Consider the following 121,896-nt stretch of genomic DNA (forward strand, 5'->3'; position numbering starts at 1 on the left):
CCAGAGCAAAAAGAAAAGTGCAGCCTGCCCAGGAATGGCACCACACACATGGAGAGCTGACACAACAAGATAACGCAACAAAAAGAAAACACAGATTCCCATGCAGCTGACAACAACAGAAGCGGACAAAGAAGAACACACAGCAAATAGACACAGAGCACAGACAACTGGAGGGGTTGGGGGGGAAGAGGAGAGAAATAAATAAATCTTTTTTAAAAATATAATGACTCTTCTTGGGTAGATATTTAGAGGGAAGAAATACATTTTGGCAAATTTTAAAAATAAGCATTACTTCTGATTTTAAAAACCCAAGAATAAAACCAAAAAATACAGTGAATACTGATAAAAACTCAACTAGTAATCAGGAATAATGATCTAGAAGATTTACGAGAGCCAATGAAGAAAATGTGTTTGAAGAGAAAGAAATAATACAAATAAAAGGAAATCATCAATGAAAAAAAAGTAGGAGACAGTTTCAAGAAACCTAATACACAATGAAAATAATAAGCATTCCTACAGGAAGAAAAATAACAGAGATCGCACAATCAAATAGAAAGAAAAATAAAATAACGTTTTCCTGAGCTAAAAAGAGACTTGACATTTCCAATAGCAGGGCACACCAAGTGCCAGACAGGACTGATGAAAACTGACACATTTTTAGGAATATTCTGGTGAAATTTCTAAACTCCAAAGATGAAGAAAAAATTGTACAAGTTTCCAAAAAGAGATCAGTTTACTTAAAAAGAAAAAAGAATCCAAACTGTTATCATATTTCTCATTGATAGTACCAGCATCCAGAAAAAAAATGGAGCACTATTCAAAGCTTTTTGAAAGAAGAGGATTGAGATCCAAGAATTTGATACCTGGCCAGAAATATCATTTATATGGGAGCCAGAAGCCCTCTGATTAGTGGGCCCCCCCACACAAGGACTTCCTTCACTTTGTACATGCCTGATGAGTAATAAACTTCTGAATGTACAACCACCCGCTCCAGTGTGATGTGTCTTGACAAGGATCCCTATAAAAGGAAGGAGCAGAAGGATCAGCAGGCCCTGTAGTGGACCAGATCAGACCACAAAAGTAGTCAAAAGGAGAGCATTTCAAATACAAGAGAACTCTGAATTTTACCACCCACCCATGCACCTTCTCTGAGGAATTCACTTAAAGTAAAACATCTAAATCAAAATGAAATCAGGTTTCCAGTCAACCTAGATGGCAGCATAAGACACTCAGGTTGCCATTCCTCACAGAATCTGAACTAGCAAAAAGTGACAGAAACATCTTCCTCAGATCTCTAGAAAAGAGTTAAAGGGTTGCAGTAACTGGGTGATAGCTAAATCAAGAAAATAGAGCTTTTAAAAATGTGGTGCCCTTTTGGCCCCTCTCCCACCCCTCCACAGTGCAGGGTAGAGTTAGCCTGTACTCCCATTGTTGGCTCCTGGCCCTGTTCAGGAGGGAACAGAGTAACTCCTACCTGCATCCTGTGGAAACTGCATATTGGTACCAATCTCTAGGATTGGTTCAGACTGAAAGTCTGAACAAGGAAACTTGTCTCTGACATATCCTCCCAGAATTTACTTTGCAGGCAGAAGCAGCTTGCAGGCAGTTAAAGCAGTATAAGAAACAATTTAAGTTGAATCACAAAAGTGTTTAAGTTTGAGAAGGCCCCATTGAGCCATGTTTTCTTTCATTGCTTGTGCTTTTGGGGTAACATTTAAGAATCCACCACATACAACCAGGTCTTGAAGATGTTTCCCTACATTTTCTTCTAGGAGCTTTATGATTCTTGCTTTTATTTTTATCTTTGATCCATTTGGTTAAATTTCATATAGGATGTGAGACAGGGGTCCTCCTTCCTTCTTTTGACTGTGACTATCCAGTTCTCCAAGCACCATTTGTTTAACAGACTGTTCTGCCACAACTGGGTAGGTTTGAGAGCCTTGTCAAAAATCACTTGACCATAGATGTGAGGGTCTGTTTCTGAACCATCAGTTTGGTTCTATTGGTCTATGTTTCTATCATTATGCCAGTACCATGCTGCTTTTACCACTATAGCTTGGTAATATGACTTAAAGTCTGGAAGTGAGAGTCCTCTAACTTCACTTTTCCTTTTTAAGATGTTGCTGGCTATTCAGGGCCCCTTATCCTTCCAAATAAATTTGATAATTGTGTTTTCCATTTCTTTAAAAAAAATGCTGGTGGAACTTTATTGGGACTGCTTTGAGTTACATCAGTTTGGGGAGAACTGACATCTCAGTGGTAGTCTTCCAATCCATGAGCACTAGAATATTCTTCCATTTATTTAGGTTTTATTTCTTTTAGCAATGACTGTAGTTTTCTGAATACAAGTGCTTTACATCCTTGTTTAAGTTTATTCCTAAATATTTGATTCTTTTAATCACTATTTAAGTGGAATTTTTTCCTAAATCCCCACCCCCCAATTGAGCATTACTAGTATATAGAAACACTAATGATTTTTGCATATTAATCTTATATCCTGCCACTTTGTTGAAATCATTTATTAGCTCTAGCAGCTTTGTTGTTTGGGGGGGGGACTTTCTAGGTATAGGATCATCTCATCTGCAAATAGCAAAAGTTTTATTTCTTCCTTTCTAATTTAGATACCTTTCTTTTTCTTGCCTGACTGCTCTAGCTAGAACCTCTAGCACTATTTTGAACAACAGTGGCAACAGTGGGCATCCTTGACTTGTTCCTGGTCTCAATGGAAAGTATTCAGTCTTTCATCTTTGAATACAATGTTAGCTATAGGTTTTTCACATATGGATTTTATCATATTGAGAAAATTTCCTTCAATTCCTATCTTTTGTAGTATTTTTATCAAGAAAGGATGCTGTATTTTGCCAAAAATGCCTTCATTGCATCAATCAATAGGATCATGTGGTTTTTCTTCTTTGATTTATTAATATGGTGTATCATACTGATTTTCTTGTGCTGAACCATACTTGCATGCCTGGTATAAAACTCACTTGATCATAGTGACTAATTCTTTTACCATGTTGTTGAATTCAATTAGCAAGTATTTTGTTGAAGACTTTTGCTCATTAGGGGGATGGATCTGAATTTTTTTTTTTTTTTTGTAGTATCTTTATCTGGCTTTTCTATTAGGGTGATATTGGCTGCATAGAATGAATTTGGTAGCATTCCTTCTTGTTCAATTTTTTGGAAGAGTTTGTGTAAGACTGATATTAAATTCCACCTCAGTGAAATTTCTAGGCATCCAGTGGTATAGGGCATGTCGAGATACTGCTGCTAAAGGGAAGGATAAGCTGTTGCATCTGGCCCCTCCTACAACCAAAAAAGAGGCACAATGCTTAGTTGGTCTCTTTGGATTTTGGAGACAACACATTCCTCGAGTGTGCTACTCCAGCCCATTTACCTTGTTACCAGAAAAGTTGCTAGTTTTGATTGGGAACCGGAACAAGAAGCAGCTCTGCGTCAGGTCCAGGCTGCTGTGCAAGCTGCACTGCCACTTGGGCCATAAGATCCAGCAGATCCAATGGTGCTGGAAGTTTCAGTGGCAAACAGAGGTGCTGTTCAGAGCCTTTGACAGGTTCCTATAGGAGAATCACAATGCAGACCCTTAGGATTTTGGAGCAAAGCCCCGCCATCCTCTGCAGATAACTACTCCCCTTTTGAGAAACAGCTTTTGGCCTGCTACTGGGCCTTAGTGAAGACTGAATGCTTAACTATGGGCCATCAAGTTACCATGAGACCTGAGTTGCCTATCATGAGGTAGGTATTATCTGGCCCACCAAACCATAAATTTGGGTGTACATAGAAGCACTCCATAATAAAGTGGAAGTGGTATATATAAGATACGGCTTGAGTGGGTCCTGAAAGCATGAAGAAGTTACATGAGGAAGTAGCCCAAATGCCCATGGTCACCACCCCTGCCATGTTATCTTCTCTTTCCCAGCCCACAGCTTTGGCCTATTGGGGAATCCCTTAAAATCAGTTGACTGAAGAGAAAACTCGGGCCTGGTTTACAGATGGTTCTGCACGATATGCAGGTACCACCTGAGAGTGGACAGCTGCAGCACTGAAGCCCCTTTCTGGGACATCCCTAAAGGACAGTGATGAGGGCAAATCCTCCCACTGGGCAGAATTTCGAGCAGTGCATCTGGTTGTTCATTTTGCTTGGAAGAAGAAATGGCCAGAGGTGCGGCGGCTTGCTCGGTCGGTAGAGGTGGGGTCTGGCTGCGGACGAGGGGTCGGTCCAGCTCAGGACGAGGGGTCAGTCCCGCTTGGGACGAGGGATCGGTCCCGCTTGGGACGAGGGGTCGGTCCAGCAGCAGACGAGGGGTTGGTCTCACAGGGGTTGCGCGGTTCGGCTGACGGGGTCGCCCGGCAAAGCCGGCGACGAAGGGGTCGCCCGGAGAAGCAGGCAACGAACTGGGGACAAGGGAGGCCAGGCCCTTGTCGGGGGCTCTCAGGACTGGAGGGCGCACAGCAGAAGAACTACCACGGAGACGAGGTAAACACGCAAGTCCACTTTATTGAGGGAGAGGCAACAGTTTTATAGGGGCTGGGGAAGGCTGATTGGTCGAAGCCACGCCCTGTTCTGATTGGTTGCCGGCGAAAGGTCAGTGGGAGGTACTGGACGGGGGAGGGGTGGTGATTAGGGATTGGCTGTTGCTGTTGCTGGGGGAAGTGGCAGGGCTTAGTGATTGGTGGCTGCTGTTGCTGGGGTAGAGGGCAGACTTGAGTTTCCCGCCCACGCCTGGCTGTTGCTGCTGTCGGGGGGAGGGAAAAGGGCAGACTGGATTTTTCTGCCCACGCCTGGCTGTTGCTGCTGTCGGGGGAGGGGAAAAGGGCAGACTGGAATTTTCCGCCCTGCGCCTGCGCAGGGAGAAAGAAGAAGAAGGGTGCCGCCCCACAAGGCATCGGGTGGCGCCATCCGGGAGGAGGGGCGGCCGCGGAAGCATGGCTGCCGAGAAGGGGAGACCCGAGGGCACTCTGCGCCCATGCCGAGCTTCCTTCAGAGGTGGCGGTGAGTCCGACTAGCCACCCTATTTGGGGGCAGCGGCTTGGCCTGCCGCGGCCGCTCCCTGGCCAGGCCAGCAAACCACACTTCAGCCCGAGGGGCGACCGCACAGAGGTGCATTTGAACACTGATTCATGGGCTGTTACCAATAGCTTGGCTGGATGGTCAGGGAATTGGAAGAACATGATTGGAAAATTGGTGACAAAGAGGTCTGGGAAAGAGGTATGTGGACAGACCTTTTTGAGTGGACAAAAAAACATGAAAATATTTGTGTCCCATGTGGAATGCTCACCAGAGGGTGATTTCAGCAGAGGAAGATTTTAATGATCAGGTGGATAAGATGACCCACTCTATGGCTAATGCTCAGCCTCTTTCCCCAGCCACTCCTGTCATTGCCCAATGGGCTCATGAACAAAGTGGCCATGGAGGTAGGGATGGGGGTTATGCATGGGGTCAGCAACACAGACTTCCCCTTACCAAGGCCTACTTTACTACAGTCCCTTCTGAGTGCCCAATCTGCCAGCAGCAGAGACCCACACTCAGCCCCTGATATAGCACCATTCCCTAAGGTGACCAGCCTGCACCTGGTGGAAGATTGACTACATTGGACCACTTCCACCATGGAAGGGGCAGCAATTTGTTTTAACTGGAATAGACACATACTCTGGATATGGGTTTGCATTTCTTATCTACCGAATGTCTTATCTACCACTACGGCATTCCACAAAGCATTGCTTCTGATCAAGGAACCCATTTCTCAGCAAATGATGTGCATGAATGGGCACATGCCCATGGAATTCACTGATCTTACCATGTTCCCCATCACCCTGAAGCAGCTGGAATGATAGAACAGTGGAATGGCCTTTTGAAGACTCAATTACAGTGCCAACTAGGAGGCAATACCTTGCAGGGCTGGGGCAATGTTCTCCAGGAGGCTGTGTATGCTCTAAATCAGTGCCACTCTATGGTGCTGTTTCTACCATAACCAGGATCCATGGGTCCAGGAATCAAGGGGAGGAAATGGGAGTGGCACCACTCACTATTACCCCTAGTGACCCACTAGGAAAATTTTTGCTTCCTGTCCATGCAACCTCAAACTCTGCTGGCCTACAGGTTTTAGTCCCAAAAGGAGGAGTGCTGTCACCAGGGAACACAACAATGATTCCATTGAACTGGAAGTTAAAACTGCCACCTGGCCACTTTGGGCTCTTCTTACCTCTGAATCAACAAAGAAGGCAATTACTGTACTGGCTGGGGTGACTGATCCTGACTATCAAGGGGAAAAAGACTACATCTACATAATGAGGGTAAAGAAGAGTTTGCCTGGAATACAGGGGATCCTCTAGGACATCTCCTAGTACTGCCATGTCCTATGATTAAAGACAATGGGAAATTGCAACAACCCAATTCAAGCAGGACTAATAATGGCCCAGAATCTTCAGGAGTGAAAATTTGGGTCACCCTACCAGGCAAAGAACCACAGCCACTGAAGAGCTTCCTGAAGGTAATGGAAACATGGAATGAATAGTGGAAGAAGGTAGTGATAAGTACAAACTTTGACCACGTGACCAGTTACAGAAACAAGGACTGTAATGGTCAAGAATCTTTCTTCCTTGTTTCATTATGATGATTGTTTATGATTGTGTATGTACACAAAACGAATTTGTCTTCTTCCCCAAACTTTCCCCTAATCATATAACAAGTTGCATCCATTTCATGTCATAATATGTGAGGATGTCAAATTTAAGAGTGAATATTACCCAAGAACTTGCACCCTATTCGGTATGGAATTAATGCATTTCGGGTTGTATGCATGAGAGTTGAACATTGTTAGGCAGAAATATATATATATGCATGTTTGTTATCGTTTTTACTTAGAGACTAAGTATGGTTTAAGGTAATGTGTATGGTTGCCAAGCTGACAAGGGGAGGACTGTGAAGGTTAGGCTAATGTGTTAACTCAGCCAGGTAACTGCATCCAGTTGTTTGGTCAAGCAAACACTGGGCTAACCGTAATACAAGGGCATGTATGGATTTTAGTCACCACTGACTTTACTACAGTGGTAAATCATAGATAGCTTACAATTACATCAGTCAGGGAGACTGCCATCAGCAATAAGTGATGCTGTATCCAATCAGTTGAATGCCTTAAAAGGGGAAGTGATTTCAGCATTCAGTGAGAATTTTCCAGTTCATCTGTAAACAGCCAACATCTCCCAGAACTCATCAAGAACTTCATTGGACTTTCATTGGAGCTGTGGTTGCAGCCTGCCTGTGGAACCTGGACTTGTGCATCTCCACAGTCACATGAGAGACTCTTATAAAATTGCATACTATTGACAGATATTTCCAGCTGATTCTGTTTCCCTAGAGAAGCCTAACTAATACAGACTTTATCATGAAACTGAAAAGACAACCTATTAAATGGGAGAAAATATCTGAAAACTGCATATCCAATAAGGATATAATATCCAAAATATATAAAGAAATCCTACAGCTCAACAATAAGACAAACAACCAAATTAAAAATGAGCAAAAGACTTCAATAGACATTTCTCCCAAGAGAATATGCAAATGGCCAAAAAAGCATATGAAAAGATGTGCAACAATATTGGCTATTAAGGAAATGCAAATCAAAACCACAATGAGACACCATTTCACACATACTAGAATTGCTACAATTAAAAGAAAAACAGAAAATTACAAGCCTTGAGGAGGATCTAGAGAAACAGGAAAACTCACTCATTGCAGGTAGTGATGTAAAATGGTGTAGCCTGTGTGGAAAACAGTTTGGCAGTTCCGCAGAAAGCTATGTATAGAATTACCACATGACCCAGTAATCCCACTTCTAGGAACATACCCAAAAGAAGTGAAAGCAGGGACTCGAACAGATATCTTCATACCAATGATCATAGCAGCATTATTCGCAATTGTCAAAAGATGGAAGCAACCCAAGTATCAATCAACCAATGAATGGATACATTAAAATGTGGTATAAACATACAATGGAATGTTACACAGCAGTAAAAAATGAAGTTCTGATACATCTTACAACATGGGTGAACAATGAAGACATCATGTTAAGTGAAATAAGCCAAACACAAAAGGACAGATATTGTATGATCTCACTGATATGAACCAATTAGAACACACAAAATCATAGAGCTGGAATGTAGAATATAGGTTACCAGGGGGTGGTTTGGGAGTAGGGAATGGCAAGTTAATGCTTTAATTGTACAGAGTTTATATTTAGGTTGATTGTATAGTTCTGGTAATGAATGGTAGTGATGGTAGCACAGTGTTGTTATTTATGTTCTGAACATAATTAACACTAAATTATATATGTGAATGTGATTAAATGGGGAAATTTTAGATTATATTCTCAGAACAAAAATTTTAAGAAAACATAGGATTGTATAACATATGAGCCCTATTGTAAACAATGGACTCTAATACTCTAATTATAAAAATGTTCTTTCATGAATTGTAACAAATTTACCACACTAATGCAAGGTGTTAATAATAGGATGGTATATGGGAACTCTGTATATTATGCATGACTTTTCTATAAACCTACAACTTCTCTAATAAAGAAATGCAAAAAAGTTAGGCAGAGATATTCCCAGATAAACAAAAGGTGACAGAGTCTATCACCACTAGACCTGCCCTACAAGCAATGCTAAAGGGAGTTCTTTACACTGAAAAGAAAGAATTCTAGACAGTGGACTGAAGCAGCATAAAGAAACAAAGACCTCCAGTAAAGGTAACCATATGTGTTAATTACAAATGACAGTACAATTGCATTGTATTTTTTGGTATGTAATTCTACATTCTACTTCTTACAGATTCTAAAAGGCAAATACATAAAAGTAATGACAGATCAATGGTTTGGGATATACAAGGTATAAAGGTATCATTTGTCACAAGTACAGCAAAAAAGGTGGGGGATAGAGGTGTAGGGGAACAGTATATGTACATGCTAATGAAGTTAGGTTGGTATCAAATCAAATATGACTGCTAAGGATTTAGGATATTCAATTTAAGCCCCACAGTACCACTGAAAAAAGTGAAAAGTATATACATTTTGAGTTAATTTTTTATCAAGGACCTACATATAAAAGCAACAACTGTAAAACTCCTAGAAAAAAACGTAGGAAAACATCTTCAAGATCTTATAGTAGGAAATAGTTTCTTAAACCTTATACCCAAACCATGAGCAATAAAAGAAAAAATATATAAATGGGACCTCCTCAAAATTTAACACTTTTGTACCTCAAAGGACTTTGTCAAAAGAGTAAAAAGGCAGTCAACTCAATGGGAGAAGATATTTGGCAATCACTTATCTGATAAGAGTTTAATATCCATATATATAAAGAGATCATACAACTCAACAATAAAAAGACAAATTATTCTATTTTAAAAATGGACAGGGATACGGACTTGGTCCAATGGATAGGGCATCCGCCCACCACATGGGAGGTCCACAGTTCAAACCCTGGGCCTCTCTGACCCATGTGGAACTGGCCCATGTGCAGTGCTGATGCGCGCAAGGAGTGCCATGCCATGCAGGGGTGTCCCCCGTGTAGGGGAGCCCCACGCTCAAGGACTGTGCCCCAAAAGGAGAGCTGCCCAGTGCAAAAGAAAGTGCAAACTGCCCAAGAATGGCACCACACAAACAGAGAGCTGACACAACAAGATGACGCAACTAAAAGAAACACAGATTCCCGGTGCCGCTGATAAGGATAGAAGCGGTCACAGAAGAACACACAGCAAATGGACACAGAGAACAGACAACTGGTGGGGGGAAGGGGAGAGAAATAAATAAAAAATAAATCTTAAAAAAAAAATGGACAAAAGGCTTAAAAAGACAATTATCCAAAGAAGAAATATAAATATCAAAGAAACATGAAAAAACATTCAACATCACTAGAGATAAGGGAAATGTAAATCAAAACTACAATGAGATATCATTTCACACCTATTAGACTGGCCACTATTAAAAAGTGGAAAACTCTAAAGGCTGGAGAGGATGTGGAGAGATAGGATTGCTTATTCACTGTTGGTGGGAATGTAGAATGGTACAGCCACTGTGAAGAACTGTTTGGCAGTTCCTATGAAAGTTGAATATAAACTTGCCATGGTATCCAGCAACACCATTACTAAGAAGAACTAAGAGCAGAGACACAAACAGACATCTGCACACCAGCATTCACAGCAGCATTATTTACGATTGCCTAAAGTTGGAAACAACCCAGGTGTTCATCAACTGATAAATGGATAAACAAATTGTGGTATATACACACGATGGAATATTATACAGTGATAAGAGGAAATGAGTTGTGAAGCATATGACAACATGGATGAACCTGGAGGACATGATGTTGAGTAAAGCAAGCCCCAGGCACAAAAGGACAAGTACTATATGATTGCGCTATTATGAACCAAGTGTTTTGTGTAAACTCATGGGAATAATAATCAGAATATAGGTCACCCAGAAAATAGGTAGAGAATAGAAAGCTGAGGGTTAATCTGTGCAGAATTGGTAAAAAGGTTGTAAATCTTTGGAAATGAATAGAAATGGTGAAAGCATATCATGGTGTTTATAACTAACAGTGCTACTGTATGTATATAACAGTGTTTTGAAAGGGAAAGTCTAAGGTTGTATATATCTCTAGAAGGAAAGTTAAAATCTGTAACATGGGACTACATAAAATAATAAAACCTCATGTAAAATACAAATATGGGGAATATTGCACATATAAGACCGTTTTTACAAAATATAAATACAATATAGAGAGAGAAGAAAAAACACTAGCAGCTATGTACAGCAGGCGAGGCACAAAGAGATTGAGAGGTAATGTGTTTTGCTTGTTTGTTTGTTGTTTATTATTATTATTGGAACAATAATTGTGATAAATGCACAAATGGGTGATTATACTGAATACCACTGATTGTACTCTTTGGATGAATTTATGCCTTATTAATATGGAACAATAAAACTGACCTATTTAAAACACACAAAGAAAGAAAGAAAAGGGGCCCAAAATGGTACAGTAATAGATAGATAGATAGATAGATAGATAGATAGATAGATAGATAGATAGATAGATAGATAGTGTAGGCACTAACAGAAGAATTGAGGGACAAAAAAGATATGACACAAAAACATCATGAGCAAAATGGCATTATCAGTAATTACTTTAAATGTTAATGGATTAAACTTTCCAGGTAAAAGGTAAAGATGGTCAGAATGGGGGTAAAAAAAGGCATACCAAACTACATGCTGTTTACAACAGACTCACCTTAAATTCAAAAACATGGGAAAGCTAAAAGTAAAAGCTTGGAAAAAATATACCAGGCAAATTGTAACCAAAAGAAAGCTGGGATAGCTAAACTAATGCCAGATAAAATGAAAGTCAAAAGCTGTTAAGAGGGACAGCGAAGATCAAAATATACTGATAAAAGGATTAATATAAGATTAGTAATTATAAATATATATGCACCTAAAGGCAGAGCCCCAATATATAGGAAGCAAAATTTGAATGAAGAGGTACACAGTTCTACATTAATAATAGGAAAACTGCAACACACCATTTTCAGTAATGGATAGAACATTTAGACAGAAGATCAATAAGGAAATAGAACACCTGAGCAATATTATAAACCTACTAGACCTAACTGACATATAAAGAACATTAGATTCTTAGATCTTAGCAGCAGAATTCTTCAGTAGTGCATACAGATCATTCTCCAGGATAAACTGTTAGGTCTCACAAATACAAAAATATTGAAATCATACAATGTATCTTCTCCAATGACAATGGAATGAAGATAGAAAACAATAACAGAAAGAACTGGAAAATTTGCAAAAAAACAACTTACTCTTAAACAACCAATGGGCAAAATAAAAAATCACTTGGAAAATTAGGTACTATCTAGAGGCAAATGAAAATGAAACACAATATCCCAAAACTTATGGGATTCAGCAAAGGCCTTGCACTGAGATAGAAATTTAAACCTCTAAATGCTTTGTAGCAGTTTGATATAATTGATGAATTCAAAAAAAAATACTGGATTATGCTTGTAACCTGGGCATGATTAAATTATGATTAGTTATGACCCCCTTGGTGGGTGGGGACTCACAGATAAAAGGCATGGCAAAGAGCAGAGTTGAGGGCTTTTGATGTTAGAGTTTTGATGTTGGAATTTGATGCTGAAAACTTAAGCTGGAGTCCTGGGAAGTCAGCATGCAGAGGAAAGAGAAGCCATCCCCAAGAAGGAAGGAACCTTGAATCCAGAGAAAAGCAAACCCCAGGAACATAGAAACCCAGGAAGCCTGAATCCTTGCAGACATCAGCAGCCATCTCGCTCCAAATAGACATTGGTGAGGGAAGTAACTTATGCTTTATGGCCTGGTATCTGTAAGCTCCTACCCCAAATAAATACCCTTTATAAAAACCAACCAGTTTCTGATATCTTGCATCAGCGCCCCTTTGGCTGACTAAGACAACTTACTTTTTTTTTAAAAAAATCTCAAGTTAAAGACTCACAACTGGAGGATTCAGAAAAAGAAGAGCAAAATAAACCCAAGGAAGGAGGAAAGAAATAACAATGATCAAAGCAGAGATAAATAGATAATAAATTTTAAAACATTAGAGAGAATCAAGGAAATCAAAAGCTGGTTCTTTGAAAATAAAGTTTACAAATATTTTGCTGACAAAGAGGGGGGAGGACACAAATAGATAAAATTAGAAATGGAAAGTGGAACAATACTTCTTGTCCCAAAGAAATAATAAAGGATTACAAAAGGATACTATGTACCACTGTACGCCAACAAATTAGATAACCTAGGTGAAATGGACAAATCCCTAGAAACACACAAGCTATCTATACTAACTCAAGAAAAAATAGGAGATCTCAACAGACCAACAAGAAGTAAACAGATTGAATTAGTAATGAAAAATCTCCCAAAAAACCTGGCAATATATTGGGCTTCATTTTGAAGAAGTTTTAGATCACAGAGAGGTTCAACAATGGCAGGGGAGGAATACTGGTGTGGGATGTTACTGACAGAGGACACATGGTTGGCAGGGAGTTCTCCAGGGCATATATCCAGGGTACATAAAAATGTTTGGATATTTTCATAGTTGTTACAATTAAAAATAACAACTGAGGGAGTGCTGAGTTCCTCCCAGGGGAGCTCTATCACATTCCCTAAAGGAACAGCAACAATCCACCAAGTGAAACAGCAAAGATCAAAAAAGAAGGAAAGTCCAACAATGAGCCCTTGATACTAATGATTATGCTTGTGAGCCTGTGCACCTGAAATAAGAACAAGGCCTAGAGCTGCAGGGTGCCTAAGAGTTACTCCTGAGAGCCTCTGTGTTGCTCAAATGCGGCCAGTCTCGAAGGCAAACTCAGCATGTAAATGCGTTGCCTTCCCTCCAGCGTGGGACATGACTCCCGGGGATGAGCCTCCCTGACACCAAGGGATTACTACCAAGTACCAGCTGATGATGTGACTAGAAAATGACCTTGAATAGAAGGTTCAACTCGGACCAGCAGAATATCTCAGTCTACATATAATACCAGAAGCTAAAAATGCTTTTTGACCTTGAATAAAAGGGGGAAATGGAAAGGACAAATGAGTTTATATGGCTATGAGTCTCCAAAAAGAGCCAGGAGGTTATCAGAGGGGTCGCCCTTACACACACCTCAGCAGTCCCAGAGACAGATAAAAGTAGATACAATCCCAGGAGGGCTACAGAGACCCAGAGGTTCTATGCTCATAGCAGATGGAGTTCAGTGCCATGTCAGCTGGCCCTACTTTGGAGTTTGTGTTTCTGTGTGATGGAGCTGGACTCAGATGTGATCTTTGTTCACAAGCCTTTCCTGTTACTTTTACTGGAACTGTAGCTGGTGCTGGGGTTTAATGTATACCCAGGGGATGTGAATCTCTGGACTGACCATGTGATAGCCAGGCCCTGAGCCTCAACAGACTTGCAACTCCTACACTCTGGTTTATGGGACTTTTACTCCACTCAGCTAACATGGATGTGAAGAAGGTCAATCACCACACCAGGGAACCAAGAGTGCCTACAACTGAAAGCAGGAGACTTGCATCCAGCATCCATGTGGAATCTAAGCCACTTCTTGATATAGATGTGGAGTGGACACAACCATTCCAAGGCCCACAGGATGAAGGAATAGAGTATGGATTAGAGTGGACTTACTGATATTCTATTCATGAACTATTGTGATTAGTAATCGAAAAAAATGAGGCATTGGTGTGGAGAAAGTGGCCATGGTGGCTGCTGGGGGTAGGGAGAGGGAGGAAGAGATGTGATGTGGGGGCGTTTTCAGGACTTGCAGTTGTCCTGGGTGGTGCTGTGGGGACAGTTACCAGACGCTGTATATCCTCCCATGGCCCACTGAGTGGACTGTGGGAGAGTGTGGGCTATGGTGTGGACCACTAACCATGAGGTGCAGTAGTGCTCAGAGATGTAGTCAACAAGTACAATGAATGTCTCACGATGATGAAGGAGGTTGTTGTTATGGAGGGAGAAGTAGGGTGAGGGGGGTGGGGGGTATATGGGGACCTCATATTTTTTTAATGTAACATTAAAAAAAAAAGACAAAAAAAATGTTTGCAAGAGGAGGTATTTGAACATTGTATATCCCGTACCTTATTATTGTAAATGTTGCACCTGTCCCTTATTATAATGAATAACAAACAGCTGCTTGTTAGTTCCTAAATAAATACGATATGGAAACTAGGGTTGAGGCGCTCAGTTTCAGAAAAAAAAAAATCTCCCAACAAAGAAAAACCTAGGACCGAATGGCTTCACTAGTGAATTTTACCAAACATTCCAAGAAGAATTAACACCAATAAGCTTAAAAATATTCCAAAAAAATTGAAGAGGGAACACCTTCCAACTGATTCAATGAGGCCAGCATCACCCTCATACCAAAGACAGATAAAGATGCCACAAGAAAAGAAAATTGAAGGATACCCTTACAAATATAAGATGCAAAAGTTCTCAACAAAATACTAGCAAACCGAATCCTACAACATACTAAAAGAATGATACATTAACTATACTCCATGGTTTATCTTAGGGTTCACTGTTGATAAAAATGCATTTTTATCAATTGTAAAAAATGTACCACACCAATTCAAGATAATAATAATAGGGTGGTATATGGGAATTCTGTATTTTAAGCATTATTTGTAAAGGCACAACTTTTCTAATTTAAAAAAAAAAATTATACACCACAATCAAGTGATCACAATCAAAGATTTATCCCAGGCATGCAAGGTTGGTTCAACATAGAAAATCAATTAATGTAATTAATACACGAACACAAAAATGTTTCTCTATTACAAGATGTTAAGGATATGGAAATACATGGGGAAAATATAACTAATGCGTAGACTAGTTAACAGTAATATTGTAATATTTTTACAGCAATGACAAAGAAGGTGACTATATCAATGCTAAGGGTCAATAATGGGGGGCAGGCAGCAGACTTGGCCCAGTGGTTAGGGCGTCCATCTACCACATGGAAAGTCCGCAGTTCAAACCCTGGGCCTCCTTGACCCGTGTGGAGCTGGCCCATGCGCAGTGCTGATGCGTGCAAGGAGTGCCGTGCCACATAGCGGAGCTCCACACGCAAGGAGTGCACCCCATGTGCAAGGAGAGCCACCCAACGCAAAAGAAAGTGCAGCCTGCACAGGAATGGTGCCGCGCACACAGAGAGCTGACACAAGATGGAGAGCTGACACAACAAGATGACGCAACAAAACACAGATTCCCGTGCCGCTGACAACAACAGAAGCGGACAAAGAAGACACAGCAAATAGACACAGAGAACAGACAACCGGGGTTGGGAGGAAAGGGGAGAGAAATAAATAAACAAATAAATCTTAAAAAAAAAAAAAAGAGAAGTGGCAAAATATATATTAAAAAATAATAATGGGGGGCATAAGGGGTTATGGGATTTTTTTCCTTTTGAGTAAGGAAAATGTTCTGAAATGGACTGAACTGATAACAGCACAACTCTGTAATGAAACTGAGCCACTGCGGGTACACCTTGGATGGATTGTGCAAGGGATCGTATAACAGGAAACCCAATGGTTAACAGTACAAGTATGAGAATGTTCTTTCATGAGCTATAACAAATAGACAATAATAACACATGGTGTCAATAATAGGATGGTTTGGGGGGGAAATACACCAAATATGTCTTATTTAGACTATGGACTATAGATAGCAGTAATATTACGGTTACGTTCTTTCATCATTTGTAACAAATGTGTCATAACGATGTAAGGTGGTGGCAGTGGGGTGATGTATGAGAACCCTGAATGGTATATATGATTGTTTTGTTAACTCACAACTTCTCAAATATAAAAGGGGGAAAAATCCATGGAACTGCATACCACAATTAGTGAACCCTAAATTTAACCCTGGACTATATTTAATAGTTCAATTATTAAAAGGTGCTTTTTATCAATTGTGACAAATGTACCACACCAATGAAAGATGTTAATAATACAACTGTATACTGGTTTTATACATGGTTGTTCTGTAAACCCATAACTTCTCTAACAAGAACAATAATAATGAGGAGGAGGACAACACTGTTTTGGAGTTTATGCTTCACGGTCATCCACCCTTTTGTCTTGAGGCCATCTTAACAAAAGCACAGAACGCTAGAAGAGGCTGCAAAAGACTTACAGAGAGGGCAAAGAGGCTTACTTCATAGATAAGGCAACTGACTCATAGATGAAGTGACTTACCAAAGCCACGAATAAGGATGAAATGGCAGACATAGAGCCGGAACCTGTCTCCTGACTACTCTGCCGGGGTTCTTTGCAAAAGTAGGTCTGAATTATTTCTTATCTTCTCACATAACTCTAAAACTGAGAAATAATGTTAGCCCATTTTGCAGATGGGGTGATGATCCCTGGGTAAATTGGTCCCCAGGTAATCAGGCAAGAAATCACCAAGACTCATTCTCAGAACAGTGATTACTAAATATATCAGCAATGTTATTATACTTTATTCTACTTTACTTTCCTTGTATTAAATAAATTTCATCACCAACTTTATCTGAAACAACACTGAAGTAGGAACATAACACTTCCTAAGTTTATTTGGGGAGGTGAACACTGATATTTCTTTAAAATTTCTTATATATGTAACAATCAAAGAACATCATCAGTTCTGCATTTTGGGCCAGGAAAGACACTCCCCACTTCCTCCCCAGACCTGACTTTTAAAATAGTTTATAAATATATCTTCTACCTTCTTCCCTATGAAACCTTTTTTCAGAATAACTAATCAATATTAAAATGGATTACTCCCTGCTCATTCTCTACCTTCCTTTCCAATTCTTGAAGAAGTTTAATGGTAAGCAAAGAAAAAACAAATCATAAAGAATCTATACTACACAATAATCAGCCTCCACATAATTAAAAACTGATTGACACTTGTGAAGTAACAATCTTCTTGGGAATGCAAGGAGTTCTTTCACCATGTGGAGTCATAAAACCAGCCTAGGAAATTAATTAAATGAATCAGGATGCAGGGGAGGTTTGTCAAATGAGATATATCAAAAAAAAAAACAACTTTAATCAACAACCAGAAAAGAAAGCACTTTATAAGAAAATAATATTGAAGTACCTGAAGAACAAGTTTTTAACAAAAAGATCACAGTGATAAATCATGAAGGCCACCTCATGAAACCCCTTCATCTTCTAGATGAATAAACTGAAGCCCAAGGCCTAAACTGGATTTCCCTTGAAATCCACAGGTTTTCCTGAAAAGGGAACATGGGACCCATTATAACCTCAGCTTCCCCAGCCAAATATTCACACTATCTTGGATAATGAGGCAAGGGAAATAAATATTAGAAAAGGCCAAGAACATTATTTATACTTCCTAAATAAATCATACGTAGGCCTTGGGGGAAAGAAAGTACACATGCCTCTAGCAACTGGATCTTCTGCATTAACGAGCAACGAAGAGAGTTATGAGACTATGTTGTGCTTTTGGGATGCTGACAAGGATACAGTGACACCTACTTGCCACTGAGAAGTTCTTTGCTTTGCTGTCTCCCTTTTAATAAGTAAAAACACTTAGAAAAAGAAAAGTTAAGGTACAGGAATTATATGTACTTCTATTTTTAATTTTTCTACATATTGTTCTCATTTTCCATAGATATATTCTAAAAATTAATGCTTGTTAACAATTCTTAGTTAAGAGGGCCAAAGAATTAATATTTATGTGGCATAGCAGTAACCTTCCTGTGTATACTTAATATTGCTCATGCAAGAAATTTAGAAGACAAATTTGACTGGTAGGTACTTCATGTAGAAAGGATCAATATATGCTCACCCATGGTCTATGACTGCAAAATGAAATTAGAGGGTGTGCACCAGCATGGTTACTTTCCTTATAGAAAAGATACTCAGGGCTAAGTTGACCAGTCGGAATAAATCTACTCTAAATGTTACCTATCAAAATTGTTCCATTTCATTTACTAGGAAAAACAAAAAGATTTCTCATTCATTACACTTTTATTTTCATGAATTAAAATATAATAGAGAACTAATAAGTTTAATGTATGAATCTAAATTTCTATATTATTGGATTCCTTGAGTGCAAATATCCCCAAAATTCTAAAACTTCAATTTCCTGTTTTACATCAATCTTTCATTCATGTATTGACTTCCTCACAGAGGTAAAATCTAAAGCCTAACAGCAATCTCATTTCCTTGGGGCTTAGTGATGATGTTTTGAATTGTTTTTTTAATTTCGCTCCCCTCCCCCTCTCCCCTCAGTTGTCTGCTCTCTGTGTCCATTCACTGTCTGTTCTTTTGGGTCTGCTTGTATTGTCAGCGGCACCAGGAATCTGTCTCTTTTTGTTGTATCATCTTGCTGCATCAGCTCTCCATGTGTGCGGTGCCACTCCTGGGCAAGCTGCACTTTTCTCGCACAGGGCGACTCTCAGGGGGCGCATTCCTTGCACGTGGGGCTCCCCTAGGCAGGGGACACTCCTGCATGGTAGGGCACTCCTTGCGTGTATCAGCACCCTGTGTGGGCCAGCTCACCACACGGGCCAGGAAGCCCTGGGTTTGAACCCTGGACCTCTCATGTGGTAGGCGGATGCTCCTTTATCTGTTTGTTTGCTGTTTTTGCTCATTGTATTTTTTTGCTTATTGTTTGCCCTCCTTGTCTGATCTTTTATTTTCTTTAGGAGGTACCAGAACCAAACCCAGGACCTCCCATTTGGGAGATGGGCACTCAACTGCTTGAGCCACATCTGCTCCCTTCTCATTTTGTTGTGCTCAATGTCTGCTTGTTATTCGTTTGTCTTCTTAAGAGGCACCAGGAACCAAACCTGAGACTTCCTATGTGGGAGGCAGGCACCCAACTGCTTGAGCCATATCTGCTCCCCACCTTTACCAAATTTTGAAAAACAATTATTGCTGAATATTTTACAGAGAGCAAAACAACTTAAATCAGTTCCAAAAGGTGACCATCAATTTTACTATATCCTGAAATCCAAAGTTCTTTGCAGACAGAGGTACAATAGTTAGCAATTATTCTCTCTGCTTCTACAATAACTACACAAATCTTAATGCTGTATCTTTTTTGTTCCTTTTTAAAAATCAAAGCATGGATTTTTAGTACAGGTTTCTAACTAAAACTGAAGCACATAAATACGTGACTTTTAGAATATCCATGATTAAGAAGTTTACAAAATTAAATTTTCCCTTCAAGTACTTCCAAATTAAAATTATAAATCAGTAAAAATGAACCAGGCAGAAATAATGTAAGCATTTTAAGGGCTCTTTCTGCTTTTATCAAATTACTGGCACACTGAATTTCATAGACAAAAGTACTCAAAATAACTATGTTCTCAGCAGGATTAAAGAATGGTTGAATTATCCCCTAAATTTCCACTGTCAAAAAGAGGTAATTGAGAAACAATTGGAAAGTAAATCTAAGGTAATATAGTATCTAAAGAATGAAGAAAGAAATTGCATACAAAAATGTTTTACTGACTAAAGTAGCTGTGTTTTGAGAGAGCATGAAAGGAATTACTTGCCTTTAATCTTTAGCCTTCATTTCCAGGTGAGGAAAAAGTTTTCCAGAGGTTCACTTTTGTTAAAGAAAATTTTCTCAATAGTTGTTACAAAAATATAATGCTGCTTTTTAGATTCTGTGGCTCATTTTTACCTTTCTTTAGGAATGTTCTTAAGGCTCTGCAGAGATAGCTAAGATGGGAAAGTAAAATTGGAGAAGAAAAATTTGAAGACAAGCCTAGGGAAGACTGTCAGGGCACTTGAGAAGAAAAGAGTTGTTTAGGGTCAGATCATCAACAGCCTTGCCAAGACCAAGAATAAGCATTATTCTGTTAGCTAGAGAAGGGAGTTTTTGAGGAGAAAAGTGGTTGGCCAGATCCCTAGGAGATAAATATGAAGAACTGGCCTGAAGAGTGAATGAATGGAAGAAATCTATTAGATTGTTTCTGGGATCATTCCTCCCATACTAGTTAGGGTCCTGGCAGGTAACAGGCAGCCACAAAACTGGGTAATTAAGAAATACTAGCAAAGGGATTTATAAAGATGGGGGCAAGATTTAGGGAAACCCACAAAGAGTGATGCTAAAATGGCGGAGAACTATAAGCACCCTTGGCCTGCAAGGCCCAGGAGATCAGAGTAGCTGGGATAGGGTGGCTGCATGGAAAAGGTTGCATCAGCCACGCCATGGCAATCTACAGAGGGCTGGCGGTATTTGTGTCCTGACCTTACTCGCCCCATGCCCTCTGATTTTCTGCCAATACCTCCCACTAGCCAAACCCAGAAAGCAGAGTAGAGAGGATCTAGAGAAAAGAAGGAAGAAATCCAGTCCAATCGTGGCAGTCGGATTAGAAACAGTACAATACAGAGACACACTTAGCCAGACTTTTAGACTGATTGGATTTGGACATGGGAAAAGAAAAGCCAAGGATGACTTTATGGTTTCAAGCCCAAGTTACTAGACTGAAATGAATATCAGTCGAGCCTGGTTTTATTAACCATCGAATTTCTCAATGCCTGGTACAGTGAAGGTTTCGAAGGCCTTCAACAAACATTTGTTGAAGAAAGAGAAAAAGGAAAGAGGGAAAGGAGGAAGGGAGGAAGGGAGGAAGGAAGGAGCAAATTTGAGAGAAGACAACATATCATTTAGTTTTAGACATACTGAGTTTAGAGAATAGTAAAAGAGCCGAGCAGATAGGATCAAATCTGTACCTCTAACAACGATCTACACAAAAGTGGCAGCTGACACCATGCAAATGGATGAAATGGCATAGAGAGCAGGTATAGAGAGATAAGAAAGGAGATGTGAGGACCAAACTTGGGATCTTTTTGCATTTATGGGACAAAAGAGGGAAGACAAACCAACAAAGGGGAAAGACAGCATACACAACCATTTGTCAGACTGTTTAAACATATCAACATGTCTGCACAAGTCTGGCAGGCTTTCTTTTTTCTTGACACTGCAGTCTTGCCTAACATAAGAATGATACAGGGAAGCGGATTTGGCTCAGCTGATAAAGAGTGTCCACCTACCACATGGGAGGTCCAGGGTTCAAACCCAGGGCCTGACCCATGTGGTGAGCTGGCCCATGCGCAGTGCTGATGAACACAAGGAGTGCCAAATCATGCAAGGGTGTCCCCCACATAGGGAAGCCCCATGCACAAGGAGTGTGCCCCGTAAGGAGAGCCACCCCGCGAGAAAAAAGTGCAGCCTGCCCAGGAGTGGCGCGTCACACACGGAGAGCTGACTCAGCAAGATGACACAACAAAAAAAGAGACACAGATTCCTGGTGCCACCAACAAGAATACAAGCAGACACAGAAGAACACACAGTGAATGGACACAGAGAACAGACAAGGTGGGGGGGTGGGCAATGGGAGAGAAATAAATCTTAAAAAAAATTATATAAATGCAAACTGGAGTCCACCACTTACCCCACTGACTCAATTTGACTTTTTTAAAAGCCCCAAATCCCAATAATTTTGCTCACCCTGAAGCTGAAACAGCCAACACTAATGCCTTTTTAATTTAGAAAAACCTGTAACGTATTTATTCTTTCAAGCAATCGTGTATTGAGTATTATGTATCCAGCACTATGTTAAGTGGAAGTAAACATCAGTGTACAGCCATGAAGGAAATTAAAATCCACTTGGACTGTAAAAAAACAATGAACAAAAAACAATTAGAGTATAATTGTTGATCTGTATAATCTAAGCCAAATAGCATTTCATCCAGTAAAAATTCCTATCATTCAACACCTGTCTACCTCTTAACCTGGAAGATTGACAGAGGAGCTAAATCCCACAATCCTACATAGTTGAACATCCTATTGATGTCCCAGTCACACTATTTTGTAAAATTCCACTGCCTGTTTTCTTCCCAGTGTTTCATAAGGTCTCAATGGACTTTGTACCTATAATGTCTGGTATGTGGTAGCCATTCAATTAAATGTTTGCTGAATGAATGAATTAGAAGCCAAGCCAACCCAGAGCAGTCATATTAATATACCTAACTTCTCCTCTGGCAAATAAGAAAAGCTTTAAAGTTCGAAGCAGTTATCTACTATGGCCTTTGACCTAAATTTGGCCTCACAAGATGACTGGTAGTAAAGACTTAGTGATGAATGCTAAGCGCAGGCTCAGAAAAATTCCAGAAAATCCTATAATTATTTTAGATAAGAGGAAGACAGAAGAGTCTATGAAGCACATGCCAGATGCATAAAATGTGCTCCATAAATGTTTGATGAAAGAATGAATCAAGAAGAGCTAAAGAAAGACAGTGAGCCTGACACCAAATTCAGTTCACACTCACGATTAGAGTGCAAGCAATCTCACTCCAGAGCCTGGAACTCTTTTGCCCCAAGACAGGAGAGGATGTGGCCCTAGCCTATAGGTCTATTTCCTAAACCCTTTTATGTTAATTTCTATTGCTTAGACTTCCTGAATAACCCCCACTTCATTACTTCCAACTTTCTAAAGGAAAATAAAACCTGTAAACCATGCAATCTGCAGAGTCTCCCAAACTGGAATGTACATACTAATCACCTGGAGATCTTGTTGAAATGAAGGTTCTGATTCTGTACATCTGGGCGAGGCCTGCGAGTCTGCTTTTAGATGAAGCTCCCAGGTGAAGTCGTGCAAGGGCCTGGAAGACACTGCAGAGCCTTAAAGCAGGGCTAAGATACCTCTTGCCCCTCACATTTCCTAGGTGCAAGTCCTTAAACAAGTCATTTCACCTTTGAGTTTTCCTTTTTAATCAATGGAACATTTAACAACAATAAGAGCTTACAATTACTGAGTGCTTACTATATTCCAGGAATTAATCTTTGATATTTATCAACTTATTTGACCGTCTACCAACCAGAGTGCAAGGTAGGTACAGTAAATGGTAAACCCAGATGTGACGTAGGCGATTTCCGTCAAGAACCTGGTGTTCAACCACTGCCTCTTCAACTTAGCTCCCAGAGTCATTATGAAAATGAAATAACGGGTATTTAGCTAAGTTACTGAGCACTCCTATATTCCAGGCCCTGTTCTAAGTCTTCCTTGGCGCATATTAACTCATTCATCTTTATGAATAAGAGATAGTTATTCTTCTTTTCCCTATCTTGTCAATTTTTAAATAGGCGCGGGCAGGAGAAATCCCCGAAGGTTAAACAGTCTAAATAACACAGGATTAGGGCGTAGGTATTCCAACAACAGAGCCCGGCGTTCCTGTGCCCTAAACAAGGAAAAGGATGCGGACTCAGGGCTCTGAATTTCCAGCTCTCAGCAATCTGGAGTCCGCGCCCACTGGCTCCCAAACCCAACTACGCCTTCTACACTTCGCTTTTTGTACATCTGGGAGATATGTCTTTTTCCGTCCACACCTAGGTCCCTACGAGCGGGCCAGGGCCCTGGTGAAATCATTTGTGTAGCCCCAAAAACTGATGACTGACCCAACAACTTTACAAATGACATAGTCTGAATACGAAACACATCCGTTCCCGAAATACTCAACAACAACCGCAACAACTCAAAGTTGCTACCGCCCGCCCGCCGCCCCGCTGCATCCTGGGCGCCTGAGTCCCAGTCAGGCCCTGGAACTTGTAGTCCGGGCTCCTCGCACCAGCTCCGCCTACATCCGGGCGCGCGCCAGTGGGGACCCTCCTCTAAACCCACAGGCTCTCCAACAACACCCTCTGCCGGCCTTTGGGGAAAAAAGTCTTGATCGCACATCAGTTCCGGATGCTCCGGAAGTGAACTTTTCTCTTCCGGATCGAGGGTCAGCGCCTGCACGTGGCCGCGTTACCCGGCTTAGAACCCGAGCGGTGGCAGAAGTAACTTAAGCTGCAGTCCGAGACAAGTTACCCGAGCCGGAGTCATGGAGGGCCAGAGCGTGGAGGAGCTGCTGGCAAAGGCGGACCGGGACGAGGCAGAGAAACTACAGCGCATTACGGTGCACAAGGAACTGGAGCTGGAGTTCGATCTGGGTAACCTGCTGGCCTCGGATCGAAACCCCCCAACGGGTTTGCGGCGCGCAGGACCCACGCTGGAAGCCGAACTACGGACGCTGGCGCGAGACAACACGCAACTGCTCATCAACCAGTTGTGGCAGCTGCCCACGGAGCGCGTGGAGGAAGCGCTGGTGGCTCGGCTGCCCGAACCCACCACCCGCCTGCCGCGCGAGAAGCCGGTACCCCGGCCGCGGCCGCTTACGCGCTGGCAGCAGTTCGCGCGCCTCAAGGGCATCCGTCCCAAGAAGAAAACCAATCTAGTATGGGACGAGGTGAGCGGCCAGTGGCGGCGGCGCTGGGGCTACCAGCGTGCCCGCGACGACACCAAGGAATGGCTGATCGAGGTCCCCGGCAGCGCCGATCCCATGGAAGACCAGTTCGCCAAGCGGATTCAGGCCAAAAAGGAACGGGTGGCCAAAAACGAGCTGAACCGGCTGCGTAACCTGGCCCGTGCGCACAGAACGCAGCTGCCGAGCACCGCCGGTTTGCACCCTACTGGACATCAGAGTAAGGAGGAGCTGGGCCGCGCCATGCAGGTGGCCAAGGTCTCCACCGCATCCGTCGGGCGCTTCCAGGAACGCCTGCTCAAGGAGAAAGCACCCCGGGGCCCCGGCAAGAAGAGGAAGTTTCAGCCGGTCTTCGGGGACTTTGCAGCCGAGAAGAAGAACCAGTTAGAGCTGCTGCGAGTCATGAACAGCAAGAAGCCTCGGCTGGACGTGACGAGGGCCACCAATAAGCAGATGAGGGAGGAGGACCAGGAAGAGGCCGCAAAGAGGAGAAAAATGAGTCAAAAGGGCAAAAGGAAGGGGAGCCGGCAGGGTCCTGGGGGCAAGAGGAAAGGGGGCCCACCCAGCCAGGGAGGGAAAAGGAAAGGGGGCTTGGGAGGCAGGATGAATTCCGGGCGACCGGGCTTAGGTGGCAAGAGGAAAGGAGGGCAGCACAAAGGAGGAAAGACAAGAAAGTAGTAGTAGCACTGGCACCCTCGGACTCGCTATGTAAACCAGAACCATATTCCAAGCGTTAAATTCCAGGTACTGCAGGGCGGTGTAGAAGGCGGCGGCCGCTGCCATCACCAGGCTTGGGGCTGAAAGGACAGGATTGCCCTTCCCTCAAGAGACTAAGTGTTGAGCTCCACAAATTAGTGTTTTTCCTACAGCCAAGACTTTAGCTGGATATTAAGAATTAAGGAAAGAACTTGATCGAAACCGGGAACGAGAGCTATTCTTAAAACAGCCATCTTTTCTCCTTTAATTTTTGAAACGGGGTGAGAGAGAGTTGGTGATATTTTAGAGACTTATAATATGACCAACTATTAAAAACAATTTAAATTGCAATGTCTTAATAGTTTAACTCTGAAAATAATGGATTGATTTATTCATTTCTGCATTATTTTATAACAAACGAGTATCAAAGGGAGAGGAAAGATTACATTTTCACAATTGCATTTACAACTAGTAAAGATTATTTAATAAACGCGTTTGTATCCAGTACTTGCTTTTAACTTTGTGACTTTTGGTAGAAATCTTTTACAAGAAGCCGGTGACTTGCATACCAGGTACAGATTCTTTTCATTTACTTTCTAAAAACTAAAGAGCTAAATTAACATGGTTTCAGGGAGACCACTTTAGTTAAAAAACACTTATGATATCGAAGGTGTAGTACAATTTATGTTTGTTTGGAAACATTTCATGCTTTTCAATACTTTGAAAACATTGATTTGCTGAAAACGATTAATTTGGGTGTCATTAAATAATCATGATAATCCTAATTAATCCAGAGAATAGCTCCTGAAAAGAGTTAGTTGTAGATCTAGAATCCAGGGGACCTAAACAGCTATACAGCTGAAAGTCACCTTGCTCTTTTTGATCTGACAATTGATAGGAAATTAAAATTGGAAATTTGTTTTGTCTTACACTTGTTCAATGTCTCTTATATAAGGTTACTTATAGAAATTTCTATTTAAACATTAATTTGGGCATCGTAGTTGATGTTTAACAAGTTTATTAAAAACACAGTACTTTCTTAAGGTACTTTATGATTAAAGTTGAGCGTTGCCATCGTTAACTTTTCCACTGGGTCATGGTGCATATGGATGGTGCCGCTAAACCAGAGTGCAGTATAATTACAGAGTTGGAGCTTCTGGTGAAACCATGTTAATGAAGCATTGAAAAGCCAAGCAGTTCACAAAGCATTTAACATTTTTAATTCTTCTCAACTGCCTTAGGATGTTTAGTATTTGGTTTGGTTTGGTTTTTAGGCTTTCTCGATTTAGCAGTGGGATTCAGCTCTGGCCCTGTAAAAAGTTCTCTCGGGTTTTTTTTTTGCAAGGCCCTTGTTTACTATTAAAAACCATTTAAATATAGTGTTTGACTCTGAAAATACTTTTAAGAAAGCAGAGTAGCATTTTAAAGAATTCGGAGTGGAAACAGGATACCCTTGTTCTGTCCTTTTGCCTGAGCCTTCAATGGGAAAAATAGGAACTTTAGAAAATACCCAAGGTCTTTACGGAGCAATTCAAAGCTGGATGGTGCGACTTTGCAGCTGGGGCAATTGTGGCTTTTACTCCTCGTGGAAAACGTTCCTGAGCCACTGAGAGGCTGAAGCTTGGCCAGATGACCGGAGTAGAGGGTGGTGATGGGGGGTGGCCAAGTGGGCGGGACGAGGCCAAGCGGCCGGCCTGGGATTGGCGGGAGCGGGGCCTCGGCGGAGGACCTGCGCAGCCATGGCCGCCGCCAGGGCTCGGGTCGCGCACCTGCTGAGGCAACTGCAGAGCGCAGCGTGAGTGCGGGGCCCGAGGGGGGGCGGGCAGGGGCCCCAGGGTGCCCACCGCGGCCCCTCGTCGTGCCGCACCCCGGAGGCGCCCCCGCCCTCCCTGGTGCATTCTTCCTGCGGCTACTTTGCAGAACTTCGGGCAGGGGCTGCCGCAGAGCGCGTCCACTGCGCGGGGCCCTGCGCCGGCCGTGACAGTGGGGTCACCGTGCGCGGTGGGGCAGGTTTGTTTTACCTGCGTGTTGTACCTTTAAGGAAACACAGGCCCAGAGAGAGCAGGATCTCACCCTCGGTTAGCTCGGGCAGTGGGGAGCTTGGCATGGTGACCAAATTTATTCGATCAACAGATATATTAGGTGTATATTATGTGCCAGAAGCTATTTGAAGTGGTGGGAACACAAAGGGCTCTGGGACGGCTCAAAGTCTGTGGAATCGGATGACAGAACAGGCGTAAAATGGCTCTGAGTGGAGCGCAGCGAACAGGGGTTGTAGAAGAGAAGGATGCGGACGCCCACTCCCCAGGCCTGCACAGGAAGAAAGGGCATTCATTTAAAAGACATGATTAAGTGATAAGGAAATTATGGAAGTCTGACTCCCCGTCCAGAAATGGCTGATAAATAGTAGCCACCTAATAAATGCTTGTTGAATGTGCAAATGCACCAGAAACCTAGAGATGGCAAAGAACTTGGAGTACCAGGATCTAAAAGTAGGTTAAGGGCTGGGCCTGCCTTCCTAGGAAGAGGTGAGGATGAAGAAGACAGAAAAAGACGATTAGCAAAAAATAGTCCACACCGACTGAACACCTACCATGTGTCAGCCCTGCCCTGCACACCCGTTCCATATGCTATTAATAGTAACTCATGGTTACAACAGTCCTATGAAATACTGCATTAATATCCTCATATTACAGATAAAGAAAGGCGAGGAGAAAAAGAATTTGCTTCACATTACATAGCTTAGCAAGTAGAACAGCCCTAATTTGAACCTAGACATTCTGGCTTCTCGGTCCTTCTCTGTCCTATGCTAAGGAATTTGCACTGTATTCTGTAGATACTGGAAAGCCATCGAAACAATATTTCTCACAGTGAAACACTAATACCTTGAGATATCCCGTGAAAAAAGAATCCCATAGCCAAACAAAGTTTGCAAGTCTGCCTACTGTTGTATTGCCCTTTGGGTGAATCAGGATATGCATGCACATCAATACATGGAAACCTTTGAGCAGTCCTGCAGAACAGAAAAGCTTGGCTACGTTTAAACTGTGTTAAACTTGGGTCCTCAGAATTCTTTTTTTAATCAAGCAACACCATTAATAGCTCTTGAAACCGGTAGCCCAGAACATAACTTTGGAATTGTTCCATGAGAAGCAAGTGTGGTGTGATTAAAATTGTTAGAAAGAGCATCCTGATGACAGTGCGGAGTGGAGAAGAAAGATAATTGTAGCGCTCCAGATAAATGATGGCCCAGGGCACCAAGGCAGAGGCAGTTGATTGAGGAGTGGATGTGAGAAATATGGAGGAGTTGGGTGGAATAACAGGTTTTGTATTGGTTGACTGCGGGGAGGGGGGGAGGGGGTTGAGGCAGAAGGAGGAGTTGGTGCTCCTGGCTCCAGCGTTGGGGTAAACAGTGGGGCTGTGTGCCAAACAGGGTCTATAGGGGTGTAAGCTTCAGAAGGAAAATGGTAACACGGGTCGTGGACGTTCTGTGAGTTAGATGTGCCCCGGGCCAGGTGAAGACCCCAAGTAGGTGGCTGATTGTATCGTTCTGGAACAAGAACAGCTTGGGAGCTCTCCCCAGCACTTAGGGGCAGTTGAAACCATGGGTGTGGAGGCAGTGGCCTTGGGAAATTGTAAACCTAGATGGTTAGAATTGTAAACCCTGAAGTCCCAGGGAGTAGTACTGTTAGTGCAGAGGTAAGCAAAACGGTGACTTGTTCTGCACGTTTTTCTTTTTTTAAAATGGCCAAATATTTTTAAGTTACTAGATGTCACATAAAAATCTTGAGAAATCAGGAAATGGAGTCCACATTTCTGTCTGGGGAAAAACCTGCTGGGGCTGAGGTGGCAGCTTGTCTCTTTCAGACAGGACTGCACCCCGGTTTCCTGATAGACCCCAACCCACAGCCTTCTGACACATCCACTGACACCAGCTCTTCTGTTTCCAATTGCACAACGCCTGCCCAGCCTCCTTGAGGTGTTTGAATTTGCAAACTATTTGCAGTTTAGAGATTGAATGGAGGGAAAGGAAACCGCATTAAAAGATCTAGAAACGGAACCAGAGAGGGGAGAGGGAGGTCTCAGTGCCTTTTAGGGGTACATCAGGGGACAAAACACACTAACATCCGGGACACCGTGGAACTTAGTATGAGCGTTGAGACCTGCGAGATTTCTTGGACAAACTGGGTTCTCCTGGAAACTGTTCGCACTTGGCGTTTTCTCCCGCGACCACTAGGTGGCAGCCGCCATTCATGGTACCTTTTAGGGTCGTCTCGGGCATCTTAATTCTCAGAATATTTAAGATCGTCACGCTCAAGTCCTTCGCTTTTCCTTCCTCCCCCATCTTCCGCCTTGGATGTTTTAACCCCAAATCTGAATCTTGGAGGTGGAGGAGGAAAGAGGTTATGGCACCCAAGTTACTGTATCTACTTGACCCCGCAGGGACAGGGTCCTCTGGGGAATAAAAAGAAACGCACTAGCTTTTCCTCCCCGGGGGGAAGGGAGGCCAGAGGAGGGACGGTCAAAAAACTGGAGACCACCTGGACGGAGAAGGGACACCGAAGCCAAGGGAGGGAGCAGCTCAAAAAAGGAGGACGCGGGGACTCGGTGGGCAAAGCTTGAGCCCAGAGAAGAGGGGATGGACCTGGGCGAGAAGGACGGGGTGGGCGCGGGGTGAGCGCGAGGCTTTCCCGGGGGCGCGGGCCCAGGGCCTGTGTGGAGAAAGATTAAACTCCTTGGAGACGTTCGGAAAATAGGAAGGATGTGCCCAGCAGAGGGGGCTGGGATGAGACGGGGAGCGCGGAGAGTTAACTCTGGAAGGGAGGGTCTCAGGGTAGTCTGGGTAACTCTTCCGTCCGGAGCATCTTCGGACCAGGACGCGACGTGCAGGGCTTCAAGGCTTCTTGTCTTTTGGTCTCCCGGTCTCACTCTACGTTTTTCTTTTTTTCCTTTCCTCAGATGCCAGTGCCCAACTCATTCTCATACTTACGCCCAAGGTAATACACGTTGAGTTTTTAAATCAGCCACAATCTCCATTTTGATAGTTGGCATTTTCATACCTTTAGGCCAAGGGTAAAGCAAGAAAATCAGTGCATGTAGAGAGGGAGGTTGACAAAATGGTTACCTTTTCACTTGAAATTCCTAATATGTAGTTCTAATTATATGGTGTTTGCTGGGTGGATGTCTGCTCCTGCCTACATGTTTGGTTAAAGTATGTAATCAGTGCTCTTTTACAATATTTGTCTATATTAAATAGATAGAATTATTTGCCAAAGCTGAAAACGGTGGCACGGGTAAGATTTTAAGATTGTCTCAGTTCATCAAACAGAGGAAGTTTTTTGAAGGTTTACATTTCACCAACGAAAGAGTCTAAGAACAGGTTGGTTCTTACAAGGAAAAACTTGTTGGGAAACGGACTTTGGTCCAGTGGTTAGGACGTCCATCTACCACATGGGAGGTCCGCGGTTCAAACCCGGGGCCTCCTCGACCCGTGTGGAGCTGGCCCATGCGCAGTGCTCATGCGCGCAAGGAGTGCCGTGCCACGCAGGGGTGTCCCCCGCGTGGGGGAGCCCCACGCGCAAGGAGTGCGCCCCGTGAGGAAAGCCTCCCAGCGTGAAAAGAAAGAGCAGCCTGCCCAGGAATGGCGCCGCCCACACTTCCCGTGCCGCTGAGGACAACAGAAGCGCTGAGGACAACAGAAGCGGACAAAGAAACAAGACGCAGCAAACAGACACCAAGAACAGACAAAGGGGGGGGGGGGGGGAGGAAATAAATAAATAAATAAATCTTTAAAAAAAAAAAGAAAAACTTGTTGACATCAATTTTTAAAATAGCATTCTATTCATTAATAATTAAAAGCAATGACCATAATTTTCAGATCCCACCAACTTCTTAATCCTTGACAAACTCCATTGTCACAGAGCAGCAGGAAGCCTATTGTAGCATTTCCGTGTCCTCAGAATGTCATCTGAATTACTGACACAAAAACTGATTTGAGCTCTAGGAAGAAAAGGTCACGTCTAAACAGCAAGGCGAGGGACTGGGGTGGGGGTGCCTGCCTGTACGGAATCCTAAGCAGAAACCTCAGGGGAGGTTGCTGGAGAGTAGAACAGGAAGATGAACTTTCTTGGTGGAGGGCTCCCCGTTGAGGACAAGCTAAGGGGCCTCCCAGACACTGGCCACCATCTACAAGGCCGGAGAAGCCTGATGGGTTCAAGGCTTTCTTGAACATGCGCCAAATTTTTGTCTTCAGCTCATTTCCTCCCATTCTGACTAGGTTTGAACAAAGTTCAGTAACTTCCTATTTGTGGGGAATTAAAATTAATATAATTTTGAGAAAGATAATCTCACTGTTTTCTAGGATAATCGATTTGTTTCTTTAAAGCCTGTAGGGACCAAAAATTTTTTTAATTTTGCCCTTGGGGAGTCAAAGGTAGATTGTTGTTGCATTGTGGTATCTTTTTATTTAAAAACTAGTAGTGAAAGTTGTTCTGTGGATATTTATTTATCTTATGACTGAGCAGGACTGATATGAATAAGTAGATTATATTTGTGTACTTGAGAAATGTAAATATCTTACTGTGATAAGTTATTTCTATGAAGAAAATTTTAATTGAAACAAATTATTCCAGTTGTTATAAGAAGTGAAAGCAGGACTCCAATCAAGGAATTTACTAATTGTTGTTCTCTAACAATAATCCAATTTTGCCCTTTAGTTTATAATATGTATTTGATTTTTATTACTGAGATTTAAGTAACAAAGACAGCCCTGGCCAAACCGTATAGACTCTAGGGGGTTTTGCACATTATGTTTTCAAAAATATACCAATTTCAATGGAGAAAAAAATTTTTTGTTGTTGGCTTTTTTTTTCTTCCCCTCCCCCACCCTGCTGTTTTTGCTGTGTCATTTGCATTGTGATCTTCTATATCTATTTCTCTTTTTGTCTTCTCATCTTTCTCCTCTAGGATTCGATCCAGGGGACCTCTGATATGGAGAGAGGTTCCCTGTCAGTTGTGCCACCTCAGTTCCTGGTCTCTGCTGCGCTTCACCTTGACTTTCACCCCTCATCTCTCTTTTGTTGCATCATCGTCTTGCTGGATGACTCACTTGCTCAGGCACTCAGTTCTCCACACAGGCACTGGCTCACCGTGCGGGCAGTCGGCTCACCACACGGGCACTGGCTCACCGTGCGGGCAGTCAGCTCACCACACGGGCACTGGCTCACCGTGCAGGCACTCAGCTCTCCACACAGACACTAGCTCACCGTGCGGGCACTCGGCTCACCACACGGGCATGCGCACAGGCGCTCAGTTCACCAGGCGGGCACTGAACTCACTGCGCGGCGCTCACATGGGCCTTCGGCTTGCCACACAGGCACTCACACGGGAGCTCAGCTCACCGCACAGACACTCAGCTCACCGCACAGACACTCAGCTCACCGTGCAGGCACTCACGTGGGCATCACGGCTCACCACGTGGGCGCTCAGCTCACCACGCAGGTACCCATGTGGGCACTCGGCTTGCTTTGCGGGCATTTGGCTCTCTGCATGGGCACTCGGCTCACCGTGTGGGCACTTGCCTCACCACACGGACAGTCAGCTCGCCATGCAGGCACTGACTCACCTCGCAAGCCTGCTTTCTCTTCTTTTTCACCCAGGGGCCCCAGGGATCAAACCCAGGTCCTCCCACGTGGTAGGCAAGGCCCTATCACTTGAGCCACATTTGCTTCCTGGAGAAAAAAATTTTAAATAACTTTTTTTTTTCCCCACGAAATCGGTATCAACTGAGCATTACATTATACCTTTAATATGCAGATTTTAAGTTTAATTTGTTGTGCAACAACAAAACCTGAAAAACATATTTTAAGATAAGGCTTCAAGGAAATTCTTATGGTCACCATTGGAATACCAATATACTATCAAACAGCAATTTTTTTGCTTTATATTTGAGGCCTACTCTGATGATAATTTTTACATTTCTAGCTCCTGGACTTTCACCTTCTGGGAAAACAACAGATTATGCTTTTGAGGTAGATTTAATCAATCTATTTTTCCTTTGTTTTGTAAATGACCTGGGAAAATACAATTATTTTGCTAATACATTATTATTTCCCTTTAAATCTGTGATTAACTGATATTCCATAATCTTATTATTGATTGAACTGATCAGGCCTTATTTAGCAAAGCCCCTTGTTAGGATAATAGAATACAATTCATCCGATAATGTAAACCATGTCTAGAATACTGTCTGCTATATTGCATTAAAATATAACATCCCAGTTCTGCAAACTCTCCAACTCATATCTGTTATACATTGTCTTCTTTAGTTTTGTAAGGATAAGAATTCCAAAAGAGGTCAAAGTAATCTACTAAAACAGGAGAGAGTAAAGGAGCAATTAATTCTGATGAATTTTTATCATACTCTAATTATTTGTATCATTTGTTTAAACCTGTCTCCTGCCAGTCCAGGAGCCATCAGTTGAAAGGTCTAAAAATTAATGGAGTGAAGACAGCTTGGGATCTCTGAGGGCACAGAAACCCCCTTTAAAGGGTGCCACCTCCACCCAAGTGCTGCCATGTGGGACACAGGCCCAGTGTTGCCAGATTTCATTCAAGACAGATAGGAATCCAGACTGTCATGTTATTAAAATGTTATTAACCAATTAAAAAATGTTATTAACCAATTAAAAAAAAAGAAATTTAAACATAAAGTGGATCAAACAAAACTTCACCAGTTTAAAAGCTCTTCTCTCAGCTATGAAGTTTATGAGACCATGTCCCTCTCATTCATATTAATATTCCCAGAGCCTAGCACAGTGCCTGGAACATGGCAGACACTCAGTAGTGCTGGGTGGGTAAGGGTGGATGAATGAATGGATGGTTGGATGGATAATTGGATGGATGCATGAAGGGTGAAAAATATATGGAGGAGAAAACATTTACATTGGAAAAAAGAACATAAGAAATTTGAGGGGGAATTTCTATGTGGAGGTGAGAGAACAACTGACAGTGACTACTGTGTTTGGGAAAAGGTAAGTAATTTCAGTGTGAAGGGAGCCAAGGTCTCCTTTGAGAAGGGTGGTAGGTCTGAGGTTAGATCAGGGGTGACTTGGAAGACCACACTAAGGAGAATATACTTTATTCTCTGCACAGCAAGGAGCCATTTCAGGTTGTGTGGGTTTTTTTTTTTTTTCTTTTGGTTTTTATTTTTTTCCAGAAATGAAGTGACCAACTCTCTAATACATCCAAAACCTACATATTTTTTTTTTTCAGATGGCTGTTTCCAATATTAGATATGGTGCAGGAGTTACAAAAGAAGTGGGCATGGCAAGTATTGGAGTTTTCTACTGATATATATGCTAACACATTTTTTTAAAACGTGCTGACAGCAAGTCCTTTTTTTTTTTTAAGATTTATTTATTTCCTTATTCCTCCCCCCCCTCGCATTGTCTGCTCTCTGTGTCCATTCACTGTGTGTTCTTCTGTGTCTGTTGTATTCTCATTAGGCAGCTCTGGGAGCCAATCCTGGGACTTCCAGAGTGGGAGAGAGGCAGTCATTCTCTTGTGCCACCTCAGTTCCCTGGTCTGCTAAGTCTCTTATTGTCTGTCCTCTGTGTCTCTTTTTGTTGCATCATCTTGCTGCACCAGCTCTCCGCGTGGGCCAGCACTCCTGCGCAGGGCAGTATTCTGCTCAGGCCAGCACTCTGTGCAGGCCAGCACTCCGTGTGGGCCAGCTCACCACATGGGCCAGCTTGCCTTCATCAGGAGGCCCTGGGCATCGAACCCTGGACCTCTAATATGGTAGACAGGAGCCCAACTGCTTGAGCCACATTTGCTTCCCGAGTCCTTTATTTTTAAAGATGCTCAATGTTGAGTTTGTCATAAGAGCACATTTTAAAGTTCTAGTGCATTCAAACCTAACATTATTTTTGTGATTGCAGGACCTACAAAACATGAATGCTAAAAATGTTTGCTTGATGACAGATAAGAACCTCTCCCAGCTCCCTCCTGTGGAAGTAGTTATGAATTCCCTCATCAAGAATGGTATAAACTTCCAGGTTTATGATAACGTGAGGGTGGAGCCAACAGATTCCAGGTATTCTTGGGTGGTGGAGGTTCTTTAAGTGAAAGCCAACACATCGCGCTATTATTGAAAACTTACCCCAAACCTCACTGCAGAGCATGGCAATTTTGCTTCTGAAGACTATGACGTCATGTTTGTTCGTTTTCCCTTTTCCAAGCTTCAGGGAAGCTATCGAATTTGCCAAAAAGGGAGCTTTTGATGCATACGTTGCTGTGGGTGGCGGCTCCACCATTGACACCTGTAAAGCTGCTAACCTGTACGCATCCAGCCCTCACTCTGATTTCCTAGACTATGTCAATGCCCCCATTGGGAAAGGAAAGCCTGTGTCTGTACCTCTGAAGCCCCTGATTGCAGGTAACGACTCGACTCAAGAGTTTTTCCTTTTGCAACTGGCAAAAAGCCTTCAGAGAGATGTACACCAATAAATCTAGGGCATGTTTTCTAATGCTTTCCAATTTGCTCATTTCAGTGCTATAGTTTGTTTGAAAACCAATGCAGATAATAGTTCATTCATGTTTTAAGTTTCTGTGTGTTGCACAAATAAGTCAATTTGGGTCAACGGCAGGAAAGTTTGCAGATTTAAGCTATGATATCAATATTCGGGGAAAACAAAGATCATCATTTACATGCTATTAGCTCAGTCTGTGGGTAGGTTTGTCTTCTAGATCCCTCTCTGCTTTGTCCCATTTTGCCAGCCAGTGGCATTTAAAGGGAACATTGGCTGTTATTTTTCTCTGGCATTGACCCAACCCTTTCTTCCAGATGATGGCGCTTCAACTGACCTCAGGCTTTGTCTCTGGCTGAGACATGTGGCCTGCATGGCCTTGCTCTGGGGAACATCTGCTCCGTGGTTGCCCAGGGTACAGGCATGCAAATCCAAAACAGAACGGCTTGTCTGTTCCACCAGGAACCTTGGAACATTCCGGTCTTTTCTTCCCTCCCATCGTTAATAGCTGCTAGCATATTATGGCTTTCAAGTTTTATAGCTAACGTGGTCTATTTTAGTAACTGGGAACTATCCTCAGTTTAAAGTTTTGTTCTTTCTCTCTCCCTCTCTCTCTGCTATTGTGGAAGGGTCCTGTGATGGGGCACGAGCAGTTGATGGCAGATGAACCCTTTTGACAGGAATTAGGAATCCGCAGGGAGCAGCATAATTGATGTCTGGCAAGTGGAACTCTCTGGTGAAGCTGTGTCAGCATCACACAGAGAGGTGATTAGTAAAGTTTAGGAACTTGACAGAAACACAAAACCATGGAGCCCAGCAAAAGCAGGACGTTACTGTGCTTGCCGCCAGGAGGGAATAAAGATGTCTTTCAGAGACGGCAAATATGTGTTTCTCACAGGACAGGCCGAGCAGCCTGCATTTGAACGCCCCGTTGCAGCTGCTCATGCCGGGGTACTGGCGTGCCCAGGGTGCCAGCTGGGTCGGCAACGCCACCCTTTATTCTCCATCGTTGTCCCTTACTTTCCAAGGCTCAGTCGAGTATCTCCACTCACCTTTATTTAGATGCTTTATCATAATTAATATTATTTTGTTCAAGTTCCGACTACCTCAGGAACCGGCAGTGAAACTACTGGGGTTGCCATTTTTGACTATGAACACTTGAAAGTAAAAACTGGTAAGAACTTTGCCCATAAGTTTGGTTGGTTTTTGTTTTGTTTTGTTTTGTTTTTTTAACCCTTTCTCCTACCTTTTAGCTCCCACTATTCTTTAATCCTGATACTTAAAAGATAAAGAGTTTTGAAGTTACAGAAAGACTGCGTGCATTTGTACATTTTCTTTCTTTTTCCAAGTACATATAAAATATGAAGCAGCCAAGCAAACTTCCTTTGAGAATTACCTGTGGAAACATTGACATAACCATGAATCCCAACTGGCCATTTTTATGCCCATGTTAGTCACTATATATCAATGACAAATGGTTCTTTCCTTTCTCAGTCATCTTTTTTCACATTTTAAATCAACTTTATTGAGTTTTCATTTTTATACAATAAAATGTATACATTTTTTTTTAAACTTCCTCCTACATAACCACAATACCATTATTGCACCCAAGAAATGTAACATTGATACAATAAGAAAATGTATACATTTTAAGAATCTGGTTTGATGATTTGGACAAATATTACACCCCAATTGCTTTATGGAACATTCCCATCACCCCAATATTTCCCTCATGCTCCTTCCCAGTGGGTCCTCCCAGCCCCAGCCTTGGTGACCCCTGTTCTGCTTTCTCTGTCTGCTTAGTCATTTTGATCCTACCTTCTCAGACTTTCACTCTCAGCTAATATGGTAGAAATGTCCCGTTCCTTGACCCTGGCTCAGTATCCTTTTTCCAGGCCCTTGTATTGAGATAAAATTGATATTCAGCCATTACATTTATAGTAACTTCTCTTTTTAGAATTAAATTACATTATTCTTTGACATTGTGAAAGATAGTACTAATAACAGTGGCCAACATTTAAATTCTACCTTACAGTTTTTAAAAGACTTTCACATAGTATTATCTCCTCAATTCTTACAAGAACCTGTGAGGAATGAGACCTTGTACTATTACAATCCAATTCTGTAGATGAGGGAATGCAGAGTGGTGTGCTGGTAAAGCAGTTGTCTGGATTATAAAAATAATGAATCCATTTTCTAAAAAGCCCTGATTTGTAACACTTGCCAATTTCCATGGTATAAAAAAGCCTCCCTTGGCCGATGATGTCACCCAAGGTGGAATTGGAAAGGCATCTTAGTTTCTCAGGGCTGCCACAACAAAGTACCATAAAGTGAATGGCTTAAAAAAAATGAAAGAGAGCAGGGGTAGCTCAAGTGGTTGAGTGCCTGCTTCTCATGTTAGAGATCCCAGGTTCGATCCCCAGCATCTCCTAACAAACACACAAACAAAAACAACAACTCTCATTGGAGAGCAGACGTAGCTCAGTGGTTGAGTGCCTGCTTCCCATGTACAAGGTCCTAGGTTCAATCCCTGGCACCTCCTAAAAACAAATAAATAAAAATAAAAATCCATTGTCTCAGTTTTGGAGGCTAGAAATCCACCGTCTATGGGGGAGAGTCCTTCCTTGCCTCTTCCTGGCTTCCAGTCGTTTGCCAGTGATCTTTGGGCTTTCCTCTCTGCCTCCATCATCACATGGCCATTTTCTCTCTGTGTGTCTGTCTTGTTACTCAGCCTTCCCCTCTCCTTAGTCTGTGTCCAAATTTCCCCTTCCTATAAGGACAGCAATCATTTTGGACCAGGGCCCACTGAATCAAGCTTCTCCTTGGTTTCATGTAATTAATTCCATCTGAAAAGACTCTATTTCCAAATAGGTCACATTCTGAGGCTCTGGGGGTTAGGACCTCAACATGTTTATTTTGGGGGGACACAATTCATCCCCTAATACAGGGGTTCTTAACAAGGAATCAATGAGCTTAAATTTAAATTTTTAAAAAAAACACATTATTCTTGTGGGGTCGTGTTGGCGAGGGTGTGATACGTTTATTAAATAATACATAGTATAGTGTGAACTTAGTAAGGGGTCTGTGGTTTTCACCTGACTGGCAGAGGGGTCTGTGGAACAAAAAAGGTGAAGAACCCCTGCCCTAACAGAAGATGTGTGCACAGCTGGCAATTTAGAACCAAGAAGAACCAGCTCAGGACACAACCGAAAAACCTGTTTCTGACTCCGAATCTCTTCCCACCACTTCTCACTGCTCTCCTTACATGAGAATAAATCTTATCTCATACTCTTTTTTAAAGGATAATTTATTACCCTAAAGTTATTTAATTTTTGAAACGGTATGGATACCTTTAGCCTCCATTGAACATTCCTATGTTTCAGGCATTGCTTCGCGAGCCATCAAACCCACCCTGGGGCTGGTGGACCCTCTGCACACCCTCCACATGCCTGACCGGGTGGTTGCCAACAGTGGCTTTGATGTGCTTTGGTAGGTACCAGTGCCGCTGGAGGGACTTTTCCAGTACTTGAGTCTGTAGAGTGTTTTATTGCTCAAAACATTTGATAAGCATTCATTGATCAGTGCTCTACAACCGCCCTCCCTTCGACTGTAATTATTCCTTCTTAGATGAAAATATTGACGTCAGAAAGGTTCAGGGACTAGGTTAGCTCCTGTGTGAGCTGTGAGTCTGCTGGTCAAGGTGAACCACATCAGCTGCCGCTGAGACCACAGGAACACTAAAGGAGTGGTTTGGGCTGCTCTCAGAACCTCAACACACTGCCTTTCCTCCTACTACACGTCACCTAGAGAATGCCCAGGGCTGCCACAGCATGGGAGAGGGCAGGGTAGGGGTTGACATTTCTTCCCTGAGCACCAACTTGGGCATGCATGCTGTTGGCACTGAGCCCTGGGAGACAGAAACCTTTGTTTTGCTGATCGAGAAAACTAGGCCTGAGACATTGAGTCCCACAGCAGGTTCCCTTGACTTCAGCTGCTCTGTGCCAGTGGCTCTCTACTCAGTGACTCTACTCAGCACTTCCACTGCGGGCCAAGAGCCCGGGTGCCAGGCCCATTGTCCCAGCAGCCTCGCCAAGGTCCCCTTGGCCCTTCCCATTCAGTATGTCCCAAACCACCCTACTTCAACTGTTCACAGATGCACATTTTTTTCATATTTTAGCATCTCTAAGACAAAGACATCTAAAAATCTGCAATATGGCAGTATTTTTTTTCTTTCTCAGTGGCACATAAAAAATGGTTCATCTTACAAGGCATGGCATCTTCAATTCAATAAAAATTGGTAATTCTCTTAACACCCCCACCCCACATCCATAGCTTCTCTTCCGAAGTCCCTTAGTTCAGGGAGTAGGGACCTCTGTCCCTTCTCTCATACCCACGAACAGCCAGCAGATCCTATCTCTTCTCTTGATTTAATATCTCTCATGTTTGCCCTTCCTCTCAGTCTTCATTGCTGCTGCCTTGGTTCAAACCTGCTCCAGCTCTTTCCTCGACTGTTACAGTAGTCTATTAATTGGTTTCTTTGTTGTCATCCCGTAGTCCTTCCATCTGTTCTCCACACTGGGCTCAACAAGCTTCCATGCTGGCCTCAACAAGCAATAAAACCATCATACACACACACACACACACACCTCTACTTCAAAAGTGTTTCAGTGGCTTTCCATACCTACTGGCTGAAGGCCAAGCTCCTTTGTCCCTGGAATGTCCCCAGTGCTCAGCTCTTTATCTGCTAGGAAGGGTATCTTTTAGTTCTATGGGAGCATTCTCTCCTCTCTGGAGGCTTTGCTGTCCCTTCCATCCCCTCCCTCTTGTAAAACTCACCATTCTGTCCTCTCTCTGCCCCATTCAGTGGCCTTTTCATCGCCACTGAGACACCTCTGTCTTTGCATGCCCATCTCCCCACTGCACTGTGAGTTGGGTGAGGACAGGGCCATCTCCATTCCTGTTCCTTAGCACAGGTACTCAATGACTCCTGTTGAAGGACATTTACACAACCAGTGTTGGTCTGTCCAAGTCCATCGTTTGCTTTTCTCACTATTTTGCCTTCCCTTCCAAGAAAACCAGACAAAATTGTGTCCAGCTCCATCCCGGCTGCTTAGTACTTCAATGAGTTGTCTCATAATAGCTTGCAATAAAGGGAAATAAGATTTTCAGATTCTATGCTTTTTTTTTCATGGCTCAAATGTTCAATAATTCAACACCATAAAGATTTATTTATGCTGTAAAAGGGCCATATGTAATTTTACACATGCTGGTCAAAAACACTGTAGTGCTGTTCGTATAAACGTCACTGCATTAAGTTATAGTAAGTGATGACTATCAGTGGACAAGGGGCTGACTAGTGGAACTTATTGGGATTATCGGTGCTCACCGTGGAGTGAGAACCAAATGTTTCACAGACAGTTTTTAACTTGAATGGCGGGAAGGATGAAGACAACACTTACAATCTGTATTTTAAATATTTCTTGTTAGCCATGCCCTCGAGTCCTACACGGCCCTTCCCTACCACCTGCGGAGCCCCTGCCCTTCAAACCCCATTGCCCGGCCAGCATACCAGGGCAGCAACCCCATCAGTGACATCTGGGCCATCCACGCGCTGAGGATTGTTGCTAAGTATCTGAAAAGGTATGTCACCTAGAAGGGCATAGGAACAGAGCAGAAATGCCGCACTGTACCTCACCTAAAACATCCCCAGTGGGTGTGTTCATTGGTCAACCAGTGAACGTGGAGAAATGCCAGAGGCCGTTCATCTCTGAAGGGATAGGAGGGCTGGGGCAGGGGTCATAGGAGGGCAGACGACACTGCACCCTCAGTCTGAAAGCTGAAGGCTGCAAAGTGACAAACAGGAGTCCTCCCAATGATTAAAAGGTGCAGATGGAGTAGATGGAGGTTTATTCATCAATTCCTCTAAACCAAAGCCAGTAATGTGATTACTTTTCTTAGGAAATATACATGGAATGTTGAGTGTCTAAGGAGCATGATGTATGCAACCTACTCACGAATGTTTAGAAAATAGGTAGACAAATTAATTGATGGAGATAGATGATTATAGATAGATAATAGACAGATGGAAGGAATGGTAGGACAAATATGGCTATCTGAGTGGGAGACATATTGGAGTTCTCTGTATTGGTTTTGTTTTATTTTTACAACTGTCCTATAATTTTGAAGTTATTTCAAAGTAAAAAGTGTATTTAAAAACAAAAACACAAGCTAGAAGAGAGAAGATACATTTAGGTTTGGCCACCCAGGGCAGGCATGAGAATCACAGAAGCTGAAGTTGGTTGTGCTTATCCAGGTTGTGCTTACCCAAAGGTACATGGAATCAACCCATTAGGTGAAAACACATGAATTTAATTTAAGAAATAAATGTATAGAGTTCACTGTCCCAGGAGATTATAAAGGCAGAAAATATAAAAGGATTCCTAAAAGGTTTTGAAAGATTTATGAATGACCTAGCTATAATCAGCTCATGAGAGAGCAAAGATAGACTTAGCGGTGAAAGCAGGTAACCGAGACATTAAAACATATGCAAAGTCAAACTCATTTATTGCATTTCTGTATGATGGAGGCATAGGCCACTGGCAGGTTAGGCCTAGACATAAGCTTAATGCCTCATTTAGCTTTGAGATAGAAGGTTCCACAGAAGAGGTGGGCTTGGAGAAGAGGGAAGGGACTTTGGGAGACCACCAGGGAGACCCAGTAGTATCTGACTGGGCAGAAGCAGCCAGTTTGTTTGCCAGGGATGGAAGGTTTAGCAGAGCAGTAGCTAGAGGTGAGGGGATACGAACAAAGGAAGACGGGAATCTCCATCATGCTTCTTTAGCTTGTTAGGGATAAAGAACTAACGTTGAGTTTTGGAAAGAGACACAAATGCCTGACGGTTTCAAAAGGAAATGAGCGGGAAAGGCTGTGGCACTTCTATTTCATAATACAAACCCTTGCTCAAGGCCAAAGTGCTCCAAGCCAAGTGAGAAGTGGCAGTGTCTTGGCAGTCTCCAGGCATCTTCCCTGAGGCAGTGTTTTCAAGCAGTTCCTGAAGGACGATTGGGCTGACTCTGAAAGGCGCCTTTGAGAATTTGCTTTTCCAAAGTGGCATTGGCGACATACAGATAAGCAAGGGCTCATCCTACAGAACATCCTACTTCCACAATCATAAATGCTGCAATACATGTGCAGTTGCTACACATACCAAAAGGGATCCCAAGGGTCCGACCCAAGGCAGTGTGAGAGAGGGAAGGACGTCGGGGCGGGCTGCCTTCGGCCTGCTGGTAGACCCAGGCACTGGGGCGCAGGTCCGTGGCCAGTCACGGCCCTGTGCATTCTGAGTATATGTTTACTTTAAGTCCATTCATGGCTTCAGTCACGGGCACTGACAAATGAAGAAGAATGTGTCTCAGGGTACTTTTCTACAGCAGTGTTCAAAATCCAAGGGTCAGTGCTTTGCTCCCCCCTGGTGCTTGTATATCACTGGTAACCTGACAGTGTGTTTATTATGCCTTTGCCGAGACCATTGATGAGAAAATGTGTTTCCCTTTGGTTTTCACTGAGAAGACAAGGTGTCGTTTGAATAACTTGCCAATTTTTCTTCCTATGAAGTAACATTTCTTTTTTTTTTTCCAGCTTTTTCCCTAAGGCTGCACTTTATTCAGTAGGAAATGCCAGTGTTGACATATTATTATTAGCTATTTATGTCATTCACAGGGCTGTCAGAAATCCTGATGATCTGGAGGCGAGGTCTAATATGCACTTGGCAAGTGCTTTTGCTGGCATTGGCTTTGGAAATGCTGGTGTTCATCTGTGGTGAGCTCATTTGAGATTTTCTTTCTTCACCCAAACCACTGCTTTTACATTTTTTAAAAAAGCTTGTAACTTAGGACAAGTGGCAAAACTTAAGTATGCTATAGAAAGTAAAAATTTAACTTTAGGTTCCTAACTATTTTCTTAATTCAAATGTAATTTATTGGGTCATGGATGTGGGGGGGGGGTAACAGTTTTATTGCTATATAATTCACATCTCAAACAATTCACGCATTTTAAATGTGCACTTCAGTGGTTTCTTGTGCAATTCAGTGGTTTCAACCATCACCACAGCCAATTTCAGATCATTCTTACCACCCCCAAAAGGAATTTGCCACCCTTTAGCTGTCACCTACAACCCTCCCATCCCTCCAGCCCTGGACACAACCCCAAATCTACCTTCCATCTGTACAGATTTGCCTATTCTGGATATTTCTAATAATAGAATCATGCAATATGTGGCAATAGGTAGTCTTTTGTGTCTGGCTTTTTTCATTTAGCATAATGTTTTCAAGATTCATCCATGTAGTAACCTGTGCCAGTACCTCATTCCTTTTCGTGGCTGAGTAGTATTTCATTGTATGGATATACCACCTTTTGTGTATCCATTCATCCACTGATAGATATTTGGGTTGTTTCCATTTTTTATCTTTTATAAATAATGCTACTATGAACATTCATGTACAAGTTTTTGTGTGGACATGTGGTTTAGTTTCTCGTGTACATACCTAGGAGTGGAAATGCTCGATCATGTGGTAACTCTTGAGTTGATTTTTTGAGGAACTGCCAAACAGTTTTCCAAAGCGGCTGCACTCTTTTACATTCCCAAGAGCGATATGTGAGGGTCCTTATTTCTCCACATCCTCACCATGAGCCATGGATTTTTTAAAACCCCAAATACAGGCTTTTCCTCTCCTATTCTCTCTCAAAAAGAGAAGAATTAGAAAATTTGTTAATACCCCAGGATTAATCTTGATTAGAGTGTTATTGGTATGTTGGCCTAAAATGTTAAAAACAGTGAACTCTAAGACTTCAGAAAAGGCCTTTGCTAGGGAGACTGCCATGAAGTGGATACCCTCAGACTCTGATAGGAGTATAGATTGACCTCACCTTTCCAAAAAGCAATGGAGCAAAATGCAACCAGAACCATAAAAACATTTAAAGCCCTTGACCCACTAATTTTAATTCTAGGAATCTAACCTAAAGAAGTAACCATGATATGATCAAAGAATTTCCTTACAAAGATGTTCACTGAAGTATTATTTATAATTAGAAATTTGGATGCCACCTAAATTTCCAACATGTTGAGAATGGTTAATCGAAGTACAACACTTGAAGAATAAAATAAGAAATGGCATTAAAAACAATGTTTTAGAAGAATAGAAAATTATAAGGGAAATGTTTACAAAGAATATTGAGTAACAATCTATATGTGTATTAATTAATGTATATTAAGTAGGCAATATGTAAAACTATATACACAAAATTAAATATATGCTCCAAAAGACTAGTATTAATGGGAAATAGTCTATAATAGTTATCTTTAGCAAAAAAAGATTATGGATAAGTTTCATTTTCTACAGAGAACATGTTCAATTGTTAAATGAAATTATCCTAAAATATTGAATTATTGACCTACTGATTAGTTGTTACAAAGATACCTTTGAAAGCTACATAAACCCTTTCACATCATGAAAGCACACTGAACAATAATTTTCTGAATACTATGGAGTTCGAGAGAGGGAAAACAGGTTCCAAAGTACCCAACAACTCAGAGAACAGATTTGCTTCACTAAGGAGGATAGGCTGGGAGTGCCTTTTTTTAATATGTAGTTAATCGTACAGTTCACCAATATATTCCTCCTTTCCATGAAATATAAATCTTTTGGTGAATCAGTATAAAGTCATCCAATAACCTACATAAAAAGACTTGTAGATCATTCCACTATTGTAAAGCATTCATTTTCAGTATACTAATAATTATAAATATATTAGGCTAGTAAAATCTTTGTTTTCTGGATCTTCTAGTAAACTATAATATTTTCCTCCTTATTCACTAAAAATTCAAGAGGATATAAACAATTTTTTTAAAAAGGTGACTTTTCTTGATGACATCTAAATTTAAATAACTTCTCAAGGTAAAATTCAGGCAAGGGAATCAATGAAACCAGAATTGATTAACATAGCTTTTCAGGCTAGAATAATCATTCATTATTCAACTATGTACATTTGAAAAAATATATATCAATTATTGGCAGACCAAATCACTGGCAGACAAAGGCTGCAAGTCTTGGCTTGTAAAACTCCTAGGGCAGTGTCAGAACAAAATAGAAAATGCATGCCTCAGAGCTTAAATACAGAAACTTCAAAGTGAATTCTTGATTCTTAGATGTAATAAGATTAACTAATGTGTTGGGGGAGCAATTTCTTGAATCAATGCTTTTTAATGGTGTAATATTCTATCAGAATCTGAATTTGAACTTCCTGAGGTTTGGTTAATAAACTCACTAAATGTTGAGTGTGTAACAATATATCCTTATATCAGAACAGAACTTGTGACTTTGTGAGATCATGGCACTGTCAAGAGGCTGTGAATTGCCACCTATAAGATTACCTTTGTATTTGTATGCTTAAGTTGAATTCCTGATTTCTATGTCAACATAAGCAATTTCTTTCTTTTCTAGCCACGGAATGTCTTACCCAATTTCAGGTTTAGTGAAGACATATAAAGCAAAGGATTACAATGTGGATCACCCACTAGTGGTAAAATAACAATACCAATAATAATAATAAATGATTTCATCAAATTTTATATTCCTTGCAATTTCCATAAATATGTTTTGGCACATTTTGATTCCCTGGAGTGACATTTCAAATATGCAGGTCAAGGAACAGTTTTGCCAGTCACTGTGTATCGTTTCTATTCAGCCTCACGGCCTCTCTGTGGTGCTCACCTCCCCAGCAGTGTTCACTTTCACAGCACAGATGTATCCTGAGCGGCACCTGGAGACGGCAGAAATACTGGGTATGACTGTTACTCATAAATCTGTGACCCACAAATGTGAGCATTTCCTAGGGTTGCTTCTGAATATAAGTCATAAAAGAAAATACCAAAAATGTTGCTTTAAGGTAAACAGTAAAATGTCCAAAGTCCTAACTAGCACTAAAATTCTGTAATTTTATATTCCCAAGAGTCTATTAACAATGAAATGGAGCCAAATATTGCTTATGTTAAGTTTATAATAATAGTTATTTTCTGTTTTCATCTCCAAGAAAAGTGTAACTCTTTATCTACTAGCGATGTTGTAAATGGCTTTGGCTCTGTTTAATAGGTAAAAAAATGAATCGACAGTAAATTCCAAATCGTAGAAAATCTAAACAACTAGAAACTTTACAAAACGATTCCCAAAAGAAGAATTTGTTTGCATACCATAGAACAAATGAGGTCTATATAATAAGACACCCAGAGAGCCTTTTGAATCTTACAGGAAAGAAAATTATATGCGGGATAGCTGTAGTGTTAAGTAATATTTTGGTATTTTTCTAATTCTTTAAAAATAGTAAGCTACTTCTTACATACACAAGAACTCTTGTAAATAGACTAGAGTATTTGGTTAACTTTTAAAACATCTTATCCCCCCTACCTATGTTCAGGGTAGGAAGGGAAAGGCTAAGAAGAAAACTTCATTGTGCTGTTCTAGCAGCAGCCGTTGGAAAGATTATTTCCAGGAAGGTAGGAATAACCGCAGACCTCCTTCTGCACGTACCACGTCACATCCACTTCTCTCGCACACTCTGATGCTTGTTCTCCCGCCGAGTTCCAGGTGATGTGCTGGGAATATTAATGAAAGGAGCCCAGGGCAGATAGGCAGTGCCCGAGGCTTATTTCCCAGTGTGTGCTGTGGGAAACTTCAGGGGACTCTGCCCGGGATCTCGTTTCCCTTCTGCCTTTCTGACTGGGAATGCCCTTGGGCCATATATTGGAACTCAAACGCTTTGTAAACAAGCAAACTGGGTAAGGAGGAGGAGGAAGAAGAAAAATAGTAGGTTTATGAGAAATGGAAACTCTTATTTAAAGCTAATATCTCCAGGCAAACAACAAAATTATTAGCAGTTCCTCTGTTAGACAAAAACTCCAGACCCACCAATTCTTTCTTCTTGCAAAGGAAATTTTGCTTAATATTATTATTCCACACTTAGCCATTAAAATATTTTGATTCTCTATGTAATCCTAGATTTTGTTAGTTTCAAGACCAATTTATTCTCTTTCCTACCACCCCTTTTTTCTAAAATACCTCCCAGGAAAACCCAAAGGTTTTGATGATGTGTTTTATGGCAGCAATCCTAGGAACATAAAAGCCTCATAAACCTCAAATCATGTGTCACCTTTCCACTTGATCTGTATTTTAGCTGCTGCCAGGTAATACAGACTGGTCTTGTCAAGCGAGGCTTACCTTCCATCACACTGCTCTCCCAGCTTTCCCTGAATCTTGTTCTACGTAATACCTTTTCCTGGATTACTCAGATGGCTCTCCCTGAAGTAGAAGAGAAAGGATAGAATTGATTTAATCATGTGCTTCAAGTATATGGAGCTGAATGGTACATTTTGGTCTCTTCTCGAACAAAACGAGAAGGTGAACTCAGTCTACAGCGTGAGACATTTTGGGTAGTCTTTGGACACTTTACATTCCATCTGTAAAAGGCTTAACTTCTTGTCAGTGAATGGGTTCAACGAGAATAGACAGGGGTTTGCTAAGGACTGTAGGATCCGTTCCTATTGTCTGGGCGCTTTCACTGCCGCACTAAGAGCAGAACATCCTGGTTCTTCTAGATTTGTGTCTGTGATTTAATGTAAGTATTAATGACTAAAAATTCTGCCTTACAAATCTCACACTTCACATCCTTCCCACTTCACCGATAGCATTATTGGGTATATATTAAGCACTGTTTTTTGAGAATTCTTGGTTCTGCCCTACTGGTTATGCAATGTTTATTTATAGGAACCCACCCTGCCCTTTGGCAACAGAGCCCAAAATAAAAGATTTTATAACAGCAGTGAGAAAATATTTCCTTTCCCAAGCACACAGAATCCATTTTTGTTATAGTTATTTTCCTACTCTTTGGCGGTTAATTTTGGAGATTTTTGTATTTCTATATCCTTGTCCCACAAGGTTTTTTGCAAAGGAGATTTATTTTCCCATATATTGCTGTGAGAAAGGACATTAAGCACCTAAACCTCTAGATGTCAGCAAATTCCAAGCCTTGAAAATCACCTCAGCTGCGTGTTCTACAAAAGCTCCTTCCTCTTCATCTAAACACTAGCCTTCTTTCCCACTCTCCTTTCCGTGCCTCTTTTCTTTGCTCTGTTTTCCCTCCCCCACCTAGCAGAGGGCAAGCGTTTAAGAAGTCGCGGTTCCCTGGAAAGGTGAGAGAGAAGTTAGCCTCCCGGCCGACTTCTCCTGCTGAGGCCGGTGGTGTGCCTTCGTGGCGGCCTGGCCCATCTGCCCTGGGGATTGCTCATTTCCACCATCGTAGCGAGGGGCACGAGGGGCACGGAGGTGCTCTTGCCCTCGGTGGGAGGGAGGTGGCAGGATGTGCACAGCGTATGTGCGTTCAGCTGATTAACTGGCGGCCGGCTGACACCCAGAGCCGACTCCTCCTCCAGTGGGGCTTTATGTCTTCTAGGAGCCGACATCCGCACTGCCAGGGCCCAAGATGCGGGGCTTGTCTTGGCAGACACACTCCGAAAATTCTTATTCGATCTGCATGTGGATGATGGCCTAGCTGCCATTGGGTATTCCAAGGCCGATATCCCTGCCCTAGTGAAAGGAACTCTACCCCAGGTAAGAGACACGGCCGCATTCCCCAGGCCCTCTAGGAAGCACAGAGCTTCACAGTTCTTTTCAGGAAACGCATGGTGCATTTGGTGTGTGATAGGGGGTGAAAACCCAGGGCCCTCCAGAGCCTTGCCACCCAATGGGAAGGTGCAAGGCTCCTCCACTCATAGGTTTTTCCATAAAACTATGGCTTATCTGCAGCTTTTATGATGCATCTGAAAAGATCCTTTATAAAAACTCCAAGGCAAAACAATCAAATTTATCTCAAGCTATGGCAAAAGTTTTCTTTTCTCCATCTCTTCTCTTTTAAGGGTCCCCTATAAAATGATGTGAAACTGTTTCAAAAAGGCCACTAGTATTATTTTCCATAATAGAGAGTTACAAAGTCCTACTATTTCATAAAGACTTGACATGACTTTTCAACTAACATTATTACAAAATCTCTTTTCATCATCTTTGGGAGATTGTGTATTTTATACAAATCTGCATCACTTTGAGTGTCATTTATTTAAATATTGCTAAAGACTTTAAATTGAGTTGCTATCCTTTATTGGGTACACCCACAACAGATTTAAAATACCCCCTCCCAAGGTTCTCATGAAGGGAGTTTCTCTCTCATTGGATCTCTCTTCGATTTAGGATCAGATACCCTTTACTGTAGCATCCAATTCTAATGGGCCAAGATCCTCTTGATTGCAATTCACCATAAAGTAGAGAGCTCAGAGCCATGGGCACTTGGCTTGTGGACTATCCCAAGTACTCACCAGCACACTCACTTAGTCCACCTACCCAATATGGGACAGGCAAAGAGCTGATAAATGATCTGAGGATAGGCATTTCTGCCCCTTCACGGACCACCCCCGACATTGGAATAGGGCCAGCAGCTGGAATCCGCTCATACAGAAGCCCGCTAACCACAAGTAGCAGTGCTTTTCCCTCACCCCACTCCAGTTAAGCAAGGGCCTCAAATGAACTGCTTCTTCCCCACTTGGTAAGTGCTTAAAATGTCGAAGACCTCACCACTCACATAAGATACTTAATATTTGTAGAGATTGGCTTCACCCACTCACATGGAGCCAGATCGGTATTGTCAATGACCAAAGTCACGTAAGGCCATGGGAAGTGTGGGGACTCCGTGACCTGGAAAGCATATGACCCATCTAGTTGGGTGAGCAGCTGTTCTGCTACAATTTATTTTTGCCAAGCATAAATTCAGGTCCTGGTATTTACAGAACTTACAATTTACAAGAACAATCAGCCACCTGGGTATTTGTGTTCAATTCCCTGATTATCCAATGTACAAACCAAGCATGGTCCATGGCCCAGAAGTTTGCAACACCTGATTTAGATTCAGGCTCAGCAGATTCACTTGCATATGGACATATAAATGAATGAGAAGCAGAGGGATCTCAAAGCTCAGCAGGCCCTATTCTTTTTTTTGTACTGGATACCTATAATTTTTTTTTTAATCATACAATATGTGACACAATATATTTGGTTCATAGTAACGCAGTCATACAGTTTTTGTCCCTCTGTGTCTGACTCTCAGCAAGCCCTATTCTAAGCCCCTGGGCTAACCCACAACCCTGTGGTTCTTAATCCGTAAATCCAAGGGGCTAATTAAACGCACACACGCACACACACAAAGACCCACTAAGGCCATCACAGCTACTTGGTCCAAACCTATTAGATTGTATGTTCCATGAGGGCAGGAGCCTGTCTGCTTTGCTCCCCATCCTCTACCTTGCACCTGGCACAGGCCCTGGCACTCAGTAAACATGCATTATGTACACACATGGCTGCGGTCCTCTCTTCCTCCTTCTTCTGTCCAGGGGAGCTAAATGGCACTGGGTGGTGGTAATTGCTTTAAGTTTCCTTAGGCTGAAAAGGATTCAAACAAAATGGGGGAGTCATGAGGTCTGTCCAGGGACATTGTGGTTGACCTGATTTCAATACACTCTCTGACTCTCACAGCATGGGGCCAGTGGCACTGCCTTCTGCAAGGGAACCTTGGAAAGGTTCTGCTTTTCAGCCCAGAAAAGTGTCCAGGAGTATGTGTCTGTTGACCTCCAAGAAGGGTAGCCATGATTTTCAGATGAAGTTTTATGATATTCTTGGCCATCCAAATGCCTATGCCCATACATCTTCCCACCATCAGCACAAATTGGCACGTGTTTACTGTTTTAATGCTACTAGGCTCCAACTTCCACTTTCAAAAGCTGTTCCAGACAGCAGTAGATCCTGACTAACATTTGCAATCATCCACTAAAATAGAAAATTAATTAGTTATCATTCTGTATGCCTAAGTGCATATGGGAAATTACAAGGAGCAAAACCAATTTAATTAGGTAAAACTTATTTTAGTGTGATAAAAGGTGGTAGATAAATTGAATCTTTTGAATATAAGTCACGTTTATAAAATAGGAAGCCAGGTTTTCCTCAAGCTATATTCACCATGCAGCTTGTTAGCTGCCTTCTTTCATCTCGTTTTCATGACTGGGAAAAAACAGTTAATTTTAATTAACACAATCAATCTAGTTCCATTTTGGAGTTGATATGATATGTATGTTGTGTTTGCCTATATGTGTGTTTTCATAGATTCATAGGACTTTAGAAAGAATCTTAGAAATAAGTTTTTCCATTTTCTAGATGAAGAACTGTGGGATTTGGGGTTTTATTTTATTTTATTTTTGGCAGCAGTGAACATTTTACAGAAATGCTATAACAACTCCAGAATTTTACACATGTGGTAGACTAATCTTCACTTGTTAATATCTATAAAGATTTAAGGTAGTGAGAGGGATATATTGGTTCCTGCAAAGAACATTGCCAGAAAAATTTTCATGTAGTCGACATTTGATAAAGGTTCTTTTGTGTTCAGCAATACGAGATCGGTTTTCTCTGGAAGGAACAACCAGTCCAGTATCCTTGACCAAACACCACAGCCCATGCTGGTGACAGCACATAGCGCCCCTGTGTGCAGAGGTTCCAACTGCCAGAGCCAGGGAGCGGGCAAGAGTAAACTAAGCTTCGAAGCTGGATTTCTGAAACCTCTGGAAAGAAACATTTACATTTCAAATCAAAACATTTCATTACCAAGGAGAGCTGTCTACCAAAATGAGCGCTTCCACTCCATGGCAGACAGGCCAGCTGAAATGTTGTTCTTTCATGGATGTGCTAAAAGTAGTCGTCTGAATTTATTTCAGTGCCCATGTTAATCAGTCGTCCTTTGGTCTTACATGTCTATAAATAGTAGCACGTTGCTGAACTGCCATCTGAGGAAGTTTCACTTTTATATGGTATGGTTGATGTGTGTAGGAACAAATCCAAAACTTGATGTCCTTGCCCTGTTTAATCAATCGCTAGGGTTAAAAAAAAAAAAAGTGAAATAGAAACTCAGCTCAGGCTTGGCCTGAAGTACTTCTAAGAGTCCTGAACTACTTCACCAAAGATAGTTGTAACAATATCACTATAAAGGCCTTTTTTTTTTTTCAGAGAAGTTTTAGTTACATAAATGCTACATCAAGAATATAGGAGATTCCCATATACCCCATGCTCTCCCCTCCCCCATTTGTAAAGGTCTTTGAGCTGTTGGATGAAATTCTCTCCCGTTGTAAACAGAGGAGTATGGCAATCACCTTCCACCATAGGAAACGCGGAACTGCAGTTTCTGACACTGCCACAAGTATACACATAGGTTGCTATAAACAAGTCTCTGCCTTGCTACAGATTTCCAGAATCCTTTCGGATCTCTGAAAGACCTGCTGAGATTTCAAAATTTACCTTTGTCTCTGCCATACTCATCAGCATTGTCCCTACCCTTCTTCTCCCTTCTGCCCATCATCCATTTTTCTTTCTGTCCAATCATCCTTTCACTTAACTATATATTGAATATCCTACTCTATATACCAGGTGGTATACAGAATACAATGGGAAGGAAAATAAAGTCCCTTTCCCACCTCATGGAGTTTATGTTCTATCAGACAATGAACATCAAACTAAATATATAAATAAGAGAAGATATAAATGAGATCATTTCAGATAATGATTAGTCATAGGGAGGAAAAACCTGAGTAGCTGGATAGTGAGGGATTTGGCATGAGGAGGTGGGGAGGCATCTTCAGCGATGATGGTCAGAGAAGGTCTCTCTGACCCAATGGGAAGGTCTGGGGAAAGAATTCCAGGCAGAGAGACAGCAAGGGGATGGGCCCTGGGACAGGGCCAAGTACACATTGAGGGACTGAAAGGGAGTATGGGGCCCAGTGAGGTGGACCAGTGGGAGAGTCAGAGCTGGCGGGAGAAGCAGGAGATCAGGCTGGGTGGGCGTTAGAGAACAAGGTAAGAGGTTTGAGGTTTGTCCTCCTTGCAATGGGAGGTCATTGGAGAGTATTAAGCAAAGGAATGGTTTGATCAGATTTATGCTGGGGAAAAAAATCACTCTGGCTGCCTGCTGAGGGGAGAACGAACTGTAGGGGGCAAGAGGGAAGTGAAAGCGGAAAGAGGGAGACCACTGAGGAGCCCATTCAAATAGAACCGGCAAGCGACAAAGGTGACTTAGACGCGCGTAGTAAAATGGGAAGTGATCAGCGGTTGAATGAGCAGCTTATTTCGGAGGCAGGTCTGACAGACTCACTGATGGATTTCACGTGTAGGACAGAGGAAAGGGAAATTGAGGATTACTCTAAGGTTTTTGCCCGAGTGACTGGGAGTTGTTTATGAGATGAAGAAAATGAGAGAGGGAAGTCAGGGTTCTATCTTGGCTATGTGAACTCTGAGATGCCAGTATCCCCCAGCCCCAGGAATTGAACAAATAATACTGTGTGTCAAGCACTCTGGTAGACACTGGCCTGGAGCAGGGAGCAAAGCAGAGCCCTGCCTTCACCGAGCCTCACTCTTCTATCAAGGAGGCTTCCAAGCAAACAAGGAAACAGACTGCAAGACCCATGAAAATGAAAACCAAAACACGCACATACTCTACCTTAATTTCCTTTAGGCCTGGAAATCTGGACGCAGGGCAGTCATCATAATATTTTCTAATCCCCTATCCAAGAGAGTTAAAGGACCTGCTGATAGGAATATAAGTAGCAACAGGGTGTGCTGGCCATCTTCACTGATTTACCTAATAATAATCATTGAAGAAATTAAGCGAATCCCTGGATTAGTTGGGGAGGGTAGAGGTAAAACCATAGTTAATATAATAATAATAGTCACTTGTTGCAGGGAGCCTGAAACTTGATGTCTTAATTAAGTCCTTTTGAATATACCCAAAGTCCAAGTTGCAAACTGTTCAGTGTTTGGAGTCAAGGACGCTCCCGGGTCTGTTTTCCTTGGCAGCACACGCTGTTTCTGGGGCGGTGCGGTGCCCGCCACACCCAGAGAGCCCGGCCGAGGTTGCGGGCTGACGTGGTTTGGTCATTATTGGCGGTGTTTTCCGTTGCTGCCTTGGTGCTGTGCATTAGGGCCGAAAGCTATGCACAAGGCAAGGGGCAGTGCCTTTTAACAGCTTTGTGGGAGAGGGCATTTCCTCCTATGCTTCTCCACTGGGGATTAGCTGTGGAGATATACAAGAAATACACGATGTTTAAAGATATAACTATTACCAAGTCATCGTTGTTTATGGCCAAGTTAATTTACATAATATGAAGCTTTCACAAACTGTCTTTCCAAAATCCTGGGTAACTCCTTTGATTTACTCTTCCAGGAAAGGGTCACCAAGCTTGCACCCCGCCCTCAGTCAGAAGAGGATCTCTCTGCTCTCTTCGAAGCTTCCATGAAACTGTATTAATTTTAACTGGAAGAATTACCATTGGCCATCCTGGTTCTAGAAACAATTTGTTAATCTAGCTAGAGCTCTGGCTTCTCATCTTCTGTGTACCTCATCTTACACATAACTTGCCTGTTCCTAGTTTGAATGTGAAATAAATTTATCTTGCAGATGATTCCCTGATCTTTGGAGTCAAGTTACTTCCATAAAACAGGTTGGACGAATGCCCACTCCGTCAGACTTCCAGTGGTCTACGTCCCTGTCCCAAACCCCACACAACACTCTGCCTCTGCTGTGGGTATCAAGTTTGCAAAAACTCAGTATCTATCAAAAATGTAAATACACATATCCTATGCCCAGTAATCCCATGTCTAGAAATATTAGCACAAGTATGTAAAGAAATATGGCAAGGATGTTTGTGGCAGCACTTTTTCTAAGACAAAATTTGAAACAGTCTAAATATTCCCTAATAATATACAGATAATAAATCATAATATATTAAACAATGAAATACTATTATACTGTTAATAAGAATGAGGTAAATTCACTGGAAATAGATCTATGTTATACTCCTAAGTAGGGAAAAACAAGCTGCAGAACAATAATATACTACTATGGTCTAATTTTTACTTTTTTCACTTATACATAAATATACAGGTCTATGTACACATAGAAAAGAACCAGAAAGGTACACATCAAAAAAGTACAAGGTATCAATGGAGAAACAGACTTTGAGTTGTGGAAAATTAAGAGAGAACTTTCACTTTTTGCTTTATAAACATTTATACTATTTGCACATATTATTTCCCTAAGTTTGAAAAAGGTAAGGAAATGAGAAAAATATTACCTTATCATTTAAAGTCAGATTTGTCTTATTTTATAAAAATACTAGTAACATTAATATTTAAGGCAAAAAATAAATCCAAATAGATAAGATATTAAAGAGACTGATCCCACCAGTGAATAAATCACTGTTTTGAGGAAAACACTAACATCCTATGTTCTGTCCTTGGAAAAAGTTTCTGGTGCTCAGAATAAACTAATTCAAAAGCAAGCAGGGGAAGTTGATATGGCTCAAGTGATAGAGCTTCCACCTACCATATGGGAGGACCTGGGTTTGATCCCTGGGGCCTCCTGGTGAAAAAGAAGAAGAGAAAGCATGCCCGCATGGCAAGCCAGTGCCCACGCAAGTGCCCACATGGTGAGCCAGTGCCCTGCGCAAGTGAGGCACACAGCAAGATGATGACACATCAAAAAAAGAAACAAGGAGAGTCAAGGTGAAGCACAGCAGAGACCAGGAACTGAGGTGGTGCAATTAACAGGGAAGCTCTCTCCACATCAGAGGTCTCCAGAATGGAATCCCGGTGAATCCTAGAGGAGAGAAAATGAGAAGAGAAGACAACACAGACAGCAAAAATGGCAGGGCAAGAGGAGGAGAAGGGGGGACTATAAATAAATAATTTTTTTAAAAAAGCAAGCAGGTTTATATTACCTTGCAAACAGACACCAAGGAGCAAAATAATCTGCCTGTCTGTTATTCCCAGCCTACAGACACTTCCATGCCTAATTTTCCCTCATGGCGGTTTCTATGCAGATTCGCCTGCTCAAGGTTTTGCAGTATATACCTGAATGTACTTGTCAATTAATTCATGTTTTAAGTTGAATTGAATTTTTAACCTTCTAAATGAATACTGCATATATAATTACATTAGGATTTTTTAAAAAACTGGATGGGGAAGGCATTGTTGTATCTTTCAATCTGCCTGGGCCACTCTAATTCTATAAAGGTCTTTATTCTGTTGAGGTTTTTATGTAGCAGTTTAAATAATGTTTATTGGGGGTTTCTCTAATTACATATATAAAATATGTTCATATAAGGTTCAAAACTTGATAATATAAAAATAAACACAAAATAAAACAATTATTCATACTGCAATATCTAAAAGATAGTCACTGAAGTAGTGGTCACAACTGAACTGTGACCCCAAGGCACAGGGAGGAAGTGCCAACCAATAGGATAAGAGATTTTTAAGCCATTATCCTAATTAAAAATTAGTCAGGGAAGCTGTTGGAGATTTGGACCCGAAGGGTATCAGGAATGAAAGAAAGAGAGAAGGGAGAAGGAAACAAAGAGAAAGAAAGAGTGAGAGAAAAAGAATGAGAGAGCTAGGATCAGGGAGTCTGGGAGTAGAGACTCATCAGACAACTTTATTGTTCACAAGAGGCTCTATATATACCCCAGTCCACAGGAGTAGAACCAGCAACATGCAGTTAACCATCAACATTACTCATAGTCTAAGGAATTAAAAAAATCTTATCTCAAGGTACAAAGATAAGTGTTCTATTTACTACACAAATGTTATCTGCTCATCTTTTCTTTCAGCCTTTCAACAGTTTCATCCGTTTGAGGGAACTCTTAATTACCACATTCCTTAGATTGCAAGCCTAGCCCTGGAGACAGCACGTCTCTCCTTGAGAGACCACTGTGCCTCAGCTTCCAATAGGAAGCAGACTTGGCCCAGTGGTTAGGGCATCTGTCTACCACATGGGAGGTCCGCGGTTCAAACCCCAGGCCTCCTTGACCCGTGTGGAGCTGGCCCATGCACGGCGCTGATGCACGCAAGGCGTACCCTGCCATGCAGGGGTGTCCCCTGCGTAGGGGAGCCCCACGCGCAAGGAGAGCCACCCAGTGCCAAAGAAAGTGCAGCCTGCCCAGGGATGGCGCCTCCCACAGGGAGAGCTGACACAAGATGACGCAGCAAAAAGAAACACAGATTCCCGAGCCGCTGACAACAACAGAAGCGGACAAAGAAGACGCTGCAAACAGACATAGAGAAGGGGGGGGGCAGATAAATAAATAAATCTTTAAGAAATAAAAAAGAAGCAGATGTGGCTCAAGCAATTGGGCTCCTGTCTGTAGGATTTTATTCCATATAAAATTCCATATCATCCAGGGTTTGATTCCTGGAGCCTCCTGGTGAAGGCAACCTGGCCCACATGGAGTGCTGGCTGGGCAGCATAGTGGCCCATGCAGCAGCACTGGCCCACGTGGAGTTCTGGCACAGAAAATTGATGCAACAAAAAGAGACACAGAGGAAAGACAATAAGAGACACAGCAGAGCAGAGAGCCGAGGTGGCACAAGAGACTGAGCACCTCTCTCCCACTCTGGAAGGTCCCAGGATCAGTTCCTAGTGCCGCCTAAAGAGAAAACAAGCAGACAGAGAAGAACATACAGCAAATGGACACAGAAAGCAGACAGCTAAGCGCAAAAACAACGGGGTGGGGGAGGGGATATAAATAAATCTTTTTTTTTTAAATCAATCAACACCTCCCAATTAGCATACCCTATTAATATAAAATGCTAATCTAGCCTCCACACCCTAGCCAATGCTCTCTCGTGGAACCCAATGATTAATGAATTAGAGCATCGCGACTAAAGGCTCCACCCCCAAGGCAGCCACACACTGCACCTACATACAGTGCAGCTTGCCCCAGCCTAAGCTGCATCACTGCGCTGTGGCACTGAGCTGTGTGCCTCCATCTTTGCCCCGGGTGTACTTCCCTCATTCCCTCAGACAAGCTCGAGCCACAGTACTGAGGACATTTCCATTGTCATCTCAGCCAGGCTTGAGTTGCAACACTGAGAGAGCCTCCATCATCACCCAGACTAGGCTCAAAGAGTAACACTGAGTTGCAACCAAATAAACATCGGTCACTGTACTGAGATCGCATTTCATCTTTCTGAAGTCCATCCGAACCAAGAAATGAATGTGTTTAAAATATGGAAATTGAAGCTAGGTTGATGTCTTTTTTAAATTAGTAGGTTATAGATATAGGTTGTGTAATATAAACCCCTGGGCAACCAAGCACAAAGAAAGTACCTTTTTTTAAATATATAGAAACAGAAATGAGAAAGGGATCCATCAGATACATCACAAAGATCAACTATCCAGAAAAGGAGGTTGCAGTAAAGGAAAAGAGAAACCAAAAAAAGATATAAAGCATTTAAAAACAAATGAACAAGATGGCTGAAGTGAGTTTCTGCCTTTACAGTAATAATGCAGAATGCTGATGGATTAAATTCCCCAATCAAAAGATGCAGATTGGCAGAATGGATTTTTAAAAAGCATGATCCAGTTATTTGTTATTTACAAGCGACTCAACCTAGACCCAAAGACACAAATAGGTTGAAAGTCAAAGGTTGGAAAAAGATATTCCCTGCAAAACAGTAACCAGAAAAGAGCTGGGGCAGCTATACTAGTATCATACAAAATAGACTCTTAAGTCAAAAACTTTTATGAGAGACAAAGAATGACACTTTATATTAATAAAAGGGACAAACCACCAAGAAGAAATAATAATCATAAATACTTATGCACCTAACCTTGGTGCCCCAAAATACATGAGACAACGCATTGACAAAACTGAAGGGAGAAACAGACAGTTCTACAACAATATTTGGAGACTTCAATACACTACTCTCATTAATAGATAAAACATCTAGAAAGAAGATCAGATGGAAACAGAGACCTGGAATAATATGATAAATTAACTAGACTTAGACATATACCAAACACTGTACCCCAAAATAGCAGGATATACATTCTTCTCAAGTGCTCATGGACCATTCTCCAGGATAGACCAAATATTGGGTCACAAAACAAGGTTCGACAAATTCTAAAAGACTGAAGTTACACAAGGCATCTTCTTCAGGATAGACCAAATATTGGGTCACAAAACAAGGCTCGACAAATTCTAAAAGATTGAAGTTACACAAGGCATCTTCTTTGACCCATAGAATGAAGCCAGAAATCAATAATAGGCATAAAACTGGAAAATTCACTAATATGGGAAGATTAACCAACACACTCTTAATTGGGGGTCAAATAAGAAATTGCAAGGGAAATCAGTAACTATCTCAAGATGAATGAAAATGAAATACAGCATATCAAAACTTATCAGATGTAGTGAAGGCAGTACTAAGAGGGAAATTTATGGCCCTAACTACTTATATTAAAGAAGAAGAAACAGCTAAAATCAAAGCCCTAATAGCACACTTGGAAGAACAAGAAAAAGAACAGCAAACTAATCCCAAACGAAGCAGAAGGAAAGATATAAAAATTAAAGAAGAAATCAACGAAACTGAGATTTTAAAAAACAAGAGAGAGAATCAACAAAACCAAAAATTGGTTCTTTGAAAAGATCAGTAAAATTGAGAAATCCATACCTAGGCTGACAAAGAAAAAAGGCACAAATAAATTCAGAAATTAAAAGGGGGATATTAATTACTACTGGCCCCACAGAAATAAAAAGGCTCATAAGAGGATGCTGTGGAAAACTGTACACCAACAACTGTATGCCAATTAGACAACTTAAATGGAATGGGCAATTTCTTAGAAACACAGAAACAACCCACACTGACCCTAGAAGAAACAGAAGACCTGAGCAGAACAATTACAAGTAAAGAGATTGAATCAGTCATCCAAGACCTTCCATCAAAGAAGAGCCCAGTACCAGATGACTTCACACATAAATTCTACTGGCTCCAAAAATTGAAGAGGAAGGAATACTAACTAACTCATTCTATGAAACCAATATCACCCTAAGACCAAAACCAGATAATGATCCTACAGGAAAAGAAAATTAGAATTTCTCTTATGAATACAGATGGAAAGTCCTCAACAAAATACTAGCAAATTGAATCCAACAGCACATTAAAAGAATTACACACCATGATCAAGTGGGATTTATTCCAGTTATGCAAAGGTGGTTCAACATAAGAAAATTAATTAATATATTAATAATACCACATTAATAAAATGTAAGGGAAAAATACATGATCATCGCAATTGCCACAGTAAAAGGAATTTAACAAAATCCAGCATCCTTTATTGATTATAAACACTAAACAGGAATAGAAGGAAACTTCCTCAGTATGTAAGGCATATTGAAAACCCTAGAGCTAAAAATCATACTTAATGGTGAAAGACTGAAAGTTTTCCCTCTAAGATCTGGAACAAGACAAGGATACCCACTGTCAACACTGTTATTCAACATTGTACTAGAAGTTCTAGCCAGAGCAGTTAGATAAGAAAAAGCCATAAAAGGCATCAAAATTGGAAAGGAAGAAGTAAAACTTTCACTATTTGCAAATGACATGATTCTATATATAGAAAGTCCCAGAAAATTGACAACAAAGCTACTAGAACTAATAAGTGAATTCAGCAAAGTGGAGGGCTACAAGAGCAACATGCAAAAATCAGAAGAGTTTCTATACACTAGTAATGAGCAATCTGTGTTGGAAATTAAAAAAAAAATTACATTTACGATAGCTAATAAAAGAATCAAATACCTAGGAATAAAATTAACCAAAGATGTAAAGGACTTGTACACAGAAAACTACAAAACATTGCTAAAACAAATCAAAGACCTAAATAAGTGGAAGGACATTCCATGCTCATAGATTGGAAGACTAAATATCACTAAGACATCAATTCTACCCAAAATGATTTACAGATTCAATGCAATCCCAATGAAAATTCCCACATCCTACTTTGCAGAAATGGAAAAGCCCATCATTAAATTTATTTCAAAGAGTTAGTGATGCTAAAGAGCCAAAAACACTTTGAAAAAGAAGAATGAAGTTGAGTGACTCGCTCTTCCTGATTTTAAAACTTATTCCTAAACTACAGTGGTCAAAACAGCACAATATTGGCATAAAGATGGACATATGAATTAATAGAATTGAATTGAGAATTCAGAAATAGGCCCTTACATTTATGACTATTTCATTTCTGACAAGGCTGCCAAGTCCATTCAATTGGGAGAGAATAGTCTCTTCAACAAATGGTGCTGGGAGAACTAGATATCCATATGCAAAAGAATGAAAGAGGACCCCTATCTCACACCATATACAAAAATTAACTCAAAATGACCAGAGACCTAAATATAAGAACCAGGGCTATAAAACTTCTAGAAGAAAATGTAAGGAACCATCCTCAGGATATTGCATTGGGCAATGCTTTCTTGGACTTTACACCCAGAATATAGGCAAAAGAAGAAAAAAATAGATAGATAAATGGAATCTCCTCAAAATTGAAAACTCTTGGGTATCAGAAGACTCTGTCACAGGGAAGCAGATGTGGCTCAACAGGTAGGGTCCACCTACCATAGAGGAGGCCCATGGGTTCAATACCCATGGGCCTCCTGGCTCATGTGGTGAGCTGGCCCACACGCAGTGCTGCTGCACACAAGGAGTGCCGGCCCACGCAGGGATGCCCCCACGTAAGGGTGCCCCCCGCGCAAGGAGTGGCCCCTGTGCAAGGAGAGCCACCCCACGCAAAACCACAGCCCACCCAGGAGTGGTGCCACACACACAGAGAGTTGACACAGCAAGATGACTCAACAACAACAAAAGAGACACAGATCCCCAGTGCCGCCTGATGAGACTACAAGCGGACACAGAAGAACACACAGCGGGGAAGCGGACATGGCTCAACTGATAGAGCATCCGCCTACCATATGGAGGGTCCTGGGTTCAATCCCCAGGGTCTCCTGACCCATGTGGTGAGCTGGCCCATGCACAGAGCTGCCGCCCGCAAGGAGTGCTGTGCCACACAGGGGCACCCCTGGGTGGGAGTGCGCCCTGCAAGGAGAGCCACCCCACTTGAAAAAAGCACAGCCCACCCAGGAGTGGTGCCACACACATGGAGAGCTGACTCAGTAAGATGATACAACAAAAAGAGACACAGATTCCCAGTGCCACCAAGAATGCAAGTGGACACAGAAGAACACAGAGCAAATGGACACAGAGAGCAGACAACAGGGAAGGGAAGAGAAATAAATAAATAAATAAATAAATAAATAAACAAACCTTAAAAAAAAGAACAACAACAAAACACAGTGAATGGGCACAGAGAGGAGACAAAGGGGGGAGAGGGGGAGAAATAAATAAATTTTTTAAAAAGGACTTAGTCAAAAAAGTGAAAAAACCTACTCAATGGGAGAAAATATTTGGAAAATATTTGGAAACCACATATCCAATGAGCGTTTCATACCCAGAATATATAAAGAAAACCTATAACTCAAAAATAAAAAGACAAAAACCCAATTTAAAAATGGGCAAAAGACTTGAATAGACATGTCTCCAAAGAGGATATACAAATGGCTAAAAAAACACATGAAAAAATCTACATCACTAGTTACTAGGGAAATGCAGATCAAAACCACAATGAGATATCATTTCATACCCACCAGAGTGGCTGGTCTTAAAACAAAACTACAAGTGTTGGAGAGGATGTGGAAAAATAGGAACACTCATTCACTGCTGAAAATGTAAAATGGCGCATCTGCTGTAGAAGACAGTTTGGCAGTTCCTCAGGAAACTCGAATGGACCTACCATAAGACCCAGCAATCCTGCTACCAGGTATATATCAAGAAGAATTGAAAGCAAGGACTCAAACAGATATTTGCACGCCGATGTTCATAGCAGCATTATTCACAATTTCCAAAAGATGGAAGCAACTCTAGTGTTCCTCAACTAATGAATGGATAAACAAAATGTGATATATACATAAAATGGTATATTATTCAAAAAGGAATGAAGTCCTGATGCATGTGACAACATGGATGAACCTTGAGGACATTATGCTGAATGAAATAAGCCAGACACAAATGGACAAATATTATATGATATCACTGCTATGAACTAACTATAATAAGCAAACTCAAAGAGTTAGAATCTAGAATATAGGTTACCAGGAGATAGACTGGTGTTAGAGAATGGTGAGTTGATGATTAATTTTATAGAGTATCTATTTAGGTGGTTGCAAAGGTCTGGAAATGGAAGGTGATAGTAGCAAATTATTGTGAGTATAATCAACAGCACTGAATTATATAGGTGAATGTAGTTAAAAGGGGAAACTTTAGGTTGTATATGTTACTAGAATAAAAATTAAAAGATAAAACAGGATTGTATAACACTGTTAACTGTATTGCAAATGATGGCCTATAGGTAATCATACAAGTATAAAAATATTCTTTCATGAATTATAACAAATATAAAACTCTAATACAACACATAAATAATAGGGTGGTATATGGGAAAAATACACCTAATGTAAACTATGGATGATAGTTAATAGTACCATTTTAATAACTTTTCATTGTAACAAAGATAACTACTGTAGTGGGGAGTGGGTGTTGCTCAGTGGTTGAGCACCAGTTTCACATATAAGAGGTCCAAGTTCAATACCCAGTACCTCCTAAAAAAAAAAACAAAAAAACAAAAAAAAAAAAATATATATATAGTACAATTACAAAAAAGTGCTATCATCAATTGTAACAAATGATCCATACCAATGCAAGGTGTTAGCGATGGGTACTATATGGGAATCCTGTATTTTATGCTTGATTGTTCTGTATATCCACAACTTCTTTAATAAGAATAAAAAAGTAATCATAAGTTTCCTCAGTACAACAAGCAGGGAATGAAGGTGGCTCAAGCGATTAGCTACCTTCCTCCCACATGGGCATTCCCAGGTTTGGTTCCCAGTACCTCCTAAGAAGAAGATGAGCAAAAAACAAGGGGGGAAGAAAAAAATAAATAAAGCAAATCTTTTTTTTTAAAAAAGGAATCCTCAGTAGAAACTTTCAACATGTATGACGTATGATGAATAAGAGTAGTTATACTCAATATTTTCTTCAGAAATTCCTTGAATTGTAGTTCTCATTTAAACAGAATTACTTCACCTTATTTGACTCTTACCAAGGACTCATTTTTATAATAAATGGTACTAGTATTTAGAAATTGCTAACTTAATGAGAGAAACAATCCCCAAAATATATAAAAATATAAAAGGGAAAACACACAAAGCAAATATTTTAAAAAGGTTAAACACTTTGTAAGTTATGTCAATTCTTAAAAATTGTTGCAGAAGCCCTATTTTAAATGATCTATAGAAAAAATGGCCATATGCATAAATACCTATCTGAAATTCACTGAACTGATGCTTTACAAACATTCTATCTCCCTTTCAATTTGTTCTAAATAAACTGGAATACTAAAATATTTTTTAAATTGGTATATGTTCTTCCAGTAATATTCTATACACAAATACCTTGTGTGTATATATGCATATATATACCTTTTTACTTAGAAATGGTATTGTGAACTATAATTTTAATTCCTACAGAACATTCCAAGTCTTTATACCAGGTGCCCAAAAGGCAAAAATGAGGTGGTGCCAACAGAGTTGCAGCTGTCCCTTGCAGACCATAGCTAGCTAAAACACCCTCCAGCTTTTCAGGAGAACCATGGATTCAGAAAGCAGAAGCCGTGTGAGTGGCAGAGAACAGCCAAACTCTCTGATAATCTGAGATCCTTCAGAAAACGTTGTTCATGGATATCTTAAAATACCTTTGGCATAGATCCATCTCCTCCTTCCAAGGAAGTCCAGGTAAGTTATACAGCTCTAACAACATGTTCTCTAAGATGATGTGTCACCACAAAAATGGCACCACACCAGGGGAAGGGGCCCTGGGTTTCGCTTCTGTCTGAATCTTACTTGATTCAACCAAAGCCTCGTCCAGCTTGAAGATACTATGACTAGAGCTTATGTACATTCTTGTCTTTAATGTGAGATGTTGGGGTTTGGGAAATCTAATGTAAAGTAATATGAAATATAAAAAATGCAATTCTCTCTTTCTCTCTCTCTCTCTTTTAGGAGGTACCAGAGATTGAACCCAGGACCTCATGCATGGGAAGCAGGCACTCAACCACCGAGCTGCATCCACTCCCCACCCTCCTCTCGTCAATGTCTGATGCCTTTCCTAACAGTAGCCAGGATCCCTAAATGTGACTCACCAGAAGACATGTTTGGTGTTCATATAAATCATGACTCTGTAGAGGAAAAATTTAAAGGTCAAGCATCAAGAAACAGACTCAGAAAGCCTGGGTTTTTTTGTTTTGTTTTTTTTTTTCACTATCCATTATTTTGGTCCTTACAATTTGAGAATGTGGAAAAGATGTGTTTCTTGACTTACCAGGGATTAAAAGAGTCTGAGATAGGAAATTAGACCCATTTTTTTTTTTAAGATTTTTATTTTTTTCTCTCCCCTCCCCGCCCCAGCTGTCTTGTTCTCTGTGTCCATTCACTGCGTGTTCTTCTGTGTCCGCTTCTATTCTTGTCAGCGGCACTGGGAATCTATGTCTCTTTTTGTTGCGTCATCTTGCTGCGTCAGATCTCCGTGTGTGCGGCACCACTCCTGGGCAGGATGGACTTTCTTTCGTGCTGGGTGGCTCTCCTTACGTAGACCCATCTTTATAAATCAAACACAGGTATCCCTCACACTTTTTTTCTGCAGAGACAACAATTAACTGTATTTATTAACCTTATGTTTCGATTGATTTCCTTTAAAAGATCACACCTCCATTTAAAAGGATTAATTTACTTGGTAAGGCAAAGAAGAGTAGTATAATGAATAGTATTCAAATGTTTGGGTAATGAATAGTATTCAAATGTTTGGGTAATACTACTTTCATAAAACTATCATATATGATGGCATTGTCACATAAAACATCCCTAATTTATTATGTGATACTGATGTTTTATTTATTACCTGTTGGTTTCCCCAATACAAGGTTTATGGTAACAGGGACTCTGTCTATTTTTCTCATTTATGTGTCTCCAGACCCTAGTAAAATAGTACTTGGCACATAGAAGGTGCTTAGTAAATACATGTTGAATGTTAAATTGTTATTTACATAAAGGGGATATAATAGTATTACACATATTCTAGAACTTGCTGTCTTTCACTTACTATTAGTTCATATAGATATTGCCTCATTCTTTATCACTGTCCAAGGCGGTTGTGTTTCTATGGTTTATTATCACGTGTCACAATAAACAGCCAATTCGTTTTGCACCCTTGTCCCTTCTCTGAGCACAGAAAGGGCTGTGTTGAGCTTGGCGTTGTTACGGAGCTGTGGACACAGCTGTGGGGTGTTTTCAAGCGGTCCATGAAGTAAGTCTGCCCTTGTAAAATACAGACAAGTACAGTATCGAAATAAAGAGAGAGACTAAAAACTGCTTTTCTGGCCTTTTAACCCTGAGAAAGATTAATGGTTGTTTGGATTAGAAACTGTACCCGAACAAGGGACTGTCACCTCTGGGGAGTGGGTCTGAGAAGGGGGACTTTTCACCTCCAGGTCATCACAGCACATGCTGCCGCGTCCCCATGGGCCAGCAGCCCCAAATGAGGCAGCTGCCCAGACTCCACCGCTCAGTGCCTGGTCCTCAGGGAGCTGAGGGAGGCCGGTCCCACGATCACCATCACAATGGCCTGCGGGGAGGCCGTCTCCACAGCACGCCACGCTCTGAATGGGCAGAAGTCGGTTCCTGAAGACTTAGCTTGAATTCCCGGCAGCTGGGGGCTGGGAGCTGGGGGAGGCGGGTGGCAGTCTACCTTCTCTTGCTATTATTTCCACTTGCTCAAAGCACTCTCAGAATAAATGCAACCCCTCTGCAAATTGCAATCATTGTTTGCGATTTTGTCCCATGTGTACACCCTCATGAAGCTATGCACAGGGCAGCCAACTTAAAAGTAACCCTATTTCATTCCTCTGGCTTTAAACGTTGGCTTTTAATTTGGGTCCCTATCATTGGTTTTCCCATTTATAAAACTGGAAACTAACATAATCCTGAGAGAAGGAAGATAAAAACTACTCATAATCCCATTACGCAAACAGCTGTTATCGTTTGACACATTTCCTTTCAATCTGTTTTCATTCTGACGGTGTAATCTCCTGTCTTCGGCTGTTTTTTCTTAAGGCATTGCATTTTAAGCATCATCCAGGTTGCCACATACTCTTCATAACAATTCTTTTTAAAAGGTACGATAGTTTGTTTTGTTTTATTTTTCACTTTACAAATGGTGGTGGTCCCAAAGGCTTATTTATACAAGAATTTATTTTTGGAATTCTGAATGCTGTTTTTCCATAGATACGATGTTATATTTGATAGTTACTTTCCTGAACTAGACCAATAAAAGTCTACTTAACTCATACCATACATGAAGCACAGGAGTATCAGAACTAGTCACTGCACACGACTTTACTGAACAGGAATTTAGCAATTTATCCGTATTATTGGTCATCAAGTTTGCTTCCAAATTTTTACACCTACCAATAACGTTGCAATGAATAAATGAATAACCTGTATGTAGCTGTTTGCATATTTCAAATTAGTTCCTTAGGTTTAGTTCTCTCAAATTATATCTTTATATTAGAATATGGACATTTTTATGGCTCTTGATTGTCAAATAATATATATTAATGCCACACTATTGTTTTAAGCGTTACTCCCCCTCTCCCTCAATCTCCTTCAATCCTCTCTTCAAAATAAATATAAGTGTAAGTGTGGAATGAAATAAGGCTCACATGATGATGTGGTGTTAGACTGTTGGTACAGACCTACAAAAGTCAGCTGTGCTTTTTCTTTGATGTCAGTGTATCTTAACAGCACACATGAACAGATGAACGTTTTCTAAAGGGACTAAACTTACTTTAGTTTTATATTGTTGCCTTTCAAGTGAAACTGTAAGTCGCCAAGCCTATTCTTTTTTTTTTTTTAATCCTTTGCATATTTTTTCCCTCTGTTGGCCCCAAAGCCCATGGACCTGTGAAATTACATTTATAGCCCTCAATTTTGCTGGCCAAGGAAAAAAGACCCAAGGGAGCAACATATAAATGTCCTTTTCCACAAGGGTGTTCTGGAAACGTCCAGGCCTGTGCTACCCTGGGAAGGAGGTGAGTGAGACCAAAGAACCACCCTCACCCCCACGAAAATCCCTTTCACCCTTCTAAGTTGCTCCTCTACTAGGAAACCACTCGAAGCTTTGCAATTGTGCCTATTGGCCACACCATGCCTTTGGCGACATTTACTAGGGGCCTCGGTGTGTTTTATACCAAGCAATTGCACATGAGAAAAGAAGGTTTGTAAGGCAATATGTAAATAAAGAGACACCGATATATTACTGACAGGCTGGTGTATCCTACGTACCTATGTAAGGACAGGCTAATCTGCTTTCATTTTTTAAAAATCTCATTTAACCACTATATACTCAGTGCATAGCTCAGTACCTTGAAGAAGTAGGTTCCCAAAGGAGACAGGGAAACATGGATTTGGGAAAGGAAAATAGATAGTCTGCAGGCAGGAGTTTAGTTGGGTAGTGGGGTAGGTGAGGTGGGCATGATTATAGGGACATAGCATACAGTACTATTTTTTTAACCAAACTATTGATAGTTTTATAAATAAAGATATCAGCTGTGATGAAGCATAGAGACCTATTTACCTGGGCATCTACTACAGCTGGCAATAACAATACAATACTAACAGTCACAATACTAACAGTAACAGCCTGTGCCAGGCTCTAAACCAAGGATTATCTCATTTACCTGCCATCAGGGATGCATCGCTATAATCCTTCTTGAACAAATAGAGAAATGAAGACTTAAAAAAAAAAAAAACCTGCTCAATTTACGTAGCTTATACGTGGGAGAGCCAGGATTCCGGCCCCAGGCTTTCAGGGCCTCCAGTGTTAGCCACCACATTAGGTGCCTCCTGAAGGCCTTCTGTTGTCTTAGGAGAGTTTCTTGAATCACATTTAGCTACTATATACGTACAGCTGTGCGTTGCGCAGTCCCTTGAACGTAGTCGGGACTCCGTAAGTATTTGTGGAACAGAGCAATATCTCTCATTAAAGGAGGAAAAAGGAAAAGGAAGAGAAAAAAGGCTCCTGCCAGCTTTTGGCCATGCCAGTGGCCGCGCAGAACAGTGGATTAGAAGAAAGCTAACCTCTAATGAGGCGAGAGAATCCAGCCCTGCCTTCCAGCACCTGCAGGACCTTGTGTAATGCGCTTCATTTCTCTGAGCACAAACTTCATTTTATAGGGCTGTCATAAGTGCCTGTAGCATACAGGGTGTGTCAAATGTCTAGAATATGCCTGGTATGCAGTCGTTGCTCAGTAAAGGTTAGTTCTTTCCCATTGCCCACCCAAAGGAAGCCTTTCATTCCAGCTGTTGACTGTAAGACCAGGCTGATGCTGTCGGGCGGTCCCCAGGGCTTCCTAAACTGCCCGCAGGATAAGAACTACCCGGGGTGCTAGTTAAAGATGTAGATGGCCAGGCCTCTCCCCCTCAACCCCAGATACTCAGATTCCTTCAGCCTGGGTGGGAACCCAGGGATCTTTGTTTTTAACCAGAGCTCCAGGAGATTTCTGTTGTTGGGTGAGTTTGGATGAGAAAAAATGCTCTTGGGCTGGTTTGACCACCTCCCACCTGTACAGGTGGTGACAGAACCCGAGCAGTGATCTCCACCTTCAGGTAGCGTCAGATTACCCAGGAGGGCTTGTCAAACACAGGGGCGTGCGAAGAGTTATAAACTGCTTGGGATTGCTGGGGTGTCAGCCACAAGGCAAGGCGCGGCAAGTTGAGGCTGGAAAGGTAACCCTGGTCGTGCTTGGTGCATGCTGAAACTTGGAATGTATCCGGGAAGGTGACAGAAACGCTGGTCCATGTTGTCGACGAATCACTTGGACAAGAAGTTTCATTAGGTAGTGACTGGAAGTATAGAATCGTGAGAAAGAGAAGTCTAAACAAACTGATCACCTTTACTCTTTGTCATCTTTTAAAAAATTGTTTTGAAATAATCATAGCTTCACATGCAATTGTAAGAAACAGAGAGGGAGAGATCTGGGAAACTTCATGGCGTTTCCCCCAGTGGTGATATTCTGCAGAGCTACAGGACAATAATCTAACTGGGACATCAACAGTGATGCAATCCACCCGCCCTATTTCAATAGCACCAGTTTTACACGCACTGGTGGGTATGTGCAGGCGTGGATACTCAGTTCTATGAAACTTATGCACGTGAGATTCATGTGACGCCCCCACAGTCAAGCCACTCATTCACAGAACGACTCCTTCACAAGGACGCCTGGTGCTTATCTGTGATAGCCACTGCCACCTCCCCACCCTCATCCTAATCTTCTCCATTTTATGATTTTGTTCCTTTAGAACGTTATATCCATGAAATCAAACAGTATGTGACCCTCTGGAATTGGCTTTTTCACTCAGCATAATTCTCAGGTGGTTTCTCCCGTTTGCTGCATGTACAGAGGGTTTGTTCCTTTCTATTGCTAAGTAGTATGCCACGGTCTGCACGTACCACTGTTTTGTTTTTCCATTTACCTGTGGAAGAACATTTTGCTTGTTTCCAATTATAGGCTATTATCAATAAAGCTGCTATAAACATTCATGTACAGGTTTTTGTATGATCATACGGAAAGCAACTGCCAAATTGTTTGCAAAGGGGCTGAGCCAATTCACATTGCCACCAGAAATGTATGATTCAGTTTCTCTATATCTTTTAGTGTCACCACAATTTTCTATTTTGGCAATTCCGGTCGGGGTGTAGTGATAGTTCATTGTGGTTTTAATTTGCATTTCTCTAATAGTTAGTGATGTTGAACATCCTTTCACATGCTTGTTTACTGTCTATATGTCCTCTTCAGTGAGATGTCTCTTCATGCTTTACCCATTTTCTAATTGGATTTTTTGCTTTTTTACTGTTGGGTTTTGGCAGTTCTTTATACATTTAAATTAGATATAAGTCTTTTGTCAGCTATGTGGCTTGTAAACATTTTCTCCAAAATGTAGGTTGAATTTTCATCTTCCCACAGGTAGCATCCTTTTAAAGAGCAAAAGTTTTTAATATTGATGAAGTCCAATTTATCAATTTTTCCTTTTATAGATCCTGCTTTCAGTGTCAAGCCTAAGAACTCTTCTAGTCCTAGATCCCAAATATTTTCTGGGTTTTTTTTCTAAAACTTTTTAAAAACTTTAAGTCCATGATTCATTTTTAGTTTATTTATATATAAGGTGTGAAACTTAAGTTGAGGTTCTTTTTATTTTATTTTTATTTTTTGCCTATGGACGTCTACTTGCTCCAGCACCTATTTGCCAAAAGACTCTCTTTCCTACATTGAATTGCTTTTGCACGTTTGCCAAAAATCAGTTGGGCATATTTGTGTGAGTTCATTTCTGAGCTCTCTGTTCTGTTCCATTGACCTGTGTGTCTATCCTCTGTCATTACCACACTGTTTTGATTATTGTAGCTATAAAATAAGCCTTAACCCTAGGTAGAGTGATTCTTGCCACTTGATTATTTTTCAAAATTGTGCTAGCTGTTTTAGGTCCTGTGGCTTTCAGTAGTAATTTCAGTAGTAATTTTAGAATAAGCTTGTCTATGTCTACAAAAAAGCTGGCTGGGATTTGATAGGAATTACATTAAACGTAGAGAAAATTTGGTGAGAACTGACATCTTTATTATGTTGTCTTCCAATCCACCAAATGTAGTCTTTCCCTCCATTTATTTATGTCTTTGATTCCTTCCATCAGTATTTTGTAATTTTCAGGACACAGATGCTATACATAGTTTGTTATAATTATACCTAAGTATTCATTTTCTTTGGGACAATTGTCAATGGTATTGTGTTTTTAAATTACGTCCCCACAGGTTTGTTGTATTTTACTTTATGCATGATGTTAGTTGTAGGTGTTTTGTGGAATTTCTTATCAAGTTAAGGAAATTGTCTCAGCTTTTAACATAGCAGCTTTTATTACTCACTGCTGTTTACACTTAGATAATTTACTGAAGTTAGGTTATATTTTTTTAATCAAGAGAGAAAGCAATCTTTTTCCATTTACCTTTAAATCCTGTTAAAGTACCCATGCAGATATTATCAATTCCATCTGACAGATAAATATTTTTAAAAGAGAGACTCCAAGAGGCAAAAATGACTTGCCCACATTTACATGCAAATCAGTAAAGTCAGGTTAGGTCCTAGGTCATCGGGTCAATAGCATTTATTATAAACCTAATATTGATAATATGGTTGAATTTTTATGTACCAAGCATTATAAGTGCTTTTTTTTTTAAAAGATACTTAGATTACATAAATGTTACATAAAAAATATAGGGGACTCCCATATGCCCCAATTCCTACACCTCCCACATTTTCCCACATTAACAACATCCTTCACTAATATGGTACATTCATTGCAATTGATGAACATATTTTGAAGCATTGTCACTAATTCTTTCCTACCCAATTCTGCAGGTTATAGCAAGATATATAATGGCCTTTATCTGCATTGCAATGTTATTCAGGACAACTCCCAAGTCCTGAAAATGTCACCATATTATACCTTTTTCCCTCTCCCTGCCCTTAGAACCTCCAGTGGCCACTGCCTTCACCTCAATGATATGATTTCTTCCATTGCTAGAATCACAGTAAGTCTATAGTAGAATACCAATAAGTCTACTCTAGTCCATAGTTCTCCCCAATCCTGAGGATCTGGGGTGGTGATGCCCACTCTACCTCTAATTGAGAGGAGGCTGAGATCCCATAGGGCTGATGGATGGGGCTGTCTTACTTGCAGTTGTAGACCCTCTTGGTTCCTTGGTATGGTAGCTGTCCATCATCACTTCCTTGTTAGTTGTCTTGGGTGAGACCAATCAACTGGAGAGTAGATGTTGCAACTCCAGTGAGATTCAGGGCCCAGCTGGCACATGGACAACCCAAAGATTTAAGTCTCTTGGATGTACACCAACCAATTCTAGTACTAATTATAGGCTCAAATAGAAGGACAGAAGAGACATGGACACAACTGAGTCCAACTGAGTCACGCTGGGGAGCATAAATTCCAAAGTAGGGCCCACTGGCAAGGCAGCAAACTCCTGAACTATCTGCCCTGACGATAGTGTCTGGATATCTCCAGCACCCTGAACAGCCCAGCTATTTGTGGTAGTAGCTACTTCAGCAATCAATGAGATCCTGCTGAGATGTGCAGAAGTGTAACCTCTAGAATGACCTCCTGACTTACTTTGAAATCTCTTAGCCATATAAATTCATTTGTCTTTACCTTTTCCCCCTTTTGGTCAAGGTCTTTTTCCAGTTGCATTGCTAGTTGGTGCTTGGTAATAATCCCTCGGTGCCCATTTTATATCCTGATGTAAAACAACCTGGCCAAGAACAAAAAAGTATTCTTGGATCCTCTTTGTAAAGTTTGATCCCTTGAGAATGTTGGGAGGACAGCCTGGGAGGTCCACAAAACTTTTCCACATCAGAACCCACTTGCTGAGCCTATAAGGAGAAACTTTATAAAGAACAGACAACTATTTATCCACACAAAAGAAAATCTTCCTTCGAGGAGTAAGGCCATTAACGTTTCCGTAGCTTCTCCATTATGAATCTGACATTTTCTTCTTCAAAACCTAATTTGAGTGCTTGTGATTTTTTTGAGATGAAATAATAAAGCCATCAACACACAATAAAAGCTATGCAATATTTATAATCAGGGGTCCCTAGAGTACAAGTTTACACGAAAGAAAATATTGAATTACGAGGCCTTCCCTTTTAAACCCCTTAAAACCTTCAGCTTTAGAATGAGACTCAAACTTTTCTCTGGGGTCTTAATTTTTATGTGGCTTCTTATTACTTTTTTATCCCTTCTAAAACTCTAAATCCCCTCGACAGAGCTTTCGGCTCCTTTCACAGCTGAACTGGCAGCCGGCTGATCTTTTTATTGGTGAGTAATGGATTTGGTTTGACTGCTGACACGAGAACAATGAGAGGATAAACAATTCCATTTGTGGCCACGAAATTCCCCATCTGTTGAGTGCGCTCATGACTGAAGAGGGCTGGACAGAGACAGATGAAGGAGGCCGCCAAGCCTGATGTTAATGACATCCGTCATGCAAGCCAAACATGTGGCTTCATAAATCAAGAGCTAATAGCAACTCTGGTTGCTCATGTCATTAACTCACCAACCATTTAAATGCCCAAGAATTTATCAGAATACTGAGCCTAGAGGCCTGATTTGTAATTCCAATCCCCCACCCCTCCCCCCACACACACACACACAAAACCTCCTGAGAGGTAACAAGAGAAAACAAAAATCACTCTTCATTATTTCCTAACTTAAAAAAAAAATACTCTTTCAGATGCACAAATATTTGCAGATGAAACAATATCATGTCTGGAATTTGTTTCAAAATAAAATGGAATGAGGGAGTAGGTAGAAGTAAAGATGAAACAAGATTGGCCATGAGTTGATAGTTGCTAAAGTTGAGAGATAGGGGTTCATTACTCTGTTATATCCACTTTTTCATTTCATAAAATTATTGATAATGGAAAGTTTTAAAAAATTGTTTTGAAAGATATCTGGAAAATGGGAACTCCCAATGGTTAACATAAGCATTTTTACTGAATGCTATTTTTTCTTAAAGAACAATTTAAAAAATGTGTTCACATTACAGTTCAAACACTTAACAAGGAAAATAAGCCATTGCCACCAAACAAGAATGCAACACATTTTCAGAGGGGCAAGATCAGGCCACACCCATGCTCCTCTCATTCATGATTTTTATATTGATAACATTGAAATAATATTATTCTAGATACATTAGGTTAAATAAAATATATTAAAATTAATATCACCTGTTTCTTTGAACTTTTTAAATATAGTATAAAATATCAAATTATACAGGTAGCTTGCATTATATTTCTGTGGAACAGCGCTGCTTTAAATGTTCATTGTGGCTAGAACTTGGAGTGTGAAGGAGAGAGGAGCATGGGTTGAGGGCCAAAGGCCCTCAGAGGGTGTCCGGCCCTTGGGGTCAACAGAAAAGGGACAAGCTACTTGACATCTCCCTTTGAATATCCAGTAGCCATCTGAAACTTCATGGGTCCAAAACTTAGTTCCTGATCTGTAGTGGATGCTGTAGTATACTACCCAGCCTCTCCAGGGCCAGGCTACTGCTGCCCCCAGCGGCTGGGAGAGTGGGGCTGACGGCTCACAGCCGGTGTCCCCCAGAAGGCTTGCCCTCCACGGAGAACTACGTTGCCCAGGCACGCTTCTTCCCACCGCAGCCTCCATCCAGGGACAGTCAGGAAGTCCAGAAGGAGGCCTTGTCCTGACTTGGGATAACGCTGAAGGATGTGCCCAGCTTCAGAGCTCCCCGGGGGTGGGCAGGGGCACTCACCAGGACCCCATCACAGGCCAGCTTCTTCCTCTGTCCTGCTTCCTGCACCTCTCCCCCAGGTGTTGACCTGAAAGTACTGTCCAGCAAACGTTCTGCACGCTTATCTCCATCTCAGAGTTTCCTTCCTGGGAACCTGACGGGTAACGTGATCTCCCCGCCCAAATCTGTTCCTCTTTCAGTCTTCTCCTGGTGCCCTTCTTAGCTCTTCCCTTCCTCTCATACCCACAGCCTGTTCGTTCTACCTTTGAGTTTCATCTTGACTTTAACCGTTTCTCACTGCTCTCACCACGAGCGCCCAGATCCAAGCCCCCACTGGCAGTATTGCCGTGGCCTCCCAGCTGCCCTCCCTGCTCCTGCCCTGTCCACCTCAACCGAGCAGCCAGGGTGAAAGTACAGTCAGGCCACATCACGGCTCTGCGGGGAGCCCTCCAACGGCGTTCCCCTCGCACTCAGAGTGAGCAAGTGAGCCCGGGGTAATTGTTATCCCAGCATAATTTTCAATGGTGACCGCTTTCACTCAAAAATAGCTCAGTTTGGGTAGGTGCAAAATGGCAGAGTAGGTAGCTTTTCCCCCGCTCCACTAGAAAAATGGCAGAGCTGGAGAACGAGACTAGTATTAAACTAGATGGTAACCCTGAAACCAGAATGGGTGTTTAGAACAACGTCAGGAGCGCCGGAGGAAGCGAGAGGCTGCCGAGGGTTCGGTTTAGCAAGTGAGAGCATGAACCGGGGACCAGCCCCCACTGCTCAGCCCCAGGCAGCTGCCACAGAAACAGCTGTAGCTTTGGGCAACGCGACCTGGATTCCAGGAACAGAAGACTGGGGCCAGGGCTAGCAGAGGAAGCCTCCTCCTCTAAAAGTTGGGACTAAGAGTTGAGGTCGGTTTGCGGAATCCCTGAGGGACCAGCATGGAAGCTGGCCTCAGTTTCCCTCTGAGCAGCAGAGCTTCCAGCCTCCCACCACCATCCTCCTGGATGTAAAAAGATAGTGTTGCTGGTTTTTTTACTTCTGTGTGTAGGTGTTTCAGGTCTGGCGAGCACTGAGGGCACAGCATAGACTCTAGCCTTGATTTCAGTTCTCTCCACAGCCCCGTCACAGTTTCTGACTTCACGCCAGCATCTGCCAGGACTAAAGACCCAGTGCACTTTTCATTGGTTGGTTTTTTCCTTCTCTTTCTTGTGTTGTCTAGTCTGGCAGATCCCCAAGGGCTCAGAGCAGATGCTAGCCTCGGTTTCTCTCAGAAGTAGCATCTCCTGGTGTTAAACCAGCATCGACAGGGACATAATGAGCCAGTGCACCTCTTTTTATTTTTCTTTTTGATTGGTTGGTTGTTGGTTTTTTTCCCCTTCTCAGTTTTGTTTTGTTCTTTATTTTGGGGTCTGGCAGATCCCTGAGGGATGGGCAAGGACACTGACTATGTTTCAGCCTTGAAAATAGTAACTTCTGACTTCCTACTGGCACTTAACAAGAGACTTAGGCAGTGAACTTCGTTATTTTTTTCTGGTTTTTTTTTTTCTCATTTTTTGTAACTGTTTTATCTGCTAGTATTTTTCTTTTCTTTTTTCCCTCTCTCTTTTCTTTCTTTTCAAAGATCTCCAGTGTAAATAACAAAAAAGTCAATATTAATACATATTAATATAATAAATATAAAAGTTAATATTATTTCGTTTTTGGTTTATAATGCTGTATTTTATTTCTTACTATCCTTAAAAGCCAAATGCAATTTTAAAAAGTATAAATCTTTGTTACTGGGCCCACAATCCATAAAGATGTAATTTGTGACAAGAACAACATAAAAGTAAGGGACAGAAAGATACAGGTGCAGGTTATTGTGGTCAAGTTGGAATCAACACAAATTATAATAGAATTAGTATGCCAAATGTATATTACATGGGAATCATAAAGAAAATATTTTTTTAAATCTACACAAAAAAGAAAGAATAAATGATTCTAAAAGACCATCTAAACAAAAAGGAAGACAGTAATAGAAAAAAAGAGGGATAAAAAAGGTAAAAGACTTATGAGAAACAATTAACAAAATGGCAGAAGTAAATGTTGCCTTACCGGTAATTTTCCTAAACATAAATGAATTAAATTCTCCAATCAAAAGGCAGAAATTGACAAAATGGATAAAAAGAATGACCCAACTATATGCTGTTTTCAAGAGATCCATCTTAGATCCATAGATACAAACAGGTTGAAAGTAAAAGAATGGGGAAAAAAAACATTCCATACAAACAGTAATCAAAAGAGAGCAGGAGGGAAGCGGACTTGGCCCAGTGGTTAGGGCATCTGTCTATCACATGGGAGGTCCGCGGTTCAAACCCCGGGCCTCCTTGACCCGTGTGGAGCTGGCCCATGCGCAGTGCTGATGCACGCAAGGAGTGCCGTGCCACGCAGGGGTGTCCCCCGCGTAGGGGAGCCCCACAAGCAAGGAGTGCGCCCTGTAAAGAGAGCCGCCCAGCACGAAAGAAAGTGCAGCCTGCCTAAGAATGGCGCTGCCCACATGGAGAGCTGACACATCAAGATGGCGCAGTAAAAAGAAACACAGATTCCCGTGCCGCTGACAACAACAGAAGTGGACAAAGAAGAACACGCAGCAGACAGACATAGAGAACAGACAACTGGGGTGGGCGGGGGGAAGGGGGAGAAATAAAATGAATAAACAATATTTTTTAAAAAAGAGAGAGAGCAGGACTGGTCATATTAATAGCAGAAAAAATATACTTTAAGTCAAACACTGTTTTAAGAGGCAAAGAAGTACATATATCAATAAAAGGTTCAATTCAATAAGAAGATTTAACAGTTATAAACATACACACATAAGAGCAGAGCACCAAAATATATAAAGCAAACATTTACAGATTGAAGGCAGAAATAGACAATTCTACAATAATAATTGGAGATTTCAATACGCCACTTTCAACACTGGATAGAACATCTAAACAGAATATCAGTAAGGAAACAGAGGTCTTAAACAACACTATTAACCAACTAAATCTAACTGACATATTTAGAACATTTTACCCATCAATAACAGAATACACATTCTTTTCAAATGCACACAGATCACTCTCCATATGTTAGAGCACAAGAGAAGTCTAAATAAATTTTAAAATATTGAAATCATAAAAAGTAACCTCTCTGACCACATTGGAATGAAGCTGTAACTCAATAATAGAAGCAAAACTAGAAAATTTATAAATATGTGGAAATTAAATTACATACTCTTAACCATTCAGTGGGTTAAAGACAAAATTGCAAGGAAAACTAGAAAATACTTAGAGACAAATGAAAAAAAAGACATGCATAGTAAAAATTATGGGATAAAGTGAAGAGAATGCTCAGAAGGAAATTTACAGCAATGAATCCTATATTTGAAAATGGGTCTTTCCTCCAGACCCCTGTATTTGCTGTTCCCTAGCCTGAGATGATTTCCCTTACTCAAGATCACCTTTTGATGAGGTCTTTCCTATTACCCTATTTAAAATTTCAAAATTCTTCCTGATCCTTCTCATCTCTCTGCCTTACTTTACTTTTCTCCTTTTTAAAGCTACCACTATCTAATACAATTTATATTTTACTTACTTGTGTTATCATCTGAGTCACTCAGTATCATCTGACTCATCCTCAGTACTTAATGCATACATAGGTATTCAAGATCTGTAGAAATAAAAAAAAGAATACATGCCATGTGAATGAGCCTCAAAAGCATTATAATAAGTGAAAGAAACCACACAAAAAAGCCACCTATTGTTTGATCTCATTTATAGGAAATGCCCAGAATGGGTAAATCTGTAGAACAGAATGCACATTAGTGGTTTCCAGGGGTTGGCGGGTGGGGGAACAACTCATGGCTATGGGTTTCCTTTGGGGTGACAAAAAAGTTTTGGAACTTGAGGTGTTGGTTACATGACATTGTAAATGTTTTAAATGCCCCTAGTTTGTACCTATAAAATGATTAATTGTATATTATATGAATGTTACCTCAATCAAGAAAAAGCAAAAAAAAATAAATAAAAAGAACAGAGGGAGGGGAGAGGCTGGCTGGGTCAGGGCTTTACCACCTTCGGTGCACGGGGCAGGGGTCGTGGATCCTCCTCGAGGCCACAGACAGACTGAGAACCGTCTATGTTAAAATCCAGTCCAAGGCAGGAGGAACCTCGGCTGTGGCCACATAGCAAGCCTGCGGTCCTCTCATTTATGCCGTAATTCAATAACGTGAGTCCGTGCCTGTTAGACGCAGGCACTGCTTCCTCTGAGCCCAAGAGGCTCAATGCCAGCACCCTGCAGAGTGCGTCAAGCTGTGAGAATGGTTCATGTTCATTTTCAAACTATTTTCTTCCAAACAAACATCATGTGATAGACTGTTCCACCGTCCCGAGCTTTTCCCTGGGGGAAAACAGCAGCACTATTTAAGAGCACAGGCTTTGGAGTCAGGCGTTCTGGCCTAGGAGCTTAGACCACAGTTCTCAACCAGTGGTTTTTTTCTCATGTGTACACATTGATTACTATGTGTAAAGTGGTGATTCTAGGACTGTGTCTACTCGGAGAATTGCAAAAATACCTTTTCTTTTTTTTAGGAGGTAACGGGTATCGAACCCAGGACCTCATATATGAGAAGTAGGTGCTCAACCACTTGAGCTATGTCAGCTCCCATAAAAATAAAATAATGACTGAAAGGCTCATAGCATAAAGCCTGGCACATGATAAGTTCTAACTTTTGGAAGTATTATTAGGTTATGCCTGCCTGATCATCTAAGTGATTACAGCCTGAGGGGACTAGGGGAAAATTTTTCCTCCTACTCAAGCCCTGGCTAGGAGTTTCTAATGCATCAACATCACTGGACATAAGAAGAGAGAGCGTGTGCATCACCATGGCTAGAAAACCCACTTCAACAGGGTTGCCAGGCTTAGCAAATAAAAACACAGGCTGTACAGTTGGATTTGAATTTCAGGTAAACAAAGAAATTTTAGTATATATCCTGTGCATTATTTAGGACACACTTACACTAAAAAAAAAAACTATTCTGCATTGATTTGAAATTAAAATTTAACCGGATATCCTGTATTTTACCTGGCAAGACTCTACTATTATATTCCAAGCACCTGCCCTCTGGTGGGAAGAGGCTTTTTCATGCACAAAGAACATCACTTTGCCTAAGTTAAAGATCAGCACACACACACTCTCCAAGAGGAAATGAAAGGCGAAGGTTATACCTGCTAAAATTACAAGTGTGTTCTCCAATTTCACAAAGTAACTACTGAAAATTGAACGCAGTAATTCCTCAGAAGTCCAAAGCCTCGACCTCCCGTGTATGGTGGGAAATGGCTGATCTGATTTAGGGGACTCAATTCTGCAAATGCCAGAGGCCACCTTGCAAGGTGGTTGTTGGGCTAATGTGTAAAGTGCCTGGTACATAGCAGGTGTTCAACTGGAAGGTCATCCATGAGGTGTCTGGCCCGAGGCGGGGTTCAGGCAGTGCAGGGTGAACGGGTAGACGCCCTACGGCCAGAGCCGGAGGCCACAGGGGCTGGGAGGGGAGGAAACCGAGCCCTCCCCAGCACAGCCGCTGCTCCTCTACCCGGCCGTAAAATCAGCACCCCCACCCCGGGAATTGCTCCAGACCTTCTGCCTCAGAAGTCCCGGGGTTGGGATGCAGGCATGCCAATGTACACCAGGATGCTTAGTGGGTCTGCTGAGCTGCCAGGACCAAGCACTCCAGATCCCAATCTTGGAGCAGGACTCTCTCCAGATCCCTCTTCTCTCCCCTGTTCATCAGCGGTTCTCAGAATGGCCTGGAGGGCTTGTTAACAACACAGGCTGCTGGGCTCCAACCAGGCTTTCTAGTTTGGTGGGGGGGTGGGGGGGGCGGGGGAGGGCCTGAGAATCTGCGTGTTTCTAACCATTTCCCGGGTGAGACCGCTGGCTGCTGACTCACTGTTGTAGCGCAGCCGGATCAGGAGGTTCTGGTCCAAGGGAACTGCCTGCCCTAGCACCACAGTGTGGGCTGGGCCCAGCAGCGTGGGGAGTGTGTTAGCAGCTCTTGGGGAGCGTGTTAGCAACGCAGTCCCGCAGGCCCAGCCTGCAGAACCAGACTCTGCATTTTAGCAAGAGCCCCTGGTGATTCCTGTGCACATGATCATCTGAGAAACAGCGTTTAGCTTTGGCCTAAAGGTAAACTTCCAGAGCGAGCCTCTCCTAAGCACCTTGGCTGGCCCAGAGCTCTCTGGCTGAAAAGAGAAAAGGAAAGATCCAGTGTCCCTCAGTCATAGGGCAGCCAAGCGCTGTGCACGGCGGCAGCAGGAAGTCTTCCCCAGACATCAATTTACCACTCCTTAAGTGTAGAGGCAGCATGTTAAAACAGAAGTAAGTGGACATCTGGAGCAAAGAGGAGCCTCATCAGAAGATGAGAGAAGAGGACCCCAGGTGGAAAAAGAACCTGCTGTCTTAGCCTCGCCTGGGCAGAAGTGGCCGACTCGGAGTGATATCACCTGACTATTGCATGTGGCTTATAGAGAGTTTGCATTCCACAAGGACTCAGCCATTCTTAAATCCTTCTCCCATTTTTATAAAATCCTGAATAGAAAAGCACTTCCTTCTTCTGCCCACTGTAGTGGTCAGCCCTTAGGTAGGTGGGCCTTACCTCCATTCTGGGCTCAGCATTCTGGGTTCAGAGCACAAGAGCCAAACAGGATCATTTTGGCAAAAAAAGATAAAAGATTGATATATCTACTACGCTCTCATAGGCTGTTAGTGAAAGTGTCAGTGGATGCAGAAATTTTAGAAGGCAATTTGGAAAAATCTCCCCATTTTTAACCATACATATGCCATAAGCCAGCAATCCCACAACTAGAAATGGAGACTGCAAAAATATTAGAAAATGTGTAAAAAGATAAATAAACAAGGTTGTACTTTAAGCATTGTTTCTAATAGAAAAAAAAAAGGAAATAAGCTATTGGGTTCATCAAGAAGGGAGTGACCAAATTCTCATAATACAGTGGTCTCCTACACATCTATTTTAAAAAGAACTATATGCACATGTGTGTGTTTGTGTGTGTGGTGACTCCATTTCTGCTTTTTTTAAAAAAAAACCATATATATATATATACACACACACACACGTGTGTGAATAACCATGAACAAAATCTAGAAGGATACCCATCAATCTGTAAACAATTGCTTTTAGGACATAAGATTAGATTTGAGGAATTAATTTCACTTTTTACTGTATACACCTCTATAATTTTTTATAGGTTAAAATAAGCATGCATTAACTTTTTTTCCTGTCTGGCTGTGTCATCGTCTTTTTGGTGTGTCGCCTCGCCACACAGGGGCCTGCCCCTCTCCACGCCGGGCAGGTCTGGGACTTTTTTCTTTTTTCACCGGGAGGTCCTGGGGGTCGAACCCACGTCCTCCACACGGTAAACAGCGCTCAATTGCTTGAGCCACAGCTGCTTCCCTTTATTTGCCTTTTAGATCCTATAGGAAGTAAATGGTAGAGTTACAAATAAAAAAATACAATAGTACTGGTATTTGTATTTACCTATGTCATTTTTATTTCTTCACATGGCTTCAGTCGATTGTCTATTGTCCTTTCCTTTCAACATGAGAACTCTTTAGCATTTCTTGTAGGGCCAGTCAAGTGATGATACATTCCCTCTGCTTTTGTTTTTCAAGGAGTATCTTAATTCCTCCCTCATTTTTGAAAGACAGTTTTGCCAGATATAGAATTCTTGGTTGGCAATTTTTTGCTTTCAGCACTTTAAATATGTCTTCCCAATATCTTTTTTTTTTTTAAGATTTATTTTTATTTATTTAATTCCCCTCCCCTCCCCCGGTTGTCTGTTCTCTGTGTCCATTTGCTGCGTCTTGTTTCTTTGTCTGCTTCTGTTGTCGTCAGCGGCACGGGAAGTGTGGGTGGCGCCATTCCTTGGCAGGCTGCTCCCTCCTTCGCGCTGGGCAGCTCTCCTTATGGGTGCACTCCTTGCGCGAGGCTCCCCTACGCGGGGGACACCCCTGTGTGGCACGGCACTCCTTGCGCGCATCAACACTGCGCATGGGCCAGCTCCACACGGGTCAAGGAGGCCCGGCGCTTGAACCGCGGACCTCCCATGTGGTAGACGGACGCCCTAACCACTGGGCCAAAGTCCGTTTCCCCCAATATCTTCTTGCTCCTACAGTTTCCAATGAGAAACTGGCATTTCATCTTATTGAGACTGCCTTGTATTTGACACATTGCTTCTCTCTTGAGCTTTCAGAATTCTATCTTCGGTATTCAATGTTTTGATTTTAATATGCCATGGCACAAGTCTATTTGGGTTTATCCTATTTGGAGTTGATTGAGCCTCTTGGATGTGGATAATCATATCATTTATTAAATTTGGGGAGTTTTGAGCTATTATTTCTTTGAATATTCTCTGTTCCTTTCTTTCTTTTTCCCTTCTGGGACTTCCACAAAGCATATGTGGGTTATGTCTGAAGATGTCCCATAGATTCCTCAAATCCTGTTCACTTTCCCTCATTCATTTTTTTCCTTCTTAGACTGAATGATTTCAATCGTCTTATTTTCAAGTTCTCTAATTCTTTATTCTCATGAATTGCTTTTATATTTAAAAATATCCTAAACAGGTAGAAAGAATTTATTCAGAATTGCTTTTCTCTGGGTGTGTTCCTTCATATTAAATGCACTTTCAGCTATGTAGTTCAGGCTCATTCATTAGATATAATAAAATATAATTGATTAGGTTTGAGCTTTCTTCGATAAAATTTAATCCAGCTAGACTCTCTGAGATGAAATCCCAGTAACTCTGAATGGTTTTTGGGAGTCCCCAGAGAGTTCTTAACTTCAATTTACTACCAGGTCCTTGAAACTACAGTTGTGTTTTTTAGCCCCTGTCTTTAAAATTATCTCTCATTAAGCATGGGATTAAATGAAATTCCAGATTGTTTAAACATAAATTCCTGCTGGAGCAGAGGTGGCTCAAGCAATCGAGTGCCTCTCTCCCACACGGGAGGTCCCAGGTTTGGTTCCCAGGTCCTCCTAAAGAAAAAACGAGCAGACGCAGAGCACACAGTGAATGGACACAGAGAGCAGACAGTGAGCACAATCAATGGGGGTGAGGAGGGGGGGAGGAAGCAGTAAGAGGGATAAATAAATAAAATAAACTTTTTTTAAAAAGTAAAAAGTAAAAAAATAAATTCCTGCTAAGCCAGGTCACCAAAGTTCTGGACATAATCTCTGGTTGTTTGTTTTGTTTTGTTTTGTTTTGTTTTTTAAGGTAAAGGAGGTATTCGCATTAAGCTTTGTTAAATTTTGTAGGTTTTTTCCAGTCTGTCACCTTAGATAGTCCTCTAAGTTTCATATTATCTAAAATTTTATAAGTGTGATGTTTATGAAATTTATAGATAAAAAGAAGTACTTCGGTAAGCCAAAAGGAAATTTATCCAACGGAGACTGAGGTATCCTGCTCACCCCAAGATAAGAAATGATGTTAGGCCTGAGTGAGACAAGCCAGGAAATGGGAAATGATCGAGCCCACACAAAACACTCTCCCTCCCTTATCGGCCTCTTTTCACCCTTCTGCTCGTCCACCTCTCAGTCCCCTTCATCCCCCTTACCCCATCCCTCCCGCTGGCCCTCACAGCTCCGTTGTGCACATGTCTGCATAGCCACCAACTGTAGGCTCAGCTAAAAACACAGGGGATGTGGATTCAGCCCAGGTCCCTTCCAGACCACCAGTTCCACTTATTTGTACTGGCTTCCCCTCTACCTTCATCCCCACTGGCCCCGAAACCACCCTAAAAACTCAGATTTCATCCCTCCCCTCTCTCCAAGTAAGTCTCCCTGACCAAGACCTCTCAAGCCCAATCTCCATTGCCAGGAGGCGGCAGTTTGGGGTGATGTCCAACCTGCCCCATCCAATGCGGCCAAGGGGTCAAGTCCTGGTAGAACAAACTTGGCTTCACAGAGGCATCCTCTGTGGAGGGTGCAATTCTGAGAGAAATAGATGTAATACTTCCCACTCCCTGATGAGTAAATGTCCCCAAATTTGTCTACTATGGAAATATCAGTGGATACCAAGTTCTTAATTTCCAAGTCTAAGGTCTTGTGGCTTAGGGCTCCCTAGGGCTAAAAGTAGCCGGGAAGGTGTTGGAGCCGAAGAACAGAGTATAATTTAGTGTTGAAGGGTATTGGCTTTGGAGTCAGGCTAGGGATTAAATCCTAATTCTGCCACAAACTAGCTATTTTGATCTTGCGTAAATTACTCAATCTCTTTATGACTCAGGTCCTCATCTATAAGTTTGCAAAAGTAATAGCTAGTTCATTGAGTAGTGATAGATCTTAAATAACAGCTCATAGCAAGCATTTAATAAATGGTAACTATCATTATTAATATTATTACATCATCATCACCATCATAAAGTAAAGCTGTAATAGTATAAAGAGAAGCAGTGGTTTTAGTATGACATATATGTATATATTTCATTCATAACCTTATTTTTGTGTATATACAGAATGCATGGGATAATAGATTATGTAGTATAAACCTATAAGATATATATAGGAATATAGGATGTATCAGGGATATATAGGATCTATAGAATCATGTATATATTATATATAATGGGATATATAGCATAACAGATACATAGGATAATATAAGCATATATATGTGAAATATAGGTTTATTAAAAACATAATCTTCTTATAATCGGGCACTTTTGGTGTCCAAGCACTGCCTGTTACCATGTGTCTGCGAGCACCCAAAGGATTGTACCAGAAGATGTTAAACCCACAGCACGCTAGAAATGTCAGCCTTGTCATGTACTGGCATGAGGCAAAAATGCTCTGAAGAAACAGTCCTTTTGTTTAAAATAGAAACTTTGAAGGAAGCCAAGTTAACACATGACAAATTACTGAATATCCAGTTCTCCTGGAAGGGAAAAAAAAAAAAAAAAAAAGCCCCTTCCTTTCCGGAATGAGAAGGGGAGTCGCAGGCACCAAGATTCGTGCTTCCTTTTTGGTGAAATCCTCCAGCCCAGGAGGCAATTTTACTTCATCGTCACTTCACAAAAGATTTCCAAATTCACTGCGGCAGACGCGGCAAAATAAAAATGTTAAATACATCCTGGCACGGGAGGGGACTAAAGCCTCTGTGCTCAATCAAAGGTTCGCAATAATAGGATTCATAAAAAAAAAAAAAAAAGACAGATGGGATTAGAAAATGTTGCAGTGAAGACTCTGGAATGAGATGAGATCACAACACCAGCCTGTCTTTTGTGGACCTGCACAATGCTCCCCGAGCCAGAGGGGATGAGGGAACCTCTCGACTAGGGGTTCCGAGAGAGGCCTCCAGTTCCCAGGCACTTCAGGGGAGAGAAGGCAGGAACGATGCACCAGATTTACAGCTGCAGTGATGAAAATATAGAAGTTTTCACCACCGTGATTCCTTCCAAGGGTGAGTAAAACTGCCCTTGACTGTTTCCTTAAACCAGGCATTTGAGGCAGGGAGGGTCAGAATCACATGCTCTTTGACTAGGTTTTACTCCCAGCTCTCTCAGGTCTGATGGGCTTTCCGTTTTGATGGCATTTGATTTTTTTTTTTTTTCTGAAAAAGGAAGTCCTTGGACAAATAGCTGTCATTGAGAAACAATCCATCCAGGGTGGGAAAGGAGGGCAGTTAAATACTTACTCGCTGTTTCACTTAATTCAATACCAGCCATCCAAAGTACCTATTGAAAGTGACAGCAAGCCATTGTTTTAGGAAGCAGAAATTGCAACAGAATTCCCAGGGCAGCTAGTCAGATTCTTTCATCTTCTTCAGTGAGCAAGTGAATTCTGAAATGAGAACCATCTGGCTCTAAAGTAGAATTTCAAACTGTGCCATGAAAAAGGAGGGCAGATATCCCTGACAGCCGCCTCGAGTCCAAAGACGTGGGCAGGTAACGCCCTGACCCTGGGGTTGGCCCCTACACAGAAGCCCAGAGCCGCCCTCCTACACCCAACCTGGAACCAGCGCCGCCAGAAAGGTGCCGCAGGAGCATCTTGACATGCGAGTCCCTGTGCCCAGCAGTGAATTAACTGGGTGAAGTCCCAGGAAGGGCTTTGTGTGAGGGCTCAGTGGACCGCAAGTATCTGCTTACCGGACAGCCCCTTGCCCCTTCGAAAGCGGGGCTCCCTCTCCTGCAGCCCTCGTCTTCCCAGGAGAGACCCGTGACTCTGGCTGGGACCCGGGGTTCATTGTCAGGCTTGAATGAAGGGGGTTGGATGTTTGCTGGTGTTGTGACTCCCCATTCAAGCGATGCCTTTCTTTCTCCGGTGTCAGCCGCCGACGGAGCCACTGCTGGGGGAGGGAGAGGCAGCCTGGCCACAAAGAGCCAGCAGAACATAAATTAAGCTTTAGGCATCAATTGCCATTCAAGAGAGAGGAAAGGGAGCTAGGAGTCTGCCCCATGTGCAGGATCTGGAATTCCCCTTGGGCACTCTTAAATGTACCTGGAAAGTCAAAGCCCACCCTCTGACCCAGGAGTTTCACTTTTAAATAGCCCAGAGAAACTCTAATCCACGGAGGTTCACAGTGGCACTGATTCTAAAAGGGGAAAATTGAAAATAACCAAAATACTATCGAACAGTTCAAAGTTATCAACAGGAATGAACTAGGTCTATGTGTATCCACATAGATCTCAAGAGCATAATGCTGAGGGGGAAAAAAAAAAGACTGAAAAATTATATAAGTATGATAGCTTTAATGTAAATTGGGAAACACAAAACAATACTATATTGTTTATGGACACATACATTTTGAAAAGCATGAAAATACAGGCTGGAAAGACAGAAATAAAATTAGTGATCTCAGTAGCCCTGGGGACGGAGGGAAGTAGACTGAGAGGAGGGTAGAAAGGGGTTGCCAACTTTACATGCAATTTTTTGTCTTTTATATGGCGAAAGAACAAATTGGAAGCAAATATGAAAATGTTTAAAAAATGTTTTAAAATTTGCTGTAATTTTTCCTTTTAATAAATGTTAAAGGAGGAAGAGTCAAAGCTATATGACCCTTTTTAACCAAAAAATTATACAATTCAAGAGCAATGTCATACTTTCCTTGAATAAAATGATTCAAAAAAGATCCTTTGGCTCTGTTTAACATAATGACTAAGAGTCTGCCAATCCTTCCATACTGTGTGACCTTGGACAAACTACTTAACCTCTCTGGGCCTGAGTTTCCACCTCCGAAAAAGGGGGAAATTGAAACTACCTTCCAGGGTTTGGAGAGGAATAAAGCATCTAGAACAGTACCTGGTATGTTAAAAGCACCATTAAATATATACCAGAGTAATTTCTATTTTTATTCTGTATGTCAAGCAATGAATATGTTCAAAGATATTTAATCCTGTATTCCTTTCTTTCCATTTTTATTCATGACCACTTATTGGTGTTAAACCAAGTTGGTCATCAGTTGCATGGACATTTCTCGGCTCATGAAGATGCTCTGTAGAAAAGGTCTATTTGTAATTTAGCATTAGACCATAAATGGATGAAATCCACCTCTTCCCACTTCTTGCTTTGCCTCACCTTGCCTTCTCCACAGCCACCAAACAGCAGGGTTCTCAGTGAGAGAAGACAATGCTAGCAGATCTTTTTATCACTGGTCAGGAGAGAGATTGGTAATTCTGCATTATATGCCCCTGTTTCCTAACTGCAGAAACGTTTGTTGGCTTGATTGTATTAACAAGGGCTAGCGTCCTCTGTGGTGTGTACGCCCTTACCCACACGCTGTGGTCCAGCCGTGTCTAGCAGCGAGCAGCAACAAGAGCATTTTCTGGGCACTTGCCACAAGCTCAGCAGCATGTGGCCTCGTGGCACGGGCATGTGCCTCATTCCAACATGAACTGTGGGACCCCTCACCCCCCCCCCTGAGCATCCCCATCTATAAGCTGGAGCTAGTGAAGACTTCTGCCTCGTAAAGTTGCTGTGAGGAGGAAAGAGATGAAACAACTAGGCTGTCAGTCAGTGCCTGGCACCGAGGAAGATTCAACACCAGCCTTCTCTACAGTTATTGTTGTCGTCAATTCCTCTTTCCAAACACATACATATATTGGGTTTAATCTAATATCTACATTTGTTCAACCGAGCCATCTTCACATCTCACAGAAATATGGCAACAGCAAGTGCTATGGCATTCCTTAAGTATTTTTTTGTCTATATTTATTTTTTTAATATTACATTCAAAAAATACGAGGTCCGCATATACCGCCCACCCCCCTCACCCCACTCCTCCCCCCATAACAACAACCTCCTCCATCATCATGAGACATTCATTGCATTTGGTGAATACATCTCTGAGCACCGCTGCACCTCATGGCCAACTGTCCACATCATAGCCCACACTCTCCCATAGTCCACCCAGTGGGCCATGGGAGGACATACAATGTCTGGTAACTGTCCCTGCAGTACCACCCAGGACAACTCCAAGTCCCGAAAATGCCCCCACATCACATCTCTTCCTCCCACTCCCTACCCCCAGCAGCCACCATGGCCACTTTCTCCACACCAGTGCCACATTTTCTTTGATCACTATCCTTAAGTATTTTTAAAGGCTCCAGACAAAGACCAAATCCAAAACTGAGGACAAGTGCTTATTTTCTAGAGGGAGAGAGAAGAGATAGTCCTTTAAGGGAAGGATCTTACAGACGGCAATTCGCAGAAAAGAGGAAAGATAAAAGCTGTGGTTTTACCAAAAAGTTGTGCCTGAAGTTATTTCCTGAGGCACACGAGTGGATTCAATTCTGGGACAAACAGAACCCATTCAAATTCATTCCCTTGGAGAAAGCAGCAATGGGGCGATGGGGCACAGAGGAAGGTAGGAGGAAGTGGGGAAAGCTCCAGAGAAATTTTAACTGAATTGTGCCATCTCTAGGAGTCATCACCTCTTCCCTTCATCTGCTCTCATCTTGCAGAGAGAGGGAAATAATAATAGCAGTCACATTTCGGGGGAGACTACTCTTTGCCAGATGCTGGACCAAGGATTTTTTGTTTAGTCTTGCTTTGTTTTATTCTTGTCTTTCTTTTTGTTTTTTATGTGTTTTTATTCTGGTGGTGGTTTTGGTGGTTTTTTTTTAATTCTGGGCCAAGGGGTTTATAACAGCTAAAGTGTTCTAATGCCTGCCCCCTCCCCGAGGTGAGTGCCATTATCATCCCTGCCGTACAGATGAGGAGAGTGAAGCTTAGAGAGGGTGAGGAATTCCTCCAGGTCACATCACTGGCAGGTGGTCAAGTTAGGATTCGCACCCAAGGAAATGGAGCCAAGAGCCCGGCCATGACCCAGCATCCTCCACACCGGCTTCACCCCACAAATGCTCTGCAGGCAGATAACTACAGCCACCCTCAGCAGCTCTCCTATCTGATGTGTGATAAGGAGTCGCTTCAAGGTGAAGCAGGCAGTGGCAGGGTGCAATTTCAGTCCCAGGTAGATCATTCTGGTAGCAATATGGAAAACAGGCGCCTGGGTATCTCCACTTTCAACAAAGGCCACATCTTTACCAACCAAGGAACACGTTAAACGGCACCTGGACCTGGCCTCTTCTTCACAGTCTCCTTCCCCTGGGCCCTAGCCGCACAGCAGGCTCTGAACCTCCCAGAAACCTTCTCGGTATCGGTGCTGTAGCTCCACCAGCCTCACGGCCTTCTCTAAAACCATCTCCTTATCTCTCTTTGCAGCATCCAGTCCAGCCAGAAGAAGAGTCAAAAGCTCTCAACACCTGTTGTCCAAGAATGTAAGGCACTTCAGTTTTGATCTCCTTTGACTGACTTTCATTAAAATAGCAATGTCCTGCTTCCTCACTCTCTACCCAGCTGCCAATAACCGGGAGGGCTTTCTCTTTCCCATGCAGTTGCTGCTATGAATGGGTAAGTGGAAAGTCCTCCACTTACCCGGAATATCTGACAGATGAAAACCAGACACCAAAAAGCCCTGAATTGGCCCCCTAGTCTCCCATTTTCTCCAAGCAGAGAGCATAAACCCATTTTATATACCTTTTCTTCTTGTTTAAACAGAGTCCACAATGTGGATATAGCATCCCTGACCTACCTGCTCTTCTGTTGGGATTTGTTATGTTCTATTATTTTCACTATTATTAATAGCACTGCGGTGAATTTATTCATACAAAATACTATGCTTTTCTTTTAGGTTAGCTCCTTGGTGCATAGCCCTCAAAGTAGAATGAATAGGTACAAGGATAAGAACAATTTCATTCATTCATTCAGGACTTCACTCCTGCTTTGTGTAAGACACTGCTTTAGATGAGGACATAATAGTGATTTTTAAACTGTGGTCTCTGCTTATGTTTGTCACGTATTTCTAGATGGCTCTTTAGAAACTCTGAGATTCCTGCAATGCTTTTCTGTTTACCCCCCTGTGTGGCATGGCACTCCTTGCATGCATCAGCACTGTGCGTGGGCCAGCTCCACACGGGTCAAGGAGGCCTGGGGTTTGAACCGTGGACCTCCCATGTGGTAGACGGACGCCCTAACCACTGGGCCAAGTCTAACAGTAAATCTAACAGTAAATCTAACAGTAAATCTTTAGCACCTTTCCATACCAATTAGTACATAAAGATTTACCCCATTCTTTAGTGGCTACATAGTATGCCAATGTATAACTCATTTGTAGATATAAAAATGCTGGGTCAGATGATATGAACATTGAAAAAATTATATAACCATGGTCAAATTTGTAGCAACTGTGTTTTAAACTACCTTTTCCAGATTACTTTGGTAAACACTGTATGGTACCAATCTTGTTAATCTTGGACAATCTGATAGGTGAAAATATCTTGTTTTAATTTGTATTTTTTAATTATTTGTGATTATTCACAATAATTAAAATGAACATTTAGTGTTCATTTTGTTATTTATTTCCTACAGATTCCTAACTCATGTCTTTTGCCTACTTTTCTGTCAGTAGTAGATGTTGTTTAAAGGAATTTAGAGAACTTTTTATATAGTAAGAATCTGTCTGTCTACATATTTTTCAATCTGAAGTATTTTAAAGCAATATGCCATTTTACCCCTTAATACTTCTGCGTGTGTCTCTACAAAAGAAAGATAGTCCTCCATATAACCACAACACAGGTATTAATTCTTTTTTTTTTTTTAATTCATTTTTTTAAAAATATTACACTCAAAAAATATGAGGTTCCCATTCACCCCCACCGCCCCCACCGCACCACTCCCCCCACAGTAACACTCTCCCCCATCATCATGACACATCCATTGCGTCTGGTGAGTACATCTCTGGGCATGGTATTAATTCTTTAACATCTAATCCATGCTTTGAATTCAAATGTCCCCACTTGTACCCAAGACATCTGGTTTGTTTGAAGCAGGATTCCAACAAGGATCTCATTTCACCTTTGGTTGTTACGTCTCCTTGGTCTCTTTACCTTTAGGACAGTCCCCCTTTTATAACCACACATTAATATAAAAATTTCCAAACATACAGAAAAGGTAAAACTTTTGCACAGTGAATACCCCACGCCCACCACCTAAATTCAATAATTAATACATTTTTCTATTTGCTTATTGCGTATCTACCCATCCATCCTTAATTTCTTATTTATAATTATTTTTAATTGTGATAAAATATACATAATATATAAATCATTTTAACCATTTTTAAGTGAACAGTTCTTTCTCATTAAGTTACAATCCAGTGTACCTTTCATCACTATCTATGTCAAAAATATTTCATCACCCCAAACCAAAACTCATACCCCTTTAGCAATAACATCCCATTTCCCACCCTCCCCACTCACCCCTCATAACCGCTGTTCTGCTTTCTGCCTCTAAAAATTTGCTTATTTCATATAAGAGAAAATATACAAAAATTATCCTTTTGTGTCTGACTTATTTCACTCAACATGATGTCGTCAAGTTTCATCCATGTTGTAGCATGTACCAGCACTTCGTGTCTTTTTATGGCTGAATAACATTCCATCGTATGGATAGACCACATTTTGTTTACCCATACATCTGCTGATGGTCACTTGGGTGGCTTCTGTCTTTTAGCTATTATGAATAACGCTGCACTGAACATTGGTATAGAAATATCAGGTCAAGTCCCTGCTTTCAATTCTTCTGGGTATATACCTAGGAGTGGAATTGCCAAGTCATATGGTAATTCTATGTTTAACTTTCTGAGGAACCACCAAACTCTTTTCCACAGTGGCTGCACCATTTTACACTCCCACCAACAACTTATGAGGGTTCTTATTTCTCTGCATCCTCTCCAACACTTATTTTCCTTTTTTTAAAATAACAACCACCCTACAGCATGTGAAATATCATCTCATTATAGTCTTAATTTGCATTTCTTTAATGGCTAATTAAGGCATTGAGCATCTTTTCATACACTTACTGGTCCTTTGAATATCTTCCTTGGAGAAATGTTTATTCAAGTCCTTGGCCCATTTTTTAATTGGATTATTTGCCTTTTTGTTGCTGAGTTGTAGGAGTTCTTTATATATTCTAGACATTAAACCATTACCAGTTATATGGTTTTCAAATATTTTCTCCCATACTATAGGTATCTTTTAACTTTCTTGATAATGTCCTTTGATGGATAAAGGTTTATAATTTTGATAAAGTCCATTTTATCTATATTTTCTTTTGTTGCTTGTGCCTTTGCCATCCATCACATTCAATCTGCCAACTTTGTTAGTGGGGGAATTTAATCCACTGATATTTAAAGTAATAACAGAGAAGGACATATTTACTTCTGCCATTTAGTTGTCTTCTCTATGTCTTGTATGTTTGTGTTCCCCTATGATTCCATTACTGCCTTTTCTTTAATTTAGTTGCTTTTATGTAATGTACCATTTTGAGAATCTTCTTTTCTTTTCTCTTTATGTTTAGTTAAGTTCTTAATGGTTACCTTTGTAATTACAATGAACATCTTGAACTAGTAACAACCTAGTCTGACTAGTACCAATCTAGATCAGTAGTAGACAAACTCTCTACTCCTATGTTTTTCCGTCTCTCTCCCTTTCTATTTTTATTGTCTCAGATTACATCTTTATACATTGTATGCCTATTAACATAAATTTAAAATGTTAATTTCCTGTTAAGTCAATAATGGGGAAAACAGTTTCAAACCCAAAGTTCAATAATATAGCATGTATATTTACCTATGTAGTTACTTTTACCAAAGTCCCTTATTTCTTCTTGTGGCTTCAAGTTACTGCCCTAGCATCCTTTCTTTTTTGCCTGATCAACTCTATAGTATTTCTTGTAGGGCAGGCCTTCTGGGAATGAACTCTTTTCAGCTTTTGTTTATTTGAAATGTCTTATTTCTCCTTTATATTTGAAAGATAACTTTGCCAGGTATAGAAATCTTGGTTGGCAGTTCTTTTTTTTAAGGACTGAAATATATTATCCCACTCTCTTCTGATGAGAAATCCACTGCTAAATCTTATTAGGAATCCCTTGTATGTGACAAGTCGCTTCTCTCTGGCTGCTTTCAAAATCCTCTTTGTCTTTGGATTTTGACAATTTTGTCGTAATGTGTATTGGTATAAATCACTTAGAGTCTATTCTACTCGGACTTCATTGAGCTTCCTGGATGTGTATAGTCATGTCTTTCATCATATTTGGGATGTTTTCAGCCATTATTTCTTTAAATATTTTTCTGCCCCTTTCTCTCCACCTTGTCTTTCTGGGACTCCAATGATATGAATGTTGGTACTCATGATGGTATCCCATGGGTCAACTTCAGGTTCTATTCATTTTTCTTCATTATTTTTCCTTTCTGCTCTTACAATGGATAATATCAATTGTCTTATCTTCAAGTTCACTGATTCTTTCCTCTGCCTCTTCAACTCTTCTATTGAAACTATCTAATGAGCTTTTCATTTCAATTACTGTACTTTTCAGCTCAAAATTTCTGTTTCGTTCCTTCTTGTAATTTACATCTCTTCATTTTGTTCAGATGTTTTCCTCATTTCCTTTAGTTCTTTGTACATGGATTCCTTTAGCTCATTGAACATATTTAAGACAGTTGATTTAAAGTCTTTGACAAACAGTTCCACTGTATGGGCTTCCTCAGGGATGATTTCTGGCCAATTCTTTTTTTTTTTTTTTCTCCTGTTTAAATATGTGTTTTGAATTTTTATTGAGAACTGGATATTCTGAATATTATGTTGTTGTAACAAGATCTCCAGTTTTTCCACTTCTCTGGGATTGCTGGGATTTTGTTGTTGTCATTGCTGCTGCTGCTGCTGCTGCTGCTGCTGCTGCTGCTGCTGCTGCTGCTGCTGCTGTTGAGGGCTGGAGCAGTCACTCTGGAACTTTTCCAAACTAGGAATACTAAGGTCGCAACCAAAATTCTTGCCTTGAATTTCTAACCCTAAACTCTCCTTTCCATGTCTCTGGATCACTCCTTATGCAAATATCAACTGGCTTTACAAGGACAACTAGGTCATATAAAAGCTTTGAAAATGGCAAAGTAAATTATTACACTTTCTAATCATTAAATAAGATCCTAGGGAGGAAATTCTAGGGGATTCAGAACCCAAACACAACTCTCAACAGTAGACATGAATCCACAGGAGTGTGAGATATACAAAGTCACCAAAACCTGGGACTCAGCCTCTTGGAATATCCAATTTACTTCAACATTTGTGAGATAAAATACTGTTTTATTTTAAAAAGGAGGAGGAAGAGGTGGAGAAGAAAAAGAAGCAGCACTGACTTATTAAGGAGCACAATACAAAATTAGGAATTTTTAAGATTAAAAAGACTCACTCCTGATTCCAGTGGGCCCTTTAGAATCATGTTCTCATGCCACCTGGAAGTCAAAAAAATTGTTTTAAAGACTGCTGTTTTTATAGCTTATGACTTTTCCTCTTGAAAATAGTTTTATTCGAGAAAAACAATGATCCAAGTATATGAATACATATAAAATTGCTTTTGATTTTTAAAAACTTGGAAGCTAGGCTCTTGTCTTCAATGTCCAATCTTCTTCCAGGTGGGACAGCTTAGTAATGTCATCTAGCCTTTTGAGTTCTCCTCTGAATTTCTGATTTCCCATAGCAGTTAGCCTAAGTCATGCTGTTTGTAAAACTCAGTCCCAGATGCACAGAACATTCAAATTAGAAGAGAAGAGAGTTCCAGCCCTCTCCCTTTGCAGATGGGAAAAGTAAAGTCCAACGAGGAAAGAATTTTCTCTGGTCTCTTGTGTCTTCATCCAACTGATTCTTTGTTTCCATTTGGGTTCCTTTTTCTTTTCTACTTTGGTATCTTGCTTGGGTAAATCTTCATATTTTACAACTACTGTAATGTACCCATGTTTACAACTTTTTGTTCTTAAAAAATACTTCTATCTATTCCAACTCATTGGGGTAACATGAACATAGATGGCAGGTTCCTTCATTTACACAACTCTTTCCTCTGAACCTTCATTAATGTCAGTTTCCCCATCCCTCTCTGGACTCCCTTTGAGTTACACTTTCTTCTGAATCCAGGGCACATTCACACACTGCTCCTTCTCTAGACAGGCTCTCCACCTGTCTTTTTAAATTCATGGGCAATTTATTGACATCCTGACCATCCTGATACCCACCAACCTCACAGGAATAACTCAAGAGGACACACTTATAAAGGTGTGGGTCCTTTTAGCCACCCAGCCTAATGGCACTGCCTTCACAATGATTCCTGGCCCCTTCCGTAAGAAGTCCTGGGACCGCAATCAGGTGAGATGCAAATATAGCATTTCCCCCAGACCTCAGTCTTTTGGAGGAGGGGTTTGTCTGGTGACATCCTGCTTTTTTCTTTTTTTTTTTTTTTTAATTCAGTGAGCAGTCAGTCCTTAAAAATTCTTATCTGGATGTAGAAACTTCTTTGGATGTCAGAAAGGACATTCAACTGGGAATCTGGAAACCGCAGTTCTACTCCCGCTCTGCTGCTCAGAGCTCTGTGACTTTGAGAAAGACACACAGACTCACTTGGCCTCAGTTTCCCTGTCAGTAAAATGAGGGAACTGGCCTAGAAGGTTTCTAGGGATCTCTTTAGCCCCAATTCATGGTGATTCTCCATCACCTGGGTCTCACCTGTCTTTTTTTTTTTAAGATTTATTTTTATTTTTATTTATCCCCCCCACCCACCCACCGTGGCTTGCTTATTGCCTGCTCTCTGTGTACATTCACTGTGCATTCTTCTGTGTCTGTTTGTCTCCCCTTGTTGCATCATCTTGCTGCACCAGCTCTCCGCCGGCACAGGACTTCAGCTCTCCACAGGCTCGGGCCGTCAGCTCTCCACAGGCTCAGGCCATCAGCTCTCCACAGGCTCAGGCCATCAGCTCTCCACAGGCTCGGGCCATCAGTTCTCCATGGGTGTGGGCCAGCTTGCCTTCTCAAGGAGGCCCCGGGACACAAACCCAGGTCCTCCCATATGGTAGACGGGAGCCCAATCGGTTGAGCCACAGCCGCTTCCCATCTCACCTGTCTTTTTAACTCCTAACAGCACCCTAGCCTGGGAAACAGACTTGTGGGTTCAACATGCCTGTGGAAGGGCCCCTGGGGCTCTTGAGCTTACCTCTGTCTTCTCTTCCTCTCCCCTGTGGCCTCTCGGAGACAAAGGGGCAGCCTTAGTTTAATGGAGTCCAGCTTTTTTGGGCTAGTACATTCCCCTCCACTCAGCAGGCAGTTTGCTAACCTGGGAAAGGAAAATTCCAGCATTACGCCCTTGTCCCTTCTTTCCTCTTCCAATTACTCTCTGTCCCACGACACCCACACCCTGCTCAGGGTACTAAGGGCCTGCCTCAGACCAGTTTGCCGTCAGAGCAGCAGCAGCAGTAGCAAGCCCATCCTGTGTCCTACAAACCGGAAAACAAGCTGGTAGGTCAGGAGGCTGCAGCCGTCCTGGTATGGGGTTGAGGCACTGCCCTGGGCCGCAAAACCGCCCATCATTGTGTGAAACGAAACCCAAGTACCCTGCCCAGCCGAGGAAGGGGGACGTTCTGAGCTGGGCCCCTCTCCTTCTTTCCCGCCTCTGGCGTCCTTCGGGGTGTGGACAAGGCGCCCTGCAGAGGCGCTTGGCCCTGTCAGAGCCCTGACCTGAGAAGGAACCAGCCCCACCTCCAGCTTCAGGCAACCTCCTCTGCGCGCCTCGGGGCTGAGGGGAAAAGCCTCCCAGGCTCTCCCAGGCCCTTCCCCACTCCACCCCCACAGCACAGGGCGGGGTCCGAGGAGGTGGCGTTTCCTGCTCCTGGAAGGGAACGTGTGCCTCCATTTCAGAGGAGGGGATGTTGGAGGAAGGCCGGCTCTTCCCCCACGGAACCTCCCAGGCTTCCGCCTCCTGCCTCACTTTCTCCTTCCACGAAACGGGCTGAAAACACCCCACCAGCCCTCCCCCTCTCTCAGTGTTCTGGGCGACGTCGTTGGCAGAGAGCAGGGCTGGGAGGAAGGGAAGGGGCGAGTAGAGAAGCGGGCTGGCGCGGGACTGGGTGGGCCTCACGCCCTCTGTGCCTCGCAGCCCCCCAGGGTGAAGCCCCCAGCCCAGATGAAGGGCTGATGGAAAAGCCAACAAGGACCCCACCTTCCACCACATCCAGAGGAGAAAGGGCCTTTCTCTCAGGCCCAGTGATGACTCCTAAATGCTGCGGCTTTCTCCAGTGATGCAGAGCAAGTGAGTCAGGGCCTGGGAGGAGTTAATTTCCTAACCCAGATAAGACCAAATTTAGGATACATTAATTTTCTAAGCAAAGGAATATCTGTGGAAAACCGAAGCTAAGAGTGGCAGCTCCTCTTATTTTTCTCTGTGGAAGGCATGAAAAGTTGGCCTTCAGAAGACTTGCAGCCTCTCAGAGGCTGTGAAAGAGCGAGCGGTGCTGCCCAAATCTCCACTGACAGGCACTTTCTGTGCCCCAGCCCAGTGAGTGGAGGAAAGCACGCCCCTTCCTCCATAACCACTAAGTGCCCAGAGTGGGATCTGAACTCCACACAGACTCATCTTCTTCATTGCTGATAATCACAGGAGGGGGAAGAAGTTACTCTTTTAATTCGTATCTATTTATTAATGCTCTTCAACATCTCTTCATGTTATTGACCATCTGTATGTCTACCACTTGCCTGTTCCAAAGGTTTTTGCCCCATTTTTGTATTTTTTCCATCATAAGAGTTCTATGTATGTAGGGATAATTCCCCCATTACCTGTTATATTCATCCTTATTCTAGTGTTTTTGTTTTACATACATCCTTGATCTATCCAATATTCATTTTAGTGGGAGAAGTGGACAGAGGATCATTTTTCCCCAATGGTGTGACATTTATTCCTTCAAAATTTTTGAAAGACCCAATTTTTCTCCACTAAGTTGAAATACTACATTGTTATCATATATAAAATCCAGGGAGGAGATATGGCTCAAGCGGTTGATTCCTGCTTCACACATGGGAGGTCCTGGGTTTGGTCCCAGTGCCTCCTAAAAACAAAATAAAAGACAAACAACAAACAAAAACAACAACTCAGGGGAGCCGATGTGGCTCAGTGGTTGAGCGCCTGCTTCCCACATACAAGGTCCAGGGGTCAATTCCCAGCCCTGGTACCACCACCCCCCAAAAAATCCAGTCATTTTGCTTCAGAGTTTTATGTGGATAGCTGAGAGAAATCTGCCAAAGGCTAGCATGCAAAGGCTGAGCTGGGTCGACCTCACAGATGCGCACTCAGTGCGCTCAGGATCTGGCAGAGCGTGTCCTTGCCACACTTCTGGGGAAGGAACAAGTGAGCAAGTGAACAGGTTAAATGCAAACCTCCCTGAAGCTGCTGTGTGATACTAGAGGTTCTAACAAGCCCCTGAGGAGTGAGGAAATGTGGAATAAATGACCCAAATGTCCTAAGTATGTATAAAAATATGCAGGGTATGAGTCCAAAGCTGTTGAGATTCTCTTTGTGACTCCCTGCATTAAGTAAAACAGCCAGTACTATTTGTCTCCAGTTTTTACATTGAAATTATGTCAATGATCTAAGTAGTTTTATTACAGTTTTCAAGGTCCGTTTTGACAGGCCCTGGCCCAGAGGAGTATTTCCCCTGAATATACTCTACCAAACAACTATTCAGCAGGTAATCATTACCGAAGTCTCTAAAACATGTCTTCAGAAAACACCGTAGCGCACATAGAGCACTCTGTCTAAGGCGTCTAGCGATTCCACTTAGCAAAGCCCTCCTCTCCCCGACAGGCCAACACAGAGGCTCTGCCCGTGTCGGGGAAGTGCGAGCACCAGGGCCACCCGGCTCTGTCTTGCCAGCAGACTTCCTTCTTTTTAAAGTCTGAGAAGTGGCTGGTGTGGCGCCCTCTCCCTCTGCGTGATTAGAGGCATCCACGAAGTTCCAAAGACCGTGGGACCCCAATTTTCAGGACTATCTTCATTTCACAGAACCCGTCCTGTTGTCAACCTGTAGGTCAGGCCAGGGGTCAGGGGACCCGCTCCCGCTTGCGGCCGGCGGGTTCAGCTGCCCAGGAACCACTCCCCTCCTCCACAGCTCATTTCCTTTCCCATTAGACCCTTGGGCAGTCTGAAGTGAAAACAAACCACCCGTTGATGATGGGTGTTCTACCTAAGTTCTCCCACTGCTCCTAGCAGCCACCAGAAGAGGGAAGGGTCCAAAAATCCATTGTCACCCCCAAGGCCCACCTGGAAAACTAGTCCTGGGCCAACGGTCCCAAGATCCAAAGAGACAATAAGCTCAGTGTCCTTCCTCCTGCCCGCAGGTGGCGATCGAGTCGGACCTGTACCCGCACCGGCCCCTGGAGCTGCCCCCGCACCGCAGCGACCGGCTTCACGCGCCCGGCCGGGATGGCGAGGGCCGCAGGTTCGGCCGGCTCCAGAACGGGCGGCAGCAGGGACCCCATCCCGCCAAAGTCCCTGCCAGACCCGGTACGTGAGCCCTGGTCAGAGTTCCCTGGAACCTCCCTGGCGAGCAATTACCCCCGCAGACGGAGCCACGGGGACAGTATCTGCTGTCCTGGCTTGTGTTTTCTTAACGCATTTTCTCCCTGGGGCTTGGGTTACCCCAGGTGAGCAGAGGCCGGTGGCTTGCGGAATAGGCTTTTCCCCAGTGAATGCTGATGCCGCTGGGAAAGCACCTGCTCTGAGGCCTGGCCGACCGCAGCGCTGCATTACACCTTCCACCTGTAACACACTCCACAGCTCAAGCATTCAAACCCAGGTTTGTGGAATAGGTAAAGATGCTTTAATCTTCTGAGTTGTTACACACGGAACAGTGCTGTGTTCAGGAGGAGATGAAAATAGCTATGCTCGGGGCAGAGAAAGCCCTTTAGCCATGGTAGACATGACCCAAGACTCAAGGGAAGCTTAAATTATTTATTTTACTGACATTATGTGTGTGCACATGTAAATGCATTTGTGCAATTACACAGGATCTTCATAAAAGTAACAAATTTTCAATAAACCCACAACACCGCTAATAAAAAGTTATATTAAAAGATGAAAAATTTTTAATAACCAACTATTTCAACAACCTGTAAAAAGAGATGAGGAGCACATTATCATTGAAACTAGAAACATTATACAGTCTTCTCTCAGGTACTATTTTTAAAAATGATTCCCTTCCCAAGTAGTTAAACAGGAATCTGTTTCTAACTCACCCAAGTCTATGATGGCATTTTGCCTTTAATTGCCGATGTCATTTAATTCTGTTATGCCCACAGGCTAAAGATATACATATTTTAACTCTAAAATTACACTAGAGAAAGTCTAGCATGTCCTTCTCAAACCCTATGGGTATGACAGTTTTGTTTGTATGTTACAAGAACTGAAATAAGACTCCATTGAGTATGCCCATTCACCCGACCATCTTCTCTCTTTCACCTCTCACAGACAATGAACGAGACCTGTAAGGTTTCTTTGGTCACAAGCACCCTGATCCTGTCCTTATGATCCCACCTATAAGCACACATAAATCAAGCTACATCCTCTAGTTAAGCGATTACATGGGTATATGTGTATGTACATATACATGTAGAGCAGAAGCATTAGGAAAACCACAATCTGCCATGCAAATGAAGAGGAGACAGATTTTTTTCTGTCTATATATAGGTAGGTGGGTGTATATGTGTGTAGAAAAAGACAGAATATCTTCTCTACAAAATCATAAAGGAAATTTAGAACCATGCTTCTCAAATTTTGATGTAGCGCCTGAGAATCTTGTTAAAATACAGAGTTCAATTCAGGCGGACTGGGAGGGAGCCCAGATTTTATATTTCTAACGAGCCCTCAGCTGCTGCTGGTCCAGGAACAACATACTGAGCCGCAAGGACTTGGAAAGTGTCTAACGGGGTGTGGGGTGGAGGAGTCTCAAAGTGTGGTTCCCTGACCAGCAGCAGCATCACCTGGAAGCTGGTGAGAGAGGCAAATTCTCGGCTCCGCCTCACGGGCTGAATCAGAGGATCTGGAGTGGGGCCCGGCAATCTGTGTTTGAACAGGCTCTCCATATGATTCTGATGCCTGCTGAAGTTTGAGAACTAGTGCGCTACTGCAACAATACCCACCCTGCAACTTGCAATTTACAGAAAAGGAAACTGAAACCATGATAACTGTTTGACTGACCCAAAGTCAAATCCAAGGTCACATTGCCCATCAGCAAAAGAGTGGCGATTAAATCTCAGGTTTCTTCATTCCCTCGCCTGTACCTCATTCCCAAGAAAATAATAACTTCCCAACTGTCAAGTTTTAGGGGTCACTTTCATTCCTTTCTAGACAAGGTGGGGAAGCTTGGACTGCCAAGTCTATCCTTTATTCTGAAACACGAGAACAGCAAGTGTTCTCAACACAGTCAGCTCAAGCAGGGAATGTATTAGGTTAAAAAAAAAAAAAAAGATTGAGCTGGGCATTGATTCAATTCCTCCAGCTCCCTCATTCTGATGGATTCTAGAGGGAATGGGGAGAAAGGGAGGGGTTCTGGGTCGAAGCCAGACTCCAGTGCCTCTCCAAAAGAGAGCCTGGGCCCCAACCTTGGGCATGCAGTTCCCATCAGAAGGATGTATTTCTAAAACACAAAGCAGTCCCCAAGGGTCTCAGACCTGAGAGGATCTGGTGTTTCTGAGCTGAAGGAGACATCTCCTGTACGCTGTAGCCTTCTCACATGGGAGAAAAATGTTCTCAAGTATCTTGGAAATTGCAGGGGTGCTGAAGGCAGAAACCTGGCTGAGAAACCCTCTCACCTTGAGGTCGAGAGCAGCCATGAACTAGGTGCCTGGGAAGGGGGCTCTCCCCAGCCCCCGGCCTGGGTGAATCAGCTGAGAGAATGTGGAAAGCTGGCGCCCAGGTCAGCTGCCTGCTGGACCTCTGTATCAAACTGTCCTCAGGCACCTCCGAATCAACGTGTTCAAACCTCTCTCCCTAGCTCGGCTGGGGCCACAACCCAGCATGCTTGGAAGCCCCTCGGATTTTCCCCTAACACCTCCTGTCCTCCTCCCCCCACCTCTCACACAGCAAACGCAGACCCTGTCAACTCCTAGGTAATTCTCTCTCCCTCTGGGGGACAGCTCAAGCTCCCTTCATCTTTTGTCTGTGGCAACCAAAGGGGACTTTGTAAAGTGGAAATCCTCCTCTGTCATCCCTCAGCTTTAAACCCTATACGGCTTCCCATTAACCCCCAGACCACCCTCCATGGACCCTCCAGGGCCAGCTCCTGCAGCCCCCACCATTCTATTATGCAGAGCAGTCCTGAGCTGTGGTGTGTGCTGGAGAAGGGGGGTGGAGGGCACTCACTGGGACATGGAGACTGATTGCAGGCAGAAAGTTTATTGGGAAGCTCTCCCAATGGAAGGGGTCTGAAAAATAGACTTCTGCCTCCCACTGGCATGGCAGGGGTCTGAAGAGAGACTTCAGCCCACTTCTGGAAAGAGGGGATTTGAGTTCATACAGTACATTCCTCAGCAGGGAAATGATAGTGGGAGGGGTTGAGGGTCTGAGTGAGGTGCAGGGACCAATAGGAAGCTCTAGAGGTGAAAATGTTCCCTTGTATGGCTAGAGGGTAGTGGGTTAGGGAGTTATGTTTTCTTGGAATGCTAGAGGAACAGGTGTTTTGATTTGCAGAGAGTGAAGGTCTCTATCTCCCTTTACTCCCGTTTCCACGTGATTTCTTTGTTCAACCTTTGGGGAAATGCCAGGCTTTCAGACACATAAGCTATGAGGGAGAGCTTGTCTTTCCTAAACGCATGTCAGAGAAAGTGAGCCACAGCTTATTAATTATTGCAAACCTAAAGAGAGGGAACCTCTAATATGTGATTCTGTGACATGTGATTCTCTCTGTGGGCTTGCTCTTCACCTGGCAAGCCCTGCCTCCTCCGCGAGGGGGCAAGAGTCCCTCAGCTATTCCCTGGAGAGGTCAATCTGCCATCACTTAAGTCATCCTTGCCTGGCCTCATCATACCTTTTATGTATCTCTAATGCCTCGGTTTCCCCATCTGGAAAGTGGGGAGTAGTATAATATCTACCTGTCAGGGTTCAATGAGATACACATGGGTCTTATGAGGCCTTACTCCAGCCTCCCCAGAAGTACCTGGGGTGCAGGAAATCCCTTGGCAGTTGCCACATGGTCCAACCCTGCTGCCTGGGTTTTGCTGTCCAAAGTGGAAATTCCCTGCTTGTGACTGATTGGCTATCAGGATAATTGATGCAGAAACAGAGAAGCAGATCACAGAGTAATCGTCTCACCTCTGTTCATCTTTGCAGGGGTGGGTTCTGAACCCAAATCATCAAATCTGTGTGGGAACCGAGCATATGGGAAATCTTTGGTAAGTGAAATAAGCCCAGTTGGGTTATTGATCTGATTATGCATTCAACTTCTGGCCACAGCTGTTACTACTGTACCATGAACAGGGTCTAGTTGTCCTTTGTTTCAGATCTGAGAATTATTAGGAAAGCATAAATGGAGGCTCATTGCTCGTAAAAGTGCACCAGTTAACCCTGCTTTGTGTTCTTGTGGCCGTCACCAGTGCTTCCCTTTCTCTTGCCTGAAATTCAGATTTTGGACAAACAGCCTCATGGAGAAGATAGAGTCACCCAGTGGGCATCTCATACACGGAGAGAAGAAACTGGTTCCTATGTTGTCTTTAACACACTGGACAGGGGATGTGGAGCTTCCCTTTTGGACTCGGCAGGGAATTTAAGCCAGGAATCTCTGTGCTGGGCTAATCACTGTGCTGGGAAGTCACACACAGCGGCAGGGATGGACCAAGCTCTTTAGTCAAAGGAGCCCCGTGTCAGCCCTGACGGTGGAGGGTTTGGGGGATCAGGGGTGACTGGGTGGTTGCAGAGAGAGGAAGTTAAGGCAGGTGGTGGAGCAGCTGCCTTAGGCTGGGTAGAGAGGAAGTCCAAGATTAAGCGGAAGAGGATGAGGCTCACTGCCCCAGCATTTGGGCTGGGCTCAGACAGTGCCCCTGTCAGCCCATGGAATGCGGCCCCATTGCCACTGTGCAGAGGCACTAATAATGAAGAGACCTCCCCCCCTTGCCTTCTGGGCTTGCGAGATGGGGCTAGGTACTGCAACCCACCAGGGGCCGGTGATCCCAGGGCCGGAGGGCAATCCACAGCCCGCACAGCACGATCTGTTTCAACACTGAAATGCCCTGAAGGAGAGTGAACCAAGGAAAGAGGGGGACAATGGGGTGGGGAGCAAGGGCCTTTCTCCAGGGCTAAGGAGGGCGCGGGGCCTGACTTTGCCCAGGCAGTTGGCACGAGGGGAGGCAGCGCCCTGGAGAGGCCACGAGGTGGCGGAGTAGCTCTGCCCACGACTGTGGCCAGCTCCAGAGCTGAGCACAGTGCCCTTGGCCCGAGGCTCCCAGCAATTCCAGGAATGCGATGACTGTAAGCCCTTGACAGGGTCTGGAATGGAGGAACAAAGCCTAGCGTTCATCCACTGGCCCAGCAACCTCTGGACTGAGGCCTGGCCTGACCAGCAGTTAATTGTCAGCCAGTGTCTTCTTTTCTGAGCGTCTACCGCCTCCTTTGGGAGGGCTCAGGAGGGCGGCCAAAGGGTTTAAGTCTCAGATCCTGGCCATGCATTGTGCAATCTTTCTGGGGAATGGGAGATTGGGAAAAACATACGAAACAGAGGTCATAACTAGGCAGATTTGGTGGGATGCCAAAGCATGTGGAGACATCAGGACAGAGAAAGACCAACCTCGGCAGCCAGCCTCAGGAAGCGCTTCCTGGAGGAAGTGGCCTTGAAGGTCTCAACCCAGAGAGTAAAGGAAAAACCAGGGTGAAGCCCTGAGGGTGTGGTGGGATGGGGCGCACGGGGACTAGCCCGCAGGAGAAGGTGGAGTTTCACGGATAGCGTGGAGTCCCGGTTTGAGCAGGAAGCAGATGTGGCCCCAGCTTGCATGCTGGGAAGCCCTTACGGTTCTGGAGTCAGGAGCAGCGTGGAGAATTTGGTGGGTGTGGTTGGAAAGAGGAGCCAAGGGGACATCCCTTGAAGGATGCAGTAGCGCAGGGGCTCTTAACCTTTTTTGTTCCACGGGCCTCTTGGCCAGTCGGGTGAAAACCACAGACCCCTTATGAAGTCCACACTCTACTGTGTGTTATTTAATAAATAAATCACACCCGCACCAACACGTCCCCACAAGAATAATGTTTTCCTTTCATTTCAATTCAAGCTCAGGGGCCCCTTGTTAGGAAGTCCTGCAGCAGTGGGAAAGGAGGGGGTGATCCTCACCTAGGCCACGTTTCAAAGCATGAGGAGGTGGCTGCATACGGTGGCGGTGGCGTGGCGTAAGGGGCGATGAGCTTGCCACGCAGGACTGACTGGTTCTCCCTGCCTTCCTCTCCATCTGGGGGCCTCAGAGAGTGGTCCCCAGTGAGCAGCAGCAGCGGCAGCACCTGGGAACTTGTTAGAAATGCAAATCCTCAGGTCCCACCAGCAACCTGCTTGAACAAACCCTCCAGGGGAATCTGATGCTCACTGAAGTGTAAGAACAGTTTGCTCTCGGTAGATGGTGATTTGGACAATTTAGTCCCCCACCTGTCAAACGGCTGAGGTCAGTGCCCAGACTGGAGAATCCATCTACAGCCTCAGATTCCATTTCCCCTTCCTACCGACACAGATTCCTCCGGTACCCCGGATTGCAGTAAAAGCCCCGGCGGCCGTCGTGGAGGTGGCCGCCACCGGCTCAGAGAACGGGGCTGTCCTGACAAAAGGGTAAGTGCTGCTGCTCCAGCTCCACCATCTGCGGGGCTCTCCTGGTCCTGAGGCAGACGAGTAACATGTGGCCTGGTTTGCAAAATATCAAGATGCTAAAAACAGAATCCATGCCAGCTGTAAATTGCCTTTTAATGAGGGCAATAATCCTCAGTCCCTGTAGCGCCTCATCCACTGTTTCCCTACGATTAAGCTGAAGCGTTTTTGATGGTTTCCACTCCATTAGCGCAGTTTCTTTAGACTTGGAGAAGTGTCATTTGGGTGGGTTTTTGGTTAATAAGATAAATGTCATCATGGGCCATAGAACCTCCGCAAGGCACACTGACCTCGGAATGCCTCAGAGTGAATTCAGGAGCTGCCTGCCTATCAGTAAAGTGTGCAAAACAGACAACTTTCTAACCAAACGTATAATCTGGTACCTCTGGTCCAGAACCAGCGGCTAGCAGAGCAGGAGTGGACAACTCCTCCCACCCAATCTTCACTATTTAAGACAGAAGGTATTAGCAAGAATCTCAACTTCATTCAACACGAACTTGTATACCCACCACCCCTGTCCGCCACACTGCACGTAGCAGCAAAGCGGTTTAGCAGGGATTAACAGTGTGAGCTCTTGCCTCAGGCAGCGCTGCTTTCTGACCTGGCCCCACAGAGACTCACCACAACTTCAGGCAAGTTGGTTAGGCTTAAAACACACACTCACACGCAGGTAATACCAGTACCCGTCCTGAGAGATGATTGTGAGAATCAGATGAGCTCATGTGTGAAGAGCTTCGTACAAATGATTATTTTTCAAGAAACTTACAATCTAGTAGTTGGGAAGACATGAACTTGGGAGAGTGTAAGATGCACATATAAGGGACGAAGGTGTAAAATATCAGCTTGTTGCATGCCTTGAAAGCTGTGGGGGTCAAAGAAGGCAAGGACCAGTGTAAAGCAATTCTAGATGAAAGAAAGTCAGCTAGAAAGCATTATAAAAACAATGCTTGTGTCACTCAACCTATGAGGACCTAATTGGAGAAAAGTTAAAAAAAAAAAAAAAGAAAGAAAGAAAAAGAAGAAAGAAATCGTTTGGGTTGTATTATATTCCAGTAGCAAAATCTTCCGAGGGGCAGTAGCTGTTGCTGAGTGCTGGAATAAACCAGACAAAACATCATTGTGCCTGGAAAGAGGCCAGCCTGGACCGAGGTGCAAATGGCTGTCAATGGCTCCTTTCTCTCTAAGGTCAGCCTCTCGTTTCAATTTGTTCCTGGACTCCGGATATTCAAAAGAAAAGTAAAGCCCTTTCTTTCACCCACAGGGAGTAAATGGTGAGAAAATGAACATTTATTGAGCATCTACAATGCTTTTGATTATTTATTATCTCAGTGCCGCCTCACGAAAGCCCTACGAATTAGATGAAATTATCCTCATTTCGCACATGAGGAAATTGAGGCTGGTAGAGGTTAAGGAACTTGCCCGAGGTCGAACAGTAAGTTGGGGGGCAGGATTCAACCCCAGGGCTGTGTGGCCCCCAAAGGCCACACTCTAGGGAGTGGGTGTGGCTCAAACGGTTGAGTACCTGCTTCCCACACAGGAGGTCCCGGGTTCATCCCAGGTGACTCCTAAAAGAAAAAAAAACAAAAACAACAAGCAAATGAGAAGACCAACTCAGGGGAGCCAATGTGGCTCAGTGGTTGAGCGCTGGATTCCCACATACAAGGTCCTGGGTTCAATCCCCAGCCCCAGGACCTCAAAAATAAATAAATCAGTAATTTAAGAGGCCATGCTCTTCTAGAAGCTGAAGCTTTGGGAAGTCGAAGAGAGCCCTGGCTACTCCTCTCTAGGGCAAAAATTAAAAATCCGACTCCCCACCCACCTCTGACTTTCCTTTAGATCCAGACATCTCAAGAAGATGGCGGAAGAGTATCCAGCCCTTCCCCACGGAGCAGAGGCCTCCCTGCCACTGACAGGAAGTGCTTCCTGTGGCGTCCCCAGCATCCTCCGGAAAATGTGGATGAGGCACAAGAAGAAGTCTGAATATGTCGGAGCCACCAATAGTGCTTTTGAGGCCGACTAAAGGTGACCTCCCCTAGGGCGTCCACCATGGGTCCAAGGGAAGAACACTTGAGGATTGGGGCTGAGCCACATCCACCTTGGCTGGTAGAGCCCAACTGCCCTGGCTTAGGGCACAGGAAAGAAACTTCCCCTGGAGGCAAAATAAAACTGTTCATTCCTAGAATGGCTAAACATCTGGTCTGAGAGTGACTTTGGGAGGTCATATAGTTTATATCCCCATCTTTAAGCAAACCACACCAATACCGAACTTTCCTAACCCATTTTAAAGACCTTCAAGGAAGGAAGAAGGAGATTCTTGTATTCATTGCGAGTTGTTCTAATGTGAGTGACTTCTGGTATAAATGTAAGAGTTCGATGTTTGAGACACTTATAGACACAATGGTTCTTACTATTCCCACTAGCACATTTCTTTCACCTTGATGAGGTACGATTTTTAACGACAAAATGCGATATATTTACTTATTAGTTTTAATATCCAGCTGAGAGTATGGATATTAAATTTATTTTGGTCATCACTTGGCATGGTTGCATGAATTCTCTATTCTTTTATGTGCAGTTCTTCTATAGAAAAACATGATTAAAAATGAAATGTTGAATGCTATTGTTTTCTGAAGTAGCATAGTCGAGAGGAAATAACACCTTGCTTCTGTTTAGTGATTTTAACCTTTGAAAATGTTTTTCCATCCATTACCTCTTTGTTGCTTCCCCAAGTCCCTGTCAAAGAAAGCACAGTTATTTCCAGTCTGCAGATGGGGACACTGACACACTAAGAGGTCATGTGACTAGATCCCAGGTATTGGAACCAGACACCAGGCCCTCTACTTCATGTCCAGCAGAATCCTTGCTTTATTTTTTGCAAACTGACTGGTGGGACTATAGCTCTGGGGTCAACCTTTGAAGGGACAAAGGTGATAAATTTGAAACATAAACGACTTGAATGAAATGCATCATGTATTAGTTTGAACCAGAAGAAATAGCCATTTTTATAGGTCAAAAACAATTGAATATCAATTTCATATAGTTCTACCTGATATGTAAGATTATGCTTCCCTTTTTTCGATGAAAATGTCATCACCAATTCCATTGTCAGTATCAGTAATCTTAAAACAATTATATAGTAATAATAGTAATGATGATAATAGCTACCTATTATTGAATTCCAACTATGTGCCAGCCATCACACTGGGCACTTTATACACATTACCCCCTTCTTTGTAACATCTCTGAGTTAGATGGCCTTACCCATTTAATAGATACTTGTTCAGAGAGGTTAAATGATTAGTCTGACGACACCTCTCATACAGGTGTCAGGCTTCAACATCTGTGTTATACAAAATTCAGAATATAAATAAGAACCAAAGTTAGTAAAATAATTCTCATCACAAATGCTAAACATAATAGATTTGTAGAGGCTGCTGGGAGTGCCGTGTTAAGATAGAATCTGAGAAAAGAATACAGTGACCAATTAGTGATACCTGCTCAGGGAGTGTATTAGGAGCAGGTGCCATATGCATTTGCCATCTCTGACCTAACCCTGCCCCGTGCCAAGTGTTGTTTTCTAATTCAGGGGGCCCACAGTTCTTTCAATTAACCCAACCTGCTTAATAAAACCAGAGATCTCGTAGTGCAGTTAACCTAAGACTGTTGGAAATCACCATTTCTTGGTTGAGAGAAGAGTATAGTCACTTTACAGGTCTCCGGCTCAGCTGTTCTTCAGATAACAGCTGTCCTGTGACCACACGTTGCTTTTTTGCTAAGTTACCTGTTTCCTTATCCCAGGGGTACAATAGAAGGCATGGTGGGGAGGGCACATGCGCAGAGATAAGAGGCCTATGCTTCTGGGCTTTCATCTCGCCGACCTCTGCTCTTCAACTATTGTTTTAAATTCTGGACACCGAATATGTTTGGGAGACTTGGGTACCAAGTGTTCTTTCCATGAGGAGCTAGTCTCAATGGACTATCCAGTAGCCTTCCACTGTATAGATTTTAGGTTCTGGAACAAAGCTAGGGAACACAGGTGAACATATCCATCAAAATATCTTAAGACTATTTTAATTTAATTTATAACTGATACCCTCTATTTGTATGTGGCAGCTGGAGATTTATATGGGATGGAACTAACTTATTTATTTTTTATTTAAATATTCCATGGTGACGTGTTTGCCTTGTATAGGACATTTTTGCTTGACCAACTCAAATAAAGATAAAGAATGCTTTGTTTGTGACATTAATAAACCACCACAAGCCTAAGGCTCCTTCATTGAATGAGAAAGAAGGGGTTTACAAAAGGAAGGATCTATGCACGTGGCACTCGCTGCCCCTGTATCTAACTGAGAACTCAGGGTGTCCTTTCCATTCTAAGGCAATGTCTGGTTTCGGTATCACAGCCCTCCCTGCCCAGCAGTCAATGCCAGGCCATTGCTGACGGGGCCTGGCCTGGCATGACCTGTCCTCCCTGCAGTTGCTGAGCTGACCCCGCCGCACCCCCAGCCCTAGGGGGCCCCGTGGCCGTCCCCAGCCTGCTGGCCCCTCACCCCTGAGCTGGAGGAGGACACAGCCTTTTCCCGCCGCTGCCCACCTCGTGTTGGGCCTCACTGGAGTCCGCCTCCGTGACTCATGTTGCAGCTACTTGCCGAAGGACGCCAAGGCCAGCTGCAGACGGCGGGCCGGGAATGACCGGGACTGGAGTCTCCTCAAGCCAGAGGCACCAGGCTTTCCAGGACATTTAGGGTAATAAAATCGCCTCTGTTAGGACCAAGTCCAATCAAATATTTCAGTTCTTACTTGCAAGCTCCCTGCGGTAATTCTCCCCCCACCCCCACCCCAGAGCGGGCAGATGGGCAGTGGGTAGGAGAAAACAGCACCGATCAGAGCCCAATTTGAAAAAGGAATCATGTGACAAGTTGTCTCCGACTCTAAATTGGCAGACGGAGGGGCGAGCAAGGAAAAACACGGGCAAAAAGATGATTCTCCAAAGGAACAGAATTTGCATTCTATTTTAATTCCTTTTCAGAACGTCAGCCTCCCTTGAGAAGTTGGTGGCGAGTCCACTGCTACGCTGGACAAGGAGAGACATTCGACAGAACAGACCCCTTTCCTAGAGTTTTTTGGGGGACCACTTTGGACAGGGGGAAGGTGTGTGCTGTTAAAGGGGGTGGCAGTGGAAGGAACCTGATGCAGGCCACGTTTGCTGGCAAAGCAGCAGCGCTCAAGCCTGCTCGCGCCCTGCCCCTGGCTGGGCTGTGCAGGAGCCACGCAGGGAGCCTCGTGCCACCTCACAGTTCAGGCCCTCTCCACCTCCCTCGGACCTCTCAGACCTGAGCTGGAGACCCGAGCGCTCAGTCCCAAGCCCTGGGCTGGTCCCTCAAGGCACAGATTACCCTGAGCCTTACCTCCCTTCTCCAGAGGGCCAAGCCTTTGCCTGTTATTTTAACAGGGACGCCACACTCTTCCTTAGAGATGGTTCCAGATCCTACTCAGCCCCATAGAGGCAAGGATCTGGAATTTGGGGCAAATGCTGACCAATGTTCTAGACTCAATCCCAAGAGAAGCAAGTTGAGTCTCCCATCCTGTGGCCACCTGGGCCCCGGGCATTTTTCGGGGAGAGGTCCCACTGCAACCCCCAACCAGCTTTTGCTCACATCAAACTCCACTGAGCTGAGTCTACCTGAATTAAAGGGAGCTGTCCACAGCCAGCCCGCCAGGCAAATGGGTGTTTGGCAAGGAGGGAGGGGAGACATCCACATCAGGAGTTAATCAGCAGTCACAGCCATTTCTAAAATCACTAATGCCACAGCTCGTGCTCCAAGTGGGACCACATTCTCAGGGGACAACATTCCAATCCAGGGCAAGAGGCCAGCACACGACTGAACTGGTTTCTTCTTCTCGCTCAGGACTAGTCCTGGTGACAATGAAATGGTGGAGGCAGCGCGTTTCTCTTCAGTGCCCCATCTCCCCTGTCAACACGCGCGCGCATGCACACACACACGTCTGCCCAAGCTCCCAGCTCTATCCCACGCCAGCCTTTGGTCCTTGGGCAGCATCATCCCTGGGGGCAGAAACTGAACGTCCCTGGCCGTGAGAGATTGAGAATCAATCTCCTGAACTTCATGGTTTCCTCAGTAGTTGAAAAGAAAATGTAACATCTTGCAAAATGCCCTGAAGAGTCAATGGCATACTGCGAGCTGCTCTGCAGCTGGTACACCCCAGGATGGCCATGCTTGTGTTAAAGTATCGCGCTACTTCCACACCACTCGGTGAAGGCCAGAGCCCCAGAGCTCCCCAAGTGCCCCCCCCCAATTCACCCTGGTCCCCAGCTCTCCCCCGGGGACCCTCACAGACCCCCCCCCCCATCAGCACCTGCCGCGAATGCCTGGCACAGCGGGGTGGGGAGATTCCTCCAGGGCCTGCTCAGCATTATGGCTGCGTTTGTTCTCGTTCTTCTTTTGCCCAGGCCCTGCCACCGTTTAATACTTTGACCGTCCTGGAGGCAATGCATTGGAATGAGCCCGTCTTATAAACTGAGGTGCAGACCCCATCAATGTAAAGTAGGCTAGGGTAGGGAGCCGTAACCCTTACGCTCTTACCTGTCATTTACACCTGGGCGTCTGTAAGGAAGGAATGCAGATGGGGTTTCCTTAAGGGCTGGGAGGTAAGGTGAAAGGAGGGAGGGAGAGGTTAGGAAGAGTTCCGGATAGGGAGGCAAATTCAGGCGACTTTCACCCCTTGGTCCCCAACCCTACTTATCCCCTAACAGCATTTTTTTAATTCCTGGGATTCTATGTGCAATGCATACAATACATACAAAGTGCAAACATCCTCCACGAAGTAGAAAGGGAGTGGCCACCGCGGGGGGGCCAGTAGGACACCACCCCCGCCAGCGCGCGCACCGCGGGCACCGTGGGACAAACGCGGACCAGCGAAGGCAGGAACCTGATCTAAGACCTCGCGCCACCGGAGCGTCTGTGTGGGGGTGCCTCTGCAAGTTTCTTTGCGCCTCCATTTCCCCTTTTCTGGGAACCGTGGAGGAAAATTCCCTGCCGCGCAGGGGATGAAAGATCAGCGAGGAGCCGGCGCCCAAAAGGGCTCTGAACAATGTGAATCGCTCTTCTAACAGATGGTGTTATGATTCTCCACTCCATTCAGAAGGAAGCAGAGCTGGGCGTGGGGAGAAGTGACTCAGAGCGCTCCAGACGCGAGCGAGGCAGGCAGAGCTAGCCAGGGGCTGAAAATAGCATCGGTTTGCAGGGCCGGGAGCCAGGGTCCCGGGGCCAGGCGCGGCGGCGGGGGGCCGGCAGGGCTCCTGCTGGCCGAGCCCCCGGCTACCTGCGCCGCCCCGCACCCCCGCGCGCCCACCCCCGGCCCCGCACGTGGGGGAGCGCCCGCAGCGGAGCCTGCCCCGCAGGAGGGAGAAGGGCGGGCAGGAGGGCGTGACCACCCCTCTCACTTCACTGGTGCGTTCAAACGGCGCTGCCTCTCCAGGAGCCGCGTGTTCAAGGCCAAGAGCCGCCCCTGGCCTCTCGCCCACATTCCCTACCGGCAAAATTAGCCGTCGGAGGAAACCTACCGAGCGAACCCCCAAGACCAGAGGCCCTGCAGCCCGGAGCGGGGGAAGCTGGCCCCTGCCCATTCTGTCTCGGCAGGTCCCCGGCCCCTCAGTGACAGAGGTGGGTACCCCCAGCACTGAAGCCTAAGTGAGAGATGGGCGCCTCCTGGCAAGCTGGCCTGCGTGGGCGTAGCCGGGCCGGGATTGGCCGTTTCACAAACAAACGCTCCTCCAAGCCATTCCTGCCGCTTGCTCAGGCCAAGGAAAGCAAGGTAATAACTTAACGAACTGTGACCTCACCCGGAAAGCAGGCTCCTCGGTCTCACACACAAGCCCCACATCCCCAAATGACCCTAGAGAGTCGTTTGGTCGTGAAAAATCCCAGGGAGGCCCCTGGCTGCGGTCTGAGCAGGTGCAAGCTTAGAAGCAGGCTGGCAGCGGGGACGGAGCCCTTCCCTGCCGCCTGCTGATACCCCTCAGGTGCTGGCGTGGGGGGATTTTCAGCCCCTCTTGCCACAACATAAGAAGCAGAATAAAACCAGAGCTCTTTGTCTTGGCTCTCCAGGACCCTGGCCGAGCTCTGGGCTTCAGCATCCCACCTCGGTGGCCCCTGGGAGCTGGGCGCTCAGCCTCATCCTGTCTCATTTCCCAGATCTGCTTCTTTTTTCTTCCTCAGGGGTGTGGTGAGAAGTGGAGATCGGGGAATAGGAAGGAGGGAGGAGAGGGGGTGCCCGGCTGTTCTGGCGGTTTGTTCTCTGGCTTCTCCAGCCTGAGAAGAGGGAGGGCAGAAAGCAGCCCAGCCTCTGACACTGGCTAGCCACACCCACAGGCACCCAGGACTGCCTGAAGCTGCAGGCCAAACACACACGTCTTCCTGGGTCTTCCAGTTGGGGTGAAGTGGACTTTAGATTAAAGCAAATGCTGCTCTAGTCAAAGGAGCTAACAATTTACTGCGTGTTTTCTCTGTGCCAGGCACTGTGTTAAGCACATGGGGCGCCTTAGCTGGCTCAGTGCTCCAAACAATGCTACCAGATGGTTCTTTCATTGACCCATTTTGTTTGCAAAGACCTAGAGAGTTCGTTAGCTCACCTAAAGCCCCACAGTTTTGGTGGCAGCCCAAACCAGGCACACTAACTCGACAGCACGCTCGTGTAGATGTCCAATTTGTACACCTGCTCCAAGATGCCCAAATGGGGCCTGTGGGGGGCTGGAATCCAGGCCCCCAACCCCATCCAGCCACATGCCCTGGCAGTCTGAGCAGGTGCATTGATCCACTGGGCTTGAGGTGGCAGTTACCTGGGGGGGTAAAATCTCCTTGAACGTTTCAGTTAAAGACTGAACATTCTCTGGAGGTGTTGGTACCAAAACGACTCCAATAGCCAAAACAAACTTGATCGTTCCTTCTTTCTCTTCATCTTCCTTCCTGAATAATTCAGCCCTAAAATCTTTGGTGGAGCCAAGGGAGGTAGGCGTCCACGCATGGGGGAATCTCTTCAGACCCCCCTCTTTGCCTCTACTTTAAAGTTCCTGCAAAAATAAAAAATAAAAACAGAAAGTGCTGCACAGAGCAGTGCCGTGGACTGCAGGTCCTCCAATGCCAGGATACACGGAGCACACGTGGGCACACTCACCCCTGCCTCTTCCTGCCCAAGACGGTCCAGCAGGGTCTTATTATATTTTTCTGATTGCAATAGAAAATGGCTGTTCTGAAGACAGGTCCTTCTACCCTGGGCTCCCTCTCCACCTAACTGCAGGGGCTTTTCTGATGTGAGTTAACACTGATGGAGAAATGTGATGGGAGGGGGTGGGAGTGGGGCAGCGTCCCCAGCCTGAGAAGGTCCAGGCTCCCAGAGTGCTACAGCTGCGCACTCCTGACAACGAAGGCTGCTCCGACCTGCCCCTGGGTTTCTTTATGCCTCTTGGACTCAGGGCACAGGACACGGATATCTTCCCCACTTCCAATGTCCTGTTTCTGTTGGACCGTTTTTCATGCTAAGGCCCAAGAGAAAGTTAGAAACTCCTTCAGTGTTGCTGATGAGAGCCGCAGCTAATGTTCAGCGGAGGAAATGCTGCCGGTGACTCAGGAGACGAAGGGCGAGGGAGTCTGGCCCCCCGCCAGCCCATTACTCAGCAGGTGAGAGGATGACGGAAGATGTTTGCGTCCCGGTGTCCAGGGAACGACACAAACAGTGTGGGAGCATTAAGGTCAAGTCCTGGCTTCCCTCTCAGAAGAATCTCCTGCAGCATGTTGGCGGGAGGGGGCCGGGCACAGGAAAAAACAGGCTTTTTTTTTTCTCTTTACGTGTCATTGTGGTATCAAATATGTAATATGAACATCTGCCATTTTGATCATTTTTAAATGTACAATTCAGTGTTATTAATTACATTCGCAATGTTGTGCAACCATCACCACCATCTACTAAGAAAGCTTTTTCGTGTGTGGAATGGCTTCGCATACCCCAGCCCCTGGGAACCTGTCTACTTTCTGTCTCTATGAATTTGCACATTCTAGATGTTTCATATAAGTGCAATCATAAAATACTTGTCCTTTTGTGTCTGGCTAATGTCACTTAACATAATGTTTTCAAGGTTCATCCATGTTGCAGACTATATCAGAACTTCATTTTTTCATGGTTGAATAATATCCCATTATATGGATATAATACATCTGTTTATCCATGCAATTGTTGATGGACACTTGGGTTGTTTGCACCTTTTGGCAATTGTCGAATAATGCTGCTATGAATGTTGGCATATAGTATCTGAGTCATTTTTTTCAATTCTTTTCAGAGAATGTGCTGATCCTATGTTTAACTTTTTGAGGAACCACCGAACTGTTTTCCACAGTGACTGTACCATTTTATATTTCCAGAAACAGTGCACAGGTTTCTCCTAACTTCTCCAACACATGTTCTTTTCTTCCTTTTCCTTTTTTTTTTAAATAGCCATCCTGGTGGGTTTGAAGTGGTATCTTATTGTGGTTTTGATTTGCATGTCCCTAATGACTAATGATGTTGAACATCACTTCATTTGCTTATTGGCCATTTGTATATCTTCTTTAGAGAAATGTCTCTTCAAGTCCTTTGCCCATTTTTAAACTGGGTTGTTGTCTTTTTTTGTTGTTGAGTTGTAGGTGTTTTTTACATATTCTGGATATTAAACCCTTATCAGATATATGATTTCCAAATATTTTCTCCCATTCTGTAGGCTGTCTTTTCACTTTCTTGACAATGTTCTTTTTTTTCTCTCTCTCCCCTTCCTCCCCCCTCCCACCCCCAGTTGTCTGCTCTCTGTGTCCATTTGCTGTGTGTTCTTCTGTGACCACGTCTATCCTTATCAGTGGCACCAGGAATCTGTGTTTCTTTTTATTGCATCATCTTGTTGTGTCAGCTCTCCGTGGGTGCGGCGCCATTCTTGGGCAGGCTGCACTTTCTTTCCACTGGGCGGCTCTCCTTATGGGGCGCACTCCTTGCGTGAGGGTGGGGGACACCCCTGCGTGGCACGGCACTCCCAGCGTGCATCAGCACTGTGCATGGGCCAGCTCCACACAGATCAACGAGGTCTGGGATTTGAACCTCAGACCTCCCATGTGGTAGGCAGACGCCCTATCCATTGGGCCAAGTCCTCTTCCCTGATGATGTTCTTTGATGCAGAAAAGGTTTTAATTTTGTTGAAGTCCATTTTATCTTTTTTTCCTTTCATTGCTAATGTTTTTGGTGTCATATCTAAGAATCCATTGCCAAATCCAAGGTCATGAAGATTTTCCCTTACGTTAAGAGCTGTATAGTTTTAGCTCTTATAGCTAGGTCGTGTATCCATTTTGAGATACTTTTTGTATGTGGTGTGAGGTAGGTGTCCAACTTTATTCTTTTACCTGAGGATACCTAGTTTTCCCAGCACCGTTTGTTAAAGAGACTGTTCTTTCCCCATTGAATGGATATGGCACCTTTATTAAAATTACGTGGCTATAGAGATGTGGGTGATGATGATGTTTTTTGTTTATTGTTTGGCTACAACTCGTTGTAGATTCATCCTCACTATCTTATTATAAAGTAGTATTTAGAACACATGGTTGGATCACATGACTTTGAAACAACATCCCATTTCCTCCATTCACTAGAAGCTGCTTGACCTCTCTAAATCCCAGCTTCTTCCTCTGTAAATAGAGATAATAACAATACTTTCCTCAAAGGATTGTTTTGAGGATTAAATGAGATAATCCGTGTAAAAAACAACAATACTAATACAGTGCATGACACATGGCAAGTGCTTAATTAATAACTATTTTAACATAAAATTTATTTTAGCCACATTGACCATAAAACTAAATAAGTGAATTTAGAATATCAACATGAACTACTGGGTAAATGTGCATTTGGCCTTATATTTTAAAATATTTTTCCCATAGATAAATGTCCATAAAATAAGATTTCATGAAATGTGTTGAAATGACTTATTGAAAAATTAATGCCAACTGACTTCTGCCAAACATTATCCAACAGGTCCATTTAAGCATTTATCATTTTCTGATGATTGGCTTCTTCCATATCATTTAACTGAATCAGATCTATTTAAGGTCAATATTAGACATGTGTGAAATACGGTTTTTAAATTGTTCCATTTAGTTAACTATGTTTTAATGTTCAGGGGGTAGGGGAAACAAAACTTCTTTTATATGTTTTGAAGAAACTAGGAGTTGGAAGGCTTTTTAAAAGGCAATTTCAAGTGATCTGATGCAAAACAACTTTCAAACTGTAGCAGAGATACTGTAATCAGTGGAATTAATTGAATTTCAAAGGAAAGCATTCCCAGTTGGAAGGAGAAAAAAGATAATCAAGTCTAGGTATGTCAAAGCAGTATGCTCTTTTCTTGTGTGTGCATGTGTAAGTTTGTGGTGTATATGTTTCTTCTGCAAGGAAGTGAAATAATACTACATCTAGAGAAAGGGAATTTAAGGCCTTCCATTGGATTAGCAGAGGAGCTCTACCACGAGTAGTATTAGTAGGTTGGAAGAAGCAAAGCCCCGGGTGCAATGATGAAGCAGGCCAGCTATCAAGATTCTTGAGTTAAGCAGCACAAAGACAAAACCGCATGGACTTTGCAGGGAGATCACAGGCAGCCAGTGGCCAAGACTCTAAGCAAGACCATGAGCAAGAAAGCCTTTTACTTAATTGCTCAAACCCAGACACTTTTGAGAGTGAAAAAGGAATCCTGAAGTAAATAAGATGGTGTAAACTTTAAAATATCTTTTTTTTTTTTGGTACGGGGGCTGGGGATTGAACCCTGAACCTCAGATGTGAGAGGCCGGCACTCAACCACTGAGCCACATGGGTCCCCTTAAAATATCTATTTTTGATGGACACATTAAGTTACTTACATTGAAAAGAGTCTGGAGGCTGTCAGAAGGATTGCCCTTATGCACAACTGAGCAGAGTCTAAGAGAC

The 121,896-nt window shown here is 43.0% G+C and overlaps 3 protein-coding genes and 1 long non-coding RNA gene across 11 annotated transcripts; 3 read left to right on the top strand and 1 right to left on the bottom strand.

The window, feature by feature from the left end:
• Positions 1–24,361: 24,361 nt before the first annotated feature.
• RRS1 (ribosome biogenesis regulator 1 homolog) lies at positions 24,362–26,084 on the top strand. The gene has a single exon (XM_004477787.5). It carries the CDS (start codon positions 24,462–24,464, stop codon positions 25,557–25,559), a length of 1,098 nt encoding a protein of 365 aa, XP_004477844.2. The 5' UTR covers positions 24,362–24,461; the 3' UTR covers positions 25,560–26,084.
• A 1,129-nt stretch (positions 26,085–27,213) lies between these two features.
• On the top strand, positions 27,214–55,697 carry ADHFE1 (alcohol dehydrogenase iron containing 1). Of its 7 annotated transcripts, XM_058275587.2 has the most exons (14): positions 27,266–27,372; positions 30,537–30,574; positions 33,561–33,607; positions 34,851–34,904; positions 35,519–35,673; positions 35,819–36,015; positions 37,203–37,280; positions 39,490–39,595; positions 41,594–41,746; positions 43,826–43,924; positions 46,606–46,684; positions 46,850–46,946; positions 49,607–49,764; positions 55,460–55,697. In XM_058275587.2, the coding sequence occupies exons 1-14, from the start codon at positions 27,317–27,319 to the stop codon at positions 55,541–55,543; spliced, it is 1,401 nt and encodes a 466-aa protein (XP_058131570.1). In that variant the 5' UTR covers positions 27,266–27,316; the 3' UTR covers positions 55,544–55,697. The 7 variants fall into 7 exon arrangements, 6 of the variants coding, with proteins under 6 accessions (XP_058131569.1, XP_058131571.1, XP_058131570.1 ...); XM_058275590.2 differs by lacking the exon at positions 33,561–33,607 and having other exon boundaries at positions 27,297–27,372; XM_058275589.2 differs by lacking the exon at positions 30,537–30,574 and having other exon boundaries at positions 27,305–27,372.
• LOC111760370 (uncharacterized) lies at positions 44,061–88,897 on the bottom strand. 2 transcript variants are annotated; one of them, XR_011645634.1, is made up of 8 exons: positions 88,781–88,897; positions 80,221–80,295; positions 56,621–56,893; positions 54,737–55,309; positions 52,855–53,120; positions 48,376–48,456; positions 47,566–47,753; positions 44,061–46,924 (listed from the first exon to the last, which is right to left on the bottom strand). It is a non-coding gene; the product is annotated as an uncharacterized lncRNA (long non-coding RNA). The 2 variants fall into 2 exon arrangements; XR_011645635.1 differs by having other exon boundaries at positions 46,716–46,924; positions 47,566–47,932.
• Positions 87,599–113,145, top strand: VXN (vexin). The gene is made up of 6 exons (XM_004477792.3): positions 87,599–88,095; positions 92,355–92,410; positions 102,398–102,563; positions 106,386–106,447; positions 108,758–108,852; positions 110,725–113,145. The coding sequence occupies exons 1-6, from the start codon at positions 88,029–88,031 to the stop codon at positions 110,906–110,908; spliced, it is 630 nt and encodes a 209-aa protein (XP_004477849.1). The 5' UTR covers positions 87,599–88,028; the 3' UTR covers positions 110,909–113,145.
• The last annotated feature ends 8,751 nt before the right edge of the window (positions 113,146–121,896 follow it).

The sequence above is a fragment of the Dasypus novemcinctus genome, chromosome 14, assembly GCF_030445035.2.
Source record: "Dasypus novemcinctus isolate mDasNov1 chromosome 14, mDasNov1.1.hap2, whole genome shotgun sequence".
Classification (NCBI taxonomy): domain Eukaryota; kingdom Metazoa; phylum Chordata; class Mammalia; order Cingulata; family Dasypodidae; genus Dasypus; species Dasypus novemcinctus.

What these genes read in the sequence shown, in the direction of transcription:
- ADHFE1 (XM_058275586.1), top strand. Translation starts at nt 27,229, where the DNA reads ATGGGGGGTGGCCAAGTGGGCGGGACGAGGCCAAGCGGCCGGCCTGGG. An exon ending in TTACAAAAGAAGTGGGCATG is followed by an intron (nt 34,905 to 35,518) that starts GCAAGTATTGGA and finishes TTGTGATTGCAG; the next exon opens with GACCTACAAAACATGAATGC. An exon ending in ATGTGGATCACCCACTAGTG is followed by an intron (nt 46,685 to 46,849) that starts GTAAAATAACAA and finishes GTTTCTATTCAG; the next exon opens with CCTCACGGCCTCTCTGTGGT.
- RRS1 (XM_004477787.5), top strand. Translation starts at nt 24,462, where the DNA reads ATGGAGGGCCAGAGCGTGGAGGAGCTGCTGGCAAAGGCGGACCGGGAC.
- VXN (XM_004477792.3), top strand. Translation starts at nt 88,029, where the DNA reads ATGCACCAGATTTACAGCTGCAGTGATGAAAATATAGAAGTTTTCACC. An exon ending in CAAAGTCCCTGCCAGACCCG is followed by an intron (nt 102,564 to 106,385) that starts GTACGTGAGCCC and finishes TCATCTTTGCAG; the next exon opens with GGGTGGGTTCTGAACCCAAA. An exon ending in GAGCATATGGGAAATCTTTG is followed by an intron (nt 106,448 to 108,757) that starts GTAAGTGAAATA and finishes CTACCGACACAG; the next exon opens with ATTCCTCCGGTACCCCGGAT.